General features: G+C 36.7%; 7 protein-coding genes and 1 pseudogene across 20 annotated transcripts; 4 read left to right on the plus strand and 4 right to left on the minus strand.

Moving 5' to 3' along the window:
• Positions 1 to 19,614: 19,614 nt before the first annotated feature.
• Positions 19,615 to 21,979, minus strand: LOC110817190 (proline-rich receptor-like kinase). The gene has a single exon (XM_022045625.2). It carries the CDS (start codon positions 20,937 to 20,939, stop codon positions 19,692 to 19,694), a length of 1,248 nt encoding a protein of 415 aa, XP_021901317.2. The 5' UTR covers positions 20,940 to 21,979; the 3' UTR covers positions 19,615 to 19,691.
• Positions 21,980 to 25,174: 3,195 nt separating this feature from the next.
• LOC148252769 (uncharacterized) lies at positions 25,175 to 31,659 on the minus strand (annotated as a pseudogene). The gene is made up of 5 exons (XR_015814223.1): positions 31,537 to 31,659; positions 30,882 to 30,981; positions 30,109 to 30,206; positions 29,340 to 29,483; positions 25,175 to 29,039 (listed from the first exon to the last, which is right to left on the minus strand). The product of XR_015814223.1 is annotated as an uncharacterized LOC148252769 (transcript).
• Positions 29,880 to 34,071, minus strand: LOC110817205 (Pentatricopeptide repeat (PPR-like) superfamily protein). 5 transcript variants are annotated; one of them, XM_088208894.1, is made up of 4 exons: positions 32,167 to 34,071; positions 31,701 to 31,757; positions 30,882 to 30,981; positions 29,880 to 30,178 (listed from the first exon to the last, which is right to left on the minus strand). In XM_088208894.1, exon 1 carries the CDS (start codon positions 33,720 to 33,722, stop codon positions 32,172 to 32,174), a length of 1,551 nt encoding a protein of 516 aa, XP_088065020.1. In that variant the 5' UTR covers positions 33,723 to 34,071; the 3' UTR covers positions 29,880 to 30,178; positions 30,882 to 30,981; positions 31,701 to 31,757; positions 32,167 to 32,171. The 5 variants fall into 5 exon arrangements, with proteins under 5 accessions (XP_088065020.1, XP_088065018.1, XP_088065019.1 ...); XM_088208892.1 differs by having other exon boundaries at positions 30,882 to 31,757; XM_088208893.1 differs by having other exon boundaries at positions 31,701 to 34,071.
• Positions 34,072 to 50,249: 16,178 nt separating this feature from the next.
• LOC148252770 (sphere organelles protein-like protein) lies at positions 50,250 to 58,971 on the plus strand. Of its 3 annotated transcripts, XM_088209075.1 has the most exons (15): positions 50,252 to 50,611; positions 51,364 to 51,428; positions 51,553 to 51,828; positions 51,991 to 52,212; positions 52,340 to 52,409; positions 53,611 to 53,688; positions 53,876 to 54,071; positions 54,152 to 54,192; positions 54,694 to 54,891; positions 55,087 to 55,158; positions 55,239 to 55,379; positions 55,474 to 55,642; positions 55,765 to 57,480; positions 57,668 to 57,783; positions 58,706 to 58,971. In XM_088209075.1, the coding sequence occupies exons 1-13, from the start codon at positions 50,414 to 50,416 to the stop codon at positions 55,950 to 55,952; spliced, it is 1,914 nt and encodes a 637-aa protein (XP_088065201.1). In that variant the 5' UTR covers positions 50,252 to 50,413; the 3' UTR covers positions 55,953 to 57,480; positions 57,668 to 57,783; positions 58,706 to 58,971. The 3 variants fall into 3 exon arrangements, with proteins under 3 accessions (XP_088065202.1, XP_088065201.1, XP_088065200.1); XM_088209076.1 differs by having other exon boundaries at positions 50,250 to 50,611; positions 54,161 to 54,192; positions 55,765 to 57,783; XM_088209074.1 differs by having other exon boundaries at positions 55,765 to 57,783.
• Positions 58,972 to 62,002: 3,031 nt separating this feature from the next.
• On the minus strand, positions 62,003 to 84,609 carry LOC110825431 (Ribosomal protein S21 family protein). 7 transcript variants are annotated; one of them, XM_088209599.1, is made up of 4 exons: positions 84,416 to 84,606; positions 83,693 to 83,798; positions 77,346 to 77,720; positions 62,003 to 62,225 (listed from the first exon to the last, which is right to left on the minus strand). In XM_088209599.1, exons 3-4 carry the CDS (start codon positions 77,666 to 77,668, stop codon positions 62,216 to 62,218), a joined length of 333 nt encoding a protein of 110 aa, XP_088065725.1. In that variant the 5' UTR covers positions 77,669 to 77,720; positions 83,693 to 83,798; positions 84,416 to 84,606; the 3' UTR covers positions 62,003 to 62,215. The 7 variants fall into 7 exon arrangements, with proteins under 7 accessions (XP_088065725.1, XP_088065723.1, XP_088065721.1 ...); XM_088209597.1 differs by having other exon boundaries at positions 77,346 to 77,732; XM_088209595.1 differs by lacking the exon at positions 83,693 to 83,798 and having other exon boundaries at positions 62,003 to 62,318; positions 77,346 to 77,732; positions 84,416 to 84,609.
• Positions 84,610 to 84,744: 135 nt separating this feature from the next.
• Positions 84,745 to 97,915, plus strand: LOC110817064 (O-fucosyltransferase family protein). Its single transcript, XM_088209592.1, has 11 exons — positions 84,745 to 85,190; positions 85,859 to 85,909; positions 86,002 to 86,092; positions 86,485 to 86,561; positions 87,359 to 87,447; positions 88,153 to 88,272; positions 95,469 to 95,585; positions 95,706 to 95,849; positions 96,202 to 96,325; positions 96,420 to 96,611; positions 97,134 to 97,915. Exons 1-11 carry the CDS (start codon positions 84,882 to 84,884, stop codon positions 97,491 to 97,493), a joined length of 1,674 nt encoding a protein of 557 aa, XP_088065718.1. The 5' UTR covers positions 84,745 to 84,881; the 3' UTR covers positions 97,494 to 97,915.
• A 1,532-nt stretch (positions 97,916 to 99,447) lies between these two features.
• LOC110817161 (Melibiase family protein) lies at positions 99,448 to 103,866 on the plus strand. Its single transcript, XM_022045587.2, has 14 exons — positions 99,448 to 99,607; positions 100,274 to 100,430; positions 100,540 to 100,797; positions 101,056 to 101,230; positions 101,403 to 101,464; positions 101,545 to 101,708; positions 101,882 to 101,979; positions 102,249 to 102,307; positions 102,389 to 102,523; positions 102,611 to 102,855; positions 102,959 to 103,100; positions 103,180 to 103,255; positions 103,361 to 103,411; positions 103,513 to 103,866. Exons 1-14 carry the CDS (start codon positions 99,558 to 99,560, stop codon positions 103,749 to 103,751), a joined length of 1,911 nt encoding a protein of 636 aa, XP_021901279.1. The 5' UTR covers positions 99,448 to 99,557; the 3' UTR covers positions 103,752 to 103,866.
• Positions 103,867 to 125,200: 21,334 nt separating this feature from the next.
• Positions 125,201 to 126,362, plus strand: SUFE2 (sulfur E2). Its single transcript, XM_022032359.2, has one exon. It carries the CDS (start codon positions 125,408 to 125,410, stop codon positions 126,152 to 126,154), a length of 747 nt encoding a protein of 248 aa, XP_021888051.1. The 5' UTR covers positions 125,201 to 125,407; the 3' UTR covers positions 126,155 to 126,362.
• Positions 126,363 to 136,672: the final 10,310 nt, after the last annotated feature.

Below are 136,672 nucleotides of genomic sequence, written 5' to 3' on the forward strand. Positions count from 1 at the left end.
ATCAATTATCAAACTAAAAATAAAAATAATCCACAGTTCTATACAATTTTTTTTCCCTTTTCTGGCTAAAATTTATAAGGTGACCTATCTAGAACTCAACTCTTTTGTCTCTATTAGAAAATGGAAAAGGATATATATGTTTTATCTTTGGAGAAAAAGCTATTATTATTATTATTATTATTCGTGAATCAAGATTAAACTATTATTATGTACATATATATATATATATATACACACACACACACACACACATTATTTCAGTTTAAATGAACATTATTCTCTCTCTTCCATTATCTCTCTTGAATGAACATTTTGGTTCTCAGCCACACATAAGATTGCTTACATCATAAGAATTTGACCACCTTCACCGGTGAAGCTTGCGATATTTTGTTGGATGGATGGATGGATGGATGGGTCAACATACATACGTATAAGACACACACACACCCCCATATATATAATTACATACACAAATATTTCGTAATTATATAAAATTTACTATTTCCAATTACAACAACATTTTATTGAAAAAAATTTGCAGTTCTGCGGTTAAAAAGTAGAATTAAATCTGAAATATGTAAGAGAATATATTTTATTACATGTTGTGATGTAGAAAGTCTTTGATAATTAAGTTACAAAATAAAATTCTTTGATCTGATTACAGTACTTATTATACAATAAACTTCAAGTATAAAAAAATATATATAAAATTGAGTAATAAAAAATTATGTATAGTCACACCGTGACGTGGGGATACGTGCGCCATAAGTTATTACTGTGCCATTGGGGTACTTTTATTTTTTATTCTTTTTCAATATGTTTGTTTGTGAATAGATCAAGCTAACAGCTAATAACTTAATGGGATCGTATCTCATTAAAATATAATTATAATTACAGTTAATTTTAATAAATCAGAATGTTAATAAACAAGTTTTAATTTGTAAGTTAAGTGAAGGCATTAATTTTTTAATTAATTAGATTGTAGTTTATTAATCCTAATGTGAACAATTTTATTTTTAATTGAACTTTAAAAAAAAAAAAATTATTGACCTAATACATTGATTCTTAAATTATACTTATAAAAATAATATTACAAATGAATGAGATATACTTGGGAGCTACCATCCGTAACAAAATTGGCAAGAACTTCAAATTAAAAAAAACGTTCTTTTATATATATATATATTGAAAAAGAGAAGGAGTGCTATGGTTTAGGGAAATCAATTATTTTTCTCGAGAAGGAATCTGATTGATTTATTATTATTATAATATTATAAGAATACAACAATTAATGCTAGCTTGATCTATAGTCACCTACAGTTCACAACTTTTTTTTAGAAGAGAAATTGGTTTGCTCCTCGTGTCAGCCGCATCCCCTTGCATTTGCTTTTGTTATTTAATTATTACAAACTTTTAGATGTATTTTTTTTTTAAAAAAAAGTAAAAGAATAAAATAACATTAATAATGATACAGCTACGTATATATATCTTATTCAGAAAATATACATATATTTGCTGTCCCACTACTGTTCCCTCGGGGGTACATTACTGTTTTCAAACAATATGATAGGACAGTTTCCTCAAATGAAAAAAGAACGATGGGATAAAAACCTGTAGATGTATTGCTTGCTTATCATATAATTTTAAATCACTATTGCTGTAGAAATTATATTAAAAAAAAAATAAAATAGAATTTTTATTTATAGAAAGAAAAAATGCTCTTTTTTATTTTTAGTCTATTTAAATAAAAATTTGTTGTTTGTTTAATTTTCTTTTACCTTTTTAAGTAATTTTTAAAATATTCAATTCTCAAAATAAGTTTGGGTTGATGAGATTGTTCTTTATCAAAAATTTCGTACTTCCTCCAATATAAGAGCCCATAAAGAACTCAGATATTTACAACTAAACCCGATCATTGCCCTACTTTTAGAGGGAAGTAAAGCTACATCCAGATGAATTATCACTACCACCTTTGCATCCCTTTTCCCACACCACTAGTTGTAAGGCTTCAATAGTGAGCCAACCACTCATTTCCTCTCCATAAAAATTTTGGCAGCTAAATGTTGCGGTCTTAGCCAGGTTTTTGGCAGTTTGATTCATAAAGGTCTTTGTAAATATAACCAAACCTCTATGTTATACCTCTCTAAAATGAAGCTCACTAAAACTAAATGCAAAAAGTTATGCTCTTAACTTCCTCTTTACCTATTTTACATGTGCTTTAGCAAAGGATATAAAATAAGACTTATGTATAGCTTAATCATGCACTTTACAATGTTAAATAATCAAAGTTTCTTTATCACAAACTATTATTAGTTTATACTACCTTATTACTCAATAAGTTATTTTACATACCGAGGAAAATAAGTCTCTTTATCCTACCCAAAAACACATTCTATGAAAGGAATTAAAAATTATTTCACATACCCATAAGCTCACATAGCTCACTTTAGGGGATTTTGATGCAATTCTTAACACTAAGAAAAGAGTAATCACAAACATATTATTATTTCTTCCTATCATTTTCAAGATCTCATAGATCAACTAAATCTTCCTGACTTAAGCTACTGAGGAAATCCATATACTTGGAGTAAGAATCCTTTTATTCCCTATTCAAGAAGTGGGCCTCTTTATGAAAACTCATATCCTATCATGCCATAAATTTATATGGTGATGTATTCTACATATGGCATACCAAATATTCCTTTTAATAATAGATTCTTTTTTCCTATTTCTCAATACATGTTTTGTGTCACTCCAATGGTAGATAACATGATTTGTCTCCTACTAAAATGTCTTCTAACAAAATTGATTTGATTTATATACAAATTAGGCCTACAACTAAAACTATTTTCTCATCTTTCTATATTAGAGTGAGCCTCTTATCTCTTGTCCATCTAGCAAAACAAAAAATGCATCCATGTTACAGTACTTCAACTTATTTTCTAATATGCATAAATTATGATTGACCTCCTACAATCTATGGGGTAATCAAAGTCTTTTTTGATAACAAATCTCATCATTCATGCAATGTATAATAATAGCAGAAATAAAGTTTTAACTACAACAATCAATCATCGAGAATAATGCACATCAATAAAGCATGTAAGACTAAATACTCAACAAGGAAAAATCACCTATATTATATGTGGTTCGAGTACCCATACAAGCCAGATTGACCTTTATGTTGTCCTCTAGGTACAATTTTTTATGGAACCAATAGTTTTGTTTACCTCTGAGACTCAGCCTTATTAGATGGAGTTAAAAATCAAGGTGTATTGTGAAAGGCTAAAAACCCTAGAATGTAATCACGCATTTATATATATGGATTGATACTTAGATACGAGATTAAGTTATATATCAGACATGATTGCTCCCTCTAAGCTATCTTGTAAGCTAGATTTCATTAACCCTGAGACATTAAAAGCATTTTTATTTTGTATGGATCAAGGAAAAATCAAATAGCTCGTAGTATAATACAAAAGGGCTTTTTTTTTTTATTCCCATATTTGACCCATATAACTTATCTCTCTCAATATATTTTACAGTATCCATTAAAATACTTGAAACATATGACATTACTTCTTTTTTAATTAGAACATATAGTTTAGAAAATAACATCTTGTCTTGCACAATAAATATTAAACAGATACTTGTTATTCACCAATTAGCAACTACCACTAGAGTAATCTCTTTTAAAATTTTGTCAAAATCAAAATTATATATTAATTTAAATACACATATATTATTGGTGTCACTAGAATATAAAAAATTGAAATACTATTAGAAGTTGATTTAGCATATCTAAACAATACTTGGTGGTGGAATTAAAGTAGAGATTAAAAGTAAAATATTTTGGCCCTGGATTTTTCTGCATAGTCAAGTCTCTTAAGCCGGAATACTAAACTAATCAATTTAAATGTGAGAAATTGCCTATAAGAATATATATTGAATTATTTGTTCCTTCTTGATTATAACTTAAACTTTATAGTTCATAGATTATAATTAATGTTTACTAAATTCTCAATCTGTATTGGTTCATACTAGAATTAGTAAATTTTTTAAATGTATTTAATATAATATTAAATATAATTCCATTACTAAATTCATAGGCAAATATTTAAGCAAAAACATGAAGAATATTATATCTAAATAATTAAAAATTGAAAATAATATATCTTTAAACTAATATATATTCTTTTTTTTCTATTTTCAGCATAACATTTTCTATCATTAGCAATTATTTTTTTTTTTTGAGAAACTAACTGTAAGGGATATAACTGTTATGCACAATATCCAATTATTCATATAATATATTGAATACATTTTTATTTAATAATTTATTTTAATATATGACAATAATATTTTTATTCTCATATTTATTATCTTGTTATTTAATTTATATGATAAAATTATTGATTAAATTTACATACTTTATATCAAGATGGAGATCTTGATAATGAGAATAAATTTTTTTATGATTTAATTTAAAATATTTTTAGTCGTTAGATAATCAAAATAAAATATTAATGATCCGGTAAGATTAATATATATTTGATGATCTCTATAAGATAAAGATTAGTTAATTTCATTAACTAAATTACATATATAGATGATGTATATGAAGATATAATTATTAAATCGATCTAACTGAGAATTCCTAATAGTTAATATTATTTTAAACTGTTAGTAAAATATTATCTTAAAATGACGAGATGTAAAATTTTTTTAAATATGAAATCATCATAATAATTAACAAATAATTTATCATACTTTGATTGTAAATACTTATGGTCATAAAACTATAGTTGAGATGATATTAGTTGTGATTAAGTATTTGTAAAATTAGTTATTGATAAAAAAATATATCAACTTTGATAATAAATTTAAATTTTATGTTTTCATTTATTATAATAATTACATTAAAACTTTGATCAGAAAAATTAAATGAACGAAGAAAAAAGTTTTTTATGTTATTTATCAGTCAATTATAATTGATATGAAATATAATTGGTTACCTACTGAGATTTGATAGTTAAACCATATTTTAGAGTTAATTCGGAGCAATAATGATAGAAAAAATACATCATTCTTTAACATTTCTTAAGAATAATTGTATATTTCATACTATTCGGTCGTTAAGAAGTGTTGCTATACGCTAATCTCAATTAGTAAATTAGTTTGATCAATTTGCTATCAGTTTAGTATTAAACCTATCGGGTCGCATACTAACGATTGTTCTTATTTTTGTTAAATAGATTAATTATTTTAATTATTTGATAATTAAATTAAAAAAATTAATTTAATCAAATAAATAAAATATTTTATTTAAATAGAATATTATTATATTATTTATTAACACAGATTATATAACTAATATGGTAAACAAATTGAATATTTCTATTTTAGAAATAAAAAATTAATATTTATATTTATTAGTTATTATATTGTTAATAAAATAATATAATATGTATGTTTATTATAATAACGAATATTATTGTAAAATTTAATTTAAAATTGAATTGATTTATAAATTTATTTTATTAAATAATAATAATGATAAAAGATAACATATATATATATGAGATATATATATATATATATAATTGGATGTTGAGAAAAAAAGGAGTCCAACATAGTTTGGAATGATACACGAAGTTGGATTAGCCAATTATATATATGATATATATGTAATTAGGTGCTGAAAAAAAAGAGAAAAGTCCAAATTAGTTTGGACTTGTACAGAAATAAGTCCAAATAGGATTTAATAACTTCTCATGCCATCTATATATATGTGTGATATATATATATATGATAGGGGATGAAAAAACCTAACAAGAGAAAAAGAAAAACCATGTAGCCGCACACACTATAACGACCCGATAACGACCCTAGAAATTTTAAAAGAAATAAATTATAAATTTAGTGTGAAAGCAAAATAAATAGTTAGGATTTACATTCCTTACACAATACCTGAAAGTACCAAATGGGACTTACGAGAATAACCCTTATAAAAGAACAACTAATAACTAAGGAAATAAATTAAAAGTGAACAATTAAACGTCCTACTCGTAATCTTCTTATGGATCGGGCTCTGGATCCTGATTATCTTGATCTTAAATAGTTAATGAAAGAATGAGGTATACTAAGTCAGTAAAAATATCACGCTACTCACCGACACAGAAATGAAGGTTGGTAAAAATTATAAAAATAACTAATGGAGCTCTTAATTAAGCAAAATCATTTATCATAAATAAAATCATTTACTGTCTACTTACCATAACGAGATTTATAAAAAAAATAACTTATAAAGTCAATAACATAGTACATATTATAATTTTATATGCAATCGGTTGGAATAATAATTTTCTATTTTATTAGCCTACTGATATCTATGGGGTTCCATAGGGATGTCCTCACAACGTGTGAACTATTTCCTTTAACATTTTCAATTAACGGACCGTTCTCATACCACGTCCAATATGAGTGCCAAATTATTAAACTTCGATACCCCGTCCGGTATAAGGGTAAAATGGGTCGTCCCCATACCCAGTTCAGTATGAGCGCCAAATTACCAAACTCTGATATCCCGTACGGTATGAGGCAATATTCACAGTAGGGTTCCCTATGTACCCGGTCCGTCTATCATCTCCCAAGATATCTAGTAAGGCTGCTATTTCATCCATTCACTTAATCAAATAACTTTCCGACTTCTTTTAATTTCCAGTTTCTTAATTCAACCATAATCACATGAAGTAAACAATACATGCATTCAAACTATAAGATCAATCAATCGAGTATTATCATGCATTCAAACTGTAAAATAAATCAACAGAATCAACAGTAAATAATTTTTTATTCTGACTCCATTAGTAATCCGAAATTAATCATTGATGTTTTTTAAATTGTACAAAATACCAGATTATTATTATTAATTAGACTTCAATTCCATAATAGAGAATAAGGTGAAGAATTCTTACTCAAATTGATGCCTGAAATGCTAAACTTGTTGACTGCACCTATTGATGCCTCCCTTCCTCCCCCCCCGGGTTCCTTAAATTTTCCTTCGAAAATTAAAACGCGCTTCAAGTACCTAAAAATATCCTAAAAAATCCAAAATCAGTGTTAGGACCATTTTTTGGCCAATTTCAGAATTCCGGCATAAACGGTTCCGCCGTGCTCCAACGACGGCACCGCCGCCCGCGGCAGCGATTTACCTTGGGTCGGTTGTTTTCGGCCGGTTTTGTATCACTTCCTGCGATAAAATACGTTAAGGGGTCTTAGTTGGCCAAAAAAATTCGAAAAATCAAAACTCACCGGAGGTGGAGTTCTCTGGTGCGACGGCTCCACTGGCTCATCTTTGCGGTTGGGTGTTTTGCTTCTGTCAACCTGTAAAGAAAGAAATGGTGATTATAATGGTGAGAGAATTACGCAGAACGGGAATTGAGAAGGGCCTCATCAGAGGCAATTTTTGTAATTTTCCGCGGTGGCATCGTTGGGCTTTTCTCGCGGTTTCATGCCAATCCGCCGGTCTTTTTGCTTCGATTTGGCCATGGGGGTGTTTAAAATCGAATTTCGAGCAAAGAAATTTATTTTTACCTCTTCTGGCGCTCAAAAATGCTTCCGGTGCGACGGCGGCGGCAATCGACTTCATTTCTGGTGGCTAGGTATTTTTCTCTTGCCGGGGGAGGGGGGTTCTGGCGACTAGGGTTAGGGTTTGATGTGAAGAGGATTATTTATATCCGTCCCCTTTTAATCTGGATTGTCCATCGCGTTTGATCTAAACCGTCCAATCGGGATTAAATAGAGAGTGAATCTGAAACCATTCGTCGCGATTTAATCTGGACCATTTGATCGCGTTTAAATAAAGAATAGATCTGTACCATTCATCGTGTTTAAATCTGACCGTCCGATCGCGTCTGAGGAGAGAATGGATACAGACCGTCCGTATGCGCGAAAATGAATCTGGACAATCCGATTGCGGGCATGTAGATCGCTTGCGTGGCCTCTCGCGTGGCATCGCGTCAGCGTCCCTTGCCACGTGGCACGCTCTAATTCGTCGAGGCTGCTGACAGGGCGTCTTACGTGGCACAATTTTTTTAAATTGTGTTTTGACCCTCCAGTTTCTGAATTTTCTTTCAAAAATATGCCTAAAACCCAAATTTTCACATATTTTTTCCAAAATTATTTTCAATTTCACCATCCATTTAATTTTCTTTATTTTTACATTAATTAATAATTTAAAAAATTAAAAATTAAATTTTATACATTAAATAAAAATTTAAAAATTCAAAAATTATATTTATGCACTAATTTCAAACGTTTTTTAAAAAAATTAATTAAGGGCATTACAACTCTTCCCCCTTAAAAGAAATTTAATCCCTCGAATTTGTCTCTCTCCTACTCAATCAAATAGTTACAAATATTGAACTATGAAGTCTGATTCTAGCTCTCACGTGACCTCCCCCGGTGTGTGATTCTACCATAGGACCTTAACAAAGGAAATTTTTCCGGTACGGAGTACTCTGCTCTTTCGGTCCACAATGCCGACCGGTACTTTCTCGTAGGACAGATCCTCCTGGAGTGAAAGAGACTCGTTGGCCAATACATAAGAGGAGTTCGGGTTGTACTTGCGTAGTATGGACATATGAAACACATTATAGACTCTGGAAACTTCTGGAAGCAGTATCAATCTGTATGCGGCGATAACAATTCTGTCTAAGATTTTAAATGGTCCAATAAAATAGGGATTTAACTTCCCCCTTTTGCCAAACCTACAGATTCTCTTGAAATGAGTGACCTTAAGGAATACCCGATCGCCTTTCTCAAATTCTAAATCTCTTATTCGAGTGTCTGCATAACACTTCTGCCTACTCTAAGCTGTCTGAATATTTTTCCTGATTTTAACTATTTTGGCTGTAGTCTCCTCTATGAAATCTGGGCTGAACAGTTTCCTATCACCTATTTTTTCCCAACATATCGGCGATCTGCATGGGTGGCCATACCACGCCTAGTATGGAGCCATGCCAATACTTGATAAGTAGTTGTTGTTGTACGCAAACTCTATCAGGAGTAGATGGTCATCCCAATGGTCCCTGAAGTCAAGAACACAAGCTCGAAACATATCTTTAAATGTGCGGATCGTTCTTTCTGACTGTCCATCGGTCTGATGGTGGAATGCAGTACTAAGGGACAGTTCATTCCCATGGCTTACTGAATGCTAGACCAGAACCGAGAAATGAACCTGAGGTCTCTGTCGGACACTACTGTCACTAACACTCTACGTAATTTGACTATATCCCGGATATACATTCTTGCTAATTTGTTCAAGGGGTATGTCATCTTGATGGCCAAGAAGTGGGAAAACTTGGTAAGCCGGTCAACAATTACCCATATGACATCATGTCTTGTGTGTGCCCTAGACAATCCTATCACGAAATCCATTGTGATGTGTTCTCACTTCTACTCTAGAATTGGTAATGACTGAAGTAGCCCACTTGGGTGTTCATGCTCTGTCTTGACCTGCTGATATACCAAACACTTATAAACAAAGTCAGCCATATTGTTTTTCATTTCGTTCCACTAAAATCGGGGTTGCATACTTTGATACATCTTGGTACTTCCAGGATGCATGACAAACTTTAAGCTATGGGCCTCTATCATGATGTCTCTTTTCAACTCACTGTCACCTAAAACACACACTCTATCCTGAAATCTAAGCAATCCATCTGTAGAGACTCGAAATTCTGGATTAACTCCTTGTTCTGCATCTTTTTTTAGGGTTGCTAAGGTGGAATCGGCAGACTGAGCTTCTTTTATTCTTTGAATCAATTCAGGTTGAATAGTCAGGTGGGCTAAACATGTGACTCTCTTTAGGTCCTGAAGTTGTACATGTTGTGTTGCCCCTATTACCCTGCATTTTGAATCCATCAAGTGAGCTAATATACCAGTATTTTTTCTGTTGAGTGTGTCGGCTACCACGCTGCCCTTACCCGGGTGATATAAGATGTTGTAATCATAATCCTTAAGGAGTTCTATCCACCTTTTTTGACGCATGTTGAGATCCTTTTGAGTGAATATGTATTTTAGGCTCTTATGGTCAGTATAAATTTGAAAGGTCTCCCCATACAAGTAATAGCGCTAAGTCTTCAAGGCGTAGATAATTGCAACAACTTCTAAGTCATGGGTGGGGTAGTTTTTCTAATGATTCTTTAACTGTCTGGACCCATAGGCTAACCTTCCCACGCTGCATCAAAATACAACCTAACCCTAGATAGGAGGGATCGCTATAAACTGTATATCTACCCGATCCGCTCGGCAAAGCCAACACAGGTGCAGTAGTCAACCGTTTCTTTAGTTCTTAAAAACTTCTTTCATAGTTCTCGTTCCATTCAAACTTGATGTTCTTCTTTATGAGCCGATTCAGATGAACAGTTAGGCTAGAAAATATTTCCACAAATATGCGGTAATAACCTACCATCCCCATAAAGCTACGAATTTCCTTGACTGATGTCAATTTTTTCCAGCCGAGCACGACTTTAACTTTTTCAGGGTTCACTGATACCTCATCCTTTGATATAATGTGTCCTAGGAAGGTAGTATGCTCAAGTTAGAACCCACACTTACTCAACTTTGCATACAATTTCTTCTCTCTAAGAACCTGCAAAACTTGAGTCAGATGGTGAGCATGTTCCTCTTTGTTTTTTTGAATAAACCAAGATATCATCGATGAACATAATGATGAGCTGATTCAAGAATTGTCTGAAAACTCTGTTCATCAAGTCGATGAAGATGGCTAGAGTGTTGGTTAGTCCAAATGGCATGACTAAGAACTCATAATGTCCGTACCTGGTTCGAAATGCTGTTTTGGGAATATCTTCTGCCTTGATCTTTACCTGATGGTAACCTGAACGCAGGTCTATATTGGAGAAGACTTGGGCACCCTACAACTGATCAAAAAAGTCATTGATCCTGGGGAGGGGATACTTATTCTTGATCGTGACTCTGTTTAGACCTCTGTAGTCGATACATAACCTCAACATCCCATCTCTTTTTCTTACAAATGTGACTTCGGCACTGTAAGGGGACACACTATGTTAGATGAATCTACTGTCCTGCAATTCATTGATATGTTTACTTAGCTCCTCCATCTCAACACGACTCATGCAGTAAGGAGCAATCGAAATAGGCTGGGTGTCTGGCTAAAGGTTTATAGTGAATTCGACTTTTCTATCCATTGGCAGTCCAGGTAATTCATCCGAGAACACATCCGAAAAGGCTCGAACTATCGGAATCTCTTAAATACAAATTTCTTTCTTGGGTTTGCCTAGTTAGAGAAAACAGTAGGGTTAAAGTACTTGATAATAAGAAAATTTTCCATGAGGGAACAAATATTAAAGAATTTTATTAATTTGTAAATGACTCCTCATTAGGAGGGTTGAATATAATCTTTTTACGAAAACAATCTACGGTGGCATAATATGCCGCTAGCCAATTCATTCCTAAAATTACATCAAAGTCTCATGTGTCAATTTCTATTAGATTTACACTCAATTTTCTATCTGCTATATTTATGACATAGGCTCTGTATATAACTGCCCCCAATAGTGTCATACTCCCAAAAGTAGACATAAACAATACATAATCAAATTTTTCAGCTAATAAATTTAATTTTGATTTAAAAATATGTGAAATAAATGAATGCGATACACCAGTATCAATTAAAATATAAGCAAGATATGTTACAGATAGTGTACATACCCTGTACCACATTTGGGTTGGCTTCTGCATCCTGCTGAGTGAGGTTGTAAGCCTTGCCCTAAATAAAAAATCTGGTCTGGTTCTGCTTCCTTGGGCACTCCCTTGCATAATGTTGGACACTACCACATATGCGGCATGTGTTTTTGAGGCGATAGCAAGGTTGGTCCCCACGATCCTTGCCATAGTGCTAACAGGTCCTACCGCATCTTGTTGCTGGAATCTGAGGGGGCGCCTGAATCATCGGCCTGGGTCTCTTGTTTTGTTGAACAAGTGCAGTAGGTGCTGGTCTGCAGTGTGGAGTCGAGGGCCTGAGGTTCCCTACTGTTGGAGGGAAAATACGAAGGTTCCTCTCCACTAACTGTGCCTTGGCCAGAACAGCCGGGTACGTACTGAGCTCGAACACATACAACTACTGTCTGATCTCAAGACGGAGACCCCACTCGAACTTTCTTACCTTCCTGCCTTCATCCATCATGCTCTCAAGGGAATACTGGCCAAACTTTAGGAATTTCTGAGCATATTATGATACAGTCATGCCCCCCTAGATCAAGTGTGCAAACTCTATTTTCTTTAGATGTCGGAGATGCTCTGGAAGGTACTCTGCATGAAAGGCCGTCAAGAACTGTTCCCAATTGACTAGAATGAGCAGGGTGGCCTACTTGATTTGCCATCAGCGGCCTGCCTCTCCCACCATTACATAGGTAACAAGGATGACTCTTTGTTCGGGAATCATCCCAAAATTCATGGAGGCCTTCTCTATCTCAGCTAACTAGTACTCGTCCTCTTCAAAAGAGGATCCCCCTATAAAAGTAAATAGGTTTAGTCTTTTATACATCTCAATATAGCTTGGGTCTATCATGGGAGGAATTGAGTCCTGTGGAAGAGGGACTGAACTGTGCTGAGGATTTACTAGATGGCCCTACGGTGGTACTAGATGATACGGTGGAGGCATCAACTTACACTATGGTGGTGTCAGGTGATGTGGTTGGGGCACCAGGCCATACGGTGGTGGTGTCGGGTGGTACTGTGGCTGGGGCACCAGATCATACTGTGGTGGTATCGGGTGGTACTGCGGAGGAGCAGAGCCATACTGGGGTGGTTTGAGATCCTCTCGCTACAGCGGTGGCTCAACTTGTGGCAGAGAGGGAGAGTCAGGTAGCTCCCTCCTTTCCTCCCAGGTCTGATGAGTAGCGATGAGTATCTCCAGCATCTCAAATAACCGATCAACATCATCTCGAAGCGAACCCTCCCAGGCTACTCGGTTTAGTGGGGATCTTTCTCTTCTCATCTATCTATACCTACATTTTATAAGGAACGGTTGTGTGATAATTCATTATTTTTAGTGTTTCCTAAGGATTTTGTGTAAGGAATGCTTTCGAGAAACGCGACTCTGATACCAACTATAACAACCCCAAAAATTTCAAAAAAAATAAATTATAAATTTAGTGCGGAAGTGAAATAAATAGTTAGGGTTTATATTCCTTACACAATAACTGAAAGTGCCAAATATGGCTTACGGGAATAACCTTTCTAAAAGAACAACTAATAACCAAGGAAATAGATTAAAAGTAGACAACTACATGTCCTACTCACAATCTTCTTGTGGATCGGGCTATGGATCCTGATCCTCTTGATCTAAAATGGTTAATGAAAGAATGAACTACACTAGTCCACTAAGAATATCACACTACTCACCGACACAGAAATGAAGGTTGGTAGAACTTATAAAAATAACTAATTGAGCTCTTACTTAAGCAAAATCGTTTATCATAAATAAAATCATTTACCGTCTACTTACCGTAGCGAGATTTATAAAAAATAATAACCTATAGAGGCAATAACATAACATATATTATAATTTCATATATAATCGGTTAGAACAATAATATTTTTTTTTATCAACCTATTGGTATCCATAGGGGTGTATAAGGATGTCCTTGCAGCGTGTGAACCCTTTTCTTTAACCTTTCTAATTAACGGACCGTCCTCATACCCCGTAAGGTATGAGTGCTAAATTATTAAATCTCGATACACCATCTGATATGAGGGTGAAACGAGTCGTTCCCATACCCCGTCCGATATGAGCACCAAATTACCAAACCTTGATACCCCATCCGGTATGAGGCAACGTTCACTATAGGGTTCCCTATGTACCCGGTATGTCTGTCATCTCTCACGATATCCAATAAGGCTGTTGTTTCATCCATTCACTTAATCAGACAACTTTCCAACTTCCTTTAATTTCTAGTTTCTCAATTCAACCATAATCATATGAGGCAAGCAATACATATATTCAAACTACAAAATCAATCAATAAAGTATTATCATGCATTCAAACTTAAAAAAAAAATCAACAGAATCAACAGTGAATAACTTCCAGTTTTGACTCCATTAGTAATATGTAATTAATCATGGATATTTTTTAAATTGAACAAAATACCGTATTATTATTAATTAGACTTCAATTTCATAACAGAGAATAATGAGAGATTCTTACTCAAACTGATGTCTGAAACGCTAAACTTGTTGACTGTGTCTACTGGTGGCCCCCCGGGTTCTCTTAATTTTCTTTTCGGGGATTAAAACGCGCTTTAAGTACCTAAAAATATCCATAAAAATTCAAAATTAATGTTAGGACCCTTTTTTGGCCAATTGTGAAATTCCAGCACGGCAACTCCGCCGTGCTCCGGTGACGGCACCACCGCTCAAGAGGTGATTTGCCTCGGGTCGGCTGTTTTTGGCCGTTTTTGATCGAATTCGACCAGTTTTGTATCAATCCCTGCGAGAAAACATGTTAAGGGATCTCAGTTGGCCGAAAAAATTTGAAAAATCGAAACTCACCAGCGGCAGGGTTCTCTGGTATGGCGGCTCCGCCGGGTCACCTTTGCAGTTGGGTGTTTTGCTTCGGTCAACTTATAGAGAAGAAAATAGTTATTATAATGGTGAAATAATTACGTAAAACAGGAATCAAGAAAGGCCTTATCGGAGGCGATTTTTGCAATTTCTTGCGGCGGCGCTGCCAAGCCTTACCCGTGGTTTTTGGCCAACCCGCCAATCCTTTTGCTCCGATTTGGACATGGGGGTGTTTAAAATCGAATTTCGAGCAAAAAAATTTTTTTAACCTCTTTTGGCGGTTAGAAGTGGTTCCAACGCGGTGGCAGCGGCAATCGGCTTCCTTTCCGGTGGCTAGGTCTTCTTCTCTGGTTTGGGAGGGGGGGGGGGGGGGGGAGGTCTGGTGGCTAGGGTTAGGGTTTGGTGTGAAGAGGGTTATTTATATCCGTCCCCTTTTAATATGGGTCGTCTATCATGTTTGATATGGACTATCTGATCTCAATTAAATAGGGAGTGAATCTGAGCAGTTCATCGCGATTTAATCTGGACCATCCGATCGCGTTTAAATAAGAAGTGGATTTGGATCGTTTCTCGCATTTAAATTTAATTGTCTAATCGCGTCTAGAGAGAAAACGAATCCGGACCGTCCGTGCGTGCGAGAATGAATCTGGACTGTCTGATTGCGGGCACGTGGATCGCCCGCGTGGTACCGCGTTAACGTCCCTTGCCACGCGGTGCGCTCCTGTTCGTCGGGGCTCCTGACTGGACGTCCTACGTGGCACAATTTTTTTAAATTGTATTTTGACCTTCAGTTTTCAAATTTTCTTTCAAAAATATGTTTAGAACCCAAATTTTCACATTTTTTCCTAAAATTGTTTTCAACTTTATCCTCCATTAAATTTTCTTCATTTTTACATTAATTAATAATTTTAAAAATTAAAAATTTAATTTTATACATTAAATAAAAATTCAAAAATTATATTTACACACTAATTTTAAATATTTTTTTAAAAAATTAATTAAGTGCATTACACGCACACTAAGAGTCTGTTTGAACAATGGCTTAGTAACGATGATATAGTTTTTTCATGATTTTTTTAGTTTATTTGCACTTGCAAACACATAATATAGTCTTTTGTTGGTTAAGTTATGGTTCTCAAAATTATGATTTTTCTTATTTTTTTAAATCACCGATTCGATAGTTTTAAGATGGTTTGATAATTTTTTTTCTTTATATTCTTAATATTTTTTATTATTTACAACATTACTCTTCATTTTAAATTATTCTACCCGACACTCTTTACTCTTCTTTTTCTTCTACCAAACCTTGATGCAAGAAGATCCGCACACCTCTTGTTCTTCTTATTTTATTGTGTATATATATTTATATATATATATATATTTAATTATATATTTTTATACACATAAACATGTATTTATATATTCAATTAAATTCATATACTCATATTTTTAATTATATATACATATATTTAATTATATTAATTTTATTATATATTTAATTATATATACATAAATTTATATATTTATATATGTATTTATATATTTAATTATATATATATATATGTATATAATATATTTAATAGTATATATATATCTTTAATTATATATATTTATATTTAATACTATATATTTTTTTAATTTTTTATTTATTACTATATATAATAAAATATGAATAAAATAGATAATTTGTAGCACCCGGAAAGGAGGAAAAAAAAAAAAAAAAAAAAAAAAAAAAAAAAAGGGCGGCCACGTCAGCAGCCACGTCAGCAGGCCCGGTCAGCAGTCCCGGCCAACCAGGGCCTGCCACGTGGCAAGACCGCGTCACTCCAAAAGGAGCCACGCTGGCGATCCGCGTGGGTGCGATCCGACGGCCCAGATCAATCACGCGATCGGACGGCCCAGATTCAATCGCACGGACGGCCCAGATTCAATCAAAAACGAACGGCCCAGATTAAAACAAAATGAACGGCTGTGATCAAAAGGCAAGGGGTTATAAATAGAACCTCCACACCAGACCACAAACCCTAGCCGCCAGCCGCTCGCCGGAGAAGACGAACCAGAGGCCGACCGCCGCCACCCGCCGCCACTCGCCGCCGCACCGGGGAAATTTCCGACCGCCGATCGAGGTAAATTTCATACCCCCGACTCGTTTTTCCCCACTGATTCCTCCTATGGCCAAATCGAAGCCGAAATCCCGGCCAAACGGCCGGAATACGCGGCCGAAGCCCAGCGGCACCGCCGCGCCCCCTCTCGGTTTTTGCCTCCGACGAGGCCCTTCCCGGCCTCCGTTCGATGCAATTTTTATATCACCGTGATCACCATTCTTTTCTCTACAGGTTGACCGAAGCCAAATCACCAAAACACGAACTTCGCCGGAGAGTCGCCGTACCCGAGAGCGCCGCCGCCGGTAAGCTCCGTTTTTCCGTGATTTTTTGGCCCCCCGAGGGCCCTAGGGTTGTTTTCTGACAAGGACCAATGCGAGTGTGGCCGAATTCGGCCAAAAACGGCCGAAAACAGTCAACCCGAGGCGACTCGCCGCCGCCAGCGGCGGCGCCGTCGCCAGCGGCGGCGCCGTCGCCGGAGCACGGCGGAGCCGCCGTGCCGGAGTTGCGATTTGGGCCGAAAGAGGCCCTGGGCCTAATTTGGATTTTTTTTGGAACCCGTGCAGGTACTGTGAGCGTGTTTCAGTTCCCCGGGAAAAATTCAGGGGAAAATTAGGGACAGCCTGCAGGCGCACTGTGAATCGTATTCGGATCCCGAAAACAGGTAAGGACCCCTCACCTTATTTCCTATCACGGTATTAAAGTTCAAAATGATAAAACGGTATTTCTTGAATTAATGCATGTGTGAAATTGCTTAAGGTAGCTAATGGAGCCCGAGTCTAGTGTGATTGGTGGTTTACTGTTATTTGGCCTGTTTACAGCTTTAAATACAGAATGAGGTTTGATGTGTTCATTTTACAGATTTGTGTGCATGTACTACGTTTTTATTAATTATGGGTTGAATGACTGAAAAACTGATACTGTATGTTGTCTGTTTGGTATGAATTACGATTTGCTTGTTTAAATGTGAATTGATGATGCTGATTGAGGAAAAGGAAAAATGAAAGATTGTGTAAACTGATAATTGTATTATGGGGGTCAGCCTGACTAGATATCCTGGGAGATGGTGGACGGACCGGGTCCGTAGGGAACCCTACCGGGATTGTGGTCTCACATGCCGGACGGGGTATGGAGATCTTATGGTTTTGGCGCCCATACCGGACGGGGTATGGGGACGGCCCGTTTCACCCTCATACCGGACGGGGTATTGAGGTTTATGGTTTTGGCGCCCATACCGGACGGGGTATGGGGACGGCCCGTTTCACCCTCATACCGGACGGGGTATTGAGGTTCATGGTTTTGGCGCCCATACCGGACGGGGTATGGGGACGGCCCTGGAAACTGATTATGAATGTTAAAGGTTAACGGGTAGCGGAACCCCTATGGACCCCCACGGATACTAGTAGGCTGGTAAATGAGAAAAAGATATGTTGTACAATGATTGAATTACAAGAGGCGTGATAAGTGTTATGTTTTACAGCTTAGATTATTCAATGATTATGATAATGTTATTGTTTTTCTCATATTGTTTTCATAAATTCCACCAAGGTAAGTGGATGGTCAAAGTTTTATTATTGATAAAAGGTTTTGTTGTTAATAAACGAGTTTATTGTAAATTATGCTCCATTGGTCTTTTTGTGGTTTTTTACCCACCTTTATCTCCGTGACGGTGAGATATCGTGATGTTCTTACTGGGCTAGTGTAGCTCACTCCTTAATTAACCATTTCAGATCAGGAAGACATGGTTCCCGAGCCCGTTCCGCAGGAGGACGACGAAGGGGATGCCTAGAGACTCTGTAGTCATACGCATAGTTTTATTTTCGAGTTTCTTTCTTAGTTAGTTTAATCTTTTATATTTTAAGTACGTTTTTGGTTTTTCGTGTAAGGGATATTAAATGAAATTTTGACCTCGCTTCCGCATTCGATATATTTAAATACTCATTTCATTTTAATATTTTCCGGGGCCGTTACATAATTTGCTCAAATATACAACTATATTATACTGTTAATTCAAATAAAAATAGCTGTTACTAGGGCATCATCCAAATATGGTTAAATTTAAATATTAATGAACTTTACACATATCATACCATACCCAATATTAATGAACTATTATGCAAATCATCCAATCAAGTTCTAAAAGAAAAAGAAAAATTTATGTGAATTTTTTTTAAAATTCTATTAAAATTTTGTGAGAAAATTTTAACACAGATATTATTCAATTTGTTCGCGCGCTCCATTGATCAATAAGTTGATTAGCAAAAATCAGTTTTGGTGTAGATACATATAGAATATTCGTATTTTCGAATAATTTCAATTTAAAAATTTGCTGTCGAGTATGTTTTAGATTTAATTTTTAATCTGAAATATAATTTTTAAAGTAAAAATAGAGCATATCTAATTATTTTATATATTTTGTTACGTACTATGAACACATTATAATTTTTCACTAATACCAGAAAAATAAAATAAAAAAAACTGAAACTAATTAAACAGGGCAATTTTATAGTACTTCTATTTATTAAGAGTACCTTTAGATTTTATTATATTTGTTATATTGAGCCTTATTTTATTACTAGTTTAGTTGTTTTCTGTTGCTATCTTAAGTAACATTTATCACCATTAATTTTCAACATCGTATGGATCAAATAATAAGAAATAATGGTTAATACAAAGATAAGAAATTAAAAAAAAAATGATTGTAAAATATAGCAAATAAAAATAAGGTAGTATTGATACCTTTAAATAAATAAAAATATTATAGAAAATCACTTCTTAAAATAATTTTTTTAAAACTAATCAAATCTTAATTTATGAGATTGTCAATAAAATTTTCAACCTTCTAACAAAAAAAAAAAAAAAAAATAGTAGTAAAAAGAAGATAAATTTAAACGCAACTACAAAGCAAAAACATTAATCTTTCCTATTTAGTTGTATTAAAATAATTAACCATAAGTTTCCAAATTACAACTGAGATGATCAATGTTTGATGGTGCACTTGCTTCTTCTTAAAACCCCGGTAGGAGGACTTGTGACAATAATGTCGCAATTACCATGCAACCAATAAGAGTAACCTAGTAGATTACCAAAATTAGATCGTGCCTTAAATATTCCCTTGATTTGAAACCTTAGAGAATTATTCTCTATTTGTTTTTGAAGTCTCTCGCTTTCTGTTAAAGAAAGTCGAACTTGACTACTCACCAAATGAACATCTCTCAACTGGTAACGAGCCTTTGGTGCTGAGAAAGGTTCGATGTATTGGCTGGCGATGAGGGTATGTCCGTAATAAAGATCAATAATCATAGAACTAAAATCTACGCCTACCTTTTTATTTGGATTTGTGAAGTTTGCAAGGACGGTGACATCAGCATTTAGGAGATAACCCATGTCAAGATATGCAGCATTCAACGTTACGCTGGAGATGTCGAATCCTGGACTTTGTGGACGATATATTAAATAGACAACGAGAATAATTAACCCCCCTAAAATTATAATAAGTGCAAAAATAGCACAACATATAGCGGCAGACCATGTTAAGGGATTAGTTTTTTTGAGTGATGGCATCCGTGGACCATCTGGTGAGTGAGAGGAACGACCATATGGATGTCTTCTTGGCAATTCTTGTCTCTGTGTATGTGAATGTTTGCCATGAGATTGAGGTTGAAGTTCTTGTGAACTAAGTGGTAAAGGAGGTTGGGTCCTAAAAGAACTAGGAAATTGGCTTGTAGGTGCTGACTTATCTAGCTGAGGACGTTGTCCTTGAGATTGAGCTTGCCATCCAGTTGGCCCAGACTGTTGGCCTAGAGGTGATGAAGTGTCTACTTGGGGATGTTGATCTTGCGGTACTACAAGACTAGAATGTTGAGGTGGAGGTGATGAATTGTCTGGTTGTTGTAGTTTGTTTTGTGCTCGTGGTTGTAAGACCAATGAAACACGTGGCCGGGAACGTTGACCTTGACGTCGAGGTGGTGTGGCTGATGGGTGAGTTTGCTCATCATATTGGTAGGTTGGTCGTGAACCAAGGAGCTGCAAATTTGGGTTGTCTTGTGACTGTGTTATAAAATGAGGGTTAGTTTCACGGTGGCGAGACATGGTATCGTATGGAGATGGAGGGATGAGGAAATGAATGAGAGAGGAATAAGAAGAGTTGTTATGGGGCCAGTGGAAAAGGGGATGACTTGGTGAGAACTTCAAGTAGGATTCTTGTCTAGGCAAAGAATCAGACATAAGCTGACTTCAGGAGGCAAGTAATCTCTTGGTGATTCGTTTCTCTAAGTAATATACTAAAACCATAAAGCTTATTTTAAATCTAATCGCTTCAACAAATCAACAACACTGGTCCAGGATACCAATGCTTTTCCACTTTCGTTAGTGAGAGAATTCCTAAATGGGATTTTGAAGCCTCTTTTTTGCTTCTCTTTCCAGATTAAAAACCTAAATCAGAATATTCCTTCTTACAAAGGGATAAAGTGAAGAATTGTCATCAAATGGCCAGCTAGCCTGTACATGGCAGTCAGAAAGCTGTCCAGCCGTGAGCGAGATGGACTTATCTTTTTCTGCTGCAGCTTGTTGCCCCACTGCGTTGTCAAGTCATTTTGCTTTCACTTAATAGCCTGAATACATTTAAAAATTACGGTACTGAAGCAAATCAGTCAAAGTTCAGTAGGGTTTTAATTGGCTCCACAAGTAAGATTGTATTGCTGCACATTACCAAATTCAGTAGGGTTTTAATTGGCTCCACAACTAAGCCATTGCTGCAATTGCATTGCTGCACATTATAGCATAGAGATCAAAGGTTTTCATCCAAATTTACAATTAAATAAATAAGTCAGAAATATATGAATATTATCAGCCAGCTTACATCCTCTAAACTATATCAGAAGTATCATATCCTAGGCTAGTTGGATCTGAAGTTCTCCAGTCTGTTAGCAACGACAAGGATGTAACAAGGATGAAGGTTGTAAATGAACGAAGTGTGGCATGCTTGTCATCACATCAACTTACTGCAACCAATGCATTGCATCCAAGCCCATAGCCGCATTTGTAAACTTTAGTCCTCAACTCAAAATTTGCAATTGCTTCCCACTTCAGCATTGCCAATATAGCAGCTAACTGAACAAGTCAACAGAAGCAGATATGTAATATGCCCACCAGTTTTCGTGAAGAAGTTGCAAGTTTGTCAAACCTACATTAAAAATAGCATCTGATAACAGAGCAAAACCTGCACATTTGGATCCAATGGTTTGATTCAATCATCCCCGCTCCCATATATTTCTATTCTCAAAAGTTCGACTTCTTTGCACAAGAAACCTGAAAACTAGCATAGGTTTTTAGAACAGGATCATAACAATAACCGCACGGACAAAAGTATAACAAGAAGGTTTTTCATGACTGCTTCAGATTAACTGCTCAACATATCAGAACTAACAGCTTACTAGAAACCAAATCAAATAAAAGGGAACACTATCATCCAGCTAAAGTATCGATGTTGGAAAACACTGGTTTTGCTGTGTGTTTAAGACAGCTTTCTAATATTGCTGTGTTTGTGAATATGTAATGAATGATTAGATTAGAATTATGGATCGGATTTATATGAATGATTTGGATAATTATTAGTGAATAATAGTTTGTTTTATTAATTTCATATTATAGATTGAATGAATGATTATAAATTTATTGTTTATTTATTGATTTTATTAGTTATTGTTCTTTTTTAAGTCAAACAATTCTCTTAAAAAAAATTAAAAAGGAAAAAATAGAAAACTGATTCAATTCGACTTGCACTGGAGTTAGCAAGTTTAGTTTGATCCTATTCTGGATCAATAAACATCCTTGTTGAACTGCACTACTATTCCACAGCTGACCATAGCGTTACAGGATTACAAGATAATAATAGCCACTTAACTTACAAAGTTTTTGAAAAGAAACTCTTGTAATTCATTGAGTTTATCTTCTAGATCAACAAAAGAGTAAAATCAAGCTAAAGATGAATGTTAATGATGTTCAAGAAAATGGAATGCATTTCTTTGAGCAGTTACCACCTTCTCAATTACTTTCTACAATATTCTCTTTTTACAGAAAAAATAGCTATCACTACCAGTTATCAGTGTTTGGTTTTCTTTAAATATTCTTAATTACCTTGTACAATATTCTCTTCAACAGTAAAAATAGCTGACACCACTAGTTATTAGTTTTTGGTTTTCTTTAAAATGCATTCTATTGATCTAGCACCTTCTCATTAGCTCTATCTCATTAAACAGAAAAGTATTACAATTCAAAGGCCAGTTGTATAACATTCATTTATGTTTTTTTTTTGAAATATTATATTCGTTTATGTATTAGTAACATAATTAATATGAAATTATATATACTAAACATTATATAAATTTTAATTATTTATTTTGTTTAGAAAAGAAATATGAGTAGATATTTTATTTTAGATCAGGTTTTCATGTCTTCCATTTTTCATCTCATCAAATTCCTCACTCTTCATGCGGTTACACCTAGCAGATCTATGTATTTGTTTTCTTCGATCTTCATCAGACATGTTCTTCTTCTACTCCTTTAGCTATCACCATTGACACACCTTCCTCTTCTCCTTCTAACACCAAAGCTTATCTTGTCTTCCCACCAGACACTCTCTCAACTCTCCCGACAGCTCATCTTGTTTTCATCTTGATCTCTGATACTGAAGTTCTCAATTTCAACTCTCAGAGTCACTGCTATGGTGTGTATCTTTTCTTCTTTGTTTTTAATTATTTTTTATATAACTGTTTTATTCTTTAAAATGTTTAGAAAAGGAGGCCTTCCTGTCCTTTCTAATTTCAGGTTTTATATACTCTTTTGTTTTTCTTTTTTTGCTTTAGGTATAGCTTTCATTGGGGTTTAGCTGCAATAGATCTCTGCTGATTGGGTGACTAGTTGTTCGATTCTATTCCAATCAGTGTGGTATAGTACTGCCATATATCCCTGTTTGGAGGCTTTATTTAATTTTGGTTGAGTATGTTGTTTGTTCACTTCTATTCCTCTACTAAGCAGACATGAGATATTATAGTTTTTTTCCCCTGTGGAACTCAAGATAGTATAGCTGCTTTCATGTTGATGAAGCTGCTACTAGATTATTTATAAGCCGTAGGTGGTAGTGTTAGGTTCTTCTGATGGTACTGCTGATTGAAGCGTTACCATGCTGAGTTCAGTTATCTTGGTGAAGATGAAGCAGATAATTCGAATTATGTAAGAGTGCTATTGTTAGGAGGTAATTGCAAGGCAATGGCATTCAGACATTTGATCTAAATTGGAAGGCTGATGAGTATCGGAGACTTCTTAATTCTCTTTCACAAGTGGCTGTGTCGAAAGGGATGAAGGATGAACCTTTCTAGAGGTTAAATTTGAAATGAAGCTTCTCAGTCAAATTATACTACTTCCATCTGACTAGAAGGGAGGATTGGAATGAGTATACCTTGGAAGATGGTGTGGAAGGTGAAAGCCACCCCAAGACTGGCCTTTTTATATGGGAAGCAGTTTTGGAATGCATTTGCACTTTGAACAGATTGATTATAAGGGGCAAAATTGTGGTTAACAGTTGGCATGGGGCTGAAACATACAATCACATTCTACTCAGGTGTCCCATTGCTCACCACCTTTGGCCTTTGGCGTATAGATTTTTGGAGTTGACTTCGGTAGTGGCAAGCACAATGAGAAAGGAACTCCTCTTAAACTCATATTTAATGGCATCAGACTTATTCACCACCTCTTCAAATTGCAATTTTGCAGCACATGTAACATCAAAAGTGCAGAAAGAGAGCTAATACAAAGCCAATTTCCTTCGTGCCGGAAGTACAAAGCTTGGTGTATTGTTGTGTGCTAATTACAGAGTAATGGACTTTAGATCCCCACATCAAAGGCATGCGACTTTGTTATGGGATTTATACTAGTTTTGGCTCTCCTACCTTAATAGCTAGTTTGGAAGTGTCATTCTCTTACACTCATACCAGCTATCTATTTAATATGGTTTACTTTATGGTTTGGAACCTAGTCACGGACCTTTTGTCTGGTTAACCAATTCAAGTATCGTCTGGATTTAGGGAAAAAGCATTGTTGGATCAATATCTCTCTAGATACTCACTCCCTGTTGATTAAGCTCATTCTCACAAGAAAATTCCACACTATATCCTACTAGGCTTGCCAAAAGTGTAAGACATGCAAGGTCAAAGTCCTTAATGACCTGGATAATGTTGCGGGGTGTGTTAATCACACCTCCTAAATTGTTATCTACAATCCACTCTCCTTATTTACAGCGATTCATTTATTTCAAAAGGATAGGGAGTGCGACTAACAAACCTTTCTGTGAATAGTATTGTCCCAACATTGATAATAAGACAGAAAGTGATAGGTTCCAATCAGAAGCCTATTGAAACTGAAGAAAATTTCTTCTCGTTTGGGTGAGAAATGACCACAAAATGTTTGCAAAATCCAGGTGATTCTTATTGCTGCAATTGAGTGCTTAAATACAAAAATTTCTAACTAAAATACCGTTAAATGAGGAAAAAATCAAAATAAATGATAAACTGTAAAGATAAGATTATGGCTGATTCCAGTTAATGGCTAGGCTCCATTTCATGCACGTTTCTCTTCTTCTTTTACACGTTCTGCTTGCATTCTGCACATATACTTCTACTCAGTCAAGATACCTCTTGGGTTTGGTCGTGAGGCGTGGTGGACGTGGTGATCCTTGTGGTTTATCATTGCCTTCCCCTTTTTTGGGAACCTTGTCCTCAAGGTTCATGTCGCTAAAGTGTTCTTGAAGTGCTTCAGCATTTTCCCATGTTGCATCTTCTCTTGAGAGTTGTTTCCATTAAACCAAATTTTCCTCTACAATGCGGGAGCCTTGTTTTGTCCGACAGGTATTAAGGATGGCATCTGGTTGTAGAGGAGCTCACCTTCATCTGTCATTGTTGGTAGGGCATCCGGGCTATTGGAGGCGTCTCATATTTTCTTCTTGAGGGTTCATGGAAGACTGGATGTATTCGGGCCTCGGAAGGAAGTTGTAGTTTGTATGCAACTGGTCCAATCTTTCGGATGATTTGTAGGACCCATAATAACGACAAGCCAATTTTTGATATGCCCATTTGAATGTTGTTTGTTGCCTGTAGGGTTGTAACTTAAGAAATACCCAGTCACCTTCCAGGAACTGAACATCGCGTCTCTTAGCTTGGGAGAGTTGTTGCATTTGGTTTTATGCTGTTTGCAGATTGGCCTTGAGCCACCTTAATGTATCATCTCTAATAGTTAACTGAATATCCACTTCATCCACAAAGGTCGCACCTGGTTGGTACTTGAGATTGACTGGTGGTGGGCGGCCATAAAGAGCTTGAAATGGGGTCATGCCAATGGCTGAGTGATAGGTAGTGTTGTACCAGAACTCAGCCCATGGAAGCATTGTACTCTATATTTATGGTTGTTGGTGATTAACGCATCACAAGTATTGCTCTACACACTGGTTGACAACTTCAGATTGTCCGTCTGTTTGCGGGTGGTAAGAGGAGCTCATCTTGAGTCAGGTTCCTGAAAGCTTGAAGAACTCTTGCCAGAAATGACTAATGAATATTGGATCCCGATTGCTTATAATAGATCTAGGCATGCCATGCAATTATACTACACCGTCCACAAATCTCTCTACTACGGTCTTTGCTGAGAACGAATGAGATAAAGCAACAAAATGAGCAGACTTGCTGAAGCCATCGACTACCACGAAGATGACAATTCTTCCATTAGAAGGTGGGAGTCCTTCGATAAAATCCATTGTGATATCATCCCATACCTGACACGGGATCGGCAGAGGTTGTAGAAGTCCTGGAGGGGAGAGGGTTTGCGCCTTTGCTCTTTGGCATGTGTCACAAGCAGAGATATACTGGTAAACTGTGTTGCGCATTGTAGGCCAGTGAAATTGTTGGGCTAGGCGTTTATAAGTTCTGAGTACACCTGAATGACCTCCCCATGGAGAGTTATGAAATTCTTGTAATAACCGCTTATTAATCTCAGTATCTGGAGGTACCACTACCCGGTTCTTATAGTAGATCAGCCCATTTTGTTCTGTGTATGGTTACCCTGGTTTTTGGGAGGCGAGTTTCTTGAGTTTCTGCATATAAGGGTGCTCGAGTGCTATCTTCCGAATGTTGTCCCAGATATTATAGTGGGGAGCAGATAGGCTATGTAACACCAGACTTCCTTCTTTACGAGAGAGGGCATCTGCGGCGGAGTTTTCCTTTCCTGATTTGTAGAGGATCTTATAGTCATACCCGAAGAGCTTAGACATCCATTTCTATTATTCTGGGGTAGTGATGTGCTGCCCTAGAAGATATTTGAGACTTCTTTGATCTGTCTTGATGAAAAATTTATGGCCAAGGAGGTAGGGTCTCCAGAGTCGTACGACCATAATTATTGCTAACATCTCTTTTGCATAGACGACCAAGATTGCTTTGATATTCCGAGGGCTCCGCTCATATAGGTTATGGATTGTCCGTTTTGAGTGAGGACAGCCCCAATTCCTTCTCCTTAAGCATCAGTCTCAATGGTGAAAGGCTCTTTGAAGTTGGGTAAAAGCCAATGTCAGGGTGGTGGTCATAACTTTCTTTAAATTTTCAAATGCTTCCCCATCTTTTGGTGTCCATTCAAACTTCCCTTTCTTTAATAGATTGGTCAGTGGTCGAGCCAGAATCCCATAATTACACACAAATTTTCTGTAGTATCCGGTCAAGCCTAAGAAGCCTCTAAGCTCGGTGATGTTGTTTGATGGAGGCCAATGGGTCATAACTTGAATCTTCTTCTGATCAACTTTTACCCCGTTATGGGTGACAATGTGCCCCAGTTATTTTATCTCTTACAATCCAAACTCACATTTTTTTTGCTTGAGAAATGATTGATTTCGCTTTAGGACTTCTAGTACCTGCCTCACATGATCGAAGTGGAGGGCCCAAGTTGTACTGTAAATCAAAATATCATCAAAAAATACCAAAACAAACTTACGGAGGAATGGACAGAACATGTCGTTCATGAGAGCCTGGAATGTAGAAGGAGCATTGCATAGGCCGAAGGGCATCACCAAGTATTCATAGTGGCCGCTGTGAGTTCGCAAGGCTGTCTTACACACATCGGAAGGGTGTAATCGGACTTGGTGATACCCAGCTGTTAAGTTAAGTTTGGTAAAAAAAGTGGCACCATGTAGCTCGACAAGCATGTCATCAATGGTTGGAATAGGGAACCAGTCTTTGATAGTGACCGCGTTGAGGGCCCTATAGTCGGTGTGGAATCGCTAGGTGCCATCTTTCTTCTGTACGAGCAACACTAGGGATGAAACGGGGTTGGTGCTGTGTTGGATGATCCCGCTCTAAAGCATTTCATCCACCTTTTTTTCTATCTCAGCCTTTTGAAAGTAGGCGTACCGGTATGGGCGGACATTTACTAATTCCCATCGCGAAGGTCGATGTGGTGGTCAATCTTCCGAGCAGGTGGGAGTGAATCCAGAGTGCGAAAGAGTGTTTGAAATTCATCCAATAAAGCCTGTATTTCTAGCCTGGATGTTATCTTCTCCGTTTTCTCTGTTTCTGCGAGCATGCAAAGAGCAAAGAGGGAGGGCTGGCAGCTGAGTTCTCTGGCCATGGCACCGTCGGAGGTCTGTTGAATGGGTTCGACCGACATGCCTTGCAGTCAGTGGAGCTGATGATTTTTGGTAAACTCCATTGTCATGGTTTTCTAATCGCAGCAAACTGGGCCCAAACTCTCTAGCCATTATATTCCTAAGACCATATCCAACCCGATTAGTGGTAAAGCAAAGAGAGTAAGTCAGAAGGAAATATTGTTTAAGAGCACCGGAATGTCTTCAAAGCGCCCCCTGCATCTCATCGGGTCGCCATTGGCAACCTTGACCTGAAACGGTGAAGTCGGCACCACGGGAAGTTGCAGTGAATTGGGGAGCCGCTCACTGATGAAATTGTGAGTTGACCCGCTATCGATGAGAGCCACAAAGTTCTGTTTTTGGATGGTGGCGTGGATCTTCATCGTTTTCGGGATCGACCATCCTGTCAGAGCATGGAGGGAGATCTCCGGATCGGGGACGTTGGTTTCTTCTTCTTCTTCGTCGTCAATACCTTCCAGAAGGAGAAGCTGAGATCGTTTGCACCAGTGGCTCGCGGTGTACTTTTCATCACAGTGGTAACATAGGCCCTGTGCACGACGGCTCTGAGCTTCGCTCTAGGTGAGGCGTCGAGGTTGGGTAGTTGCAGGAACTAGGGTTTCCGTTGGTGGACCGCTTGGGTTGCAACTGAACCGGACCAATCATTTCTGACGATTCAACTGGTCCTCCCTCATGCGGGCCGGGCTGGTAACTTCTTTAAGGGTCTTAGGCTGGAACATTCGTATTCCCTCCGCAATCTCGGGCTTGAGCCCGCCAAGAAACGTGCCCACAAGGGCCCTTTGGGTCCAGGCCTGTACTCAGTTCCCCAGTTTTTCGAACTCTTTTTGGTAGTCTCGCAGTGGGCCGGTTTGTTTCACTCGGGACAGGGTCTCATCAAAGCCTTCATAGTCTGTTGGCCCAAGGGCCCATAGCTCCTTTTGAAACGCAGTTCAGGTGATTTCTCTTCTTTCTTCTCTGTATGTACGGCGAAGCAACTGCCACCATTGGTTGGCTTCGCCGGTCAGGTGGAAGGAAGCGAGGGCCACTTTTTGGTCGTTGATGGTTCCATGAAATTCAAAGAATTGATCAGCACGGTTGCACTATTCAGTCGGGTCGTCCCCATCAAACGTCGAAAATTCTAATTTGCTGATTCAGGAATTGAGCAGGGGTCTACTCCCTTCTACTCGTACAGGTGCTTCTTGGCAAGGCGGATACAACTACCCAAGGCGGGCGGTGTTGCTACTGGTGCCTTCCCTGTTGAGCATCAGGGATTCTGTAAGCCGGCGGACCGTGTTCTCGAGCTGTAGCATTCGGTCGAACAAGCCAACCTCCATCCAGCTGAATTAATCCTGCATTCCGTTCACGCTTGCTTCCAAGTTTTTTATCTTTTCCTTATTGGTAGCCATAACTCTGATACCAATCGATAGGTCCCGGTCAGAAACCTATTGAAAATAGGAAAATTTCTTCTTGTTTGGGTGAGAAATGACCACAAACTGTTTGCAAAATTCAGGTGATTCTTATTGCTGCAATTGAGTGCTTAGATACAAAAACTTTTAACTAAAATACCGCTAAACTATGAAGAAAACCAAAATAAAAGATAAACTTTAAAGATAAGATTGTGGCTGATTCTGGCTAACAGCTAGACTCCATTTCCTGCACGTTTCTCTTCTTCTTTTGCACATTCTGCTTGCATTCTGCACATGTACTTTTACTCAGTCAAGATACCTCTTGGATTTGGTCGTGAGGCGTGGTGGACGTGGGTGATCCTTGTGGTTTATCAAAAAGCAATGGCATTCTGTCCAGTAAAGAAAATACGGATAAGTCTGTTAGTATTTTCAAACAATGCCAAAACAGTAAACTAGCAAATGTTAACTAACGCGCAAAGTTGAATTTGATAATTTTTGAATTTTTAGTTGAATGTTTAAGTAGGTACTAACATATTTAAAAAATTGTCGTTTTGATTTAGATGATGGATAGTAATTTGTATAAGTAATGACTGTATGGATATGCTTTTATTTTAGATATAGTTATCCAAATGATGCCAATTAGATTTGAAGTTTTACAGGTATTAGATAATCGTTTGGTCTGTAGAATGAATTTATTTTCTAATTGTATATACTGAAAATATTCTGTAAAAATTTTAAAAAGAATAGCTTAATAGAATGTTGAGCAAAATCTTTATCGAGCTTATCGATTATAGTTCAAGCTTATTTGAATTCAAACTCGAGTTTGAGCTCTTTCAGGCTTGACTTTTAATGGAATTTCTCTTGAGCTAACTCAAACCTAATGTTTCTCAAATTCAAAGTCTAAAATAAAGTTTAAACTGGACTTCGAGCAAACTCGAGCTTGACAATATTATAAAAATCAAACTCAATTACTCAATGGTCAACTCTATTTGGCTCGTTAGTATCCCTAACTACAGGTAACAATTTTAAAGAACACAAGGTAAACCATTATAAGAATTGGAATCGACAAACAGAAATTTTCAATGAACTCACCACAAAAGATAGAAGTTTGATGTCTCCAAAGAGTGCTTGCATTCTCTAGCTTCCCAAAAGCTGACAAAGACTTGTGCATAGCAGAGATATAGAGTTCAAGCTGCAGTATGCAGCAGGAAACGTTAAAGAAAAGGAAATGAAATGAACAAAAAGAAACACTTAATACATCAAAAAAAGTTATTTTCTGCCAAGGATAAAGAATATATAAAATATATATTATGAAGGATTAGAATAACGTTAAGAAAGAATTTGATATAAGTAACATCACTTCTGTCTTGCAGTATAACAATGACAATTACCCTCGCACAAATAACAAATGACAATTACCCTCGCAACAATAACAAATGACAATTACAGGAAAAACTTAAAAAAGAAATTTAATAACTGAAAGATCATGAGACTAATATCGATAGAATAAAGTGAATCACAAGAATATACGAAGTAGAGATAAATAATAAAGATGTCTTCCACCAAAACACTCATAAAAGATGTCTTGCCATCAATTATGAAGCATTTAATATAAGGTCAAGGATAACATCTGTGATTCTCTTTATTTTCAGGAAACAAAGAAAAAAACATCTTTGATTCTGCAGTACAGCCTATGAGTCTTGCCCTTTGAATCAAGATCATGAATTACATTTAATCTATCTCTTACCATTTGAAAAACGAAAAAGGAAGATATTCTGTTGTAGCACTGTTCTGCAGGGCTGCGCTGCTTATCTTCCTTTGGTACCAAGCTTGTAAGCTTGTACCCGATGAAAAATTTCAAGGTTGGCATAGATATCTAGACTATAAAAAACAAGGAAGCTATGCTCAAACCTGAGAGCTCTTTTCTCATGCTTCAAAGGAAGGGCAATAGGGTAGCAACAGGGCAGGCCTGAAGAAGAAAAAATACATCTCATTTAGAGCAATGCAACACCAATGTAATAAATTTATGTCTGAAAATATGAAGTTTCATTACATGCAATTTTTGCACCCCAAAAATGCTATTAGAAAGATACCCAGGATTATCAATTTCACGCTATTATTTTCCCCATCAAAGTTCATTTTTAAGTATTGAAGCATTTTTATAGGATAACAACTCTAGAATACTATTGACACCCAAAGCTTATAAACCAGATGGACCATATGAACAATTGTGACAACTCTGACAGCACTTTTGCTGGTAAAAGACTACCGAACCACAAATGTTAATTTCGGCAATGGGTTAACCATGGAATATTCAGCATCACATACATAAAGAAAAGCAAATAGGAATATGGAAGGTGTAAGATACAAAAAATTTCCTGTTCATGCAGCATCTCTGTAACCAATAGCATTTATCAGCATCTCAGAGACAGCTCTGTCAAGAGTGAAGCCCCTCTCCATCATCTGATCCCACACCTTGCAAGCAACTGGGATATTCTTTTCCCGTAAAAGCCCTCCAATAAGTAATTTGAAAGTTACTTCATCAGGATAAAATCTCCTATGTTGCATCTCCTCATATAAACACATAGCTTCAGTTACTCTAGAGGACTTGCACAGTCCATTGATAAGGGCATTGTATGAAACCACATCTGGAGTGATACCCTGCTCTACCATGTCACTGAAAACACTACGTGCCACCTCGGTTTTCCCACTTCTGCATAGATGATCAATAATTGTAGTGTGAAATATACGATCAGGCAATAACCCCATCCTTGTCATTTGATCAAGAAGTTGCTTTGCGATATTGGCATTACCTTCTCTAAGAAATGCCTTAATAAGAATTGTGAAAGTTACCACATCGGATGCAATCCCCTTCTTAGCCATTTCCTCAAACAACTTGTAAGCCCTCCTAGTTTGGGATCTCTTGCAAAACGCCCCAATAATGGTATTATATGAAAAAACATCAACCAAGCCTTTTACCTCCATCTTGTTCACCATCAAGGAATAAGCTTTATCTAGATAGTTAGCTTTACAAAGCCCCTTAAGAAGTTGATTATAACTATACACATCAGGCTCTGTTCCACTCCTCCTCATCTTTATCATCAACTTATCTGCTTCCTCCAACATCCCTTTATTACAACAATAATTCAACAATATATTATAGGTAACCAAATCAGGAAGACATCTATTCTTTGTCATAAACAACTTTATTGCTAGTGCCTTGTCAATCCGATCTGCTCTACAGAATCCAGCGATCAATGCATTACAAACCAATGTACTCAACTCTACTTTCCCACCCTTCATAACATCAACAATCATCTCATACGCCAAATCAACCTTGCCACCATCACACAACCCAACAACAAGGGCCGCACACGCCTTAGTATCTGGATAAAGCCCTTTACGAATCATGTCCCTCCAAATCTCAATGGCATTATCGAACTTCCCAACTTTACACAATCCATGGATAATTATAGTATAAGAAACTACATCAGGGTTTCTCCCTCTCGCTATCATACTATGAAACACCTTAAGAGCTAACTCTACTTCATTGTCACGACACAAAAGACACAGATAAATATTAAAACCCCAGATATCGAGCACGTAGCCTAGTCTATCCATGTCCCTTAGTATAATCTCAATGAAAGCGAAATCACCAATTCTGCATAAGCCAGAGATAAACCGCGAACAAGTAAATGGGGTCAAAGAAAAACCCTGTGGGATCATTTCCTTGTAGTAGTGCTCAGCTAGGTCGAATCGGTTTTTACAGAGTAATACACCGATGAAGCGGTTGTAGTCGACACTGAAAACGCGGCAATTTGATCGGGTCATTTCATCGAACACCTGAATTGCACGGTCGATAAGGCCAGCTTTCACAAGTCTAGAGATTTGAGCACGGTACGCGAGGCGTGTCGCACCCAATATCTGATGCATATCAGAGTGAAAGCATATCAGGTGGGTGGGAATGAGGTGACCTGAAGTTTTGTCAATCAATGCAGCATAATAGAATGGAACGGAGAAAGAAGAAGTGCCGCCGAAGAGCGAAGAGCAGGAGCTGCAGCCTGCAGTTCTGTAGACTGGCTATGTAGCTGATTCGGGTTACCGAAATTTTTATTTTCTTCAAGGAGACATTAATGGGTTCGGAGCTCCAAGCCGAAGTTTTCTCCTGTACAACAATTATCGATAAGCTTAAGGGTTTTTGAGCTCCAATTAATCTTTTCCTTCATTTGAGGCTTGAGGTCTGGGGGAGTCTCCTGTCCAAAACTTTTCTTTCCGAAAAATTACTTGCTGAAATTACTGACTTAAGTATATCAATAAAATATATAATAAATTATTAAAGTGTTGTTATAATTTAGTTATTAATTTTTTATTTTAAATATTTAATTTTCCTTTATTTTTTGATATATAAAATTAAAATAATTAAATAATATTTTATTACTTTAAAAATAATAAAAAATTATTATTTAAGTTAATTAATTAAACTAATAATATTATTAAATCTATTATGATTGTTATTAATTTAGTTTAAATTAATTTTTAACTTATTTTAAGGCACTTAAATTATTTTTATTTTTTTAATTTTTTAATTAGAAAATAAAAAAAACTGAGTGTTTAGAACAAATAAAAAACATAAAATATCAAAATTTAACAAAAAAATATTAAAAATTAAATAATAGTAAATATTAAAATCTAAAAATTAATTATTATTGAAATAAATATAAGATTTTTATAACTTAAATATAACATTAAGACTCTCCATAAAAAATATTTTAAAAAGCTAAACTTGTTTGAATATAAATAGTAAAATTCAACTCAATAAAATTTTACAAAATATTTGGTTGGATTTAATAATTTTATAAATGTGATGAAATATTATTAATTGCATAATATAACACAATTAATTAAATATAATATAATATAATATAATTACAATCGTTACGAACTTCCGACAGAGGCTTTTAATCTCCCAAAAAAAATTATTACCAACTATTTTTATTTTTGTTGAATAAAATTGAAATGTTCCGGAACTAGAAGAAAAATAAATTCATAAATTTAATGTAGAAGCATATAATAACATTAGGATTTATATTCCTTACACATAAATTTGAATGTCTAATAGGGTTACAAAATTTTATTTCATAGCAGTTCATAAAAAAAAACGAAATAAGCATATGAAAATAGTAAATAAATGTTGTAGGGAGATTAACCTCCACTATCTCTTGACGGGATCCGAAGGACACCTACCCACAATCTTCATGCTAATTAGGATATGGGTCTTAATCTGAAATGATTAATAGGGGTGAGCTACACTATCCTAATAAGAATATCATACCACTCACTAACATGTAAACTGAAGGTTGGTAAAAAAATATAAAACGACTAATGGATCTCTTAATTTAAGTAAGTTCATTTATCATAAAAAAAATCATTTATTGTATACTTACCGTTATGAGATCTCCAAAATCAATCTATAGAGATAATAACTCAAATAACATTATAATTTCTTATACAAATGAGTAAGAACAACAACTTTCATCTTTTTATCTGTTTACTGGTACCTTTGAGGGTTTATAGGGATGTCCCCCTGCATGTGAACCCAATATCTAAACTTATTAATTATCTGGCCGTTTCCATACCCCGTTCAGTATGAGTGCCAAAAATGTCATCCCTCGATACCCCATCTGTTATGAGGATGAACCGGGTCATTCCCATACCATACCTTATCTGGTATAAGCACCAAAAATACCATCTCTCGATACCCCGTCCGGTATGAGGTGACGTTCACAGTAGGGTTCCATATGTACCCGGTCCGTCTACCATCTCCTAAGATATCTAGTAAGACAACTATTTTATTAATTCACATCATCAAATAACTTTCCATTTGTATATAAATTTCATGTTTCACAATCAACCGTAAATCACACAAAACAAATGATATATATATCAAAGAAACACAACTGAATCATTTAACTATTTTAATATATTATCATGTATTTAAAGCTGTACACTCAAATAATGTAACAATCCCGAAAATATTCAAAGTAAATAAATGATAATTAGAGTGCGGAAGCGAAATAAAGGTTCAAGATTTACATTCATTACACAATAACTTAGAGTACCAATTAGTGTTACGGAATTCACCATTTTTAAAAAAATACAAAGAAATAAGGAAATGAATAGAAAATAAAGAAAACTATCATTCTACTTGCAATCCTCTTGCGGATCAGGTTCTGGATCCTAATCCTTTTGATATGAAATTGTTAAATAAGGGATGAGCTACACTAGCCCAGTAAGAATATCACACTATATCATCGACATAAAAATAAAGATTGGTAGAAAAAATAAAAAAAATAACTAATGAAGCACTAAATTAAGTAAATTCATTTATCAATAATAAAATCATTTATCATCCACTTGTCGTAGTGAGATTTATAGAAAACAACCTATAGAAAACAATAACATTTATATATCATGACTTCATATATAATCGGCCACATAACACATATTATACTTTCATATTCAAATAACCAAAACAATAACTGTCACTTTTTATTAGCCTGCTAGTATCCATGGGGGTTCATAGGGATATCCCTACTACGTGTGAACTCTTTCTTTTAACATTCTCAATTACGGGCCGTCCTCATATCCCGTCCGGTATGAGTGTCAAATTACCTAGTCTCGATACTCTATTCGGTATAAGACAACGTTCGCGGTATGGTTCCTTATGTACTTAGGTTCCTTATGTACTCGATCCGTCCACCATCTCTCAGGATATCCAGTAAGGCTATTGTTTCATCCATTCACTTATCATACAAATTTTACGTTTACTTTTAACCTCCATTTTTCCAATTCAACTGTAAACGCATAAAACAATAATACATGCATTCAAAGCCATAAAATCAATCAATAAAGTACTATCATGCATTTAAACTATAAAAATAATTAAAAAAACAACAGTAGATAATTTTCGGTTCTGCCTCCATTAGCAATCCGTAATTAATTATGAATATTTTTTAAATTTTATAAAATATTGTATTTATTATTAATTAGACTTCAATTCTATAACAGAGAATAAAGTGACAGATTCTTACTCAATTTGATGCTCAAAAGGCTAAACTGTTGACTGCGCCCACTAGCGGTCCCTAGGTTCCCTGAAATTTTCTTCGGGAATCAAAACATGCTATAAGTACCTATAAATGTTTCAAACAAATCCTAAATTAGTCTCAAGGACCATTTTGGCCAATTTCAGAATTCCGACAGGGCGGCTCCGCCGTGCTCCGGCGCAGTGGTGATGGTCTGCATCGGGTCGATTTTTTCCTGCCAATTTCGTATCAATCCTTGTGAGAAAATGTAGCGCCCGGAAAAAGGAGTCGGAAAAAAAAAAAAGCCACGTCGGCAGCCACGTCAGCAGGCCCGGTCAGCAGTCCCGGCCAACCGGGACCTGCCACATGGCAAGACCACGTCATTCTGAAACGGGCCACGTTGGCGATCCACGTAGGCGCGATCGGACGGCCCATATTTAATTAAAAACGGACGACCCAGATTAAAATAAAATGGACGACTGAGATTAAAAGGGCAAAGGGTTATAAATAGAACCCCCACACCAGACCACAAACCCTAGCCGCCTGCCGCTCGCCGGAGAAGACGAACCAGAAGCCAGCCGCCGCCACCCGCCGCCGCACCGGAGGGATTTCCGACCGCCGATCGAGTTAAATTTCATACCTCCGACTCGTTTTTCCACGCTGATTTCCCCAGTGGCCAAATCGGAGCCAAAATCCCGGCCAAACGGCCGAAAAATACGACCGAAAGCCAGCGGCACCGCCGCGCCCCTTCTCGGTTTTTGCCTCCGATGAGGCCCTTCCCGGCCTCCGTTTAATGCAATTTTTATATCACCGTGATCACCATTCTTTTCTCTACAGGTTGATCAGAGCCGAATCACCAAAACACGAACTTCACCGGAGAGCCGCCGCACCCGAGATCACTGCCGCCGGTAAGCTTCAGTTTTCCGTAAATTTTCGGCCCCCCGAGAGCCGTGGGGTTGTTTTATCACAGGAACCAATGCGAGTGTGGCCGAATTCGACCGAAAACGGCCAACCCGAGGCAAACTGCCGCCGCAAGCGGCGACGCCGTCGCTGGAGCACGGTGGAGCCGCCGTGCCGGAGTTGCGATTTGGGCCAAAAGGGGCCCTGGGCCTAATTTGGGATTTTTTGGAACACGTGCAGGTACCAGTAGTGCATTTCAGTTCCCCGAGAAAAATTCAGGGAAAATTAGGGATAGCCTGTAGGCGCACCGTGAAGCCGTGCTCGGACCCCGAAACGAGTAAGAATCCCTCACCCTATTTCCTATCACGGTATTAAAGCTTAATAAATAATTAAACAGTATTTTGAGACTTTATAGATGTATAATTGATTGAGGTTGCCAATGGAGCCCGAGTCTGATACAATGTTGGTCTATTATTGTTTGATCTAATTTTCAGTATTAAATGCAGTATGAGGTTTGATGTTTTCATTTTATAGTTTCGTGTGCATATTTTACTGTTTTATTGATTATTGGTTGAATGACTGAAATACCGATACTGTATGTTGTTTGTTTGGCATGAATTACTGTTTTGCTTATCTATATGCGAATTGATGATGCTGATTGAGGGAAAGAAGAATGGAAGATTGTATAAATTGATAATTATGTAATGGAGTCAGCCTGACTAGATATCCTGGGAGATGGTGGACGGACCGGGTCCGTAGGGGACCCTACCGGGATTGTGGTCTCTCATACCGGACGGGGTATGGGGACGGCCCGTTTCACCCTCATACCGGACGGGGTATTGAGGTTTACAGTTTTGGCGCCCATACCGGACGGGGTATGGGGACGGCCTTGGAATCTGATTACAAGTATTAAGGGTAACGGGTAGCGGGACCCCTATGGATCCCTATGGATACTAGTAGGCTGGTGAATGAGGAAAAGTAATTGTGAAATGATTGAATTGCAAAGGCGTGATAAGTATTATGTTACACAGTTTATATGATTTCATGATGATGATAATATTATTGCTTTCGTATATTGTTTTATGAATTTCACCGAGGTAAGTGAATGGTAAAAGGTTTTATTATTGATAAATGAGTTTATTGTAAATTATGCTCCATTGGTCTTTTTGTGTTTTCTACCCACCTTTATCTCCGTGACGGTGAGATATCGTGATGTCCTTACTGGGCTAGTGTAGCTCATTCCTTATTTAATCATTTCAGATCAGGAAGACATTGTTCCCAAGCCCGTTCCGCAAGAAGACGACGAAGGGGACGCCTAAAGACTCCAAAGTCATATTCATAGTTTACTTTCGAATTTCTCTTTTAGTTAGTTTGATCTTTTATATTTTGAGCACGTTTTTTATTTTAGTGTAAGGGATGTTAATCGAATTTTGACTTCGCTTCCGCATTTGATATTTTTAATATACATTCCATTTTAAATTTCCGGAGCCGTTACAGAAAATATGTTAAGGGGCCTCGGTTAGTCGAAAAAATACAAAAAATCGAAACTCGCCGGCGACGGGCTCTGTGATGTGACAGTTCCTTCGACTCACGTTGCGGTTAGGTATTTTGCTCTGATCAACCTACAGAGAAGGAAACGGTGATCACAACAGTGGAAAAATTACGCAGAACGGGAATCAGAAAGAGCCTTATTAGAGGCGTTTTGTGGAACTCCCCGCGGCGTCACTGCCAGACTTTGCCCACATTCTTCGACAAATCGGCCGATCCTTTTGCTCCGATTTAGATATGGGTTTTTAAAATTGAATTCTAAGAAAAAGAGAAAAATTTTACCTCTTTTAGTGGTCGAAAAGGGCTCCGGCGCAGCGGCGGGTAGCGGCAGTCTCCTTCTCAGCAGCAGGGTCTTCTTCTCCGATGAGGGGGTCTGACGACTAGGGTTAGGGTTTGGTGTGGATAGGTGTTATTTATATTTGTCTACTTTTTATCTGGACCATCCATCATATTTGATATGGACCGTCTGATCGTGATTAAATAGGGAGTGAATTTGGACCATTCATCGGCATCTAATCTGGGCCGTTCATCGCGATATAATATGGACTGTCTGATCACTTTCAAATCTGACCGTCGATCGTGTTTGGGAAGGGAATATATCTAGGTCGTTCATGCGCATAGGAACAGATCTGAGCTATTTGATTGCGGGCACGTGGATCCCCCGCGTGGCACCGTGTTAGCATCCGTTGCCACGCGGCGCATCCTGATTCGTCGGGGTTGCTAACCGGACATCTTACATGGTAAAACTTCTCTAAATTACATTTTGACCTCCGGTTTCTGATTTTTCTTTCAAAAATACCCCCAGAACCCAGATTTTCATCCATTTTCTCTAAAATTATTTTTGATTTAATTCTCAATCAATTTTACTTCATTTTTACTTTAAATTAAACTTAAAAAATTAAAAAATTAAGAAATTATATTTATAAATAAATCTTAAACTACATTAAAAATTAATTTAGGATATTACAACTCTCCCCCTTTAAAAGAAATTTGATCCCTCAAATTTGTCTGTCTCACTCTCAATCAAACAGTAGAGATATTTAGCTTTGAAGTCTGATTCTACCTCCCATGTGGCCTCTCTCGGTGTGTGAATCTGCTATAGGACCTTAACAAATAGAATTTTTTGGTTGCAGAGTAATCTGCTCTTTCAGTCCACGATGTCGACCGGTACTTCTTCGTAGGACAGATCATCCTAGAGTGAAAGAGGCTCGTGGGCCAAGACGTTAGAGGAGTCTGGGTTGTACGTGTGTAGCATGGACACATGAAGCACATTATGGACCCTGAAAAGTTCTGGAGGCAGTGTTAGTCTGTAGGCAGTGCCAGTCTATAAACGACGAAGCTTGATTCCAGTTCCCAAATGGCCTCTTTTTGCGTATGGTTCTGTCATAGGACCTTAATGAATGAAATTTTTCAGTTGTAGAGTACTCTACTCTTTCGGTCTATAAATCATACTGGTACCTCATTGTATAATAAATCCTCCTAGAGTAAAAGGGGTCGTGGAACACGATGTGTGAGAGGTCTGGGTTGTACTTGTAATGACCTCAGAAATCCAAAAAAAAAATATAATAATTTAAGTGTGGAAGCGAAATAAAAATTTAAGGTTTACATCCCTTACACAAGAACTTAAAAGTACTAAACAAACATTACGGAATGAATTTTGTGAAACAAACACGAGAAATAAGAAAAGTAATGAAAAATAGAAAGTATCTAGTATCTACTCGCAATCTTCTTACGGATCGGGCTCTGAAACCAGGTTCTCTTGATCTGATATGGTTAAATAAAAGATGAGTTATACTACCTTAGTAAGGATATCACACTATATCACCGGCACAGAAGTAAAGGTTAGTATAAAATCAAAACAACTAATGGAGCACTAAATTTAGCAAATTCATTTATCAATCATAAAATTATTTACCGTTCACTTACCATTGTGGAATTTATGAAAACAACTTATAGAGACAATAATACCATACAGATCATAATTTCATGAACAATCAGCAACATATAACATATCATAAATTCATATTCATTAACAATAAACCAAATCATAACTATTTCTTATTTCACCAGCCTACTAGTATCCATGGGAGTTCATAGGGTGTCCTTACTACACGTGAACCCTTTCCCTTAACAATCTAAATTACAAGGCCGTCCCCATATCCCATCTGATATGAGTGCCAAAGACATTAAACTTCAATACCCCGTTCGGTATGAGGATAAAGCGGGTCGTTCCCACATCTCATCTGGTATGAACGCCAAATTACCAAGTCTCCATACCTCGTCCGGTATGAGACAACGTTCACTGTAGGGTTCCCTATGCACCCGGTTCGTCCACCATCTCTCAGGATATCTAGTAAGGCTGTCATTCTATCTGTTTATTTGATCACATCTTTTTCCTGTTTTTCCTTAGTCTCCATTATCAAATCAAATATAATCACATAAACAAATAAACATGCATCTGGTAATTCAATCATATTTCAAATTCCAAAATCAAACAGTGGTCAAGTAAGACAGTAATATATGCACTTAAACTATAAAATAGATAAACCAGATATTATCATGCTTTTAGATTATAAAATAAATCAACAGAAATTAACAGAGAATAATGTCCGGTTCGGGCTACATTAGCAATCCGTAATTAATTATGTACATTTATTTAATTTGTACAAAATACCATATTATTGTTTATTCAAACTTATATTATATGATAGGAAATAGGGTGAGGAGTCCTTACTTGATTTGACATCAAAAAGCTAAATAGTTTACTATGCCTATGCGCGGTCCCTAGGTTCCCTTAATTTTTCTCCGGGAACTGAAACGCGCTTATGGTATCTATAAATGTGCCAAATAAACCTAAAAATCAGTCCCAGGGCCTACTCGACATATTTCAAAAATTTGACACGGCGGCTCTGCAGTGCTCCGGCGACAGTGCCGCCGTCCGTGGTGGTTATCCGCCTCGGCTTGGCTGTTTTCGGCCATTTTTTGGCCAAATTTGGTCAATTTTACATCGATTCCTGTGAGCACACATGCTAAAGGGCCTTGGTGGATCGAAAAAAATACGAAAAACTGAAACTCACTGGCGGCGGAGCTCTCCGATGCAGCGGCTCGTCCGACTTATGTTGCAGTTGGGTGTTTTACTTCAGTCAACCTGTAGAGAAGAAAACAGTTATTATAACGGTAGAAAACTTACACGAAACGGGAATAAGAAAGCGTCTCATCGGAGACGGTTTGTGAAAATCTCTGCAGCGGCGGCGCCGGGCTTCGGTGGTGTTTTTCGGCTAATTAGCTGGTTCTTTCACTCCGATTTGGTCATGGGTGGGTTTACAATTGAATTTCGTGCAAAAGGAGAAAATTTTTACATTATTTGGCAGTCGGAAAAGATTCCGGTGTGGCGGCGGGTGGCGGTGGTCGGCTCCCTGGCAGCTGGGTTGTCTTCTTCAGCGAGGGGTTCTGGCGGCTAGGGTTAGGGTTTGGGTGCGGATGGGGTTATTTATACCCATCTGCTTTTGATCTGGGCTGCCCATCACTTTTTATCTGGATCGTCCGATTGCGATTAAATAGGGAGTGAATCTGGGCCGCTCATCGCAATCCAATCTAGGCCGTCCGTGCACGATTCACTCTGGGCTGTCTGTGCGCGTAAGAACGGACCTTAGCCATTCGATCGCGTGTATGCAGATTGCCCACGTGGCTCCTCGTGTCAGCGCCTCTGCCACTTGACGCGTCCTGATTGGTCGGGGCTGCTGACCGGTGTCTGACATACCGCAATTTTTTTAAATTACGTTTTGACCACTGGTTTCTAATTTTTCTTTCAAAAATACCTCCATAACCCAAATTTTCACCTTTTTTTCCTAAAATTGTTTTTAATTTAATCATTTATCAATTTATTCAATTTTTTTCATTAAATTAAAATAAAACAAAATATAATATAATAAAATAAATTAAATAATCAAAGAAATTATATTTATTAATAAAAAAATAAAAATAAAAGCTTTAGGTGGGTGTTACAGTACTTGCGTAGTATAAATACGTGAAACATATTATAAATCCTGCATAGCTTTGGAGGTAGTGCTAGTCTATAGGCAGTCGTACCAATCCGGTCTAAGATCTCAAATGGTCTAATGAACCGGGAATTTAATTTTTCCCTCTTGCCAAACCTACTGATCCATTTGAAAGGAGTTATCTTAAGAAACACTCGATCACCTTTTTCAAATTCCAAATCCCTCATCCGAGAGTCTGCATAACTTTTCTGCATGCTCTGAGCTGTATGGATGTTCTTTCTGATTTTAACTATCTTTACTATAGTCTCCTTTACAAGATCTGAGCCGAATAATTTTATATTACCCACCTCTTCCCAACAGATCAACAATCTGCATGGTCGGTCATACAATGCCTCGTACGAAGCAATGCAGATATTTGTCTGGTAGCTGTTATTGTAGGTGAACTCTATTAGAGATAGGTAATCATCCTCATGGCCCCCAAAGTCTAAAACATAAGCTCGAAGCATATCCTCTTGTATGAGAATCGTTCTCTCTGATTGCCCATCGGTTTGAGGATGAAATGTAGTATTAAGGGACAATTTCGTTCCCATAGCTTATTGAAAATTGGACCAAAATCGAGAAATGAACCTGAGGTCTCTGTCGGATACCACTAACACTGAAACTCCATGTAACCTAACTATATCTCAGAAATACATTTTTGCTACCTTGTCCAAGGGGTCAGTCATCTTGATAGGCAAGAAGTGAGAAAACTTAGTGAGCTGGTCGACAATTACCTAAATGAAATCATATCCTGGGTGTGCTTTAGGCAACTATTATGAAATCCATTATGATATATTCTCACTTCTACTCTGGGATCGGTAATGGCTGAAGTAGCTCGTTTGGGCATTGATGTTATACTTTAACCTATTGGCATACTATACACTTAATAACAAATTCGGCCACCTCCCTTTTCATCCCGCTCCACCAAAATCGGGGTCTCACACTTTGATACATTTTAGTACTTCTGGAATGTACGGCGAACTTGGAGTATTGAGCCTCTGTCATGATATCTCTTTTTAATTCACAGTTATTTAGAACACACACCCTATTTTGAAACTTGAGTAATCCATAAACTCAAAATTCTTGACGTACTCCTTATTCTGCATCTTTCTTGAGGGTGGCTATGGTGGAATCGGTTAATTGTACTTCTCTTATTCTCTGGATCAACTCGGGTTGGACAGTCAGGTGTGCCAAGCATGCAACTCTTTTTAAGTCCTGAAGTCGTATCTGTTGTATGGCCCCTATTACTCTGTATTCAGAAACCATTAAGTGAGCTAACATACCTATACTTTTTCTACTTAGCGTGTCAACTACTACGTCACCCTTACCCGAGTGATACAAGATATTACAATCATAATTCTTGAGAATCTCTATCCAACACCTCTGACCTATGTTTAGATCATTCTGAGTGAGTATGTGCTTTAAGCTCATATAGTTAGTAAAAATATCAAAAGTCTCCCCATACAGGTAGTGGCGTCAGCTCTTCAAGGCGTGAATAATAGCAACAAGTTTCAAGTCATGGGTGGGGTAATTTTTCTCATGACTCTTTAATTGTCTAGGCCCGTAGGCTATAACCTTGCCATGCTACATCAGAACACAACTCAATCCCAAGTAAGAGGCATCATTGTATATTATATAACCTCATGTCTCACTCACTAAGGCCAACACAGATGCAGTAGTTAATCGCTTCTTAAGTTCTGTAAAGCTCCTTTCGCAGTCTACGTTCCATTCAAGCTTAATGTTCTTCTTTGTGAGCTGGGTCAATGGAGCGACTAAACTGGAAAATCCTTCTACAAACCTGCAATAATAGCTATCATCTTCAGAAAGCTACGAATTCCATTAACCGAGGTCAATTTCTGCCATCCAAGTACTGCTTCAACTTTTGCAGGATTCATTGATACTTCATCCCTTGGTACGATGTGCCCTAGAAAAGTAATCTGCTCGAGTCAGAAACCACACTTGCTCAATTTGGCATATAATTTCTTTTCTTTGAGAACCTGTAAAACCTGTGTCAGGTGGTGAGCTTGTTCCTTTCTGCTCTTTGAATAGATTAGAATATCATCGAAAAATACAATGACAAACTGATCTATAAATTGTCTGAAAACCCTATTCATCAAGTCCATAAAAATGGTTGACACGTTGGTTAATCTAAAGGGCATGACCAGGAACTCATAATGTCCGTACATGGTTCTGAAAGCTGTCTTGGGAATGTCCTCTACCCTGATCTTTACCTGGTGGTAACCCGAACGCAAATCTATTTTGGAGAAGACATGGGCACTCTGCAACTGGTCAAAGAGATCATCGATTCTAGGGATGGGGTACTTATTCTTGATGGTGACCTTGTTTAATCATTTGTAATCAATACACAATCGTAACGTCCCGTTCCCTTTCCTTGTAAATGTGACTCCGACACTCTAAGCAAATACACTATATCGAATGAACCCACTATTCTGCAATTCATTGATTTATTTCCTCAGTTCTTCCATCTAGATACGGCTCATGCGGTAAGGGGCCATCGAGATAGGCTGGGTGTCAAGCTAGAGATCTATGGTGAACTCAACTTTCTTGTCCACCAATATTTCGGGTAGTTCATTAGAGAACATATCAAAGAAGTCTCGAACTATCGAAATCTCTTGAATGCAAACTTTTTTCTTAGGTTTGCCTAATGTAGAGAAGACCACAGAGTTAAACACTATGAAATAAGGAAATTACATTTAAAATTTTTATTAACTTATAAACAGCTCTTCGTTAGGAGGGTTGAATACAAGTTTCTTATGAAAGCAATCTACGGTGGCGTGGTACGTCGCTAACTAGTTCATCCCCAAGATTACATCAAGGTCCTCTGTGTCAATCTCTATAAGATCCACACTTAATTTTCTTTCTGTTACGTCTATGATACAAGCTCTATATATATACTCCCATAGTAGTATCATACTTCTAGGAGTAGACACAAATAACACAGAAACAAGTCTTTCTGGTAATACATTTAAGTTTTATGTAAAAGTGTGTGAGACAAACGAATGTGAAACACCAATATCAATTAAAATATGTGCAAGATAATTATAGATAGTGTACGTACCTTGTATCATGTCCAGGTTGGCCTCAACATCCTGTTGAGTGAGGTTGTAAGCTCTGCCCTGGATAGGATGTCTTACCTGATTCTGGTTCTGCGGACACTCTCTCGCGTAGTGTTGGGTACTCCTATATATGCGGCAAGTATTATTGACACGATAGTAGGGTCGGTCCCCATGATCATTACCACAGTACTGGTAAGTCCTACTATGTCCTGTTACTGGAGTTTGAGGAGGAGTCTGAGTCACTAGCCTAAGTCTCTTATTTTACTGAGCCAATGCAATGGGTGCTGGTCTACAGTGTGAAACCGGAGGTCTAGGATTCCCTATTACTAGAGGAAAGATACGAAGGTTCATCTCCATTAGTTGTGCCTTGGCTAAAATGACTGAGTAAGTACTGAGCTCAAATACGTATAGTTAATGTTTGATATCAGGGCAGAGGCCCCACTCGAACTTCATTATCTTTTTGCCTTCATTCATCATACTCTCAGGGGAATACCGACTTAATTTTAGGAACCTTCGGGCATACTTCGATACAGTCATCTCACTCTGAACTAGGTGTGCAAACTTCATCTCCTTCAAACGGATGTGCTCTAGGAGGTACTCTGCATTGAAGGCCATCAAGAACTGTTCCCAAGTAACTGGAACGAGCAGGGTGGCCTACTTGAGCTGCCACCAGCAGCCTGCTTTTTTCACAAGCATGTAGGTGGCAAGTATAACATTTTGTTTGGGAATCACCCTAAGAGTAGCGAAGACCTTCTCTGTCTCAACTAACTAAAATTTGACCTCTTTAAAAGAGGTTGTCCTTGTAAAGGTAGATGAGTTTAGTCTCTTGTACCTCTCAGTATAGCTTGTGTCCATCATGAGTGGAACTGGGTCCTGTGAAAGAGGAACTGGATTGTGTTGGGGAGGGATCGAGTGGCCCTGTGGTGGTGCTGGATGATACGGTGGAGGCACTGAATTGTGTTGTGGTGGTGCCAGATAGTATGGTGGAGGAGCAGGGTTGTACCAGGGTGGCTCTGGATCTTTTTGCTGCAAGGGTGGCTCAAATTGTGGTAGTGAGGGAGGGTCAGACAGCTCCCTCCTTTCTTTTTGGGCCTGCTGGGTAGAGACGAGTCTCTCCAGCATCTCAAAGAGTCGGTCAACATCCTCTTGAAGTGAGCCATCCCGAGCTGCTCGGTTTAGTAGAGGTCTCCCTTTCCTCATTTCTTGTACTTGCATTTAACAAGGAAAGGTTGTGTAAAGAATGGTTCTGAGGAACGCATCTTTGATACTAACTGAAACGTTACGAAACTAAAAGAAAAATAAATTCATAAATTTAATTCGAAAGTGTATAATAACGTTATGGTTTACATTCCTTACAAATAAATTTGAATGCCCAATAGAGTTATAAAAATGTCATTTTCATAGCGGTTCATAAAAAAAATGAAATAAGCATATGAAAATAGTAAATAAATATTGTAGGGAGGTTAACCTCCACTAGCTATTGACGGGATCTGGGGGACACCTACTCACAACCCTCCTACTAATTAAGATATGGATCTTGATCTTCTCGATCTGAAATAGTTAATAGAGGTGAGCTATATTAGCCCAATAAGAATATCACACTACTCACCGATACAAAAACTGAAGGTTGGTAAAAAAAACATAAAATGACTAATGGAGCTCTTAATTTAAGTAAGTTTATTTATCATAAGAAAAATCATTTATTGCATACTTACCGTTATGAGATTTTCAAAATCAACCTATAGAGATAATAACTCAAATAACATTATGATTTCTTGTACAAGTAAGTAAGAACAACAACTTTCCTTTTTTATCTGTTTACTGCTACCTCTGAGGACCCATAGGGATGTCCCCTTGCGCGTGAACCCAATATATAAACTTGTCAATATTTGACCGTCCCCATACCCCATTTGGTATGAGTGCTAAAAATGTCATCCATCGATACCTAATTCGGTATGAGGGTGAACCGAGCTGTCCCCATACCCTATCTGGTATGAGCATAAAAAATATTATCTCTCGATACTTCATCCGGTATGAGGTGACGTTCAGGGTAGGGTTCCATATGTACCCAGTCCGTCTACCATCTCTCAAGATATTAAGTAAGACAATCATTTATTAATTCACATCATCAAATAGTTTTCCATTTGTGTATAAATTTTATGTTTCAAATTTCACGTTTTACAATCAACCGTAAATCACGCAAAACAAATGATATATGTATAAAGGAAGCACAACTGAATGATTTAATTACTTCAATATATTATCATGTATTTAAAGCTGTACAAGCAAATAATCAGTTAAACATAACAAATAAATAACTAATCGATTCAGGCTCCATTAGTGACCTGTAATTATTCTCAAAATTTTCTAAATTTCACAAAATATCATATTATTAATTTTTAAGCTTCAATTCCATAACAGAGAATATGGTGAGGGATTCTTTTCCGAATCAATCTCTGAAACACCGTACTTTCTACTGCTCCTCCCAGCGGTCCCCAGATTTCTTGAATTTTCTTGCAGCAATTAAATATGCTTCACATACCTAAAAAAATACCTCAAAAATTTAAAATCAGTGTTAAAAATCCCTTCCGAAAAATTTCAGGATTCCGGCACGGCAGCAGCGTCGTGCTTCGACGATGACACCGCCACTCGCAGCGGCGGTTTGCTTTGATTTGGCTGTTTTTGTTCGATTTAGGTCGATTTTACACATATTCATGTGAAAAAATACGTTAAGGAGCCTTGGTTGGCCGAAAAAAAATTAAAAAACCGAAATCAACCGGTGGTGGAGTTTCCGGGTGCAGCGTCTCCGCTAGCTCTCCTTCGCAGCTAGGATTCTTCATTCAGTCAACCTGCAGAAAATAGAACGTGAACACAATGGTAAAAAAAATTGCACGAAACAGGAACTGGAAAGGGGCTCATTGGAGGAGGTTGCGGATTTTAGGTTGCGGCGGTTCCGCCGGACTTTGCCTTCGATTTTCGGCTCACCCACCATTCGATTTGCTCTGATATGGCCACATGAGAATTTTTACCCTTTTTGGCGGTTAGAGGTGGCCCTGGTGCAGTGGCGGTCAGCGGTCGGCTTTCTTTTCCGGCGTCTGGTTCTTCTTCTCCGGAGGGGGGAGGGGACTGACGGTTAAGGTTCAGGTTTTGTCTGATGCGAGATATTTATACATATCTCCAATTAATCTAGACCGTCTATCGCGATTTATCTCGTTTGTCCGATCGTGCTTAAGGAGAAGAAAATGAATATGCACTGTTCATTGCGTTTGATCTCGACCATTCGATCGCACATAAGAAAAAAATAGATCCGGACCGTCCATGCGCGTGAGGTCGATCCTAGGCTGTCCGATTGCGCATGGCCTCTCGCGTGGCGTCGATGTCAGCGTGCTTGGTCACATGACGCGCTCCAATTCGTCGAGACTGCTGACTGGACAGTCCTACATGACTGAACTTTCTCTATTTGTACTTTGAGCTCGTATTTTCAATTTTTTTTCGAAAACACCCACCCGAACTCAAATTTTTACCAATTCTTCTCAAAATTATTTTTAATTCGTCCATAATTCGTTTTTTCTCAAAAATTAAAATAAAATAAAATAAATTTTTTAATTATTATATATATATATTCATAATCCGCAAAAAATATTCCGGGCCAATTTCCGGGTCCGGGTGTTACAAAAATTATTACAAACTTGATTATTTGTTATATTGCGAAAACAACAAAAAATCCTACTCTAATTGGGCCTGCTGGGCCTTCCGGCCTGTATTTATTCAATTCATTTCACAGCGACTGTAATTTGGTAGGTTGATGTCCACGCGCTGCCTTTGAAAGTGAGGAAACGTTAAACACTGTCAGAGCTGCAGGTGAAACTTGAAAACCCCTTGGCTATCGAGGGTTTAAGGAAAGGGCATAGGAAGAAGCAGCAGAAAAATTGCTGAAGACACTCCTCACTTTCTTGCCGTATTCTTAGGTCTTTGTAGGAATGGAAATGGGGGAAATGGTGAGACTGCGACTGGTATTCGAGGATCGAAAAATTCTAAGCAAATCGCAGAAAAAAGAGGGACTAAAGCGGAGCTGGATTCTCTTGCAACCCCAACACCGTACCATCTTTGATTTCTCCTCTCATCTCCTCCATATTTTTGATCTCCATGACTCTTGTCGTTTTGGTCTCACACTCTCGGTGAGCCTCTCTGTCTTTGTCTCGTTATGCCCTAACTTCTCTGTTTCATCAGAGAACATATAATTATATATAATAAAAAGAATTTAATATTTTTCGAGAATGGTTTTTTGATGTATATCATTTGTGTTTCCAGCCCAATTCGGCATATTTTTTTAGGCCCCTTCTTAAGGCAGGCTTGAGCAGAATAGCAGTGCAAGTACAAGTATTAGTAGCATAGCGTAAATGCGTTATTTAAATTAACATGTTTACTTGCGGTAGTTGTGATCCCTTGGGAGAAATGATGACTGCATTTTCGATGCACTCGTTAGTGCTAATAAATATGAGAATTCTTAACTGACTAGATATAGATAGCGCCATGACTATGGAACAAAGGATTATCCTGGATGTACCCCGGGGTATTGACTGTGATTCTCAAATATCGAATGTGATAGAATAAGGTAGAATGCAATAGAAACAAAGGCACGGGAAATGTGTTACGTACTCTTAATGGTCAAAGCAAATCCTTTCTTTCTTACATTCTTCTTAGACAATTTCACAAAAACTTTATTGCTTGGTTTTGACTTTTTCAGAAATATATTAGCCGATGAATTAGTAGTTGTTGTTCTTGTTTCTTTAGTACCACTGGTGGTTTCTATACCTGTAACACTCCTTAGATTATTTGTGATTTCTATACCTGTAACACTCCTTAAAAGAGATCTAGAAAATCTTTTTCATAAAATTTCTATTTATTTTTTATGTTTCTTTTTCTGCAGATGGATGGCTTTGCTTTACCATGCTTTGAGTCGACAAGTATACTGAAAGATAAAGATATTATCAGGTTCGTTTAGATTTGACTTATCCTTCTCGTTCTTATTTCGCATAGATTGACATTATCCTTCTGTTAGTTATCTGCTGTCATGCTTTGAAATGATCGAATTTTTATGTTATTTTCTGTGTAACAGTGTGAAAAGAAAGGGAGATATATTGCCTGAAATTACAGGGGGAAGTGATGGAACAAATTCTTTAGAAGAGATTGAAATTGTGGAGAATCAGCCTTTACTTCCAGGTGTGAATCTTCTAGCAAATGGGGAGTTCGATAAGGAAACTGGGGGATATGAAAGTGAATCAGAAGAGGATAAACCTGAACCCTTAGAAGATGTATTGAATGTGGAAGACACACAGAAAGATAAAAAAGTTTCAAAGAAAAGGAAGGCTTCGAACAAAATTCAAAGCTCAAAGTACGTTTTACGTTCCGAGTTGGAGATATATTCCTTTCCCTTTCCCTATTTGATACTTTTAAATGGTTTCTAGTTAATATATGTTTGTGTTTTACATATTTTGTGGAAGTATATTGTCAAATACTGCCTCTAGTTAATCATATTAATATTTCTATTCGTCAGGAGAAAGAAAAGTAAAGTGGTCAATGATGAAGAATGCCACCATGCTGAAGACACAGCGGGAGACGAAGATGTAAGTTTTGGTGGTCATAAAATCCCATCCAAAAAGAAGAAAGTTAAGAAGGGCAAGACATTGGATCAACTGAAGGAACCAGAGAAGATGAGCATCCTTGATATTGATCAACGAAATGACAATATTAGCAAATCTATTCCTAATGCAGTAAGGTAGTTCTATACCTTTTTGTATTTGGCGCGCATCTCTGCATATTCATGCTTAGGGCATCATTTCTCTGGTCTTGTGCCCTTTGAGCTAATTATCTATCTTTGCTTATTATCTCACTCTTTTCTATAGGTCCGATCAAATTGAAGGAGATGGCAAACAAAATGGGGATGTGGCCCAAACACCTGGTGAAACTAAGAAGGTTTTAGTTTAAATTATTGTCTTAACTGAACTTTCAGTTCATGAGTTGGTCCTTTATGAACGAGACTTGGGCTTTTTTTGTATTGTAAAAAATCAGAACTTTTGGCTTTATCAGTACAGCGGAGTCATGATTTTTATTGTGATTTTCTATTTCAATGTTGCTTTTTTTAAAAAAAGAAAAAAGAAAAAAGTGATAAATACAACTGTTCTTATGTGTCATTTTCATAACCAACATTGACAACATTCATGTGATTTTACATGAGTATATGTAGTACCCTGTTGTTTGAATCATATGATTTGAGATTTGGATCACCTTATTCGATTAATATTAAAACAATTGACTTGTATTGGTGAATCCCACTTTTTCAAGAATCATTAGAGAATCTTGTGAATTTACAGTGAATAGCATGAATAAATTGATTGTGTGATTCACTAAATTCTAATTAAACTTAGATCTAATCAGCTTTTCAAAAAAAAAATCTTTTCAGATGTTTATTAGACAAGGTACTTTCATTTCCTTAACAAGTTACTCAAACTATATTTTTCATATATGAATTATCATACATATTTATGCCATTTGTGTTGGAAATAAGTATTTTGTTAGTTATCTGTAATATTTGTGAAAATTTCTCAAAATATTTGCTTTAAGTAATTTTTATTAATATGATATCAATGCATGATAGTAAAATTTGGTTCATAGACTATGGCAAGAATCTTATTATCAACATGGTGGGCAATTCTTGAATAAAATATTTGTATTTTTGAGTTTTAATTTGAATTCTACACTTACGATCTAGCATCTATTTGACATGTATTTAGTTGAGATGAACTATTATTGAGCTGAGTTGGTTTCAGTCAGTAAGTGTCATGAACATTTGCAGCTGATATAAATATTAAAACTGTTATCATTTTTCAAACTAGACCTTATAGAATTAAGTCCATACTGCTAGCACATAAACGTGTTTTTTTCTCCAAGATTAGATCTTATGGCATATTTCCCATCATCATTTTTTTATATATAAGTTTTTATTTCTTTCATGGATTCAAATAACCAAATTGTATACTCTTGCCTCAACTTGTGGGTCATCAGGAGTTGTCTCTTCAAAGATTTACTTCTCAATATGTTTTGCACCATTTGTCAAACTACTCTTCTTGCCCATGGTTCTTTATTTGTGAAAATCAGTGTCCATTTTCTATTTCAGGTCCCTAGTAGAAGTGCTCGGCGGAAAAAGGCCAAAAGACAATGGTTGAGAGAACAAGCAAAAAGAGAGAAGAGAGAGGTAATTTGTTAAATAAAAAAGTGAATTTATCCTAGCATTGTGTAGATTTTTTTTTTCACGTACGAAGCAGAGTGTGCACGCAGATCTTTTTTAAAACAATCCATTATTCAATAGGTCCAATGCCTTTATTTATCTTATTTTTCCAGTCAGTTTTGACCATTGCGTTTTAATTTCTTGTTTTCGTTAGTCAAAGAATTTGCTCTTGAATGAGAACCAGTTACTTGGAAAAGATAGTCAACAATCACCTAGCAATATTAACCACAAATTCTCTGAGGAACATGAACCTGCAGACCAACTTAATAATTCGGAGGACGATGTTGATGATGATGTTGTTCCTGTAGAAGTTAGACCAGGACATATTCGCTTTGGGTCATCTAACAAAGGTTTGATGCTCTCTCCTTCTCCCTTAGAGTGTGGATATGCACAGAATGTGATTGCACTCATTTTTACATGTTTGGTCCAGTTGGTGCAGATAAAACAGTTGAGAAGAGTGAAGCTCCAATGGTATGATTTATCCAGTCATAGATTTCTAATGCATGACATGGTGCTTTGTTTTATGATTTCTAGCCATATAGAAGTGCTATTTGCAATGCTGCTGAATAAGAAGGGATGCAAATCTTAAGTTGCTAGTGGGAATTCTCTATAGAAACCAAAAAAATTGGCATTCGATTTGGTTTAAACATTTTAGTTAGCTTCCTGTGTTCACACAAATCTGGTAATTGTCTCAAATTGAAACTCTAGGAAGTGAGTTCATATAATAAACATTCTCCTATACACTGTGCCATACATAGGTATAGGTATTAGAAATTGTTAATTGGATGGCTGTTTTAGATAAGAAGTAATGCCTACCTTCGACCCTTTAGGACTGAGAACCGCATAAAGGTTGATTAAGACTCTATAGTTCTTAGTTTAGGTTAGTAGTTGCTGTTCAAGATCCTATATGCTTCACTCTTCTATGGCCCAGATTTTGTAATCTGGAAAATCGTTCTTTTTGGTCATAATTAGGGAACATTCCAGTGGAATGGAGTAACCACAAAGAAGAAAGGTCAAAAATGGGGCACAGAGAGAACTGCTTCTTCAAAAAAGAATAATGGTCAGGCTTCAAGTCAAGAGTGCTCTCAAATGCTGGCAGTTGAAGTAGAGACATCTGCAAATGGTTACTTGGATTATGATAAACTTGCACTATACTCTAGCTTGCCAAAGGTTTGCTTCTTTATGGTTTTATTTTTATTGACCTTTTGGTTAGCAACACCTGGCACCAGGTCACTTGTTAAACATCTTCTGCAGTCAGTTAATATTTGGACTCTTCTCTGTGCTGTTATTATTGCTGGATATGTTTCATTTGTTTATCTTGTTTGGAGAGGGAAGCTTATTGTGTAGAAATGAATTATGCCACAGGAAGGAGATGTTATCGCATACCGAGTGATTGAGCTATCTTTGTCTTGGACTCCTGAAATTTCCCCCTTCCGGGTATGCCTCTTTGTGCACAGGAATTAATGTTTAACTTGAAATTCCTAATAAAAAGTGGATTTACAGTGTTCTCTCTGCAGGTTGGGAAAATATCTTTGTACAATGCTAAATCCAATAAGATTATATTGATACCGGTCCCTGAATACCCACTGGAAAAGAAGTTGGATGAGGAGACATCTACTCTAGATGCATCCCTTTACAAGGAAGATGGAATTCTGGAGGTATGTTCTTCAAGTAGTTATTTTATTCAGCTGATCCAGACCTGGATCTTATTGTTCCTGCTTGGAAGGAACTGACAAACAAAGATTTCTGCAGATAGATTTTTCGTTGCTGCTTGATACTCGTATTGTCGAGCATGGCAACTCAAGTGAAATAAAAATAGCAAAGATGGTAACTGATAAAGACACCGAAGCTTGTGTTTCACCTTCTGTTGCTACAACTTCAAGGCCTGAGAATAACAATGAAGGACATGTCTGTGCACAAGGTATTAAGTCAAAGTAGTTTGATGGAAGAATCAAGTTTGTAAATTTTCTGAAATTCCGAAGCTTCTATGAATTTTTGCTTCTCTATCCTTTACCATGGATGTCTTTTTTTCTTTTTTGGCAGTAAATGGACAAATAAATGCGTGGGAAGAAATCAGTAAGGCCTTAAGTGCAAAGAAGGCACAGCTGTCTGAAGAAGATAGCTGGAGAAAGAAAGAAACTCCAGGTAAGAAGTCATGGTCGTATAAGGGGTTGAGAGGCAGTGCATTGGGTCCGACTATGGCCCTTTTGAGAGCACAGCATGAACTGTGAGGAACATCACCAGACATCAGCTGCAGTGTGATCTTTCTATATGGAGATTTCTAGTTTTGCATCTTTGGAAGCGTGCAGAAATTAATACCTTAAGAATGACATTTTGGATAAATGTGGCAAGAAGTCTCCAGCAGGCTTTTGTACAGAGAGTAATGATGTTTGTCTATGTAATGAGTCAGTGTACGGTTGAAGTCTTAGCAGCTTTTAGAGGTCTTGTTGTCTCGCAACGAGCATGCAAGGATGCATTTCCAGATAAGTATCACGCTGACTAATGGTTGTTTAACTTTTATAAAAGATATTGTTGCCTTGTGCTGACCTGCATGCGAGCAGCTGTTTAACTCTTATTGAATCTGAGATTGGCTATGCCTTGTAATAGGTTAAAATGCCCCTTATACTACACAACCAAGGACGTAAATATGTTTACAGATTTGGGCTTTAAAAGTTTGTAACCATTTATAGTTGCCACTCTCTTGCGACTTTATTATCAAGACTCAGCATTGGTTTGGGCTCATGATTGGATCCTGCCCGTTCTTGGCTCAAACGTGGTCGCTGTCATCAACCAGAGGTTACAATAGGGGAAAGATTGATGGTCATGGGTTGAGATTAGTGGTTGCAATAGTAGCAATCCCAACTCGGACCGACGAGAACCCATAATGTCGGGGACTAGGAACTTAATAAACTCGTAGTTTGTTCTGCTCAACTCCATGGGGACAATTGCGAAATAAACAATTTTTTAATAAAAATATATTTAAAAATATATAAATATTAAAATGTAGGTCTGGGGCTAGTTCAGTCCTGGCATAAGCCCATGCCATTATAAGCAGGGTTGTTCGGCCGCGGCTCGATCACTACGTGACGGCCTGCTATTGGGTCGTACTACCTAATTTACTGGCTAGCTTGTTGAGATTGCAGCTTTGACCATGAATTGTAGATCATGTCACCAACAGGCAATATTCAGGTTTCTAGTCACACGAGTTGCAGGGGTTTAGGACCAATTTTCTTGTTTCTCATTACTATCTGTATTAATTTTTGTATTTAATTATTTTACACTGTATAATGCAATAATTATATTTTTTATATTATGTCTTTATACTTCTTTGAGAAAGTAAGAAGAGTGACGGCTGAAAAGGCCAAATCAATTTCTGAGTTTTGTCCTAATAAGAAGGGTACGTTTAAGCAGTTTCTATTAGGACTAGTCAACGGTGAAGACCAGGCTGTTCAAGTTGAATGATTCTCAGTGTTTTTGTCTGTATCAATTTACAGTACGTATATAGCAAACCTTTCTTAAGTCCGCTATATCACAAAGACTTGCACCAAAGCAGCCTACATGTGGTTACTATTGAGATGCCAATGATTTCAAAATCTTACTAGACTATTAAGCAATTCCCAGAATAAAGGCGTGAAGCTTCAATCACCCACACCCTCACCTTCATGAGATCACTTATGTTATGTTTAGACAGATGGATTATTAATTACCAGTATGGAATTCAAACAATCTGTATTGTTTGAATTACTTTTTAAACCGATGGTATGATTGGTTTGTTAGTATTTAGTATTAGATTATTTTTTTATAAAATTTTCAAATCAGTGATTTAGTGATTTTAATGGTTAAATATGAACTTTACCGTTTTACCCTCACATTTATTTCTTAATTCCCATTTTGCCCTTAAACCATTTTCTCCTACCCAGACTTGCTCATTCTTTCTTCACTGCAGCTTGCTTCTCCTCTTCTCATCTGCTTTTGCTTCTTTCGCTTCCATATTCTGCTTCTGCTTGTTACGAGAGTCTCCACCAGTGTTAACTTGCTTCACCAAACACAGGATCAATCAAGGTATGTGTTTAATAATGTATGATTGTTGACTTTGCTTTTGTTGGTGACTTGGAAAAAAAGAAGATCAATTACGGGCAATATATGTGTTTAATTTAATTTAATCTTTTAAGTGGAATTTAGAGCTTCATTCCATGACAAACCATCTTTGAATCGGATGGTTGTACCTCTCTGCTTTCTTCACACGGGCTGGGGTTCGGGTCATGTGGCTCCAGTTTAGGTTTCTTTTTAGTAATTGGAATTCAGAGCTTCATTCCATGACAACCCATCTTTGAATTGGATGGTTGTACCTCTCTGCTTTCTTTACAATGGCTGACGCGACCTTAGGGTTTAGTTTCTAAGCTCCTTGCTGTTTGGATTCAGGAAATGTACGGTCTTGCTTAAAAAATCCAAGTTCCTTCAGTATAATATGCCGAGGTTTTCTACGTATCTGGTTGTCATTTTGTTTAGAACACTTCCCTAGTTGCGAATATTGTGAAGGGTTAGCTTGCTTAATTCATGTCTTTCCATGGGTTCTCCAGCAATGGGGTGGTTCTGCTTCCCTTCCTTGTTACATGAAAACAATACTGATTGGCAACAGGACAATTTCAATGTTTTCAGAGTTATTCCAAACATATCTGAATATCTTTTTACAAGGTATTATAGTTGCTTTTCTTTGAAGTTAGATTAAGTTGCAGCTGGCTTGTTGTGAGGCCGAGTTCTTTTTTTGTTGTCTTTGCAGCCAATAGTTATTTGTATGGTTTGCTATTATGTTCTGGGCCTTTCTCTAATTCAATCTGTGATATAATTTTTTGTTTCACTGCTGCTGATTTTTCTTTTCCTAATTAGTGATAAAAATTTCTTGTCCAATTATTATTTTCTTATTTCAATCATATAGAAGAGTTATTCCTGCAACTCTTTTGTTGTATGTATTGGTCTTGAACAGAATGGCCCAGCAAACTGCAAGCCCTCCAGCTACTCCCAGTGCTCAGTTAGTTGGAAATGCTTTTGTTGATCAGCACTACGATATTCTTCACCACTCACCAGAATTGGTTTGTTGATTTTATCAGGATTCAAGTGTGTTAAGCAGGCCAGACTCTAATGTGCCTGAGCTGTGTGGTCCATCTTGTGTTATATAATGCACCAATGTATGCTGCATATGTGAATCCAGAAAGCAACATGCTATAAAATTGTTGTGAACTCTAAAACTTAGACTGCGTGATGGAACAAAATCTTAGACACACCTGTTAGATTGCAGCCGAACCTTAAAAAGGATAAAGATAACAATTGAAGTTACAACCTTCCGTTTTGGCATCTTTCATCACAACTGATATCGACATCTTCAAGATGTCAGTATCTGTTGACCACTTGCTATTATCTTTTCCTACAATTCATATATAACTTTCTAACATATCATGAACCTTCAAGCTAGGAAATGTTGAGCAAACTTGCTGGTTTTTTTTTTCTAAATAAAAAGTGTAGAAGTATATTAACTTGCTGGTTTTTCACGAGCTAAATTACTTCAGGTGTTGAAGTCAGTGGAGAGTTCTTGCTTTACTCTGATTTTTTTCATGTTTATAGCAACAAAGATAGCTTTTGCAGGTACCTTACTTAATCATTTCAAAATAATTATATGACCTTTTTGTCACCAATGGCTGTGGATAAAATTGAGGATGCCTTTCCTGAAGTATTTACAATGTTTTAGGATCCCCTCCTCAAGGAAACTATATAAGATGGCCGTACTCTTGCTGAAACTACAGAGATTATTGATGCAGATGAGGGAAGAGCTCCATGATAGAGGGATTACAATATTAAGATGTTATATAATTATGATCTTTTATGGATCATCAAAGATATGTAGTCCATTTAGGAAATTATTATTAATTTAAGTTTATTATTTCTTATTTAGTTAAGAGTCCTATTCATTCCATGCTTCCTATTTCATATTCTAGAAATCGTAGGATATCTAGAAACTGTGTTAATAGTTGACACTACTCAATCATTAGAAGAATCTTATGAAGAAAACTTCATTGAGATTATCTCATGCTTTAGTTCCTAAATAACCTTGTGATTTGGTTGTTTTCTTGATCATGCATTTGTGGATTACTAGTCCCAGTTGTCGTGGCGGATTGAATTTTTTTATACTTGCATTTTTTAACTGCTATTCAACTGTGCTACATCAATTATCTTGAGTGCAAACCACTTTGTAAGTTCAGCAATACTTGGATTCAGGATCCTAGCTCATTCAAGACTGTCTTTCACCAGAACGCTCTGCTGCTATGATAAAGCCAAAAATCTTTTCTCTCATTTTCTTTAATTTCAGTTCTTCAACAAGAAGTTTTGAGGATTGCCAATTATAGCTATTGTTGACTGCTGTTGAGATGGTTTTTTGCCTTTCGAACTTTGGCATGTTTGGTATTTTTTCTGAAGGCTTTTCTATGTTTCTTTAAATACTTTGAGACCATTGTTTTGGTGTTTGGACTTTTTTTTTTAAATGTAGAGATCCATTTTCTAGCTTAGGCATGTTTGGTATACTTTGAGGCATGTTTGGCAATTTTAAGGGTGATGGAATGTTTGGCAGTGATTAAGCAGCAATATCACTTGAAAATTATTGCAGTTAGGAATCTATTAAACCCATTGTAGAAAATTATGGGGAAAGTTAAAAATGTGTACTTTTGGCTTGAGGCCAAGGGGAGTTGCTGCTCCTTTTTGCTACCTTGCTTACACACTGTTTCTGTCCAAGTTCAGACAGCCAGTTCTTCAGATAAACATTTCATCATGTATGTAAACCCATCTGGCAACAGTCAATTTGCATATATGTTCATCTCCCATTTTTAGATTCCTCTGACTCCATCGGTACTTCACAAATCCCTGCTATCAACACACTGTCACAAGCATCTTCTAACAAATAGCCATCTTACAGATTTACTAATAAGTTTTTGTAACTTCCAGCAAGTTGCAGCCTGTAACTATGGATCATGACAGCATCAGCATAGCATAGCTGCATTCTGCAACCACAATTCATGATCACTTGTATTTATTCATAATTACATTTGTATCCTATTAGCAGCTAAATCTCTCTTCATGGCTCAGTTGTCCTAAATAGACGGGAGATTAAAAATATTGTTGCTTCTCCCTCAAAAACAATATGATAGCTTTAAGGGATCTAATCTTGGCTGCTGCTTTCGTGGAATGTCCTCATAAACAATGTAGTTCTTTGTTAAGTAGGTTGTTTCAATCATCAGAGAATGATTTATATTAAATTTTATTTTCGAATATTAAAATTTGTTGATTTTTAATTTTTAATTTTTTTAATTTTTTTTCATTTTTAGATGATTAAAAAAAAGAATTGTTATTGTCGAAGTACAGGACTCTAGTATAAAATTAGAAAATGTAAAAAATGTGTTGGATGTTTAATTTATAAGTAGGAAAGTGAATATTTAATATGAAATTATGTTATTATTTTTTACTGTTTAATTTATATTAGATTTGTAATTGGAGTGATTCAACGGGTATTATATTTTCAAAATTTCTGTATTTGTGCAAAATGTTATTGATTGCATACGTATTTAGTTTATTTATATCATAAAAATAATAATTATTATTATTATATAACAGATAATTTGTTATATTTTTTTTTAATTTATAATCATAAATAAAAAATTTTAGTTTTAAATTAATTTTTTTAATAGTAAATTTAATAAATTTATTTTTTAATATTTTTAAAAAAAATTGTTAAAAATTACAGTTTAATAATACTAAATATTATATGATAGATAATTTATTAATCTTTTAAATTTATAATCATAAATAAAAAATTTATTTTTTAAATATTAAAAAATTAAATTTTTATTTTTATAATAAATTTATTTTTTAATATTTGAAAAAAAAATTTATTAAAAATTACTGTTTAAATAATTTTATAAATTAAATAAATTTCTTTTTTATATTTTTTTATTTAATATTACATAAAAAAATAATAATTTAACTGAATATATAATTATATTATCATATCAATCTAAATAAAACAGTTATTATTACTATATATTAATACACAATCTTTTTAAATACGGTATAATTTTATAATTAGTATAATTATCAAACTTTATCATACATTAATTATACATTAAAAAAATCAACCAAACACAGCATTAGTTGTCCATGTGCTGTGAGACAAATAATTCAAAAGATGCATGTTCTTGAAAAAGACAAAAAAAACCCATCACAAATAAACTATTGAATCTGAATGAATTCATAAAGCTTTTCTTATTGAAGTCAAGGAAGCAAAATAATACACCATTTACTTATGATGGTTACATAGGCCTTTCAAAGCAGCCAAATAGTCAGGTCTCAACAGCAGCAGAACCCCTGGCTCCCCAAGAAATGGAAAATACTAGCAAATAGACGGCAGCTTACACGACCTAATTGCAATGAGGAAACTGCACCAACAGTATTCCTATAGACCCCTGCCATATTCCCATAAACATACCCAGTGAACAGAGCAGAAAGTAAGGGGAAAATTATGAAGTAAACTGCACCAACTGTATCCCTATAGACCCCTGCCACATTCCCATAAACATACCCACTGAGCAGAACACAAAGTAAGGGGAAAAGTTTTAAATAAATTAAAAGCAAAGCCGCAAGAGAATGCAACGACAAATGAACAGAAATGTAAGAAAATACATAATCTATGACAATTCTCTCCTGAAGGTAGAGGAAATAGGTCATTTAAATCCCAACAAGCTTCAATCAACAAACATTTTATCACACCTAACAAAAAGAAAAGTTAAAGAAGGTATACTGTAAATCATAATTCTGGCAATTTTCTATGACAGCCAGTTCCCTATTCACAAATCCATAATCACTGATTAAAACATCAACCTACCATTTAGGCTATCTTACATACATCATTGTTTTCTCACCAAACGCGTAAGAAAATATTTGTTAAGTTTCTAAACAAAACAGGGATATCTGTTTTATTGGTTTAGCACATTACGCAATCATCTGTTATATGAACCTATTTCCAAACTCTACATCTGGTACCGGGCTACAGGGGCAGTGGGCTACAGCCGCACCCAACCAGGGGCTTTGATCACAACTTGGAGAAATAAATTTAATTATATGTAAAGCTATTCATACATCAGAATTTTATTGACAAAATTCAATGCATTCATCCAAAATATATGCATAATGATTTTGAGCCCGTTAGTTAAAACATTGGATCCATAAAAAGTCCCTGTGCATTTAAAGAAATTTAGGTAGTATAAACTTTTTGTTTAAAAAGAAAATAACAACAATGATAAGCCTGTTTAGTTAAATTTTTATTTAGTTCCTTCACCTAATAACTAAAAAATTTTCAATCTATATAATGCGTTCATTGTTTTAATGTTTGGAAAATTATACCCTTGACGCTGCTAGAGGTAGATTTATAATTCTTACCTAATTTTCAGTGCGAAATTAATTTAATATGAAAATAATGATGAAAGAAAGATATTCTAGTAATTAATTATAAAAAGATAATAGGCATTCATGCCAATTGAATAAACAGAGTGGTAAAACTTTAATAGAATCGAAATAAGCACTCTGGTGTTCCAAATGATAACGTACTCTACATATTTAATAATTTCTTTTATGTTAAGGAAAATAACAATAGAGGGAATAAAAATAAAAAAAGAAATGATGCTATTTAGTTATACCCTATAGGTTATTGAGTTATTTACAATTTTCTACATAGTAGAATTCCTACAAAGTTAGATTTCTTATTTTGATTGTATTTTGGTACTTATATTATGATATCTACTTAGTTATTGTTTATACGATTATTACTCAAATATTAAGTTATTGATTTGACCATTCAAGTATGAAATTTCAAGTATTGGTTCTTAATAAATTTGTCAAAATTTTATGCTCAACAGCTCCTTGTCTTATATTAATTGGTATCAGAGTTTAAACTGGGATTCATATCGATGTCCTACTTTTCTCATCCCAACTTCACAAAACACAACCCTATTGCCAAAAAAAGGACGAAAACTAAAACCCTAAATCAGTTACCGTCAACAACAGGAGACAAAAACCTCAAAGCAAATGTCGGCTCAACTCAATCCTTGGCCACAGCCAAGAGGTGGTCAACACTACCCCTTATGTTGGCTTTAGAGGAGTCCAATCAACTTTTCCACTAAGTTTCAGTGCTCGTTGTTGTTGGGAACCACAAGTCTTTGCTTGAAGTTGTCCTCACTGTTGCTTTACCAGAACCCATCTTTGCCTACCATGAAGAATGATGCCAACACTAGGAATCCAAAACCAAGCTTTCCGATAGAATCCCTACATGAGAAATTGATGTCAGAGAACCCCTAGAAGCCAGCACGTGGCTCCTATGTGCCGAAGATGTGTGTGGCTTACGAAATTCTGAAGCCTTCTATTGACCACTCAAACTGGTTCGATTCAACTTGTCTAGTTCAATCACCTCGACAAGTTTCCAACACTTGTATATCGGTTCCCAAAAATTTTCAAATGCACTATTTTACTTTTTGATGTTAGACAGTTGAATTGACATTATTTTTTTTTTAGATAAAAATAATGTGTATCATGTATAAGGCACCAAGGGAATGTCACTCATGTACAAATTATTTACATTTCATTTAGAACATCAATAACCTACCCAAAATTATCCCACCCATAAAGATAGTGACCCAGGATTAGAATCCTAAAAGTATGCATCCAACTATCTCTAATTTTGGATAAGTCCCCCACGCACCTATCAAACACTTAGTTATTTCTCTCTTCCTGCACCACTCAAAAAATGGTTAAAGCCAACCCAAGCCTCAAGTTCACCGCTAACAATTCCTGCAATCACCTAGTTGATACCCTGAAGACCGTAAACCATAGTCTAAATTACAAGCCACTAGACACCAAAGAAGGATGTGGTTACAAGATTCTGCCACCTCCATGCACATGTAACAAGCACTAGCCATAGTTTTACCCATTCTCATCAATTTATCTATGGTTAAAATGCACTCTCCCCTAGCTTACCAAGCAAAGAAAACAATTCTTGGAGGTGCTTTCTCTTTCCATATCAGTTGGGCCGAAAAATAGCACTCTCACCACTGCCCTTGGCTAAGTGATTGTAAAAAGAGTTGACTGTAAACATTCCGTTATTCTTCAGTTTCTGCACCAGCTTATCCTTATTATCGTTTAAATACACACTAGACAATAATTGAAATAACGCCTCAAACTCTTTGATCTCCCAATCATTAAGGTTTTCTGATCAAGATCAAGCTCCACCCACCATTACCTTCCTCCCCTCTGAAAAACTTCTCCACAACTATGTTCTCCCTTTAACCAATGGCATATATTCATAGAAATATTGATAATTTCGAGAAGTAAATTAATATTTATTCATGCATTCCACCAAAGTTAATTTAAGATGCATGTTAAGTCTTCCAATTGGGTTAATGGAAGAGAAAATGAAAGTAAAGACAGTAGTGTTATGTGGACTTGAATAATGGCTTAAAAGACATGCATTATATGCTAACTCTCCTTATTCAAATAGTGGAATTCTTCATCTTTTGAACCAAGTTAAGTATATTTTCTTGTAAGTATATCAAAAGTCATATAAGTCGATGCAAAATGCATTTTCCATTACTAGAAGTGTTGATCGATGATAAATTTCTAAAACACTCAGATGTTAGCATAAAGTTTAATGTTGCTTACTTGATGTGTGAACTAACTAGGATAATGACATCAGATATTCCAGATGAAAATATTTTTGAGCTAATCATTTCTACATTTAGATTATTGAGTTATTGGACGAGACAGACATATATTAAAGAAATCTTAATTCTTAAAATAGTTGCAATAATTAAGCTATATCTAATGTAGTTGGATCTTGATTGTGAAGAATTAGTACTATAAATGTCCGAACACTTCCTAAAGTCTATCCTACCTCAATGGAAGAATTTCCTCCCATACACGAAAGAGATTATGTCTCATTTTTTTACAATAAAGTGATTACATCCCAGTCCAATTGCTCTCTCCATGCCTGCATAGTGTTTAAAGAGAGAACAAAATCTTACTAATTGCTCATGGGTTAGAAGGGAGATTTTTTGAAAATTGTGCTACTAAGCTTAGACAAGCTTAGACCATCTTTTAGACATTCTCCAACAGTATTATAGTGATATAGTGACCACCATATACCACTACCTATCTCTAGGAAGATGATGGTGAAGCACTAACTATCCAATTTGTGAGAACAAGTTACTAAATGAAGTAATTGAAGAGATTATTATTGACCATCCAACTAAAAATAATAAATTCATAAAGCAGACAATTGAAGAGATTGCTAAAGTCCCCCCCCAATACACTTACAACGTGACTGCCGCTTCACGCGGTAAAAGGCCCAACCAGAATGGTTGTGGGCCTTAGGAGACACTTTTTGGTCGAACAAAAGTCATTCGATGTTGTGGAAGAAGGGAAGGGGGTAAGGGTATACGAAAATGGTAGGGGGTTTCGTAAATCCATTTTCTATTAAAAAGAAGATTTGGAGTTGCTGCTCCATTGTTTCAAAGAGTTTAGGTGGAAGTATGAAGAGGGAGCTTGGGGAAGGCGTCACGTCTCTAATTGGAGAACTCTATGGATGGCACTTGGTGGTAATAGAAGAGGGAAATTCTTGGTGTTCTCAGAAAGTAAGGAAGGGGTTATAGGGGGAATCAATAGAATTTTCGTTCCAGAATGTGAGAAAGCAGAGGATTGGTGGCAACTTATGGAGGCCTTCCATGAAGTAGTGAGGATTGATCTAATTCCTCTGGAGTGGCTTAAGGGTAAGGGTAGGGTGGTAGCATCACAAAAGATTTGTCATGATGTGGCTTCAATGATGGTTGTGAGGTGCCCAGGATGCAAACAGGAGTGGGAGTTCCGATTAGAGCAGAAACCGGCTACGTTTGTTGCAATCCTTTGCAAACCATCGATTTCAACGAAACGGGTAGAGCTGAAGAGAATGTCGGGTCGAGAAGAGGCGGGTTGGTCAAGTTTGAATTTCAAAAACACAGAGAAGGCAGGTCACTTTTGGGAGATTAGGTGGGATTTGCATAGATCTTTTAGCGGGCCAAAGGAGGAAGGAAGGAAAAGATTCACGTGGGCCGAAAAAAGTAAGTGGATTGACCATCCTGGGCCGAGTAAGAAGATGGGAAGGAAATGGGTTAGATCATTTTGGCAGCCCAAGCGGTTCAAGCCCGGTCCAAACATTATAATCCCCTCTGATGAAGTATAGCTGTCCGAGTTTAAATGAAGAAAAGAAGAGAGATAATCAAATTGTGGGTCTCGCCTCGGCCAGGGCTCGGGAGGAACGCGAAGAGGAGGTGCTAATGACAAGCAGGGAAGATTTGTCTGATGGGAGTTACGAGAATATGGATGACACGAAAACCGTCACTATCTAGGAAAGTGTTCCGATGAGTACAGATGATCACAAGGGGGAAGAGGGGAGATACAATCTGACGTTAGCTAGTGCAAGGGGGGAAGGGCCTCTAATCACGGATGCGAGGCTGTTTGAAGAGTTGGGTGAAGGGTTGAACGTGACCCCACTACAATGTTGGCCGGTGATCGATGTTGTTCAGGTAATGGAGGAAGATGTTAGCTTGGAGAGTCAATATTCTGATTGGGTCCGAAAAAACTTCTCTAAGGTTAGTAGGATGATTGGTATGATTATAGATGGTCTTAAATTTAAAATCTTTAAGCTACTTGAGGAAATGGAGCAAAACTTTACTGAATCAGAGAAGAATATTAAGAAAGAAAAAAAAACAAAAAATAAGTAAGAGGAAGGTGGCAGTAGAGAGTTAAAAAGACTAGAGTGGTCTATTAATTATGAGAGAAAGAAGAGTGGATGGAAGGGAGAGGGGTCTCAGAGCAATGATGAAAGCATCCATGATAGGGAAGATAATTTCTTAGAATGTTAGGGGGCTGAATGATAGGAGTCGAAGATGAGTTATCAAAGGATGCATTAGAAGGTGGAGGCCAGATGTTGTTTGTTTACAGGAAACTAAGATGGAGGAAATTGATCGGCAAACTGTTAAAAGCCTGCGGAAAAAATGCAAGGTTGAATGGGTTTCTTTACCTGCTGTTGGTTCGGTTGGGGGTATTCTTATTATGTGGGATGGTAAAAAATATAGCTGTAAGGGGGTCGAGAAAAGGAGGATGTCTATATCCATTATGCTTGAACATTTTGGGGATGGTGACGGATGAGTGTTTTCGGGTATATATTGTAGGGGGAGTAAGGAGGAAAGGGAGATGTTGTGGGAGGATCTGCAATGCTGTAAAACCAAATGGGGGAAGAGATGGGTCATTGGGGGGGATTTCAACATGGTAACCATTTCCCTATTTGCTTATTGCCAAATGTTATTTGTTGGGGGTCTGGTATGTTTCAGTTGGATAACAAGTGGCTGAGGGTGGAGGGTTTCAAAGAATAAATGTCCAGTACTTGGTAGCAGCTAAGTGTGAAGGGAACAACCAGTTTTCAGTTTGCTCATAAATTAAAGGCTTTAAAAAATAAGATTAAGGCGTAGTCTAGAAGTGAAGTGGACAAAATGAAGAAGACAATCAGCAATAATTTAAAGGAATTGGAAATACTTGATCTGAAAGAATTGGAGGGGAACTTAGGCGAGGGAGATAGGGAGATACGGGTGTTTATTAAAAAAGAATTAGCTAGAAACCTACATTTGGAAGCAATCTTGTGGAGACAAAAAGCTAGGGAAAAGTGGTTGAGTGAGGGTGATAGAAATACAAGATACTTCCATAGTTTGGCTAATTATAGAAGAAAAAATAACTATGTAAAAGAACTTTGGGTGGAGGGGGAGGCTGTGAGAGGTAATGAAGCTATGAGAGAAAAGGCTAGATTGTTTTTTTCAGAATCTTTACAGTGAAGATCATAGCAGCAGATCAAAACTTGATGATTTACATTTTAAACAACTTAGTGAAGAGAGTAGGGGTTGGGCTGGAGATTCCTTTCTCCGAGGAGGTCAGGGGGTGTCTTGAGGGGTGTAATGGTGATAAAGCTCCAGGGTCTGATGGGTTCAATATGAAGTTCTTCCAAGTTTTTTGAGATGTCATTAAAAAGGATGTCATGCCTGCGTTCAACGATTTCCATAATTCCAGATCCTTTGTACAGTCCCTCAATACCACTTTCTTAATGATTATCCCCAAAGTGTTGGATGCGAAGGATATTAAGGATTTCAGACCTATATACCTTGTGAGTAGCATTTATAAATTGATATCGAAGGTCTTAGCAAAGCGAATGGCTAGTATTCTTGACAAAGTGATCGGGGAGAATCAAAATGCTTTTGTGGAGGATAGGAAAATTCTTGATGCGGTTATAATCGCTAATGAGGTGGTGGATGATATGGTAGGATAGAAAAAAGAATGAATTATTTGCAAAATTGATATGGAGAAGGCTTATGATCAGGTTTATTGGGATTTTGTGAACTATATGCTATTGAGATTGAGGTTTGGGGGTAGATGGAGGAAATGGATTAGATGTATTACCAATACTTCTTTTGCTGTTATGATAAATGGTGGGCCTTCATCATTTTTTAAAGCATTTAGGGGGCTTAGGCAAGGGGATTCCATCTCCCCCCTCTTATTCCTTACCGTTATGGAAGCTTTTAGTAGGTTGATGGGGGGGGAGCTTGAGGTGCGGGGTATTTCAGTGGGGGTGGGGGTAGGGGATGAAAAGGTGAGTGTTTCTCATTTATTCATTGTTGATGATGCTTTGGTTTTGTGCGAACCAGATATTACCGCTTTATTGCATTTGAAATGCATTTTACTATGCTTTCAAATGGTGTCAGGGTTGAAGATTAACATGAGAAAGATGAAATTGGTGAGAATTAGGAGTGGAGGGGACGAAGGGAGGCTGGCACAGGTTTTGGGCTGCAAGGTCACCACTTTACCAACCAAGTATCTTGGCATCCCGGTGGGAGCTAAATATAAAAATGTTAATACCTGGGATCCCATAGTGAATCTGTTTGAGAGGAGGTTGGCGGGGTGGAAAAGGGTTTTCCTATCTAAATGGGGTAGGCTCATGTTGATTAAGAGTACCCTTGCAAATCTACCTATCTATTACCCTTCCATTCTATCCATCCCGGCTAGCATTGTGCATAAACTGGAGATGATTCAATGTCGTTTTCTTTGGTGTGATGATGGGGGTGATAGAAAGTACCACTTGGTTAAATGGGATGATGTGAAGAAGCTCATTAGAGAAGGGGGTTTGGGGATTAGATCCATTAGAGAGTTGAATACTGCTCTCCAAGAAAAGTGGCTTTGGAGGTTTGTTATTGAGAAGGAGCGGTTGTGGAAGCAAGTTATAAAGGCGAGATGGGGTGACTGGGAGAGGGTAAGTGGGAGGAGGGGCAAGTTCAGACCAGTTGGGAGAGGGTTATGGAAGAAAATCAGGGAAGGAAACAACTCTATGGAGAATTGTTTGGGTTGGCAAGTGGGTAATGGAGAAGATATTCATTTCTGGGTGGATGAATGGGCTGGGAAATTCAAACTTAAAGATAAATTTCCCAGAATTTTCTCTGTGGCCAGCAACAAGGAGATGAGCGTGAAGGCTGCCTACGAGGTTGGTGGAGGGGGTAGGGTATGGAATGTTCCGGTCAGGCGTAACTTGCAGGATTGGGAAGTTGAGGAGTATGTGGAGCTGCTGTTGTGTTTATCTAATATTAACATAACTGAAAATAAGGATAAAAGAATCTGAAAGTTGGACAAAAAGAGGGGCTTCTCTGTTAGATCTTACTATGATTTCTTAACTAAGAGAGAGAACAACACCAACTATTCTGCCCCTTTCACACAAATCTGGAAAACTAAAGCACCACCCAGAATTGGTTTTTTTGCTTGGGAAGCGGCTAAAGAAAGGAATTTAACAATTGATACGCTTAGAAAAAAAAAGTAATGTGCTGATTAACAGGTGTTTCTTATGCAAAGATGACGAGGAGACCTGTTTCCACTTGTTATTGGGCTGCCCTGTTACCTACAACCTTTGGTCTGCTGTGCTGACGTTGATTGGGGTGGACTGGGTTATGGCAGATAGTGTAAGTAGCGAACTTTGGGCTTAGGAGGGGTTGTATATAGAAAAGGAGAAGCATATTTTTCTTATTCCTCTTACTATTTTTTGCATAATCTGAAAAGAAATAAATGCTAAAGCTTTTGAGGGGGTAAAAACTAACTTTGTTACCATTAGAGATAGATAAATACATACTTTTGGGGCTATTTTGTTGGGTCATGATATTAAAGATATTGATGATTTAGGTTCAGTCATTGACCAATTGATAGATCTGTAACTATTTTGTAATTGGGCGGTACTCCCTTGGTATCTTGTGCATAATAATATTTTACTTTTATTTCAAAAAAAAAATTATACAAATTGAGTCACCTAATAATGGATCTCTATATTGGGTTTCAAACAATAATGCCCTTAAGGTTGAAAACAATGATATTCTTGTTAATTTTAAGAAAAAAGAAACCTCACCTGAAGGTGCTACCACAAAGATTACTCCCTTAGTATCTTGTGCATAATAATACTTTACTTTTATTTCAAAAAAAAAATTATACAAATTGAGTCACCTAATAATGGATCTCTATATTGGGTTTCAAACAATAATGCCCTTAAGGCTGAAAACAGTGAAATTCTTGTTGATTTTAAGAAAAAAGAAACCTCACCTGAAGATGCTACCACAAAGATTTGTTGGCTCCTAATCGTAATGAAAGAAGTTTGGCTATTCTTCCCTTAATCAATTTTCTCATTCCCAATTGAATACAAATTCAAAATTCATGATTTGGAAGCATTCTTGCTTTCTCCCGAAAATTTCAACTTTTGCAAGGTTTAATTGTTAGATAGACAAGTTCCAACTTCAATATTCTTTTTATTTTGACATTTCAAAACTTAGTTTCGATTTTCACCAAGTAGAATGATGCAAAACTAGATAGCAAGTTGATATTTTTCAATAAGAGATATTTATTCAATTGAAATGTTTACGTCTTATTACGGTATCTAGTTTATTTAGGAATTATGACCTAACATGTTTATTGTTGGTATGAGTTTATTTATTTATTTATTTTTTTAAAAAAATGTGTAGTATATACTAGTATTGGCACCAAGGAAGTGCCCGTCCATGTATAAAAATTTACAATTTAATCAAACTATCAATAAGGTTCTTTAAATTCTCTATTAAATGAACAAGATGACTCAACAATAAAAAATCAAGGGTTTGGAACCATTTATTTTTGAGTAAGCCAAAACCATCTACAACATCAACCCCATCAAATACCTTTTTGTTTCTCTCCTTCCACATAACCCAAAAGATGGTAAGCGAAATTAGCTCCACTTGTTTCCTCTTATCACCCATACCCTTCCACATCCAAATTTCATCTCTCACTAAACCTGTCATCACCTAGCTTATGCCTAATAAGCAATAGACCATGGTTTAGAGTTTGTACCATAGAAGAACATAATTATATAATTCCTCTGACCTTTTGTAGAAATAACAGACATTCACCAAAACCTTTCCCCTTCTTAGTTTATCAATAGTCAAAATATACTTCTTGTCAGCCTCCCATGCAAAAAAAGAAACACAGGATGGAACTCTTGTTTTCCAAATCTGTCTAAACCAGAGAATATAACTATTACCATCATACTCGTATAGCTGCCTATAGAATGACTTAACTATGGAGGACTAATTCGTAGTAAGGCTCCACAGAGGCATGTCATTGCTCCCATCCAACGTTACATAGAATAGAACCCTTAACAAATTCTTGTATTCGCCAATCTGCCAGCCATTCAAGTTTTCCCTACACTAAACCCTATTACTTTTTCTCCTCCTCCAATCTCCACAACTACACCACAAATCTTAACCTCTTTCTATTGAGTTTTAGCATAAATCTGAGAAAACTGATCTCTAAATGAACCATCCTCCAACCACGAATCCTTCCAAAATTTGATTTGGAAAGGTTGATACTAAGCCTTGAAAATGCTTGAAATCCTATCTAAACACACCTTATATTTAACATAGCTCTCCTTTTTGGTTCACATAAGAGCATTGCATCATTAGCAAAAAAATAGGCCGGTAATGTCCTCAATCTGAACCCCCATTCCAATCTTCAGGCCTCTGAATAACTCACACTCCCTAGTTCTATTATCATATTATTCAAAACTTCCATGACCACAATGAGGAGTAAAAGTAATAGGGGGTCACCCTGTCTTAACTCTTTAGATGCCTGGAAGAAGGTCGATGCACCACCATTAATAATCAGTGCAAATGAAGTAGTAGTGATACGCGTCCTAACCCAACATCTCTATTTCACCAAAAGCCCAACTTCTCAAGCATGTAGTCAACAAAACCTCAACTAACATAGTCGTACACCTTCTCCATGTCTAGCTTGCATAGCACCTCATCCCTCTTTCTAAATTTCAACTTATTTATCAGTTCGTTAGTGATTAAGGCAGCATCAAGGATGGCCTCCCATCCACAAATGCATGTTGACTTTCCCCAATAATCTTATCCAAGATCTTTGTCATTTTCCTACAAGAACCTTAACCATTAATTTATAGAACTGACCAGACTCATAGGTCTAAAGTTCTTGATATTATGGACCTTGGCAATAAGCACCAGAATGAAAAAAAAGTTGAGAGATTTCACAAAAGTCCTTGTTGCATAAAATTCCTGAAACAAATCAATTATATCCTTCAACATAGCATGCCAAAACTCCTGTAAGATACCCATGTCAAACATGTCCGGACTAGGAGCTTTGTCTCCTTTACATAGCATTAGACACTCAATAAATCTCCTCTTCCAAGAACAGCCTCTCCAACTCAACCCTGCTAAAATCATCTAGGACCTTGAAATGCAGCCCATCCAATTTTGGTATCCAGCTTTGCTCCTCTTCATATTGTTAGTATGAGTTTATTATTTCATACTTAGTTAGGATGTTATTTAATTATTCTATATTATACCATATTTAATTAATTAACTAGTTTTTATTTAGTAGAATTACTACATATGCAGATTTATATTTCAATTGTATTTTGGAGCCTGCAAATAAGATACCCTAACTTGATTGTTTAATAGATATTTCATATGATTATCATTCAAACACAAAGTTATTGATTTGTTTATTGACTTCTTAGATCTCTAGTCTCAGCCCTCACTAAATTTTCTCAAATGTTTCTGCTCAAGTTCTCCTTGTTCGAAATCAGTGAGTCTCTTGTGTGCAGCCAAGAGTGAGATTTGTCAAAACAACACTACTTAACCAGTTCCAGCCACATTTTTGCATTTAAATTGGTTTACCCAAACTGTTTCAAGCTCTTCCAGATTGGTTTTCAGTGGTTCAAACTGGTTTCCAAATAATTTTGCTATTATCTGTTTATTTTCACAACCAGGTATAATTCACACTCTGATTGAAAATTTTTAAATATGTCCAGAATTGAAGAATGAGCGATTATTCCTAGACAGCAGACTTGATAATTCTTTCTAGTTGTAGTTAAGCACGAGTGAACATGTAAAGCGGAGGAAGATGGTAAGTAGTCTCAAGCCCTAGTTTGTTTGTGGAAATAAAAATAGAAAGTTTGTCATACACGAGGATTATTGCAAAAACCCTATTTCAGTGCAACCACTTCCATGACAATACACAATAGCTTGGATGGACGTAAGTATTTTAGTAACCCAACAATGTCTTGCTTCAATTTGTCATTTTGCATATAATGATTTAAGCCTGTACCATAATTGTTTCTACAATGTTCACACATATTCTTTGGATCGAATGTGACTTTATAAATGACATATTCAGCATGGTGCTACCAATACTTGTCATCTTATACTTGGGCTGAAGAATGCTATTGTGAAACCTATGACCATAACAGATATGCATAAATACCGGTGACTACAATAGATATGCATAAATATCGGTGAATACAAGAGCCAACAATTAATGAAAAAGATAAAAAGCTAGAGACTTGTTAGAGTCGAAGGGTAAAAGGAACTATGCCTTTCTAAGAGCAAAGACTTCGAGAATCCTCAAAATCTTTCACCTAAAGAGAATCCTATAAAAGTTAACACAAGAAAGAAACTAAGAACCTAAGCCAACAATTGAGCCTTGGGGAAGATCCATATATACTTCTTCTATAAGCTCACCATTCAAGAAAGTATTTTTTACATCTATTTAGGAAAGTGGTCATTCTGAGGTTTGCTGCCAGAGATAATAGTAACTGGATTGTTTTTAGTTTAGCAACTAGAGCAAATGACTTCTGATAATCAATGTCATATGATTGTGTGAACCCCTTGCAATCAATCAAGCCTTTAGCCTGTCCATTTTCCCATTAGCCTTATACTTTCTTATAATCACTCACTGGCATCATACTGTTTGTCTTCCATATGGCAATTTTGTTAGTTCCCAAGTGCCATTTTTCTTTATAGCTCTCATCTCTTCAAATAAAACCATGTTCCAATCTGGATTACTCATAACTTCTTGAATTGTCTTAGGAACATGAGTGTTGTCCAAGTTAACAAATGCCTGAAATTGAGGTGATAATTTTGCATGACACAAAATCGCAAAACGGATGACTCATACAAGATCTTACCTCTTTCCCTAGTGCAATCGGATGATCATTCTTTATTATTTCACTTTCAGTATGCTCTAATTGTCGTTGGAACTCTCATTCAGAGAAGATTCTTGGCTATGCTCAGGAAGTTGAAGCACTATATCCTTTCCCTTTTTCTTTCTTTCGGAGTGAACAACGATCCTTCATTTTGATTGGATGGATTCTCTTGGGAATTTTCCAAGATAGGTGCAAGTTCTAGAATCCGTGATTCAATTTCAGAAACTTGTTTAAGAAGTGACTTCCCTGAAAGATGTTTTGTAGCTCCATAGATTGGTCATGTTCAAGAATCCAAAAGCTCCAATGTGTTGTCAGTCTTTGAGAGAGTTTGACAGGCAACATCCAAATCTCTTTCATCATCTTGAACAGAAGAAAATTCACTCGTCTTGTCTATTATTGAGTAATAAGCCAAGACATGATCGTATAGTCTTCAGCCTTCCATACCCGATATTTTGGGTCAATTACGACTGATGGATCAGCAACTTCTCTGAGGTTGTCCTCCTTTCCTTTCCCACACACAATCATTAGGATGGATTACAACCAAGGTAAGTAATTTTGGCCACTCTGTTTATGTCTAGCGATGGACATCGCCCAATTCTCCATGTTGTTCCCTACTGGAATGTTTTCCATTGAATGCATGATTTCAAAGCTCAAACATTGGAGATGGCTGGTGATACCATATTTTGGCATGTCCAGTGGGTTTTAGGTTAGATGGATTAGAGAACCATGCTACGATACCATGAAGAAGGACTGAATTTTCATTCATAGTTTTCTTCAATATTATTCTGCAATTTATAGAGGAGAATACCTAATTGGTATATCTCAAAATGTGAAAAATATACTCTAAAGGATAAAGGAAAATTTTATCTTTTTCATGATTCTATCATATACTATTGTTTCTCCTATCTTCTCACATTAGATCATATTTTTTCCTCCTTATTTTCCTCCTAAAGTTTCTCTTCGTCTTTCTGCAGCGAAAAATATAATTATTCATGTATTTAGAAACTTTAGCTCATATCTATTCTGCAACATTCTCTCTTGGTAGTAAAAAAATCAATCTTGAGTTTGAAGTGTTGCCATAGTTACCCTTGCAATTTCGCTTCCGAGAAAGGCCTGTTATTCGATAAGAACTATTTGAGAATTTTCTCAATCTTTCTAGCTCTGTGATGAATCGCACTCTTTTTTTTTAACATAAAATGATCAATCAAACTCTTAATTGTGATGTTTAAGAAGTTTGAGATGTGATATCTACAAAATCTTAGATGTGATGTCTAATTTTTATCTTTGAACCTAATTAGGCAAATTAAACCTAATTTGTCTTAAATCATTCAAAATAACATCATATTTTTGTATATTAGCATAAGTCTCAATACGTTTTGATAATTTCCAATATAACTTAATGAGAAAAATATATACTTGTTATATTAGCAATCCCTTACTTATATTATCTCCTACCAAATAGAGTACCCCTTTTTTTTATTATAACTAACTTTAAAACAATATCAGACTGCAATTACCTCCTTCATTTTGTCATCAATTTCCCAACATTTCCTAGATAGGTCCAATCTTTTTTTCTCAACTGCAATCAAATAGTTCTAAATAGATAGAATATCTGAAATATATTGTTTTCCACTCAAGTCTAATCAACTGGCTCTAAAATCTTAATACGTTAAATATTTAAAATGATATTTATTTAAACTGCAAAATTATCTAGCAAACTGTAATCTAAAGTACCAAAAAATATTATCTACTTTCAAATATTTTTAACTATCACTTCATTGCACCCATTTCCTAACCCTTATTATTTCCAGTATACCATCAGTGAAAAAAAACCCTACTGCTTACAGATCGATAGGCTCGTATAAAAATAATATGAAAGCTATTGCTAAATGAGTAATTTAACTTCAATTCTAAGCCAAAGTCAAAAGGAATATGTATTTGAATGAGCACATACCTGACTTTGTTGATGAGGATTGTTTTCAGCTTGCGAGCGAGGTTCTGGGACTCGATATCACGCTCCAAAATCTTTCGTGCTAAAATCCTCTTCTCAGAATTCTTAATGTGGTGGGTTCTCTCCCGTTTTATCAGCCGTTCAATCCCACTTGACTGCATCTTTCTCTGCATAAAAGCTAGTGCCTGCTCTAGGTTTCCATTCCTCACCTTCACTCGTATTCCCCGCAGCTGCTGCACCTGGTGAAAACCATCCTTACTAACTGGGTTCACTCCTTGACTTGGCTGAGTCAAGAATGTGGAGGCTCGCCTTGCAAATGAGTTCATTTTCTAGCTATCTTTGATATGTGAGTTGAACTGTCGTCCTTAGGGCTTTATCCTGCCAAGAGAACTGCACTGGTTTTACTATGATTCTTTTAACAAAAGAATAGACAACAAACAGGTTCAGGCAAGGGTTTATAAACATTCAACTGCCGCTAGAAAAAAAAAAAAAAGTCCCTATCCACAAAAATTCACAGACTGAGAATTATTTTTTATCGCCCCGATTTGTACAGGGATTTGGAATTTTGACACTGGAGAGTTAATTCTCGATTTTAACTATTTTAACAACTTGGAAATAATTAAGAACTGAATTGGTCAATCAATTCTAAATGGTAACAAAATTTGCCATCAGATCTAAGGGATGAGTCTATAAATATCAGAGCCTAGATGGGAATAACAATGCCTCCATTGTCTCTTCAATCTCTAGTCTTCCATAGTCTCTCTTCTCTGTTCATGTTTCTCTTCTCTTAATAGCTGTTCAAATTGTAGATACAACTCTAATTGTATCAAATTCTCCCCATCATCAAACCAGTTTTTCTGTTCTGCTTTTATTTTTAATATAATTTCATTCTTTTAACATATAAACAAAATACTGAGGAAAATTACAAAAAGAGATTGCAAAGCCGAGAGATTCATATATCTAAACAAGTTCAAGCATATAATTTTAACATTAAACTTTTTCACGTCAGAGTATCTTCATGCAGATGGGTTACACATGAAATTAACAAGAACACATATCGCATAAGTTTTTTTTTTAAGTGCATTATATACTAGGGTTTCTATGTACAGTGGATCCTAGAAACATTGAGGGAAAAAAAAAGCTAAAGCCATTAGTTACAGATTTATTGTAAAATGTACATATGTAGCAATGTATATACACATGTATTCTTATACTAGGGATAATTTAGTCTTTTCTCAAGTTATTAAGACAGCTGATATTGTTAGGACAACTGTATATTCTCTCTACTAATTTTTTACTTTTTTGTTAGCACCTTTTTAACCATTTTTGTCTTGGCTGAAGGCCTATATAATGGCACATTTGTGCCCATAAAATTAAAAAGGAAAATCAGAGGAATTCTCCTCTTTTCACAGAAACTTCTTCTTTTATTCTCTTCATGGTATCAGAGCACCAATCCTGATCCAGAATCATTCACCATCCAACTCAAGCCAAAATGGCAATGGATGAGCAAAACTCCTCTCTCCCTGACGTTATCTCAGGTTTATAATTCAATGCCCATCACCCAATCTCACGTCGACCAAACACCCTCATTTGTTACTGGACACAGGCTGAATGGGAGTAATTATCTCCAATAGTCATCATCCGTCCTCATGTTCATCCGAGGAAAGGGTAGAGATGAATATCTTACGGGAGAAGACGTTCAACCATCAGCAGATGATCCAAGAGCCCGTTCGTGGAAGGTTGAAAACAATCTTATAATGTCTTGGTTAGTCAACTCAATGACAACAGAGATTGGAGAGAACTTCTAGCTGTATGAAACTGCGCACGACATCTGGGTGGCTGTGCGCGAGTTCTACTCTGGCCGAGGCAATACCTCAGTCCTCTTCGAAATCGAGACTCACTTGCACGACCTGTGACAAGGGGAGCTCACCGCGACTCAATACTACAATGCACTCACTTGAAACTGGCAGCAGCTCAACGTCTTCGAAGAACGTCAGTAAAGCTGTCTCGAGGACTCCAAACTCTTCAAAACTCTCATAGAACGAAAAAGGATCTTCAAATTCTTGATGGGTCTCAACAAAAATTTAGATGAAATTCGGGGTCGCGTTCTGGGTACCAAATTGCTGCCAAGTCTCAGAGAAGTTTTCTCTGAAATCCGTCGAGAAAAGAGTAGGAAGAAAATCATGATGGGAGATCCTTACTCTGGCCCGAACTCAAGGGAGACGAGCTCTACTCTCATCGAGCGTGTTTTTGAAACAGGATGAAGGAAAGAGAGACCCTGGTGTGACTATTATAAAAAATCGGGTCACATAAGGGATAAGTGCTGGAAATTACATAGTAAACCAGCAGATAAGAAGAATTACAAAAATGACACTCAGAGCAATATGGTAATTTCAGAAGAATCATCCCCTGTACCCACACCTACCGAGAGCTCTTCTTTCAGTCCAGCTCAGATGGAAGCTCTCCTACAAATGTTTTCTCATAAGGGTATTCTCGCTAATGCATCCGTTGCTCAGAGAGGTAATTACTCACTCAGTTTATCTGCTTACTCTGTGAAAAAGCAAATATGGATTATTGATTCAGGGGCATCTGATCATATGACCGGAGATATCACACTTCTTCATTAGTATAGTAAATGTAAGGAAATTTCCTCCATCAAGATTGTCGATGGAACTAGTTTTGAAGTAGCAGGGGTTGCTTCAACCGTTATATCACCAAATTTGATATTGCAGTCCGTTCTTTATGTGTCTGATCTAGACTGCAATCTGCTATCTGTAAGCAAATTAAATAACGACTTGAACTGTGTTGTTAAATTTGACAGTAGTTCATATGTTTTTCAGGACTTGGCCACGGGAACGATGATTGGCAGTGTTAAGAACGAATCAAGACTTTATCTTCTACTAGTCACAATCTCACTTCCAAATAGACAACTTCAAGTGCAGTATGTGCTAACTCAGTATCTGTAGAATGTTCTAATGTTGACCAATCTATTATGTTATGCCATTATAGATTAGGACATCCAAACTTCATGTACTTAAAATAATTATTTCTTACTTTATTCAGAAATGAAAATCCAAATTCATTTCAATGTAAAATATATCAATTCTCTAAACACACCCGTAATTCATATCCCAGTATTGCTTACAAATTCTCAAAACCCTTTGCATTAATTCATAATGATGTCTGGGAACTGGCATGGGTTAAAAATGTTACTAGTATAAAATGATTTGTCTCCTTTATTGATGATCACAATAGAGTAACCTGTATTTATCTTATGAGAGAAAAATTTAAAATTGATCAAATTTTTCACAAATTCAACACTATGGTTCAAATGCAATTCCAGACAAAAATATAAGTGTTGAAAACTGACAATACATGTGAATATTTTGCATCCAATTCAGAAAAATTCCTTACTAAATAAGGCATTGTCCATCAAAATTCTTGTCCTTACACCCCCCAACAGAATAGTGTAGCCGAAAGAAAAAATAAGCACATATTAGAAGTATCCCGCTCACTTATGTTTACCACAAATGTCCCTAAATTCCTTTGGGAAGAGACTATCTTCACTGCTACATATCTGATCAACTGGATGTCATCCCGTATACTTCAATTCAAAACACCTTATGACTCCCTCATTCAAACCTTCCCAACCTCACACATCCTTCACACAATTCCGTTTAAAGTCTTTGACTGCTCTGCCTATGTTCACATTCACAATTACCTTAGAGGGAAACTTGATTCTAGAGCCCTCAAATGTGTCTTTGTCGGGTATTCTATTTATCAAAAAGGTTACAAATGCTTTTATTCAGTAACCCACCGGTTCTATAACAACACTATGGATGTCACTTTTTTTGAAAACCAACTCTTTTATCCCACTCTTGATATTCAGGGGGAGATATCTGGAACTCAAAAATATCAATTGTGGGATGTGAACATATCTCTACTACATACTCCATTGACAACTCCAAAAAAAGAACTTGTCCATAAAACCACCAAAGAACCTAAACTTACCACAGAGACTGATAGCACATTACCTGCAGTTACCAAGTTACGTGTCTATACTAGGAGGAACAAAACTCAAGGTAAAGATAAAATACCTGAGCCAACTATACACTGTCATGATTCAACTCCTGGACCAAGCACCCAGAATAACACAGGTAATAAGATCTCTAACTCAACTAATGATATTGATTTACCTATTGCTTTACGAAAGGGTGTTCATTCTTGTACTATCATCCCATACAGGATTATGTCTCTTATGGCAAGCTGCCTTCAAAGTCCATGCACTTGTGAGTAAGTTTGACAGTACTCTTCCTGAACCAAGAACAATTCATGAAGCTCTCAAGATTCCTGTATGAAATGCTGCTATCCGATAAGAAATTTCAGCCCTTGAGAAAAATATGACATAGGAGTTATCTGATCTACCTCCAAGAAAGGCTCCTGTAGGATGCAAATAGCTTTTCATCACTAAGTACAATCCTGATGGTAGTGTAAGCCGCTACAAAGCATGATTTTTCGCTAAAGGATTTACCCAATCATATGGAATCGACTATCAAGAGATATTTGCTCCTATTGCAAGCACAACACAATTCGGGTATTATTCTCTTTGGCATCTTATCTTGATTGACCTCTCTACCAACTTGATGTGAAAAATACTTTCCTTAATGGTGATCCAGAGGAAGAAGTGTATATGGAAGTCCCACTTGGACTCGAAATGAATCCCCAAAAGGTGTACAAACTAAAAAAGGCATTGTATGGGCTCAAACAGTCTCCAAGAGTATGGTTTGATAGATTCACCAGGGCAATCAAACATATGGGATATGAACAATGTCAGTCCAATTACACTCTGTTTGTCAAGTATTGTACCATAGGAAAGAGAGCTATACTAATTGTCTATGTGGATGCTATTATCCTAACAGCTGATCATAGTGAAGAAATTCAGAAATTGAAAGACTTTCTAGTTAGAGAATTTGAAATCAAAGAATTTGTGATACTCAAGTATTTTCTTCAAATGGAAGTTGCCAGATCCAAGAAAGGAATTTCTATATCTCAGCGAAAGTACATCTTAGATCTCCTGAAAGAGACAAGTATGCTTGGTTGTAAACCTGTAGAGACTCCTATGAAAACAAATGTCAAACTTAATCCAAAAAGTGACAGTAAATCTGTTGATAAAGAGAGGTATCAAAGATTTATAGGCAAACTTATCTATCTGCCTCACACAAGACTTGACATCAACTTCGCTGTTAGCAGTGTGAGTCATTTCATATCTCAACATACTGAAAAACACATGAGTGTTGTCTATCGTATTCTGAGGTATCTAAAGATAACACCTGCACAGGGATTATTCTTTCAAAAAACTATGGTCAAAGATATTGAGATCTACACTGATACCGATTGCACTGAATCTGTAACAGATAGGAGATCCACATCTGTTTATTGCTCTTATGTTTGAGATAATTTAGTCACTTGGCGCAGCAAAAAACAATCTGTTGTATCAAGGAGCAACCCTGAATCTGAATTACGATCACTTGCACATGACATATGTGAAAGAGTATGGTTTACAAAGATCCTATTTGAACTAAGATTTTCTGCTCCCACTGCAATGAAGATCTGGTGTGACAATCAATTAACTATTAGCATGACTAAGAATCCTGTACAACATGACAGAACTAAACATGTTGAGATTGATCGTCACTTTATTAAAAAGAAAATTGAAAGTCAGAATATATCACTCTTATACATCTCGACAAATCAAAAAACTGCAGATATACTCACCAAAACTCTACCAAAAAGTGAGTTCAATAATTTTGTATCCAATTTAAGGTTACTTAACATTTACGAAATCTAAATTGAGGGGGAGTGTAGAATGTACATATGTAGGAATGTATATATACATGTATACTTACACTAGGGATAACTTAGTCTTTTCTCAAATTGTTAGGACAACTGATATTGTTAGGATAGTTGTGTATTCTTTCCACTAATTTTTTAGCCTTTCATTAACACTTTTTTTACCGTTTTTGTCTTGGCCGAAGGCCTATATAATGGCACATTTGTGCCCATGAAATTAAAAAGAAAAATCAGAAGAATTCTCCTCTTTTCACAGAAACTTTTTCCTTTATTCTCTTCATTTATAAATCGCATGATACCAATAAAATATAAAACTACGAACATAGGAAGTCCTAGAACTAATTGATGGTAATAAGTTCATGAAGCACTCAGAACCATCATGTGAAATTTCAGTTATTCCTACCGGTTTGATTAACCTATCAAACAACTCTTTTTTGTGCAAGACAGAACCAGAAAAAAAGGAGACCAAGACGAACTCAAAAGTAAAATCTCAGTTCTACCTGATTTAAAGGCAACCAACACAATTTCTAAACTGGCACCTCCAGCAACGAACAGCTAACGCTAGTTCATGAACTATCTAGAGGAATGGTCAGAAGGAATATCAACCTTGCAAAAGAATGACAAAGATTCAGTTTGCGGCGAGATATTCCACCTAGATATACACACAAATAAAATCATATTCACTGTTTTCTTGGTGGAATCTGAGATGGATTCATAATCTTCAATCCTACGCACAAGCAAATCCATTTATATGAATCGCATTGCTATAAATTCTTTAAGAAAGGTAAGGAATTTCAGACAAGACCCAACTTCAACCAAACTCTCCATCGTACTCCACCTTAGGGCTAATATAATCTTCGGACAAAAACTATATGAGAGTTGATAAGAATTAGGCTTTGCAACTCAAAATTGGGAACAAGCATTTATAGCATCTCAAAAGTATGGTCTCTTATAATATTCCTTGTAAACATGGAACGTAAAACATTTTCAGAAAAATACAAAATCATGTGGGGATTGGGGGAAACCTAAAATTTGCTGGGACACAAAAGAATTGTCAATGTCAGAGAAGCTGCTCTGTGCTTGACAAGCAAAACTCACTAAAGAATGTTGGCATAAGAGATGCCAGGGAAAAGAGAGGCAGGTGCGGATAGTGCTACTCCCATGTGATATGTGGACCTGCTCGAATCAATCAAGCAGGAGGAATTCCATTTTGAAGAGTTTACCTCTTGATCTTGCTTATCCTCTGAGATGATGGTTGAAGAGTGGCGACGGTAATGACTGTTCCACTCAGTAAACAGAAAGATTCAATGTGAAGAAGCCAATTGAGGTTCGAAGACGAGCAGCTATGGCCAACGGTAATTGGCGGCCGAGTATGATGTGTTATTTTTAACCTTTCAGGAGGGGGGGGAAGACGCTGAGATTGTCAAGCTGCCAGAGAAACGTTGTCGTTTTCTATTGGAGGTCTTGAACTGACAATTTTGCCCCTAATATCTCTTGTAATTTCTCTTCTGGCCACTTGTAGCTTTAGTTTTAATTTCTGATCTGAGCTTACCCGCACGTACTGTACTGAAAGGGACCTTCTATATCCACGAGGGAAACTGATATGCTGAAACCATAGAAAGGGCCAAAAATCGAAGCGAGAAGCTTGAGACAAGGAGAGAGCTGGCTACGTACAGTCCAAAGCGAGCCATGGCGGAGCTCAGGCACTCGAGCTCGCTCGGGAGCCGGACCTCCTCTTCTCCGTTGCGGGACGAAGATGCCTCCTCCCCTCACGTTCACGATCGCCTCACCGACGGTGGGGACGACGACGAAGATCGTCCACGCCATCCCTCGAGAGATCGGGACCGTCCGTTCTGGACCTCGTTTTTTCACTCTCTTTTCCCCTTCTTCGGTGAAGATCCTAGGGTTTCTCCTCACAACAACAGGATCTCACTTCTCTTGCTCCTTATTGTTGTTCTCGTTGGCTTGGTCTCCATCTTCTCGATCGTTAATCGGTTGGTGAGTCCTTCCTGTTCTGGTTTCGGGTTTCAAGATATAGAAATATGCAGATGAGAAGACGAAATGAGTTATGTTTAATTGATTATCCTCTGTTTTGCTCCTTTTACTGAAACCATTTGAACCACCAGTTATTTGGTGATCTTGATACCGTTTGTTAATGCCACCTTACAATTTGGTAACCTGGATTCAATTTTATAATGCGCTTGCATTGCATCTCTCCGTTTTGTATTTTCTTCACATGCTTTAGTTAATTGGTGTTGTTGATATTTGATAGTTGATTATTTTGGATAAAGTAGCAGCAGAAATCAATGCCTTTTCTAGATTCAACTAAAGCATTTTGTGGATGGTGCTATATTTTCGCTCTAGTATATCATGGCCTTTAAGAAAAGTTAAGTGATAACATTGTAGTTCTACAGTGAAGTATGTAGTTTTTTGTGGCAGTTGAAAAGTTGCCTAATCTATGGAATTTTAGGGTGTGAGATCTGGCCTCATGCAATTTATATCTATGTCGTGCCCAATAATTTTGAATTTGTGTTTAATCATTATTTGTGAATTCGAAAACAATGTTTTTTCTTCTTGAGAAGTAAATCATCATCCTCGATCGTTAGCCTTACGTACATTAGGATACTGTATCTTGCACTTCTAACCACTCTGGAATTTTTCTGTAGAATGCACCATACTTGTGTAAGAAAGATGGCATTGTGCTTCACTGTCCACATGTAAGTGTTGAAGTGTTTATTTTGGGTCGCAGCACCATTTTAGTTTTTTATAATTTATACACATAATCTTTGATTAATTTTTCTATTTTTAGGTCAAGGAATCTTCCTCTCTCTGGGAGAATCCTTTTTCTGCCACTACCTCTTGGAAGCCTTGTGCTGAACGCCGTAATGGTGGAATATCAGGTGAGTTGTGATTTTGTCGTATAATGGAGATTTTACTGCCCTCTGATCTCTAGATCTAATCCCATTGTAGCTCTTTCTCTTTTAAAGTGTCTTTTTCGTGTATTTGGGAAGGTTTTCTTTCTCTTATTGTGCATTTTAGTAATTATCATAGAGAATTTGTAAATGGTAGCTTATTTCTTGGAAGCATAGATGAAAATTAGCTTTTCTAGAAAGCATAAATTTGCACGAGACTTTAGGATTCCTATGTGTATCATGCATATGCCTTGAAGGAAAAAATTTCATAACTCATTGATTGGCATGCTGATAACTTTGAAATGTTGACATTAACATTCTTGATCTCAAATTTAGAGTTTTTACATGTTAACCTAGTAACTTTTCTTGACTTGATGCAGATCTTCCTCCTGAGAATGAAACAGGTGGTTATGTATTTATCCATGCAGAGGGTGGTCTGAATCAGCAAAGAATTGCTGTATGAATCTGTTCTACCAAATATAGCCTAATTGACAAAGTCCTTTCCATGCAATTATGAATCCATTAATATGCCTTCTATTCCTTGTTATCAGCTCTTACTTGTTGCCTTCTGTTTCCTGGTTCTCTAATACATGATTTTGAATGTTATATTCCTTCTTCCATATTCGAATTTGAGGGAGCTCAATAGACTCTGTGGAGTATCTCTTGGTGATTGGTTATATGTAACTATGATTATCCCATCTTCATGGTTGTGATGTGAAATCCTATGAATTTGGATATAATGGATTCTCTATGTTGTATGACCTTGAAATAAAACTAGAAAAATGGTCATAGGCTTATTTTGGAATGTCAGATAGTATGTAATCATATTAAATGTTCTTTGAAAATATTGCATTTGTGAATGCCAGAAGCTGATCTTACAAAAAGAGTCCCATTTTGAACCAGAATGAGGGGTTTGCTTTGAATGACACCTAATTTCAATTGAATTTGGTGTTTATGCTAAATGACTTTTTTGCCTCATGATAACTGAGTTGTAAATTTTTTGTAAATGGGCGGCGCCCCCTTGGTGTCTATAGTAACATAATTCTTACTCTTATCTCAAGAAAAAGACATGCTAGCTATACCACTAAATTCTGTGAAGAAATAAGGTTCCTGGAAATTTTTATTTTAGCTACTCTGTTGATTTCTGATTTTGTTTCTATGTTGTTGCGCTACCTTCATCCTCTAGTTCTTGCAATCTTCTCCTTGTTTGCTAAATTATGGGAATTTTCTGATTCCATGTTTTCATGTTTGTAGATATGTAATGCCGTGGCTGTGGCCAAAATAATGAATGCTACCCTTATTTTGCCAGTGCTGAAGCAGGATCAGATTTGGAAGGACCAAACGTGAGATTCTAGACTGATTCTCTTGTTTTTGTTTTCAAGTGATCTCATTCTTCATAACCAATCTATATAATACGACAACTTTCCTGTCAAAGAAAAGCACTTCACTTAATTTTCTTGTTTCTTGTTTTGACTGTGAAGATGGAAACTTAGGCTATGCACTCATGTATTTTAGAGAATTCATTTATAATTTAACACTTTGTTCAAGTAGGAGATGACTGAAATGACCAAAATTGATAAAAAAAAAATAGAAAGATCTTTTAAATTCTGCATAAAATTCTAAATATGTTTTTTTATCATTATAGGAAGAAGTTTTATCATATACTAGTTGAACTAAGTGTAATTTAGAATGAATTCCACAAAATTTCTGGATTTTTTTCGGAACATAGTCTTATTTTCTGGTTGGTTGTTTATAGTCTTGTTTATTGCAATGATATTACCTCTTCATAACCCAACACTTCTAGATAGTAAGTACAGGATTTAGAAATATTGGTGTTGATACTGAGTTTATAATGTGCGAATTGATTGAGATTCATGGTATTCTTTCCTGGATCTGGGAATTTTGATTTTGTATTTTAGTCAACTTCAAGTTGTCAACTTATATAGCACACCAGCATCAGTAACATTTTTTCTGTTATGGTCAACCTATTATTAGTTAGCATCAGTAACATTTTCTTTCACTTACAACATTTTTAACAACGCCTGCAGAAAATTTGAAGACATTTTTGATGTTGATCATTTCATTGATTACTTGAAAGATGATGTGCGAATCGTCCGTGATATACCTGAATGGTTTACTGACAAATCAGAGTTGTTTACCAGCATCAGGTATGTTTCTTGATAGTGTGTGTCACAGTGATGCAAAATATTGGGAATTCAAGAATTATGAATTGAAAACTGATATTATCAGTGTTTGGTGATCCCACACTGGGTGTTTTGCGGTAATAATGTGCCTAACAATCTGATAGAAACCCAATTAAGTTTGTTATAAAAGGAGAGGGAAAAGAGAGAAGGGGTGAGCTGGCAAGTTTTTTTAAAAAAAAAAACTATATAAGTGTATATATATTGGTACCAAGGGGGTACCACCCATTTACAGATTATTTACAAATCTATTAGGTTATCTAATATGTTCCCTAACTCCCCAAAAGATTGGATGGAGTGACCCAACAACAAAAAACTACGGGTCTGGAACCACCTATTTTTAAGTAAGTCATATCCATCTGTATCCTCTATCACCTCAAAAGCCCTTCTGGTACACTCTTTCCACATCACCCGAAATGTAGTAAGAGGGATTATCTCAGCATGTTTACTCCAACTTCCCATCCCCATCCACGCGCAAATTTCATTTTTAACCCAACCGAAAACCACCCAGCTGATATCAAGAGTGCTTAAAACCATTGACCAGAACCTTTTCACTACAGGACACTAGAGTAGAACATGATTGCAACTTTCCTCTGTCCTTTTGCAAAAGTAGCATGCATTAACCAGTGTTTTGCCTCTCCTTCTAAGTTTATCTATAGTCAAAATACATTCCCTGTTCGCTTCACAAGCAAAAAAGGAGATACGGGTGGGACTTTTCCTTTCCAAATCTCCCTATACAGAATAGGATTAGCAATCCCTTCATTTTATATCGCTGTCTATAACAGGATTTGACTGTGAAGATCGCGTTTTTTGTCAAACACCACACAGGGGTATAACTACTATCATCAAGAGGTATGTTGGCTAAAATTCTAAGTACCTGTTCATATTCTCCAATCTCCTAGTCATTCAAATTTCTTTGCTCTGTAATCTGCCACTCGTTGATACCTCCCCTCGTCTCTACTGTATCACATATCATGATATCCTTCTGTTGAATAATAGCATAAATCTGAGGAAATTGATCTCTGAGTGCCCCATCCTCTAAAGCATAGTCTTATCCTATCTCCTTTCCTCACCTTTCATCTGATATTACTTTGAAAATTAACTTTGTCTCTACTAATCTTTTTCCACAGGTTTTTGCCATATGGTCTCGAATTCAATCTGGTGAACCAACCCTTCTTGTCCAACCCATACTTCACTGTAATCACTCTTCTCGATAAGGCATCATGTTCTACCAAGAATCTCCACAACCATTTCTCTTGCAAAGCCTCATTCATCTCAACAAGAGACCTAATAACCAACCCCCCAAGTGAGAATGGTTTTTTCGCATCACTTCATGCAACCAAATGATATTTCATGTTCCCTCTATGTCACCCCACAAAAATCTACATTGGATTGTTTCTAATCTTTTAGCAACATTCACAGGTATAGTCAACAATGACATAAAAAAAATTTTGAAATAAATAACGACATAAAATAAATTGGGAGATTGTTCAATGTACTTTTGACCAATGTGAGCCTTCCCCCCTTTGAAAGGAGCCCTCTCTTCCAAGTGACCTGGCAAGTTAGACCCGCTAGCAATGCAGTCTTTTTGGATGAGGGGCATTTTTCTAATTGAGAGGACAAGAAATTGAAATAACAAATATTTGTTAGGAGGGAGAGGAATATAGGGTGGGAGGAGGTGTGAAGGGCATCAAGAAATCTGGGAAAAGACGTGTAATGGGAGAGATGATAGCACTCTCGAATTCACTATCACTTTGCTTACTGAGTTCATAAATTTTCCTGCAATTTTCTTTTATTCTTCTTGGTTTCTTATCAATTGGTATAAGAGGCAACAATCATTGTGGTGGCACATAAAAAGATGTACACAAGGATGGATTTGATGGAGCAAGAGCTTAACGACAAAGGAAAAACTCTAGAGAATACTAGGTTTGGAGTATTGGTTGAATGGTTGTCGTGGAACATTGTGTAGGCACTACATGCTTTGGAGGAGACCCACTAGATAATGTTGACTATGGCCAGTCAATATGCATTGTCAGAAAAGTTGCTGGTCATGGGAGAGTCATTTGGAGGGATGATAGAGGATTCGCTGCAACCCCTGTAAAAATCCCCATGCCCAATTGGATTGTTAGGCAAGCAGGAAAAACTCCTTGGACGACACGTGGTGGGTGTCGGGATATGGTGAAGGTGGCATGCACTTGAGCCGGTTGCAATAAGTAAGGGAATGGTGGGGAGCCTGTCGATTAGAAATGCTGACCTTCATCGGGGAAAACCGAGATGGCTAGATATTCGTTGTTGAGTGATACTTCAAGATCAAGTGCTTGACGCTGGGGAAAAGATTACTGGCAGGGGTGAGTCTCAAGGGCGATGCACTATCCTGGTTCTAGTAGAGTTAAGCCAGAGAATTGTTTGCTGATTAGGAAGACTTCAAACATAGGTCGCTGCTGCGTTTCAGGCAGACACGGAGCAACACCCTCTTTGAGCAGTTTCTGGACATTCATCAGCAGGGAACTGTGACAACATATTGTCAATATTTCTAATTGCTCTTGGTGCTGCTCCAAGGGCTGTCATGGAGGTCCTTGAGCACTTTTGTTAATGGATTAAAACCAAAAGTCAGGGCTAAACTTAGGCTAATGAATTCCACGGGACTGGATCAGATTATGGATCTCACTTAGCTAATAGAAGATAGAAAGAGTGTGCTGAAGGGAACCCAAAATGACAGGATGAGTTTCTCCTCACCAGAGAAGCTCATTAGGAGGGGGCATGAACCATTTATCACACGATTAGTGGTGTTAGAAGAGCGCCTTTCAAGGCGGGGGGGGAAAAAAGATGTATCTGTTCAAAGGTTGCCAGAATCTAAATGGTTGGCCAGAGAACCAAAAGATTATGCTTCAAGTGTGACGAGAAGTGTACAGGTCGCATATGCAAAACAAGTAACTTTGAGTGTTACTAGTATTCAATGATGAAGACGATGGGAATGAAGGACAGCCAGGGATGATTGAAGCAGGGGAATCAGCAGATCATATCACTGAGACTATTGGACTTTCCCTAAATTCAGTGGTTGGGTTATCTACACCCTAGGACTATGAGGCTGAAGGGGGCCATTAGGGGCACTTAGGTGACCGTACTTATTGATTGTGGGGCAATGCACAATATCATTAGGGCCAAGTTAGTGGGGACTACCAATTATGGAATGGTCAAGGGAACAGCGTGGCGATGAAAGGAAGACGAATTTGTTGAAGGGTGGTTTTAATTATGCAAAGCCTAAAATAGTGCAAGATTTGTTTCCTTTGGATCTGGGCAGCACTTGGGTGGTGTTAGGGATGCAATGGTTGGGACATTGGGTGGTATGGACATCAACTGTAACCAGCTACCTGTGAATAAATAATGTGTATTCTTGAAAACCATGGTGAAAGAGATCCACTATGGAGGCCAAGGGGTCTTGGTGGAATCTGGGTTGTGATGGCCACACTGGAAGACAACATATCTGACCTGCTGGACCTAATCAAAGAACACTTGGGGCAATTTCAATAAGTCTTTGAAATGCCTATGGAGTTACCGTCAATGAGAGAAGTGGATCACATAATTCAGTTAAAGGAGAACCTCTTTGATTAATGTGCAACCCTATAGATACCCTCGTTTGTAAAAGGATGAATTAGAGAAGTTGGTCCCGGAAATGCTAGCAGCGAGCATCATCCAGTCTAATGTGAGTCTTTTTTCAAGTCCAATGCAGCTAGTCAAGAAGAAAAATGGAAGTTGGCAATTTTGTGTTGATTACCGATCTTTAATAGAGTCCTGACACTGGATCATTTTCCTTTATGCATGATAGATGAACTACTTGATAAACTGCATGGGGCATAAGTTTTCTCAAAGCTTGATCTCACATCTGGATACCACCAAATTCGAGTTTACCAGGAGGATATCCTGGAAACAGCTTTCACACACATGAGGGCTGTTATGAGTTTTTAGTTGTGCCATTTGGACTTCCAATGCACTTGCCACTTTTCAGTCATTGACGAATAGAGTATTTTCAAAGTTTGATCTCACATCCGGATACCACCAAATTCGCATTTGCCAGGAGGATATCCTGGAAACAGTTTTCACCCACATGAAGGGCGTTATGAGTTTTTGGTTGTGCCATTTGGACTTCCAATGCACTTGCCACTTTTCAGTCATTGACGAAGAGAGTATTTTCAAAGCTTGATCTCACATCCGGATACCACCAAATTTGTTTTTGCCAGGAGGATATCCTTAAAACAGCTTTCACACACATGAAGGGTGTTATGAGTTTTTGGTTGTGCCATTTGGACTTCCAATGCACTTGTCACTTTTGAGTCATCAACGACTAGAGTATTTTGACCCCATTTTCAGAAGTTTGTCTTGGTTTTTTGTGATAATATATTAATAGCCATGATCACAATGCACATGTACAACTATCTTAAATTGGTCCTAGAAGTGCTAACAGCAGAGAATTGTATGCCGCATAAGAAATGCACCTTTGCTATCATTTCCAAAAAAAAAAGAAAAAGAAAAAGAACTGCACCTTCTCTATGTCTCAAGTTGAGTACTTGGGCTATTTGGTGTCCGCAGAAGGAGTAGCATTTGACCCAAGCAAGATAGAGGTCATGCTGAAATGTCCATCTTGGAGGTGTCTTAAAGGTCTATGGGGGTTCTTAGGCCTGATAGGCTACTACTGTCCACTTGTGGCTGGTTACAAGCCAATTGTAGCATCTCTTACCAGGCAATTGCACAAAGATGCATTCCTGTGAATCCTGAGGCGGAGGAAGCTTTCAAGTACCTAAAACAAGCAATGGTCTCTATCCTCATCTTATCGTTGCCTGACTTCTGTAAACCTTTCATTTTAGAAACAGATGCATTCGGATCAGAGGTAGCTACAGTATTGACCCAAGGAAAAGGGTTGGTTGCATATTTCAGTCAAACCTTGTCTGATTCGGCTCAAAGGAAATCAATGTATGAACAGGAATTAATGGCAATTGTCTTAACAGTTCAGAAGTGGCACCACTATCTATTGTGAAGGCTGTTTGTGGTACGCACTAACCAACGCTCATTAAGGTACTTGTTGGAACATAGGATAGGGCGTGCTGGTACCAAGTTGGTTGTCTAAGTTTATAGGATATAACTTTGAGATTCAATAGAAACCCACATTGGAAAATAAAGTTGTCGATGATTTGTCAAGGCAGCACATCACACCTGAGCTATCCAGTCTCACCTGCCTTATGGTCCTTGAAATCCAGAAGATAGCAGCACAGGGGAGGCTGACCCTTGCCTCTCCCAAATTAAAAAGAAAGTACAATTTGACCCAAGTACATGGCCCAATTATTCATTGATAAATGGGAACTACTAAGTAAGGGCTGCGTAGTCTTGCCATGGGATTCGATTTGATTCCCCTTGTTCTCCATGAGTTTCATGCTAGTCTGGTGGGAGGGTGCTCTGGGTTCCTCTATACTTACAATATCATGACAGATTTGTAATGGTCAGATATGAAAAAAGACGTAAAGAAATTTGTTGAGACATGGGAAACTTTTCAAAGGAATAGGGTTTAGTCGCTTACCCCAGCAGGCTTGTTATAATCGCTTCACATACCCCATCTTATATGGGAAGATATTGTGATGGTTTTTATTGAAGGATTGCCTAAGTCACAAGGGTTCACTATAATACTGGTGATTCTGGGCAGATTAAGTATGGGATTCCCTCTTAAGCATCCATATTCAGTTAACATAATGGCTACCACCTTTACTAAGGAGGTAGTATGGCTTCATGGAATTCCATACCAATCATATCGTATCAAGACAAAGTATTCATTTGTTACTTTTGGGGGATCTATTTCACCTACAGGTATGCAGCTGCATAGAAGTACTATTTGTCACCAATAGGCGGATGGTCAAATGGAAGTGGCAAATAGGTGCTTGGAAAATTACCAATTTTCATCAGAGAAACCATCAACATGGTTTTCTTGGTTGGCATGGGTCAAGTATTGGTGTAACACTACATATCATTCATCTATTTCCACCACTCCTTTTAAGCTTGTCTATGGGAGGGATCTGCCCCTTTGTTGCATTTTAGGGCTAAAAGCACGGGCAATTTGATGTTGGAACAGCAGCTACTTGAGAGGGATACCATATTAGAAACCCTCAAAACACACCTTTTTCGGGCTCAAGGGCAGATAAAGGCCAGCTGACTAGAAGCACTATGATGCGGTGTTTAAAGATGGGATAGGGTGTATTTAGAGCTCTAACCATACCTTTGGTGCATTTTGGCTACAAAACTGAATGAGAAGCTATCCCTTGTTTTTTTGGCCCGTACAAGGTTATACAATGCATTGGACCCGCTGCCTAGAAGCTGGAATTACCTACCTCAACCTCCATCCGTCCTGTTTTTCATTTATCACAGCTTAAACAGGTTTTAGGGGCTGGTGTGAAGTTCCAACCACTACCAACTGCACTGGATTCTGAGCTGGAATGGCTTGTGGAACCTGAAGATGTGTTAGGAGTTCATTACAAGGAAGCAACACGAGAGGTCCTGATTCTATGGAAAGGGTTACTGGACTTTGAGTCTTCTTAGGAGGCAGCAGACATGAGTGTCCAGTAATTTCCACACTTCTATCTTGAGGACAAGGTGTCTTTGGCAACCCAGGGTATTTATGGACACCTAATTAAGTTTGTGTGTAGAAGGAGATGGAAAGAGGGAAGGGTGAGCTTGCAAGTTAGACCCGCCAGCAATGTAGTCCTTTCGGGTGAGGGGCATTTCTGTTATTGGGAGGAAAAGAAACTGAAATAACATACGTTAGTTAGGAGGGAGAGGAATATAGGGCGGGAGGAGAGAGACTGAGAGGCATTGAGAAATTTGGGAAAAGAAGTGTAAGGGAGAGACTATAGCACTTTTGAATTTGCTATCACTTTACTTACTGAGATCATCAATTTTCCTGCCAATTTCTTCTGTTCTTCTTAGTTTCTTATCAAAGTCTTCTATAAAAAGTCTTCTGAAAAAATAATGTGTTGAAAATTTTTGACAATGAGCTTCTAAATATTCAATATAAAGTTCTCTGGATTAAATTCAATTCGAGATAGTTTGAACAGATAAATGCACATTTCATTTTGCCACAACTGGCTTTTTCTTCGCAAAGTAATTTGTATGATGTATTGTAGGCGGACAGTGAAAAATATTCCAAAATATGCACCAGCACAGTTCTACATTGACAATGTTTTGCCTCGTATAAAGGAGAAGAAGATAATGGCCCTGAAACCTTTTGTTGATCGTTTGGGGTAAGTCATTAATATTATTGATATTACATGGCATCAAATTTAAAATTTTGCTCCATGAAAATTTTCTTGTGTCGTCAATAATATTTTTTGTTTTCCTGTTCGTTTTGGTGTTTGGCTCAGTTATGATAATGTTCCTCCAGAAATAAACAGGCTAAGATGTCGGGTGAATTATCATGCACTAAAATTTCTTCCTGAGATAGAGCAGATGGCTGATTTGCTGGTATCAAGGATGCGAAACCGCACAGGAAGTTCCAATCCTTACATGTATGTGAGACTGGTGTCAGAAGTTCATGAAGTCATGTTTTGATTTCTCTTATTCTAACTCTAACGGCTCGTTTGATCCATATTTCGTTCAGAAGTTCATGAATTCATGTTTTGATTTCTCTTATTCTAACTCTAACGGCTTGTTTGGTCCATATTTCATTCAGTTCCTAGTATTTCTACTTCTAATTTTTGTGTTAGCCTTGATATGTATTTCAAGACTAATATAAAAAGTAAAACTAGGAATTAGTTGAATTGAAAGGAAAATGAATATTAGAACTAGGAATTAGTTGGACGGAGAATGAACCAAATAGGATCTAGTAGTGTCTCCTATTAACAATGCCTTCTTAAACAGGGCTCTTCATCTTAGATTCGAGAAAGGAATGGTAGGTCTATCTTTCTGTGATTTTGTGGGAACAAGGGAGGAGAAAGCTAGAATGGCAGAATACCGAAAGAAGGAATGGCCCCGACGTTATAAGGTGACTTATAAATTTATCAGTTTTGTGATTACGGTGGAACACTTGAAGGATCCCCTACTGATGGTTATTGTACTCTGCTTACCTTGTTATGCAGAATGGGTCCCATCTCTGGCAGCTGGCCCTGCAGAAACGGAAGGAAGGACGGTGTCCTCTTGAGCCTGGAGAAGTAGCAGTCATTCTTAGAGCAATGGGCTATCCAAAGGAGACACAAATCTATGTTGCTTCTGGGCAGGTCTATGGTGGACAGAATAGGATGGCACCACTAAGGAACATGTTCCCTAATTTGGTAAGCATATGGGTCAATTTTTCATGCAGTAAGTCAATTGACTCAGTTTTTTTTTTTTACTCGAAACAAAAATGTTTTCTTTTGGGCTGAAATGTGAAATTAAGTGATGAGTGCCAGCTGGATAATCTTGCTGCTCAAAATCATACCTTGTCAGCTGAAAGTGAAAGGGGTCTTCCCATTTCTAAAACTATCTATGGCATAGAATGGCACAATCACTTTTTAGCACTATTGGTTTTACAACCACTTCTAGGTCCACCAGAAGTATAGTAATGTCCATGATCATATGCTATTGCAATAAAACTCAGGAAGAGAATACTTGCTACTACTTTTTAGTACACATTCATACCCTTCGACAATGGTTCATACATGGGTACATCTTATATGGGATGGACGCACTTATATGGGATGGATGCAAATGACAGTGAAAACAAGTGTTTAATTCTCATCTCACTGCCCTCTAGGTTTTATATGAAGGAAAGATAAACTGAGCATGCTCACTTTCCACCTGCCTTTCTATAACAGGTAACAAAGGAGGAGTTGGCAAGCAAGGATGAATTGGCTGCTTTTAGAAAACATGTAACAAGCCTGGCTGCTCTTGATTTCTTAGTATGCTTGAAGTCTGATGTGTTCGTGATGACACACGGGGGTAACTTTGCCAAATTGATCATAGGGGCACGAAGATACATGGGTCACCGGCAAAAATCTATAAAACCAGACAAGGGACTTATGTCCAAGTCTTTTGGGGACCCTTACATGGGTTGGGCCACTTTTGTGGAGGATGTGGTTGTCACCCACCAGACAAGAACTGGATTGCCCGAAGAAACCTTTCCTAACTATGACCTTTGGGAGAACCCTCTGACTCCTTGCATGTGTAAAGCTTGATAACTTGATTTTTTTTTTTTTTTTTTTGGCAAGTTTTACACTGATTTCTTCTGAGGATCGTAGCAGGGAAGAGCTGGCACATCATCATTTGAGAACTGGAAATTCTTTTACCCACAAGATATAAGTGATGAATTTGGAGAGAGTGCTAACAGAGTTTTAGGCTGGGAAAGTTGAGGCTTAAACTATGTTGCTAGGTATTTGCCCTAGAAGCAGAATTTAAATGGGATGGGTGCAAACGGTGGCTCTCTTCTAGTGATCATTTGCTGTATCCCTCCGTGCATAAACTCATAGGCAATTACATCAGAAGGGTTATAGATAAAACTTAGCAGCTTTGTCTTGAATATAAGGTAAACATTTTGTGTATCATTGAAGATGATGTAAAAATATTAGTGAAATGAGCAAGATGTCTGTTCTTCACACAATTGTTACCTCTTTAAAATATGAAACTACTAATTGGCTTGAAAGTGGGGAAGGTGATGAGATGGGTTTCCAACACTCTCTATGGCACGAAGTTGTTTGAATTGAAATCAAGCAAGCGCAAAATTGAAATTGAGTCTCATTTTTTATAGAAGTGGTTTATACGAAAGGCTCCGACTCCAATGGTGTAGGTTCTCGGCTTGTGCACATAGCTAGTAGGTAGGCAAAAGCAGCTTTGACAGTGGCTTTTCAGAAGTATTTTCTAGGGTAGGGAGGCGATTAGTTCCTTTGGTTTTTGAAAGAAAGTATGCTTGGTGTTGAGTGGTTAGGACTAGTATTAAGAAAATGAGATATCATGTTTGACAGTAAATTTTTTAACATTTCATAAGCATTGAGCCTTTTACAAACAATTTTTAATTTCAATACTTGTATGGTTAACTGTAAGTATTATGAACTCATACTTAAAACTTTTAATCACTTTGGTATAGGCACTTAACCTTTTACTTCAATAGTTGCATGTGCAGAGTATTATGAACAATTACTAAAATTCTACCCATATTAAGGTTTTCTATTAGGGTGATTAAAAGTTTTTTTTTTATTTTTTTATTTGCGCAAATTTATTTGATTGTATCTTGATAAAAAAAAAAAAAAAATTAGTTTTTCTTTAGTTGCCTTCTAATATTGATTTCAGCCATCTATTTATTAAAATATATCTTTTTCATGAGAAATTACAAAAAAAAAAAAAGAAAAAAGAAATGCTTATACAAATTTAAAATTCAAAAGAATTATATAAAAAGTTGCCAATACGAATGTTAATAGCAATGAGAAATGAGTGTTAAGAATCCAATTACGGAAGTGTTAAGCCACTCGGCATCAAGAAATAGGAAAACGTTAAGTTATGCATTTTGAGATAAGGAATGTCTTAACAAAGAGGTTGAGAGAAAATGGATTTTACATCTTTAAGAAACAGCAAGAGGTCCCATCAACCCGTCAGCTGCAATCACTATCAGACGACTTCTCCTCATTCACAAAATTGTAAACATCAACTCTCAAATTTATGGATGCTCGTCAGTTTTTTAGAAAAAAAATATCTTAATGTAACTGATTAATTTTTTTTCCTAAATTAATTATGACTATTCCTAACTAATAAATTTAATTTTCATTAAAAAATAATAATAATTTTAAAATATAATAAATTCGTAGAAATGAAATTCAGTTTGTTATCTTATCTTTAATAATATATTAATAAAATAAATATTTTTTTAAAAAAATGATAAAAAAATAAATAAATTAAATTATTAAAAAGAAAATAAATCAAGCATTGAAGAGAAAATTATTTTATAAATTACATAAAATTATAAAAATTATAATTTCTTACTTTCTCTCAATACATATAAAAAAAAAAAAAAAAAAAAAAAAAAAAAAAAACAAAGTTTCTTTTACTTATCTTGGCTATACTGATATACCTAGCAATCATTTCTTCCTATAACTGCCAACTAGGCTCGTTTTCCCGGATTCTTCTTTTTCATTTTCTACCGAGCTTAATTTATTACTCTAACGGGCAGGACCACAAAAAGCCACAGCCACCTCTTCAAAGCCTCATCATTTTCGAGTCTCATCATCAGTATCAGCCTCGTGATCACGAAGATGTCGGGCTTGAAATTTCTCTTCCTGTCTCTTCTTCTTTCTGCATGCCGGTACTTGTTTTCTCCACTTCTCTGTCAGATTTTCTCATTTCTGCTCTTGATAACGATCACAGCATTATCGCCTCCGTGATCTTTAGAGATTTGGAATTAGAATTCTCTTTCTTATATATGTGGGGTAGTTTTTTGTTTTTGATAAAGCCTGTGTGTAGTTGCTAATCTGTGTCTTCCGGCGATTACTAGCGACTTCGTCAACTTGGGACGATTAGACTGAATTTCTAGTTTGTTAAGCTTGAGATATTGTGCTGAACTTGTTCTGATTTTTCTAAAAGAAAAAAAAATTCTATAATTTTTTGGTATCATAAGTTTGGCGATAACTAGACCAAATTTGAGAATATCTTTGTGCTGGTATTTGTTTATGAAATTCATGGAACTGGGTAGAACAGTTTGTTGGTCAATGGAAATCCATTTTCTTATATTATGTTCGGAATAAACGACAAAGAATAAATGGATTCTCATATTTGGATCTGTGGAGTATTTTGTAAAATTGAATACATTTTTAATACTGCATGTCTTATCCACTGATATTTTGCTAATATTATATGTTTCTGAAGGGGCCAGTTGCTTCTACTCTATGCAATTTTCAAGGTTTATAAAGCTTTCGCTCGGTAATCCATTTATAACCAAATGATATGTATACTAGTGAAACGCCTGTTTCAGGGGGTTATCTGGAAGTTATGGCAAAGAACCAATACATGCTAGGTCACCTCCAAGAGGTTGGAACTCTTATGATTCGTTTTCCTGGATCATTTCTGAAGAAGAGTTTTTGCAAAATGCTGAAATTGTTTCCAGTCGTCTTCATGCTTATGGATATGAGGTACAAATGATTGATTGTAACCAGTTCTCCTCGACTGAAATCATTTTATCTTAAACGTTTTACCACTCGTGACGAATATTAAATTATTTTCTCCTATGTTTGGATGCAGTATGTTGTGGTGGATTACCTCTGGTATAGGCGGAAGGTGGATGGTGCTTATGCTGATTCTCTTGGATTTGATGTGATTGATGAATGGGGCAGGATGCAACCAGATCCAGAGAGGTGGCCTTCGTCTAAAGGTGGGAAAGGTTTCACTGAAATCGCCAATAAAGTTCATAGCATGGGTCTTAAGTTTGGAATCCATGTTATGAGAGGAATAAGTACACAAGCAGTCAATGCAAACACCCCTATCTTAGATACTCGCAAGGTATTGTCCAGCAATTCTGCCATAGCATATTAAATTTTCTTGTGATCATGGTTTCAAACAATACCTTGGATATAATGCAAGCACCCCTATGTTAAAACTAGCAAGGTATTGGTCAATGATTCTGCCATATCACATTCAATTTTCTCGTCATTCTGGTTTCAAGCAATCCTTTGGATATAATGTGATGTCCTGCACATTTACAGGAACTCAAACAGTGTAAAAGCTCAGTTTTTTATCTCCTTTTGTGTTTTTCATCAGGGAGGCCCCTATCAAGAGTCTGGTCGAGAGTGGCGGGCACAAGATATTGGGATCAAGGAGAGGCCTTGTCCATGGATGAAAAATGGTTTTATGGGTGTGAATACCAATTCAGGGGCAGGAAGAGCATTCTTGCGCTCACTTTATGAGCAATATGCTGAGTGGGGTGTTGATTTTGGTGAGTTGAAAATTGATGCCAAGTAACACTCTGCATCCAAATTGACTACCACTTCTTACAGATTAAATTAATCTTTTCTTTTTCAAAATTTCACTGTAACTTGGAAGTCTTTTTGGGTAAATTTCTTACTGGCTTCTCCTCTCAGTCTGATTTAGTTGATCTTTCCTTGCAGTAAAACACGATTGTGTATTTGGTGATGATTTGGATAGAGAAGAAGTAAGCTTCGTATCGGAGGTACATATAGCACATTGTAATATTTGAAATCTCTTTAAACTTTGGTGTGTGGAAATGATTTATAAAGTAGCATCTTGCAGGTTCTGAATAAGCTTAGTCGGCCAATTGTATATTCCTTGTCTCCTGGGACCAGTGTGACCCCAGCAATGGCCAGACAAGTAAATGGATTAGTTAACATGTACAGGGTTACCGCGGATGACTGGGATTCGTGGAGAGATATTGTGCCCCATTTTAATATTTCAAGGTGCTCAAGTGCTCTATATTCATTTGTTGCTTAGTCAGATTTGTTGGCTTTCATTATCAAGCACTCTATATCAATTAATATCCACTTAATTGGATTGCTTCTTTATTTTAGTCGGCTTTTGTTTTCTTTTTCTTTGTCTTTACTTGGTATGGACTTTTTCCTTTATGCCTCAGGGACCTTGCTGCAGCTAAGATGATAGGTAGCGGGGGCTTGCAAGGAAAGTCATGGCCAGATTTAGACATGCTACCACTGGGATGGCTCACTGATCCAGGTTGTTAAATTCTCTATTTTGTTTAGCTGCAAGGAGGAAATGCAATGAGTTTACGACTGAGAAAACTGCAAAAATTTAATTGAATTCACAAGAAAATAGTACCAAGATGTTATCTGCTACCAAATATAGGAATGTATTTTTAGTAGAGAACTTCGAGTGACTTTGTCTATAATATTCAGTTTGAAGGATGAGTTTAGTAAGGGGAAGTAGTAATATCACCTTGTGCAGCTTGAAAGTGAGAAGTAATTCAAAATTTTCATGTTTTTTAGGTTCAAATGAAGGTCCCCACAGAATGTGTAATCTTACTCTGGATGAGCAAAGAACTCAGGTATGTTTTATCATGGTACTAGCAAGAAGTTTCCAATTAATGAATGAAGAAGCTTTGTTTTTTAATCTTTTATTTTCTCAGGTAACTTTGTGGGCTATGGCAAAATCCCCTCTCATGTTTGGAGGAGATTTAAGGAAGCTTGATGACACCACCTATAACCTGATTACAAATCCTACAATACTGAGAATAAACTCTTTCAGTTCAGACAATATGGAGGCATGTAATATCAATTTTTTGAAGCTGTTTAAAATAATCTTCATTTTGAGTAGCATTTTAACAATTGTTTTCTTCTTGCATCCACAGTTTCCTCATATTACTAGCAGCGAAGTACATGGGATGAAACAAAATATTTATTCTCGAGACTTAACAGAAGAGGACACATTGCATAGACCTGACTTTGGTCTAACTAGCTGCGGGGACTCAAGAGCAAATGTGTGGTCAGTCAAAACTCTTAGTCAGGATGTAGAACAAATTTGCTGGGAGGCAAACTCAGGGAACAAATTTGAGGATCCTTTATGCCTAGTCAAGAGAAATCTTCTTGTAGCTTTGTAATATGCATCTTCTTTCCACATTTAGATTACCTCTTGCTTTATTACTTCGCCTTTTATGTTGACATTATAATTCTCACCTCTCTTATGGTTGTTGATGTAGAGATGAACAAACAATTGATAAGTATCAAGGGAAACTTCATTTATTAGCAAGTGACCGAAGAGACTTTTGCTTGGATGCTTCCCCCAAAAGAAAAGAATTCAAGAGAGGCTCATTCTCACCCTGCAGGCTGGATGAGAACCAGGTCCCCTGTAGTTTATATATGTATTCTAGTTTATTATGTTATGAAAATTTTGAGAGTTAACGCTTAATAATCTAAACAGATGTGGGAGCTGAATAGTAACGGAACACTCAGAAATAGTTATTCTGGTCTGTGTGCAGTGGTCGACTCAGAAAAAGGTGATACACATGACACTGATACTCCAGCCACGAATTGTTGATTATGGATATTCAAAAGTATCTTTCTTTTTTTCTTTTGCCAATACTAATGAATCAATCATGCAGCAAGTGCTGTTTCAGGTGGAGTTCGCTCTTGGATTGCCACCGGAAAAGGAGGTATTGCTTTCAAAACGAAAGAGTTTCATTAACTAGATGAATAATGTACTCATTGAAGAACTTGAAAGCACTTGATGAACCTTTTCTGTTTCTATGTGAAGGGAGAATAATATATGTTGCTTTCTTCAACCTGGAGGATGGAAAGCGGGTGATATCTGCCAAGATATCAGACCTGGCTACGGCGCTTCCCAGGGCACATTTGAAAGGGGCGTCATGTAAGTGCGGAGAAGTTTGGAGTGGAAAGGACTTTGGGGTGGTAAACGACTCAATGTCAATGGAAGTAGAGGCACATGGTTGTGCGTTATTTGTGCTGAATTATTGTTCTCCAAGACGAAGATGAAAAATCAGATAGCAGACCTTTGGCAGCCTCTGGGTATGTTTTGCGTGGGCTGCCACCATTCTTCATTTGATAAGAACAAAGTTTTTTTGAATAAAATTTATATATTTCAGTTAAATTTATAATAAGTAAACAACACAATCAACATCTAACAATAAGTCGAACCAAATACAAATATGAACAGATATATTTCTTTGGTCCGAAATCTCTTGAACAGAGAAGCATTAATATGTGAACTATGATCCAATCCAGACCCAACACAATGATCCAGTTTTCCGTTTTTGCTCACCCCTAACAATAATGTTTCATGATGAGAGGTCAAAGGCTGCAACTAGATCTCATTTTTTTCAGTCATCTTTGAACTTTTTACTAATTGTGGATTCCACTTTTTGAATTAGCATAAAAATAGAATTGATTTGACTGTGCTCATCCAAATTTTAAAAAAAAAAAAAAAAAACATAAATATTTTCATATATTCACTTTGTACAATACTTGGTTCACAAATAATGTATACTACAGTATAATAAAAAATAATATGTAGTATAGGTTTTTGTAAGAATGAAGTTCTAGGTTTAGTTTTATGATAATTTAATGCTATGTAAAGTCATTAATTGATTAGAGAGAGAGAGAGAGAGTAACATTCAAGCTAACTGGTCTCATTCACTTTATGCATTATGGTTTATATGTTAATTAAATTTTATTTCAAAAATATATGCAATTAGTGAGTTTTATACGAATTATACATGTCTTAATAATTAAAATTTTAAATATTTTCAGTTTTTTTTTTTATATATTAATTCTACTTTTTCTCAAAGCAAAAAATAAAAAATTAGCTTTATTTCTAAGAAAAAGCTGTTGGTCTTTACTTGAGGTCTCATGCTTTAGATTTTACACTTTTTCTCAAAGCATAATACTTTTGAAAAATTAGTGTACTGAAAAAAAAATCAATTAAAAAAGTAAAATTTTTATATAAATATCTTTAAAAGGCAATCATGAGAAATTTTTCTAACAAAATTTGAGTAAAATAAATAATTTTTTTCATAATTAGTAAAGTTTATTTTCATTGCGTGTTATTTCAAAATTTTTGATTTCATTAGTAAAAATTATTGTGCTAATAAGGTTTAAGCAAAAGCTATTAGAGTTACGATTTAGACCTTTTTTTTATTTTAATTCTACTTTTTCTCAAAGGATCAAATTTTCTTATAAATAGCTTTATTAGTAGTAAAAATGTAATGCCCAATTAATTTTAATGTATTTAAAATTAATTTATAAATATAATTTTTTATATTTTTAAAATTTAAATTAATATAAAAATAAAGAAAAATAGATAAATGATGAAATTGAAAATAATTTTGAAAAAAATAATTGAAAATTTGAGTTCTGATGATATTTTTTAAAGAAAAATCAGAAACTGTATGTCAAAACATAATTTAAGAAAGTTATGCTACGCAAGATGCCCAGTCGGCAGCCCCCGACGAACCAGAATATGCCACATGGCAGGGGACGCTGGCGTTCATACCGGACGGGATATGGAGACGGTCCTAGAATTAAAATTGTTAAGGAAAATAGTTCACTTGTAGCGAGGACACCCTTATGGATCCCCATGGATACTAGTAGGCTGGTGAAACGAGAAAATAATGATGATTAGTTATTGTTAATGAATATGAATTTATGATATGTTCTATGTTACTGATTGTGTATCAAGTTATAATATGTATGATGTTATTATCTTTATAAGTTGTTTCCACATATTCCCCAATGGTAAGTAAAAGGGAAAATAGTTTTATTTTTAATGAATGTATTGATTTAAAATTTGTACTCCATTAGTTGTTTTTGATTTTTTACCAACTTTTACTTCTGTGCCGGCGATATAGTGTGATGTCCTTACTGGACTAGTGTAGCTCACCCATTATTTAACCATTTCAGATCAGGAGGACCTAGTTCCCGAGTCTGATCTGCAAGAAGATTACGAGTTGATGCTAGATACTTTATAGTTTCTTTTATTTTTTTTTTCATTTCTCGTATTTCTTTCAGAGAATTTGTTCAATGATGTTTGTTAATATTTTTAAGTTATCGTGTAAGGGATGTTAACCTTAATCTTTATTTCGCTTCCGCACTCAAATTATTATATGCATTTCCTTTTAAATTTTCTGGAGTCATTACATAGAGAATCCAACCGTGAACGTTGCCTCATACCGGACGGGGTATCGAGACTTGGTAATTTGGTGCTTATACCGAATGGGGTATGGGAACGGCTCGTTTCACCATCATACCGGATAGGGTATTGAAGTTTAGTAATTTGGCATTCATATCGGACGGGGTATGGAGACGGCCCGTTAATTGGAAATGTTAAAGGAAATGGTTCACGCATTGTGGGGACATCCCTATGAACCCCCATGAATATTAGTAGGCTAATACATGAGAAAAATTGTTGTTTCAACCGATTGCATATGAAATCATGATATGTGTTATATTATTGACTCTACAGGTTGTTTTTGTAAATCTCGCTACAATAAGTAGACGGTAAATAATTTTGTTATGATGAATGAATTTTCTTAATTAAAAGCTCCATTAGTTGTTTTGATTTTTCTACCAATCTTCAATTATGTGTCGGTGAATAGCGTGATATTTTTACTGGATTAGTGTAATTTATTCTTTTATTAATTATTTTAGATCAAGATAAGCAGGATCCAGAGCCCGATTCACAAAATGGTTGCGAGTAGGATGTCAGTTTTATTTATTTTCTGTTTATTTTCTTAATTTTTTTGTATTTACTTTAAAAGGATAATTCTCGTAATATTATTTGGTACTTTAAGTTATTGTGTAAGAAATGTAAACACTAACTAATTATTTTACTTTCGCACTTAATTTATAGTTTATTTTCTTTAAAATTTTTAGAATCGTTACAAAAAATATATAATTATTTACTTGAGGTTCAGAATTTACTGTTTTTCTTTTTTAGTAAAAAAAAAATCTCAAAGCATAATACTTATATTGAAAACAAAAAATCTATTAAAAAAGTAAAATTTTTATATAGATATTTTTAATTGTTTTCTAACAAAATTTAAGTAAAATAAAAGTTGTTCTTCAAATTTCATGGGTAAATGCCTATTTTCCTTCATAATTTTCAAGAGTTAAAACTTTTTTCACAATAATGAAATATACACGTTACCTTTAGTCAAAGTATATCTAATTTACATTTAATTTTTATGATTTAAAAATATAACAATTATACTACGTTTTAGTTAATTATATATATATATATATATATATATATATATATATACGGATTAGGAATTTAGGTATCGTGTGTATATATATATTATAATTATATAACTTAAATACAAAAATATATATTAATAGCTTATTTACTCAATTTATTTTGCCACACTAGCCAACTATAATTGTACGAACTGATTTAATCGGTTTAACCAAATTGATCTTCCCTACTCAGTTGGATTTGAACCAATTTTTTCAACCAACTGAGATGTGAGTCATGAGAAGGAGGAGAAAAAATAGGAATAATTTTGTTTTTATTAATTTTATACTTTAATTTTTTATTTTTTATTATAAATAATTAAAATAAAGTTATTTTTTCACACGTTATATAATATTTAGTGAAAAAAAAAAAACATTTAATCAAATATTGTCATGTGTCAAATACGATGAGACATAACAAATATATTAACATGATTAATATAAATTGACGGAAATAGATAAATGTACATAACTTTAGAAAATATATATATAATCAAACAAAATTGTACGAGTATAAAATATTTAACCTGTTTTATTATATATTAATCTTTTATTAACAGTGGATGTTAACAATTCAATTTATGCTCTCTTTTTCTCTTAGATAAAATTGCCGTTACTGAATCCTAGTTTTGTCCATGTTTACGTCGTTAATTTTTTATTTGTACTAATTTGCAAGGTTGGATGGATAAACTCACTGTTGTTTGCATAATTATGTGCTCTATTAAACGCACACTGAGCAAGATTAATTAAAATAATCTCTTTTTATGTCCTATTAATGTGATTTATTGGTGCATAATACAATAGATTCTTTGAATAAAGCGTAATCTTATTTTATATGCATGTTGTCGGGGAATATATTGATTTATCGATTTAATTAATGTATTACTTTTTCTTTTGAAAATTCAACAAGTTTTTTTTTTTTTAAATAAAAAAAAAAAATCAACAAGGGTGGGCATAAAATAATTAAACTAAAATCTAAAAATGCAGATGGTAGTTAGATATCATGTAATTGTTAAAACAAATACATTTTTATTAAAAACTTTGAGAGTTTTATCATTTTCGTTCTTTATAATAATTGTTAAAATAACTAGTATGAAATTTAGTTAATTTAATTTATAGTTAACATAACATAATTTTAATTAATTTAATAAATCAATTAAGGTTATATTTGATGTTGAAGAGTGAAGATATATAATACATGTAAATTAATAAAATACAGTGTTAAGCTCATACTTGTCAAAGTGGTTCTACATTTCTTTCTCATAATTTCTCCTAAAACTTGAATCATAAAGGTTGGTTATCAATAACCAAATACTATTATTATTAAGTTTATAATTAAGCTACAACCAAATTATTACTATTATATTTTGATCCCTACTAATAGAAATTAATACATTATTATCCACTTAATTACATAAGTGACTGAGATCAAGTTATAAAAAAAGTAATTGAAGTAAATAGTAGACATTCTCTCTATAATCTAAACCATATTTCCTTAAGCTTGAAATTTCTCTTTCTTTTACTAATTTGAGCATCAAACAAATATTAATTAAGAATGATCGTTTATTTAACTTAACAAGTTTGAAGTACGTGGAATCATCTCTTTCTTTTATTAATTTGAGCATCAAATAAGGGTAACCATTTATTCAATTTAATAAGTTCGCAGTCTAAGTCTAATGAAAATAAAACTTGTATACTACCTCAATTACAAGCCTCTTTTAGCTACCTATTACAACCTCCAAATATTTTCGACATTATCAATTATTGTAATCCATGAGAATGAATGAGCAACTGGTTGTGGTGACTAGGAGAAGTATAGCTAAAATATGGTGGGGGAATTCTCAAAGTATCAAGATGAGGAACTTAATCAACTATATGCAATTTCACTCCCCAACAAGAGTACGATGATGTAACGGTCTCGGAAATTTAAAATGAAATATGTGTATTAAAAAGGTCAAATGCGGAAACGAAATAAAAATTTTGATTAAACATCCCTTACACTAAAACCAAAAACGTGCTCAAAGTATAAAAGAACAAACTAACTAAAAGAGAAACTTGAAAATAAAAGCTATAAATATGACTACGGAGTCTTCAGGCGTCCCCTTCGCCGTCTTCCTGCGGAACGGGCTCGGGAACAATATCTTCCTGATCTGAAATGATTAAATAAGGAATGAGCTACACCAGCCCAGTAAAGAGATCACACTATCTCACCGTCACGGAGGAAAAGATGGGTAGAAAACACTAAAAGACCAATGTAGCATAATTTACAACAAATTCTTTTATCAATAATAAAATTCTTTACTATCTACTTACATGAAATTCATAAAACAATATACGAAAGCAATAACATTATCATCATCATGAAATCATATGAGCTGTATAACATAATACTTATCACGCCTTTTGCAATTCAATCATTACACAACATATTTTTCTTCATTTACCAGCCTACTAGTATCCATGGGGATCCATAGGGGTCCCGCTACTCTTGAACCCTTAACACTTGTAATCAGATTCCATGGCCGTCCTCATACCCCGTCCGGTATGGGCGCCAAAACTATAAACCTCAATACCCCGTCCGGTATGAGGGTGAAACAGGTCGTCCCCATACCCCGTCCGGTATGGGCGCCAAAACACATAAGGTCTCCATACCTCGTCCGGTATGAGAGACCACAGTCCCGGTAGGATTCCCTACGGACCCGGTCCGTCCACCATCTCCCAGGATATCTAGTCAGGCTGACCACATTATACAATTATCAATTTACTAACCTTTCATCCCCCTTTTTCCTCAGTCAGCATCATCAAATCACACACAAACATGCAAACCGGTAGTTCACGCCAACAAGACAACACACAACATCGGGTTCTCAGTCATTCAGTCTATAATCAATAAAACAGTGATACATGCACACGAAACTATGAAATAAAAATATCAGACATCATACTGCATTTAAACTGTAAAATAGAACAAACAACAACTGACCGACAAATACACTAGACTCGGGCTCCATTAGCAACCTTAAACAATTTCACACAGCTATTGATTCATGAAATACCATTTTATCATTTATTGCACTTTAATACCGTGATAGGAAATAGGGTGAGGAATCTTTACTTGTTTCGGGGTCCGAATACGGCTCTAAAGTGCGCCTACAGGCTGTCCCTAATTTTTCCTGAATTTTTCCTAGGGAACTGAAACGCACTACTGGTACCTGCACGTGTCACAAAAATTCCAAATTAGACCCAGGGCCCCTTTTGGCCAATATCGCAATTCCGGCACGGCGGCTCCGCCGTGCTCCGGCGACAGCGCTGCCGCTTGCGGCGGCAATTCGCCTCGGGTTAGCCATTTTCGGCCGTTTCCGGCCACACTTGCATCGGTCCTTACGATAAAACAACCCTAGGGCCCTTGTGGGGCCAAAAAAATACGAGAAACCGAAGCTTATCGGCGGTGGTGCTCTTGGGTGCGGCGGCTCTCCGGCGAGGTTCGTGTTTTGGTGATTTGGCTCCAATCAACCTGTAGAGAAAAGAATGGTGATCACGGTGATATAAAAATTGTATCAAACGGAGGCCGGGAAGGGCCTCATCGGAGGCAAAAATCGAAGAGGGACGCGGCGGCGCCGCTGGGTTTCGGCTGTTTGGCCGGGATTTTGGCTCCGATTTGGCCACAGGGGAACTCAGCATTGAAAAACGAGCCGGATGTATGAAATTTACCTCGATCGGCGGTCGAAAAACTCCCCGGTGCGGCGGCGGGTGGCGGCGGTCGGCTCCTCCGGCGTCTGGTTCGTCTTCTCCGGCGAGGGCAGGCGGCTAGGGTTTTTGTGGTCAGGTGTAGGGGTTTTATTTATACCTTTTTGCCTTTTGATCACAGCCGTCCATTTTGATTAAATCTGGGCCGTCCGTGCTTGATTGAATGATCGTTTATTTAACTTAACAAGTTTGAAGTACATGGAATCATCTCTTTCTTTTATTAATTTGAGCATCGAATAAGGGTAACCATTTATTCAATTTAATAAGTTCGCAGTCTAAGTCTAATGAAAATAAAACTTGTATACTACCTCAATTACAAGCCTCGTTTAGCTACCTATTACATGTAACGACCCCAGAAATTTAAATAAAATGTATGTATTAAAAATATCAAATGCGGAAGTGTAATAAAAATTTTGATTAACATCTCTTGTACAATAACCAAAACGTACTCAAAACGTGAAGGAACAAATTAACTAAAAGAGATACTCAAAATAATAACTATAAATATAACTATGAAGTTTTTAGGCGTCCCCTTATCCGTCTTCCTGCGGAACGGGCTCGGGAACAACGTCTTACTGATCTGAAATGGTTAAATAAGGAATGAGCTATACCAGCCCAGTAAAGACATCACACTATCTCACCGCCACAGAAGTAAAGGTGGGTAGAAAACAAAAATGACCAATGGAGCATAATTAATAACAAACTCGTTTATTAACATAAAAACATTTACTGTCCACTTACCTCGGTGAGATCCATGAAAGCAACATATGAAAACAATAACATTAGCATCATCATGAAATCATGTAGACTTTATAACATAACACTTATCATGCCTTTGCATTTCAATCATTAAACAACATATTTTTCTCTTTTACCAGCCTACTAATATCCATGGGGATCCATAGGGGTCCCGCTACCCGTGAACCCTTAACATTTATAACTTGATTCCAGGGCCGTCCCCATACCCCGTCCGGTATGGGCGCCAAAACCATGAACCTCAATACCTCGTCCGGTATGGGCGCCAAAACACATAAGGTCTCCATACTCCGTCCGGTATGAGAGACCCCGTTCCCAGTAGGTTTTTCTACGGACCCGGTCCGTCCACCATCTCCTAGGATATCTAGTCAGACTGTCCATATTTTCCACTTATCAATTCACATAACCTTTTTGCATTTTTTTTTCTTTTTGATCTCAATCATCCAATCATACACAACATGTAAACCAGTAATTGACACCAAACAAGAAAACACAGTATTGGGTTCACTATAATATAAACTATAATAAAAGAAACCATGATTCATGCATACGAGACCACAACATAATTATATCAAACATCATGCTGCATTTAATATTGAAAATTAGATCAAACAATAACAGACCAACACTGTATCAGACTCGGGCTCCATTGGCAACTTTAATCAATTATACATCTATAAAGTCACACAATACAATTTAATTATTTATTTAGCTTTAATATCGCGATAGGAAATAGGGTGAGTGGTCCTTACCTATTTCGGAGTCTGAATTCGACTTTACAGTGCGCCTATAGGCTGTCCCTAATTTCCCTGAATTTTTTTCCGAAAAACTGAAACGCACTACAAGTACCTGCACGTGTCCCAAAAAATTCCAAATCAGACCTAGGGCCCCTTTCGGCCAATATCAAAATTCTGTGCCACCGCTTGCGGCGGCGATTCGCCTCGGGTTGGCCGTTTTCGGCCGAATTCGGCCACACTTGCATCGGTCCCTGCGATAAAACAACCCTAGGGCCCTCGGTGGGCCAAAAAATTACGAAAAACCGAAACTTACCGGCAGCGGTGCTCTCGGGTGCGGCGGCTCCTCCGACGTGAGTCGCATTTTGATGTTTGGCTCTGATCAACCTGTAGAGAAAAGAACGGTGATCACAGTGGTATAAAATTTGCATCGAACAGAGGCCGGGAAGGGCCTCATCGGAGGCAAAAACAGAGGGGGGACGCAGCGGCACCGCTGGGCTTCGGCTGGGTTTTTCGGCCGTTTGGCCAGTGGTTTGGCTCCGTTTTGGCCATAGGCGGACTCAGCATCGAAAAACGAGCCAAGAGGAAAAAATTTACCTCGATTGGCGGTCAAAAACTTCCCCGGTGCGGCAGCGGGTGGCGGCGACTGGCTCCTCCGGCGTCTGGTTCTTCTTCTCCGGCGAGGCACTGGCGACTAGGGTTTTGTGGTCAGGTGTGGGTGGGGTTATTTATACCCTTTGCCTTTTAATCTCAACCGTCCATCAAGATTAAATCTGGACCGTTCGATCACGATTTAATTGAATTAAATTTGGACCGTCCATCGCGATGCAATCTGGGCCGTTCGTGCTTGATTGAATTTGAGCCGTCCTTACGCGTGAATCTGGGCCGTCTATGCGCGCGGAAACAGATCTGGGCCGTCCGATCGCGCGCACGTAGATCGCCCACGTGGCTCATTCCATGGTCAGCATTTTCTTGCCACACGGCGTGTCCTGGTTGGTCGGGGCTGCTGACCGGGCCGCTGACGTGGCTGCTGAGGTGGATGCTGACGTGGCACAATTTTTTTAAATTGCGTTTTGACCTCCGGTTTCTGATTTTCTTTTCAAAAACACATCCAGAATCCAAATTTTCACCCCTTTTTCGCAAAATCAATTTCAATTAAATCCAAATAATATTTTTACCCAATTTTATCATTATTATTATTTTTATTTTCATTAAATTAAATTAAATTAAATAAAAATCAAATAAATAAAAATAATAAATAATAAAATAAAATTTTATTTTACTTGGGTGTTACATTACAACCTCCAAATATTTTCGACATTATCAATTATTGTAATCCATGAGAATGAATGAGCAACTCCAAATATTTTCGACATTATCAATTATTGTAATCCATGAGAATGAATGAGCAACTGGTTGTGGTGACTAGGAGAAGTATAGCTAAAATATGGTGGGGGAATTCTCAAAGTATCAAGATGAGGAACTTAATCAACTATATGCAATTTCACTCCCCAACAAGAGTACGATGATCTTGCCTAGATATTTGGGAAAATAAATTAGAACATTGACTCTTTATGAGATAGTTAGTAAACTAATGAGTTAACTGCAATCCTTTGTTAAGAAATGTTAAAAATGTAACACCCACAATTTTTTTTTTTTGGATTAAAAATTAATAAATATAAATTTTTATTATTTTATTATTTTATTTTATATTATTGTATTTTATTTTATTTTATTTAGAGTAAAAATAGAATAAAATGTAAAGAGGATTTAACTGAAAATAATTTTGGGGAAAATGGATGAAAATTTGAGTTATGTTGGTATTTTTGAAAGAAAAATTGAAAAACAGAAGTCAAAACGCAATTTTAGAAAGTTTTGCCAGGTCAGACGCTAAGTCAGCAGCCCTGACCAACCAGAACGCGCCAAGTGGCAAAGGCGCTGACGTGGGAGGCCACGCAGGGGGGACACGTGGGAGATCCACGTGCGCGCAATCAGACAACTGAGGTCCGTTCCCATGCGCACGAACGACTTGGATGCGCTCCCACTCGAACGAAATCGAACGGCCTATAGTGAATCAGGATGGACGACCCAGATTTACTTCCTATTTAATCGCGATCGAACAGTTTAGATCAAACGCGATGGACTGCCCAGATCAAAAGCGGATGGTATAAATAACCTCCACCCGCACCAAACCTTAACCCTAGTCGCCAGAACCCCTCGCCAAAGAAGACGACCCAGCCGCCGGGGAGCCGACTGCCGCCATCTGCCGCCGCACTGGAACCCTTTCCGACCGCCAAAAAAGGTAAAAACTTTTTCTTTTGCACGAAATTTAATTTTAAGCTTACTCATGACTAAATCAGAGTGAAAAGACCAGGCAATTGGTCGAAAAACATCAGCGAAGCTCGATGGCGCCGCCGCGAGAAATTTCACAAACTGCCTCCGATGAAGCTCTTTTCAATTCTTGTTTTGCGTAATTTTTCCACCGTTGTGATCACCATTTTCTTCTCTACAGATTGACCGAAACGAAACACCCAACTGTAACGTGAGCCGAATGAGCCGTTGCACCGGAGAGTCCCTCCGCCGGTGAGTTTCGGTTTTTCATATTTTTTCATCCAACCGAGGGCCTTTAACGTGTTTGCTTACAGGAATCGATGCAATATCGACCAAATTCGACCAAAAATGACTGACTCGAGGTGGACCGTCGCCGCAGGCAGCGGCGCTGTTGTCGGAGCATGACGGAGCCGTCGTGCCAGATTTTTAAAATTGACCGAGTGGGCCCTGTGACTGATTTTGGATTTATTTGGAATATTTGTAGGTACTATAAGTGTGTTTCAGTTTTTGAAGAAAAATTGAGGGAACTTGGGGACCGCCCGTAGGCGTAGTAAAGTGTTTAGCTCTTCGGCGTTAAATCGAGTAAGGATCCATTACCATATTCCCTATCATAGAATTGAAGTTTAAATAAATAATAATGTGGTATTTTGTGCAATTTTAGTAAACATGCATAATTAATTACATGTTGCTAATAGAGCCGGAACCGAAAATTATCTTCTGCTGCTTGTTGATTGATTTTACAGTTTATATGTATGATGGTATCTGATTTATTTTATGGCCTTGAATGCATGTATGTTTAATTGATGTGTTTACTGCTGAATCGAAAAAAAAAGGGAATGTTAAACGGTAAGGAAACTGTATGATTTAAATGAATAGATGAAACGACAGCTTTACTGGATATCTTGGAAGATGGTGGACGGACCGGGTACATAAGAAACCCTACTGTGGATGCTGTCTCATACCGGACGGGGTATGGAGACCTGATAATTTGGCACTCATACCGGACGGGGTATGGGGACAGTCCGCTTCACCCTCATACTGGACGGGTATGAGAACGACCCTGTAATTGATATTGTTAAAGGAAATGGTTTACGTGTAGCAGATATATCTCTATGAACCCCCATGAATACTAGTAGGCTGATGAAAAGAGAAATAGTTATGGCTTAGTTTATTGTTAATGGATATGGATTTATAATACGTTCTATGTTGCTGATAGTTTATGAAATTATGATCTGTATGGTATTATTATTTTTATAGGTTGTTTTCATAAATTTCACTATGGTAAGTGAGCGAGAAATAATTTTATGATTGATAAATGAATTTACTAAATTTAATGCTCCATTAATAGTTTTTAATTTTATACCAACATTTGCTTCTGTACCGATGATATAGTATGATATTCTTACTGGACTAGTGTAGTTCATTATTTATTTAACTATTTCAAATCAAGAAGACCTAGTTCCAGAGCCCGATTTACAAAAAGATTGAGAGTAGATGCTAAATATTTTCTATTTTTCATTGTTTTTCTTATTTTTCGTGTTTCTTTCATAGAATTAATTTCGTAATGTTGTTTAGTACTTTTAAGTTATTGTGTAAGGAATGTAAACTTTAACTTTTTATTTCGCTTCTGCACTTAAATTATTATATATTTCTTTTTAGATTTCTAAGGTCGTTACAAAGAAGACTTAGAGTAGATGATGAATAATTTCGAATCCAAAAGAAAATTAAGGAAATCCAAATTAATGGTGACAAACATCCTAATCAAGTGGTCCTAAATGTATATATAGAAAGTTTGGTTAGTCGACGTTTGTGGATAATAAGGAAGAAGTTAGACTTAGAGAGGTACAAAGCAAAGAGAGGTATAAAGCAAACTCACCAACCTTATCAAAATTAGCAAAAATAGTGAAAAGTTAGCATTATCAATGCAATGAAGTTTGAAGGACTAATTCAAACCATGTCATTTAGAGTATTCTCTCTCATCCTAAAAAGGGGTTAACGAACTTATTCTAAAAATTCAAACCAAGAGTTATATATGGCTTTAAGGACTTGGCTAATCAATTTTTGATGCATTTTATGTAACACCCCCATTTTTTTTTTCTTCCAACGGCGTAAGATAAACAATTCTATGACCCAAAATGCAAATTTCATACCCATAGCATCCCACATAAACAAAACTTGTCCACAGTTCATTGTTCAAATCCAATGTAAACTTGCAGTCTACATATACATCAAATAACAACACCATATCATACATTTTCAGCAAGTTAATATCCATACTAAGATAAATTTTTACAGACGACAACCCGCCACAATGAAACCCTTGCCCTATGGTGCTAAAGACTAGGCTCCGTAACCAGCAACTCAGATCCCGGCTCCATCCCTACTTTATCTGTGAATGACAAGAAGTGAGTTCACATAACTCAATACGATAAAAATCAAGTTGCAGGTGTAATATGCAGTGATAAGGAATTTAGTATATCTATATGCATTTCTCTTATACAACCCAAGTCATGCCTTAGGACCACCCTACAACTAACCGTCATTTATTTACCTCGAAAGACCAGCTATTCAATAACACATACAACAACAGTAAATCCAGTATCCCCATAAGTACCCTGTCTATACCACCTACCTCCTGCCTCAACACTACCTTAGTACAACACCAGCTCCACTTATCCAGGTAGACTATTCGGGTTGCCTATCAAACGTGACTCCCCGGCCGAAGTCATACCCTAAGCGCCCCTGTTCACATTCATCACCAATATCGACTACTCGTACCTCATTCTCTACCCCTCAACCCCATTAGGCCACACACACACACACACCACCATCTCGTGTCACCAACATCGGCAACTCACATCCCATACCTCGACCCCAAGAGGCCACACACAAACATGAATACTATTACTGCACGTCACCAACATTAGCGACTCATACTCACACCTCCACCTCTCGACCCCAATGGCCACTCACACACACAATACCGTTCTCGCACGTCACCAACATCGGCGACTCATGCTCACTCCTCCACACCTCGACCCCAATAGGCCACGCACGCACACAAATACCATTATCTCACGTCACTAGCATCGGTGACTCATACTCACTCCACCTCTCGGCCCCAATGGCCACTCACACACACAATATCGTTCTCGCATGTCACCAACATCGGTGACTCATGCTCAGTCCTCCACACCTCGACCCCAATAGGCCACGCACGCACACAAATACCATTATATCACGTCACCAGCATCGGTGACTCATACTCACTCCACCTTTCGGCCCCAATGGCCACTCACACACACAATACCGTTCTCGCACGTCACCAACATCGGCGACTCATGCTCACTCCTCCACACCTCGACCCCAATAGGCCACGCACGCACACAAATACCATTATCTCACGTCACTAGCATCGGTGACTCATACTCACTCCACTTCTCGGCCCCAATGGCCACTCACACCCATAATACCGTTCTCGCACGTCACTAACATCGGCGACTCATGCTCACTCCTCCACACCTCAACCCCAATAGGCCACGCACGCACACAAATACCATTATCTCACGTCACCAGCATCGGTGACTCATACTCACTCCACCTCTCGGCCCCAATGGCCACTCACACACACAATACCGCTCTTGCACGTTACCAACATCGGTGACTCATGTTCAGTCCTCCACACCTCGACCCTAATAGGCCACGCACACACACAAATACCATTATTTCACGTCACCAGTATCGGTGACTCATACTCACTCCACCTCTCGGCCCCAATGGCCACTCACACACACAATGTCGTTCTTGAACGTCACCAACATCGGTGACTCATGCTCACTCCTCCACACCTCAACCCCAATAGGCCACGCACACACACTAGTACTATTATCTCACGTCACTAACATCGGCGACCCATGCTACTCCTCTACCTCTCGACCTTATTAGGCCACACACACCAACACTTCACGCATACACCAGCGATGTTCCCTCGCCAACCTTTAAATTTATAATAACTATACCAACCTATCTCCCCTCACCACACTTTCGCTACACCACTACCAACGCGCCCCTACTCTCCCACCCTAAACCACACTCTACAATCCTCTCCTGTGTCATCCCCATCTCCAGCAACTACATTCTCATCCCCCTCTAAACCTACCTCTCCCTATTGTTTCTTACGCCTCTTCCCTCACCCGAAACTCCTCATATATATCGATTCCTATTCCATGGTCCCCTTCTTCGCACAGTCTGGACTCTCACTGTCAGACTCACCACACTCACCCCTCTCACTGGACACTCACCGAAGTCATTCTTCCTGCTCATTCCGCTCGCGACTCCCTCCGCACTCCCGCTCCCGCACACCATTCCCTTCGTCATCTCAGATCCCCCACACACACCAAATTCCTTACTCACTCTTCCTCTCAATGACCTTCCCTTGGTACTCACACTCTCCTCACATGACCTCCCCTCTCTCCCACGGATCTCTCGTACGCCCTGGCAACACCATCATCTCCTTCCCACGGCCTCCTTCGCAAACACCTCCGCCATTCCGTCTTACACTCCACCTCTCAGCTCCACCCAGCTACCTACGGACTACCTGGCCTCTGCAACCTGCAAATAACATCATAACTCACACAACACCTACACAACCAAAATTTTTACTGTACCTCCCATTTCCATTTTCCTTCCTCTTGCCGATCGCACCATTCACCGTCTGCGGGCCTCCTCTCTCTCCCTTCTCGCTTCTCTCCGCTCCAACTCCCCTCTCTCTCTCTCTTCTGGAACCTTCTTCCCTCTCTTCTTTCCTCCTTCCCCCTCTCTTCCTTCCTTACTTTTCTCTTTTCTTTTTTTTTCTTTCCTCCCCGACCCCCAATTATATCCTACCAGCTTACTCAAAACGACGTTGTTTTTTTCCCTCCCAAAACGACATCGTTTTCCCTTCTTCAAAACGGCGTCGTTTCCTCCAAACAAATTTTCTTTTTTTTTCTTTTTCCTTTTTCCAATTACTACATTTTATCAAGGAATTATGCTTGGAGTTAATTTCTACTTAGTAATTATAAGTTCAAATTATTTTTTTAGATAATTAAATCACTGAAGTTTTCATTAAATTATTTCATGACACTTATTCAGTTAAGTCAGAATACACTTTATCTTCATGTAATAACATCAACTTGAAAGGATTATTAAAGATATATTTAGTTATGAACATTTCTCATACCTCAAATATAATATTCTTGCCTGGGATAAACCAATTATATTAGTAAAGAAACTTGAAAATTTTAATTTTCAATTTTTATTTGAAAATTTGAAGAAAATTATGATTGTCATGGTTAAACTGTAAATAAGAAATGATTTATTTGAAAAAGAAAATTAGAAAACTAGGATAAAAGTATAAATAACGAAAAACGAGTCACGTGGAATTATCACGTTAGCAGCATGACTAATCACCATGCATCGCGTGGCAGACACGCGGACACGCATCTATACAAGAAGCCATGCGAGCAACCTGCGTGCTATAGGATCCGACGACCCAAATCTACTCTCGCACACACGGACGATCCAAATCCATTTCTTCTTCAGACGAGATCGAACAACCTTGATTGATGCAATCATGCAGCCCAGATTCATTTCTAATATAAGGTTGATTCGATGGTTGGGAATGGATCACATCTTCTCGAATAGATGGTTCATATTTAATGAAGATGAGTATTTAAACTCTTCTTCCCCAGAAACCCTAACCCTAGCTGCAATCGATTCTGCCAGAGAAGAATAATAATAATAAGGGCGGCCGGAAGGAAAGTCAGCCACCAGAGCCACCCCAACACCAGGGAGGTGAAATTTTTTCCCTCTTTCGCTTCAAAATTTAATTTGAAGCTCCTCACACTCATATCGGCACCAAAAAACTAAAAGAAAATTCGAAAATCAAAGGCGAAGCTTGGCCGAGCCATTGCCTCTAGTGAGCCTGAATCCCCTTTCCGTTTCCTTCTATTTTTTACCATTGAATTTCTAACTCTTTTTTGGTGCAGGTCGACTGAAGAAAACCTTCGGCCGCAAGGAAGAAACGGCGAAGTTGCTGCACCGAAAAACTACTCTGCTTGTAAGCTTCAGTTTTTTTCCTTTTTTCTACCAACATAAGCCACCTAATCTCGAATTTTGTAGATTTTTGCAGAGAACCAGCCAAAATTGATCAGACTGAGAGAAGACACCACCGTAGGCGATGAAGCCGATGCCAGAGCACGATGATGCCACCGTGCTGGAACCCTAAACTAGCCGAAAAATTTTAAAACCCTTATTTTTGGCCTTTTTGGGTATTTCGATATATGTGACGTGTATTTTTTGATCTTCGCAGAAAAAATCCAAGAAATCTGGGAACCGCAAAAAAGTGCAATGAAAAAGGTGGTGTTTCGAACACCTACCAGGGATAAGAATCTCTCATTCTTTCTCCTGTTACGGTTAATTAAAGCTTAAATAATAATAAACGATGAAATTTGAGAATATTGGCAACCTTTTATTTAATAAATACAAGTCACTGATGGAACCGGTAACTGGTCAGTGTATAGTTTATCTGGTGCTACATATTTGTTTTTATATTGTCTTAATTGCTTACTGTTACATCAGATGCTTTAATTTTTTAATTTTAATTGTCTTTTCAATTATTAGTTTGCATAACTGTTTTATCTTTATATGTTGATTGATCTAAAATAAATATTCTGACTATGTTTTTCTTAATTATTAAAATATAAACTTATATTGCCTATTTGATTGCCGTTATATTATCCTGTAATTATAAAATAAAATTCTTGTATGAAATTGATGGTTGGTTAATGATGATGATATGCATGTGAAAGGCTTACCTAGTGTCATGGAAAATGATATACGGACCTGATATGTAGGGAGAACCCTATTGTAGGCATTACCTCAGTCAAACGGGACTGAGAAGTCCCATACTGGAAGGGGTTGAGAAGTATTTGTGAACCTCATACCGGATGGGGTATTGAGACGGTGGTAGATTTGGCACCCATTACCGGATGAGGTATGAGGACCAGTTATTTAATAGATTGAATATTAGGTCCATGTGTAAGAAGAACCCCTATGGATCCCCAGAAACAACGGTAAGTAAGTAAAATGTAAAGTTTGATTATTATTGTTTCTTAAAATATATAATGAACTGCTATCTTGATTCTTACCTTCATAAGTCGTATTTAAAAACCTAAAAGGTGAGTATAAAACTAATATTTTTAAAATTAAATGAATTTATCTAAAAAGAAAAATAACTCCATTGGTTGTTTTATAATTTTTATCAATCTTTGATTTTCCGTATTGGTTGTTAAGTGTTAATATTTTTAATGGGGTACTATAGCTCATTCCATTTATTTAACTATTTTAGATCAGGACGACCAAGATCCTGATCCTGAACAGCTAGAAAATTAGTGATTAAAGGTTGTCTCTCATTTTCTACCAGTTGCACTGCGAATGTCGACCCTATAGATTTTTAGTTGTATTTTTATTTATGTTGTTTTAATCTCCTTTAAGGAATATTCCCGTAGTTCTATTGGACATTCTGATTTAACTGTATAAAAAATATAAACTCTAAATTCTTAATTGCTTCCGCCTATATTTCATTCTTTCAATATTTCTATTCAATTAAATTTTGGGTCATTACATTAAATGTTATTATAAAAATAATCAAGTAATTAATCCAATATGCAAGAATAAGTCAAGTTTGATTAAGAGTTTTCCTTTATGTGTCTTGCCATCTCAACATTTTAAACTATTGAAACATTTAGAGCCTCATAAATAAAAAATATCTTATAAATAGGTTGTCTAATGATCTTAAATTTATATGAATTTTGTTTTCTCATTTAAGATTAATTTTATAATTATCTTGTATAAGTACACAACAAGCACACTAAAAAAGATAATTGGAATGTGATAGCTTGAAAGTACTCCCAAATTAATTTTTTATGTTTGATATATTTAATTTAATCTTTATGTATGTTTAAAAATATATAATAAGAGTAAAGACATAGTTTAGAGTTAAAAGAAAAAAGAATGGATAAAGATAAATGAGCTAAAATAAGCATGAAGAGACATAAAAAAAAATGTGAGAACCTTTTAAATTTAGTGGTATAATAAAAAATTGTATCCATACATAATTGTTCCATATTCAGGTGTATGAAAAAACAGTCTGATCTGTGTAACCTAACCGTTTCGTATTCGGAGAGTAACAGTATTTCAAGGTACTCATGTATGTTGTTCCATATCCGAGTACATGGACAATTAGTGATAAGTATCTGTGTCTATGCATAATGTATAGTAACTGATTGATCATCTACAATAGTGATGAAATATACAACGAAATAATTATAAATATGTTTTCTGATTTGTACATTTGTCTTCTGATTCGTATCTATTTTTGAAAGATTTTATAATATATATTTTGTTGTGTATAAAAAAATTATATGTTGTATGTACTATATTGTAATTTCATAATATTGCTTATTGAGATATTTTATCTCACCTTCCTATCACCCTACGGATACTAAAGATATCACTGCAGAGATAACGGTGATACAGAGGAAAGTTTTGAAGCTAGACTCTGATATTGAGGTTACTATTTCATATTTTTATTTAGTAATGTAAGCAAAAAAATTTAGAATCTCGTACATATGTTTATGTTTTATATTTAAAATATATAACGCTTATGTGACTCTGTTATGATTAATATAAATTAAGTTATTTTGCTTAACTTGAGTTTATGATATTTAAATAAGTATATTCCGATCATTATCCTATAAGATAAGGTATGATCCGTGACATAGAAAACTGGTATCAAATTATTTTGCATAGTTATATAACAAGTTTCACATTTGAAGTGTCTTTCTACGAAATTTCTTTAACAAAAATGAGCCACTTTATTCTTACTTTGTAGAATAAAATACACTTATATTACTATATATCAATAAATGTAATATTTATTCATTAAATTTTAATTTCATAAAATTCTAGTATGTTAAATAAATACATAAAACTCTCAATTTATTAAAAAATAAAAATATTTAAATAAATCATATTATTGCATTCTTACATTCAAATGTTCTAAATAACTAATAACACGGTCGTTTAAAGATTAAAACTTTTGTATTATTCTTAAAAAGAATATTTTTACAGCTTTATAAATGTATTATGAAATAATAATAAATGAATTATGATGTTTGATTTAGTTGAGTCAAAAATTTAATTTATCAATATATTTATGAGATTGTAATGATTAAATTGTGTTTAGTCTAAATAAACTTACTACATTTTTAAATTAAAAAAATATTTCAGAATGGATAACTTCCTTTAGTTGGAGTATTCACAATGGATTAAAAAAATTTAACTTAACATAATTTTTTATTTTAAAAAATAATTTGAGGGTGCTAATTGCAAGTGAACATGATTGAGCAAAAAACATTGAATTTACAATTTAGATAATTACTTATACTAAAACTTACAAAACCTTTATTTTTTGAAAATCCAAGAAATTTTTATTTTTATTTGTTCTAAAAAGAAATTCTAATTGACATAGATCCAATTGATTTGGTAAAAGGAGGATGCTAATTTTAGAAATAACCACAATAGCTCTAGTAATAGAATAAAGATATAATTGTAACTTGAATAATTAACTTTATAACGAGAGTATATCATTACTTAAATTAGATACTATTTACTTGGTATAATAAATTAAATTTAATTAGTTATATAAAATTTATTTATAGAAGCATCTATTATATGAATTATTTAATAGATATATATATATATATATGACCATATTACAGTTTCATTAATAATTAAATAAACACCACGAGAAGAACTATTCGCCATTAAATTAATGATGTGTAATCATGATCGTACAATTTAAGGATGATCTCCTAAAGTGGGCAAAAAAAAGTAACATACTGTTTGCAACAAATTAATTGACAAAATATATAATATTTTTATTTAATTAAATACGAATAAAAGTAAATTTACAAAAAATAAAAATAAAAGATCAAATGTCTTCCTAAAATTACGTTATTCTATAGTTATACTTTTCTTTGTGAAAAAATTAAAATTTTAATTATATACTTTCAAAGGTTAAGATCATACTTAGAATAAATCCAAAAATATTGTAAAATTTATTTGCAAAAAATGCACTAATTTTTAATAAAATTTGATATAAATTAAACTAAGATATTAAATAAATTGTTATGATTTCACACATACTCAATTTTTATAGTTTTATGTAAAAAATTTCATTGTTATAAATAATTTTTTATTTTATACAAATTTTGGGTTTCTTCTAAACTATGAGCAAGATTAAAAAAAAAATAGAAGAATTGAAAGTAAAAATATCTGTAATCATATTCTTTGATCTATCATATGTTTTATATGTCAATGAAAATAAATAATTAGAAAATAAACAACGTGTTTATAAACTAAATTTGATAATTCATATTCCCTTTAAAAAAATTAATAATTTATTTTCTCTTCTTCATCGGAAAACTAAATTGACGTTATCAAAAAAGAAAAATTAAAATAAAATAAAATAAAATAAAAAAGAAATTTTTTGGCGCCTTTATAAGCCTGCTCCTCCGCGAAGCTATTGTTAGCGTGCCGTGAGTTTTCGCATTTCTCCCCTGACCTTCCTCTGTCAGAGCCTTATACGAACGCTCCGAAGTTCAAGGATCTCCTCATCAAATAAACTAATTTCATACGTTTCTCTCGCTTCATCTTGACCAGATTTCACCTCTTTATTTTCTTCTCTCGCCAATTCTCCCATTTTCCTTTCATTTTTCTTTCTTTCCAAGCATGAACTCTTCCGCCTTAAAGCCTTTTCCTCCTTCCTCCGTAGTATTGACGAACAATAGCAACCCTAACTGGAAATACACTCGATTTAATCCCTGTAAGACGGGATTCTCACTCAAGTCATTAGATTCTCCGCGCGATTCTGGTTCAAATCGTTGTTTGCGCCGGAAATTCAAAAGTCAGAAGCCTGAATTTTCTGCTTCTTGCTTAACAGCAGCTGCTGAGACGCCATACGGAACTTCTGGAATCGTAGGTGGCAAGTTGCAACGGCTGGCTTCGGAATTTGCGTCCTTAACGGAGCCGATCGACCGGGTCAAGCGGCTTTTAAGTTACGCGGAAATTCTGCCTCCATTCGAGGAGTCGGCTCGGTTACCGGCGAATCGAGTCACAGGTTGCACCACTCAGGTCTGGTTGGATGCTAGAATCGACGAGTTTGGGAAGATGAGATTTAAAGCTGATAGCGACTCCGAGATCACCAAAGGCTTCTGTTCCTGCTTGATTTGGATGCTCGACGGCGGAAAGCCAGAGGAGGTGCTGGAAGTGAGGTCGGAGGATTTGACAGATATGAATGTAGGCGTTCATGGTAAGGCTCAATCAAGAGTTAACACGTGGCACAATGTCTTAATTGGTATGCAGAAGAGGACTAGGGCTTTACTCGCGGAGCGTAAGAGCAACGCGCCTCTCGTACCATTTCCTTCTCTGGTTGTAACCTCCGATGGCTTCCGTGCTCTGACGGAAATTACGACGTAGATTATATTGACTTGGTCGCTTTATATCTCCGTTCCCCTTTTTTTGGATACTGGTCTTAGCTAGTTAAATGTATGAATTGGAGCATTGTTGCTTGAATGTAACATGCAACTGTATGTCTACCCTTTCATTCTTAGGCTGTTACGATCATCAGTATGTTAAAATTCTCTTGGGAACAAGACGGATAAGTTGTTCTTAAGAGTTCATGGCAGGTTAAGATTCTAGCTTCATATTGCAGATGAGACATGTTTTAAAGACGTTTTGCTGTATAACCATACGCGCTGTTAATTCCTTTTGTATTGATCAACAAGTGGAGGGCGTTCTCACAGGTATTTGTTGGGTGGCAGCTTATCATTCATAAACCATACACATTTGTTGTGGTTGGTGAGCAGCCAAGATGACGAAAGCTAGATTCTGAGCTATGATGATATAAGATGTCGAATACAAAAGGCCGACTTTCTTTATGCATTCTTGGTCAATCTGGATGCAAGAAGGTACTTCTCGTTGTCTGGTTGTTTCTTTGTCCCCCTCTTTGAACGGATTTACATAACTACCACCATCTCATTGTTCTTCTCCATCCTTCATGTATTTCTCTTACCATCATCAACTTAACCCTTACTACAATTACTTTGCCCACAAAAATGATATAAAAAAAATTCTCTGAATCTTCTTGGTTTGGGAGTTTGGAATCAATTTAAAGCATAAAGCATTGGAAGAAGTTGGGGGACACCAACTCACCAAAATGGAGAGTGCAAACTAATTAATCCAAAAGAAGAATATTCACTTTAGTATCAAAATGAATATTTGTCATCCTTTAGCTCACCGTGCCAAAGTTACTTGTAGTCACTTTTAATTTTTAATTTTTTTTTTCCCTTGAAAACAGATCTTTTGAGTCACTTTATTTATCTTTTGGTGTCCCCTTCTCTCTCTCCCCATTCGCTCTTGTTTTGCAATCCACTATGGTTGAAGTTAAGCCAATTAGTAAAATTAAGTGAATTCTGAGTATAAAATATTATTTTTAATTTAAACTAGTTTTTTTAAAATAACACATAATATATCATGTTAAAATTTAGGATAAATTATTAATTAGTTCTTAAATTTTGATATTTTTATAAATTAATTTTTAATACTTTTTAATTATAATTTAATACTCAACATTTTATATTTGTTTTAAATATTTAGTTTTATTTTATATTAATGAAAAAATTTAAAATAACTATATTATTTGTAACACCCGGGTCTGAAAATTTGGTCCGGAATAATTTTACAATTAATAAAATAATATATTAAAATAATTTATATGAATGTCCAAAACTTAAAAGAAACGAATTTATATTTTAAATGTGGAAGCAAACGATATAATTAGGATTTTCATTCCTTACATAATAAATTAGAATGTCCAATAGATCTACTGGAATGTCCCTATTACAGCAGTTCATAAAAAAGACAAAATCATGATTAAAAATAAATAAATAGATATTTTAATGGGTTAACCTCCACGATCACTTGAAAAAAGTTGGGAAGGTAAATTATTCACAACCCTTTTGTTAATCAGGATCTGTATTTTGGTCTTCTTGATTTGATATGGTTAATAAAAAGGTGAGCACACTAATCTAGTAAGAATATCATACTAATAACTGATACAAAAAAATTGAAAGTTCGTAAAAATTATAAAATGACTAATGGAACCATTAATTTAAGTAAATTTATTTGATTTTAAAACATTTATTTTATACTTACCGTTATGAGTTTCCCAAAATTAACCTATGAAGACAAGTAACTAGATAACATTTTAATTTTATGCATAAGTGAACAAAATCAGTTATCCTCCCTTTTAACATACTTACTGGAACCCTTGTGGGACCATAGGGATATCCTCCTACTAGTGAACTCTGCATCAAAATTTGACTATTAACCCAGCCGTCTCCATACCTCATCCGGTAATGGGCACCAAACACACCATTGTCTCGATACCCCGTTCGATATGAGAATGAATTATATCTCTTAAATCATTCTGATTTGGGACCTCTCAACCCAATCCGACTGAGATAATGTTCACTGTAGGGTTCCTTATGTATCGGGTCCGTCCATCCTTTCTCAATGTACCAAGTAAGTCTTTCATATATAGATTTTTATTAACAAAATAACCACCAATCGCATACCAGCATCTCATTTTATAATCATATGTTAATTTAAATGACATCTAAGCAAACAATACAGTTTAATAATCAAGATACATAATCAGGACCTTTATTTCCATTCGATCAATCAGATCAAAAAAATTACGATTAGGCAACACAATCAATAAATAAGAAATAATTCAAAGTAATAATATAACACCTAACATTTCATATTTTTTTTTATTTTTTAATAATTATTAATTTTGTTATATAAATATAATTATTATTTATATGATTTTAATTTAATTTATTTAATTTTAATTTAATTTAATGAAAATAATAATAATAATAATAATAATAAAGGGTAAAAATTAGTTATGGATTTAATTGAAAATAATTTTGGGGAAAAGGGGTGAAAATTTGGATTCTGGGGATATTTTTGAAAGAAAAATAAAAAATCGAGGGTCAAAACGTAATTTAAAAAAGTTACACCACGTCAGCTGTCCGATCAGTAGCCCCGATCAACCAGGACGCGTCAGGTGGCAGAGACGCTGACGCAGGAGGCCACGCGGGGGGAGCCATGTGGGCGATCCGCGTGCATGCGATCGAACGGCTGAGATCTGTTCCCGCGCGCACAGATGACCCAAATTAAAAATGTGCACGGATGACCCAGATTGCATCGCGCATGGACGGTCCACATTGAATCGCGATGAACGGTCCAGATTAAATACGATGGACGGCCCATATCAAAAGCGGATGGGTATAAATAACCCCATCCGCACCCAAACCCTAACCCTAGCCGTTAGAGCCCCTCACCGGAAAAGACAGCCCAGCCGCCGGGGAGCCAACCACCGCCACACGCCATCATACCGGAGTAATTATCGACTGCCAAACGAGGTAAAAATTTTTCCTCTTGCACGAAATTCAATTTTAAACTCATTCATGACCAAATAAGAGTGAAAGAACATGCCGATTTGTCAGAAAATACCGCCGAATCTCAGTGGCGCCGCCGTGGGGTGTTTCAGAAAATGCCTCCGATGAGGCCCTTCCCGATTCCCGTTCAATGTGATTTTTCCACCGTTGTGACCGCTGTTTTCTTCTCTACAGGTTGACCGAAGTAAAACACTCAGTCGCAACGTGAGCCGGAGGAGCCACCGCACCAGAGAGCCCCACTACCGGTGAGTTTCAGTTTTCTGCATTTTTTCGGCCCACCGAGGGCCCTAAATGTGTTTTTTCGCAGGAACCAGTGCAAGTTCGGCTGAATTTGGCCGAAAACAACCAACTTGATGCAGATCGCCGCTACGAGCGGCGGCGCCATTACCAGAGCACCGCAGAGCCACCGTACCGGAATTCTGAAATTGGCCGAATAGACCCTGGGTCTGATTTTTGGATTTATTTGGGACACTAGTAGGTACCATAAAGCGCGTTTCAGTTCCCGAAGAAAAATTTAGGGAACCTAGGGACCATCCGTAGGAGCAGTAACCATCTAGTTTTCGGAGTCGAATCAAGTAAGGACCCCTCACCTTATTTCCTATCATAGAATTAAAGTTTAAATCAATAATAATACGGTCTATTTTGTACAAATTAAATAGATGTGCTTGATTAATTACATATTGCTAATGGAGCCCAATTTAGACATTATTTCTTATTGATTTATGTTGATTTATTTTATAGTCTAAAACTATGATGGTATCTGGTTTATATATTGTATAGTTTAAATACATGTATTACTGCTTTACTTGACCACTGTTTGATTTTGGGATCTAAGATATGATTGCATTGTCAGATGCATGTTGACTTATTTATGTATTTATGTTTGATTTAGTGATGGAGACTAAGGACAAATAGGAATTGGATGTGATCTGATAAATGGATAAGATGACAACCTCACTAGATATCTTGCGAGATTGTGGATGGATCGGGTTCATAGGGAACCCTACCGTGAATGTTGTCTCATACCGGATGGGGTATGGAGACTTTGGTCATTTGACGCTCATACCGGACAGGGTATGTGTAACGACCCCGAAAATTTAAATGAAATATATGTATTAAAAATCTCAATTACGGAAGTGTGATAAAATTTTTGATTAACATCCCTTACACAATAACCAAAACGTACTCAAAACATAAAGGAACAAACTAACTAAAAGAGATACTTGAAATAAAAACTATAAATATAACTATAAAGTCTTTAGGCGTCCCCTTCGCCGTCTTCCTGCGGAACGGACTCGGGAACAACGTCTTCCTGATCTGAAATGGTTATATAAGGGATGAGCTACACCAGCCCAGTAAAGACATCACACTATCTCACCGCCACGGAAGTAAAGGTGGGTAGAAAACAAAAATGACCAATAGAGCATAATTTATAACGAACTCGTTTATTAACATAAAAACCTTTACTGTCCACTCACCTCGGTGAGATCCATGAAAACAATAACCTTATAATATCATGAAATCATACACACTTTATAACATAACACATATCATACCTTTACATTTTAATCATTAGAAAACAGATTTCCTCTTTTACCAGCCTACTAGTATCCCTAGGGATCCATAGGGGGTTCCCGCTACACATGAACCATTAACATTTACAACCTGATTCCAGGGCCGTCTCCATACCCCGTCCGGTATGGGCGCCAAAACCATGAACCTCAATACCCCGTCAGGTATGAGGGTGAAACGGGCCGTCCCCATACCCCGTCCGGTATGGGCACCAAAACACATAAGGTCTCCATACCCCGTCCGGTATGAGAGACCACGTTCTCGGTAGGGTTCCCTACAGACCCGGTCCGTCCACCATCTCCTAGGATATCTAGTCAGGCTGTCCACATTATCCAATTATCAATTCACATAACCTTTTTGCCCTTATCCTTGGTCTCAATCATCCAATCATACACAACATGTAAACTAGTAATTGACACCAAACAAGACAACACAGTATCGGGTTAATCATAATATCAACCATAATAAAAGAAACCATGATTCATGCATACGAGACCATAAAATAGATACATCAGACATCATGCTGCATTTAATACTAAAAAATAGATTAAACAATAACAGACCAACACTGTATCAGACTCGGACCCCATTGGCAACCTAAATCAATTATACATCTATAAAGTCACATAGTACAGTTTAATTATTTATTTAGCTTTAATACCGTGATAGAAAATAGGGTGAGGGGTCCTTACTTGTTTCGGGATCTGAATTCGACTTTACAGTACGCCTACAGACTGTCCTTAATTTTCCTGAATTTTTTCCAAAAAACTAAAACATACTACCGGTACCTGCACGTGTCCCAAAAAATTCCAAATCAGACCTAGGGCCCCTTTCGGCTAATATCAGAATTCTGGCATGGTAGTTTCGCTGTGCTCCGGCGACGGCGATCCGCCTCGGGTTGGCCGTTTTTAGCCACACCTGCATCAGTCCCTACGATAAAACAACCTTAGGACCCTCGGTGGGCCAAAAAATCACGAAAAACTGAAATTTACCGACGGCGATGCTCTCGGGTGCGGCGGCTCCTCCGGCGTGAGTCGCGTTTTGATGTTTGGCTCCGATCAACCTGTAGAGAAAAGAACGGTGATCACAGTGGTATAAAATTTGCATCGAACGGAGGCCGGAAAGGGCCTCATCGGAGGCAAAAACAGAGGGGGGTCGCAGTAGCGCCGCTGAACTTCGGCTGGGTTTTCTGGCCGTTTGGTTGGTGGTTTGGCCATAGGCGGACTCAGCATCAAAAAACGAACCAGGGGGAGAAAATTTACCTCGATCGGCAGTCGAAAACTTCCCCGGTGCGGCGGCGGGGGGCTCTTGTGGCGTCTGGTTCTTCTTCTCCGGCGAGGCACTAGCGGCTAGGGTTTTGTGGTCATGTGTGGGTGGGGTTATTTATACCCTTTGCCTTTTGATCTCAACCGTCCATCAAGATTAAATCTGGGCCGTCCATTGCGATGCAATCTGGGCCGTCCGATCACGCGCACGCGGATCGCCCACGTGGCCCGTCCCCTGGTTAACTTTTTCTTGCCACGCGGTGTGTCCTGGTTGGCCGGAGCTACTGACCGGGCCGCTGACGTGGCTGCTGACGTGGCACAATTTTTTTAAATTGCGTTTTGACCTCCGATTTCCGATTTTCTTTTCAAAAATATCCCCATAATCTAAATTTTCACCCCTTTTTCCCAAAATCAATTTCAATTAAATCTAAATAATATTTTTGCCCAATTTTATCATTATTATTATTTTTATTTTCATTAAATTAAATCAAAATAAATTAATTAAAAATCTAAAAAATTCAAATACAAAAAGAGGAAAATAGAAAATAATAATAATAATAATAAGATTAAGATTAAAATACTTGGGTGTTACAGTATGAAGACGGTCCACTTCACCCTCATACCGGATGGGGTATTGAGGTTTAATGTCTTGGCGCTCATACCGGACGAGATATGGGGACGATCTTGGAACTAAGATTTTTAAAATAAAGGGTTCAGGTGTAGCGGGGACACCCCTATGGATCCCCATGGATACTAGTATGCTGGTGAAATGAGAAACGGTGATGATTAGTTATTGTTAATGAATATGAATTTATGATATGTTTTATGTTACTGATTGCGCATGAAGTTATGAACTGTATGATGTTATTGTCTTTATAGGTTGTTTTCACAGGTTCTCTAAGGGTAAGAAAAAAGGAAAATGATTTTAATTTTAATGAATGTATCGGTTTAAAATTTGTGCTCCATTGGTTGTTTTTAGTTTTCTACCAACTTTTGCTTCTATGACAGCGATATATTCTGATGTCCTTATTGGACTCGTGTAACTCACCCTTTATTTAACAATTTCAGATCAGGAGGACCCAGTTCCCGTGTCTTGTCCGCAAGAAGGCTACGAGTAGATGTTAGATACTTTATAGTTTATTTTATTTTTTTTTCATTTTTCGTATTTCTTTTAGAAAATTTGTTCTGTGATGTTTATTAGTACTTTTGAGTTATCGTGTAAGGGATGTTAACCTTAACTTTTATTTCACTTCCGCACTCAAATTATTATATGCATTTCTTTTTAAATTTTTGGGGTCATTACAAATAATTTGAAGCACAAGGCGGATAATAAGTAATTTAGGCAGTACAGGAAAGATAAATAGAGAATACAGAAAAGTTATGGCAATTGTACACTGACCAGTTCCCGACTCCACTAGTGATATGTAATTATTATTAGGTTTTTTTTTAAAATTTTTACAGAATACGAGATTATTAATTATTAAGCCTCAATTTATCATAACAGATAATAAGGTGAGGGATCCTTACCAAAATCAGAATTTTGAAACACCGTGTTGTCTACTATGCCACCTAATGGTCTCTGAATTTTCTAAATTTTTCATATAGAAATTAAAATACTTGTCACGTACTTAAAAATACTCCAAAAAGCTAAAATCGATATTTAAACTTTTTTTCGGTACTCTAACGCTGACCTCATCGTCCACGACGGCAGTTCACATCGACCTAGTCAGTTTTGGTCGGTTTTACACGTATCTATCTGAAAAATATGTTAGAAAATCTCGGTTGGTCAGAAAAATTAAAACTCAAAATCTACCGGCGGGGTAAAGGTCTCTGGGTGCGGTGGCTCTGCCCTTCCTCTTTCGCAACAAGGGATCTTCTTTGGTTAACATGCACCAGAAAGAGACAGTGAACACGGTAGTCAAAGAATTATGTAAAATGAGAAACGGAAAGGGGGTCATTGGAGAGAGTTTTAGATTTTGGCCACGGTGGCTCTGTCGGGTTTTGTGCGCAATTTCTGGCTCATCCACCGTCCCTTTTATTCTGATATGACCACGGGGAGACTTAAAATTGAATTCCAAGCTAAAAGAGAAAAATTTTACCATATTCGGTGGTTGACGGTGGCTCTGGTGCGGCGACGGCCGGTGGTCGGCCTCCTTCTCAAGTGTCATGTTCTTCTTTTTCAGTGAAAGTTACGGCTAGGGTTAGGTTTCCTTGGAATGGGATACTTGAATACCCACTCCGTGTTGATCTGGGTCATCCGTTCAGAAATGTGTGGCCCTCTCTCATCCGTCGGATCGATTTTATTCGGGGAATGAATCAAGACGCACGATTAGATTGAAACTAATCGTTCGATTGCATTTAAAGAGGGAATGCATTTGGGCCATTCACGCGTGTAAGATGAGATCTGGACTGTCGGATCGTCGGGCACGTGAATCGCTTGCGTGACCTCTTGCATGGTGCCGGTGTCAACAGGGTTGCCATACAGCATGCTCTGGTTCGTCGGGGCTACTAATCGAGTTGTCCCACGTGGCCTAACTTTCTCTTTTTGCGATTTAACTCTATATTTTTAATTTTTGTTTCAAAAATACCTCCAGAATTTAAAATTTCACTCATTTTCTCTAAAATTATTTTCAATTTCGTCTTTAATTTATTGTTTCTCAAAAAATCAGTAAAATCAAATTGAAATAAATTAAATTAATTATTTATATAATTTATTATAAATAAGAATAATTATTCCGGGCCAATTTTCAAACCCGGGTATTATAATTTAATTTCTATTCTATTTTAATTTTATGAAATTTTTAAGAAAAATATATTTAGGGATGAAATTGAAAATAATTTTAGAAAAAAATGAGAAATTGTGAATAAGAGGGGTGTTTTTGAAAGAAAAATTCAAAATAGATGGTAAAATTGCAAAAAGAGAAACACTGGCCACGTGAGACGACCACGTCAGCAGCAATGGTGAGTCAGAGTGTGTTGTGTGGCAGACACGTTGATATCGGTTCAACGCGGTAGATCCATGTGTCTGGGCGATCCAACAGTCCATATCGCATCTCATACGCACGAACGACTCAGATTTGTTTCTTCTTTAGATGCAATTAGACAGATGGGATTAACTGTGATGGATGATCCTAATTTGTACACATAATCAGCCTAAACAGGCAACGATCAGCTGGTTCTCCTCGCTCCACGTCGACTCGAAGGGATGGCCTGGATCAAATAAATAGGAGTATTTGAACTCCTCTTCGCATTAAACCAAAACCCTAGCCGATAGACGGGTGACCAGAGAAGAAGAAGAAGGGCGTTCGTAAAGTGAACCATACGCCGGAGAAGGAGACCGACCATCGTTGCTGCCACACTAGAGTCACTGCCGACACTGAAAAGATAAGATTTTCTTTTCATCCCCCTGAAATTTAATCCCGAATCTTTCTATGCTCATATGAGAGTAGAAAGGCTGATGGAAGAGCAAAAAAATTGGCCGAAATCCAAAACCTCCTCCACTGAGCCCCTTATGTTTCCCATTTCCTATGATTTTTTGACCATTTTGTTCCTTGTTTCATTTTGATATAGTTTAGCCGAAGAAACACCCCGACCATAAAGGATGAACGGCGGAGCCACCACACTTGGAGGCCCCTTCCCCTGGTAGGGTTTCAATTTTCGCATTTTTCGGCCAATAGAGGCCCTTAACTTGGTTTTTTGCAGGTTTTTGGCCAAAATCGGCATAAACCAATCGAAAACGGTCAGGCCAAGAGAAGCCGGCACTGGAGCACGGCGACACCGCCATATCGGACCTCTAAAATTGGCCGAAAAAGTTTAAAAACACTTATTTTTGCTTTGTGGAGTATTTTTAGATATGTGATGGGTATTTTAATTTTTGCATGAAAAATTCAGAAAACTTGGAGACCGTCAGGAGGCGCAGTAAAAAGTACGGTATTTCAAACACCGAGCTGTGGTAAGAATCCCTCACCTTTTTTCTGTTATGGTAGATTAAAGTTTAATAATTAATAATATTGTGTTTTGTGAAAATTAAAAAATCGTAAAATTACAAGTCTTCAGTGGAGCCAAAATTGGTCAGTACAAAATTGCTAACTTTATCTATATTGTTCATTGGTTGCTAGACTGTTATTGTTGCTTACCACATGTACTGTAATTCATAGATGTAGTTGCTTCTCGTTTATTGATTGCCCAACCGTTATTTTCATCTATTGACTGCTTTGAAATAAATGCCCTAATTACGTTTCTTAATTATTAAAGTATAAATTTTTATTGTTGGCTTAAATGCGTTCTATTGATATATAATTATTAAATGAGATGTTGGTATGTAATTGATGATTGATTGATGATGCGAACCTATGTATGAAAGACTTACTGGGTACCCTAGAAAAGGGTGGACGGATCTGGTACATAGGAAGAATCCTATCGTGGACATTATCTCAATCGAACTGGGTTAAGAAATCTCATACCGAAAGAGCATAGAAGGTATAGTTCACCCTCATATCGGATAGAATATCGAAGCGGTGGTATATTTGACGCTCGTTATCAGACGAAGTATAGAGACGGCTGGTCAATTGACAAATTGGATACTAGGTTCACGCGCAGGAAGATATCATTTTGAACTCCCAATGGTACTA

This window comes from Carica papaya, chromosome 8 (assembly GCF_054855325.1).
Source record: "Carica papaya isolate Zhongbai chromosome 8, ASM5485532v1, whole genome shotgun sequence".
Lineage (NCBI taxonomy): Eukaryota > Viridiplantae > Streptophyta > Magnoliopsida > Brassicales > Caricaceae > Carica > Carica papaya.

Bases quoted from the DNA above. Each gene is read 5' to 3' on its own strand.
- LOC148252770 (XM_088209074.1), top strand. From the start codon at position 50,414: ATGGAAATGGGGGAAATGGTGAGACTGCGACTGGTATTCGAGGATCGA. The intron at 50,612-51,363 runs GTGAGCCTCTCT...CTTTTTCTGCAG, and splicing joins GTTTTGGTCTCACACTCTCG to ATGGATGGCTTTGCTTTACC. The intron at 54,193-54,693 runs GTATGATTTATC...GGTCATAATTAG, and splicing joins AGAAGAGTGAAGCTCCAATG to GGAACATTCCAGTGGAATGG.
- LOC110825431 (XM_088209595.1), bottom strand. From the start codon at position 77,668: ATGAACTCATTTGCAAGGCGAGCCTCCACATTCTTGACTCAGCCAAGT.
- LOC110817161 (XM_022045587.2), top strand. From the start codon at position 99,558: ATGTCGGGCTTGAAATTTCTCTTCCTGTCTCTTCTTCTTTCTGCATGC. The intron at 101,980-102,248 runs GTTGTTAAATTC...CATGTTTTTTAG, and splicing joins GGGATGGCTCACTGATCCAG to GTTCAAATGAAGGTCCCCAC. The intron at 103,101-103,179 runs GTCCCCTGTAGT...TAATCTAAACAG, and splicing joins GCAGGCTGGATGAGAACCAG to ATGTGGGAGCTGAATAGTAA.
- LOC110817205 (XM_088208894.1), bottom strand. From the start codon at position 33,722: ATGCATCAGATATTGGGTGCGACACGCCTCGCGTACCGTGCTCAAATC.
- LOC110817064 (XM_088209592.1), top strand. From the start codon at position 84,882: ATGGCGGAGCTCAGGCACTCGAGCTCGCTCGGGAGCCGGACCTCCTCT. The intron at 95,586-95,705 runs GTAAGTCATTAA...TGTTTGGCTCAG, and splicing joins CCTTTTGTTGATCGTTTGGG to TTATGATAATGTTCCTCCAG. The intron at 95,850-96,201 runs GTATGTGAGACT...CTTCTTAAACAG, and splicing joins GGAAGTTCCAATCCTTACAT to GGCTCTTCATCTTAGATTCG.
- LOC110817190 (XM_022045625.2), bottom strand. From the start codon at position 20,939: ATGTCTGATTCTTTGCCTAGACAAGAATCCTACTTGAAGTTCTCACCA.
- SUFE2 (XM_022032359.2), top strand. From the start codon at position 125,408: ATGAACTCTTCCGCCTTAAAGCCTTTTCCTCCTTCCTCCGTAGTATTG.